Source organism: Mustelus asterias, chromosome 2 (genome assembly GCF_964213995.1).
Source record: "Mustelus asterias chromosome 2, sMusAst1.hap1.1, whole genome shotgun sequence".
Classification (NCBI taxonomy): domain Eukaryota; kingdom Metazoa; phylum Chordata; class Chondrichthyes; order Carcharhiniformes; family Triakidae; genus Mustelus; species Mustelus asterias.
In genome coordinates, this window is record NC_135802.1 from 153277507 (window position 1) to 153421685 (window position 144179).

General features: G+C 46.1%; 3 protein-coding genes across 3 annotated transcripts; 1 reads left to right on the plus strand and 2 right to left on the minus strand.

Moving 5' to 3' along the window:
- Positions 1-6474: 6474 nt before the first annotated feature.
- LOC144479671 (beta-galactosidase-like) lies at positions 6475-83758 on the plus strand. Its single transcript, XM_078198673.1, has 16 exons — positions 6475-6991; positions 13683-13852; positions 15310-15460; positions 15559-15619; positions 17785-17888; positions 18685-18865; positions 20587-20645; positions 22101-22222; positions 22323-22363; positions 24492-24604; positions 28457-28531; positions 30215-30304; positions 38742-38855; positions 50057-50188; positions 62420-62647; positions 82855-83758. Exons 1-16 carry the CDS (start codon positions 6917-6919, stop codon positions 83077-83079), a joined length of 1941 nt encoding a protein of 646 aa, XP_078054799.1. The 5' UTR covers positions 6475-6916; the 3' UTR covers positions 83080-83758.
- Positions 83759-98561: 14803 nt separating this feature from the next.
- Positions 98562-100138, minus strand: LOC144504020 (C-C chemokine receptor type 4-like). Its single transcript, XM_078229175.1, has 2 exons — positions 100046-100138; positions 98562-99776 (listed from the first exon to the last, which is right to left on the minus strand). The coding sequence occupies exon 2, from the start codon at positions 99763-99765 to the stop codon at positions 98689-98691; it is 1077 nt and encodes a 358-aa protein (XP_078085301.1). The 5' UTR covers positions 99766-99776; positions 100046-100138; the 3' UTR covers positions 98562-98688.
- Positions 100139-127176: 27038 nt separating this feature from the next.
- LOC144504030 (C-C chemokine receptor type 4-like) lies at positions 127177-128253 on the minus strand. The gene has a single exon (XM_078229188.1). The coding sequence runs from the start codon at positions 128251-128253 to the stop codon at positions 127177-127179; it is 1077 nt and encodes a 358-aa protein (XP_078085314.1).
- Between the last annotated feature and the right edge of the window lie 15926 nt (positions 128254-144179).

Consider the following 144179-nt stretch of genomic DNA (forward strand, 5'->3'; position numbering starts at 1 on the left):
TGCTCCGAAAGCTTATGGTATTTGCTACCAAATAAACCTGTTGGACTTTAACCTGGTGCTGTTAAATCTGTTACTGTGTCAGCCCTAACGGCAGCGCGCTATCCTTACGTCACCATGCTCTCGTGGTCCGCCCTCCCTTGCGCCCCTCGGTCCCCAACTTTGATCAGCCCTGACGTCAGCACGCTTGCGGTCACTTCTGACGTAATCACGCTCTCTGCCACTCCTGACGTCAGCCGGCCATGACCTCATCGCTCTGTGGCCAGACCCTGACGTCAGGGGTTGGCGACCATGGTTGCCAACTCTCCATGGCTGACCCGGGAGTCACCAGCAATCTGAAGGTCAATCTCCAGGACGCAGCTATGGAGAAAATGTGTCACAACATTAAAAAAAGGTTTTTTTTCATTTCCTTACACCCTTTCTCTTTACCATGAATGTGAAAATATTGACAACGGGATACAAAAGGTGTTTGTCGGACAGGCGAGCATTGTTGTAGGTTGTGTGTCACAAGGATTGATATGTTGGCTGGATGATGCCTGGAACCTGGGGCAAGTCCCAGGAATACACTTCATAACAGTTGGCAACCCTCTGGCCAGCTCTGGCACCAACATCAATTGTTACAGTGCAGGAGGAGACCATTCAGCCAATCATGTCTGCACCAGCTCTTCGAATGAGTAGTTCACCCCATACCATTCTCCTGCCTTCTCCCCCGTAACTCTGCACCCTAGCCATGTCTGTAACACTACATTCTGCACTCTCTCGTTTCCTTCTCTATGAACGGTATGCTTTGTATAGCATGCAAGAAACAACACTTTTCCCTGTATATTAATACATGTGACAGTAATAAATCAAATCAAACTCTTCTGCACATTCTTCCTGACTCTCAACTTCCTTCTGAAATGGTCCAACAAGCCACTCAGTTTCAAGGGCAGCTAGGGATGGGTAACAAATGCTGGCTAGCCAGCAACGCCCATGAATGAAGAAAAAAAAAGAGCAGATTTTGGTTTGGAACTGAATGTTGGAGCAATGGAGTCAGTGCAGGAACTAGTGGGGTATCAGCTGGAGGCTAGTTCAGCAGTGTGGGAACAAGCAGAGCATCAAGCCATGTGGAGCTCAGCAACAGAAGCAGTTGTATTGTGAGACTGGAAGGCAGGGAGTGACCATGGAGGCGAGAGGAGCAGTCCCTTGTGGTGGAGGGGGCTGCCCACCAGGTGGCGGAAGAGGCTGAAACTGGCAGCTGGAGCAACTTAAACCACCCGCAGGTATGTGGAGATCCAGAATAAAACTTGGACAGCAGTGGACTCAGCAGAACCATGGGAAGATCAGGAAGCAATCGCAGAAGCAATACATGTCCAGAGCAGCAGTCAGAGTGAGACTGAGTGAGCAGAACAGTGCAAGTCAATGCCAATTCAGGAAGCAGTGAAGTAACATGTGTTCCTCTCCCAGCAGACAGTGGTTCACCACCAAGTTTGGGTGGGCTGTAGGTTAACAAACTAATAGCTGCATGTCCACACAAATATAAATTACTCCTTTCAAAATTAAGGTCGAGCCATAATTGCTGTTCTACGAAATCCCCACTACATTCATATTTCCAGTTTTTTGAAATGGCTAAAAATAAAGTTATGTTTTTATTTGTGTTTTCGAGTGTGAAACTGAACCTATACTTACAAATCCTCAAGCAGGAACTACAGGCTTTGACTCATATAATTCTTACGGTGTAGAAGAAGGCTATTTGGCCCATCGAGTCTGCACTGACCCTCCTGAAGAGCAGTCTACCTAGGACCACTTCCCCTCACTGTCCTATAACCTCTTGCTTTGATCATGGCCAATCTACCTAACCTACACATCTTGGGACACTAAGGGGCAATTTAGCATGGCCAATTCATCTAACCCGCACATCTCTAGTCTGTGGGAGGAAACTGGAGCACTCGGAGGAAACCCACGCAGACATGGGAAGAACATGCAAACAGACAGTCACCCAAGGCCAGAATCGAACCTGGGTCCCTGGCGCTGTGAGGCAACAGCACTAACCCCTGGAAACACATTGGTGGATTAATGGAAGAGTGGGAATTCCATTCAACAACATGTATCCACCACTAACACACTGCCATTTCCTCCCAATTACTCTCAAAATCCAGACAGACTAAAGTACTTAAAGTAAGCGCACATGCTTAACAGCTTGGAGGCTAGATCTTTGTTACACAAGGCTCTTAAAGGATATGGATGTGGAGCCAAGGCAGGTAAATGCGGTTAAGATACAGATCAGCCAGGTGTGAACTGAACGGCAGAATATGTTCAATGGGCTGAATGGCCTATTCCTGTTACTATGTTCTTAAAAGTTTTACTGCCAGTGAAAACGGTGGAAGAAAAGGTTTGGAGCAGCTCTTAAAAGACATCTGTGGATGTTTTTTGCCAGAAGAGCAAAAATCTTGGGCACGAAGGGCAATAAATCTCATAAAAGGGTGTTGCAGGCTAACCTGGCGCTGTAGGTGCGACCCCCACCACTACAACAACTGCTGCACAGTGCACGAAGAAGTCCAATGATCTCATATGGGCAGCTAAGGTATACCTTGGCACTCGTTCATACATATCCTCTATTGTTCAAACTATAACAACAGCAACAACTTAGATTTATACAGATCATTTCATAGAATAAAACCTCTCATCAGCATTCTCATTAAGAAATCATAGAAACCCTACAGTGCAGAAGGAGGCCATTCGGCCCATCGAGTCTGCACCGACCACAATCCGACCCAGGCCCTACCCCCACATATTTTACCTGCTAATCCCTCTAACCTACACATTTTAGGATTCTAAGGGGCAATTTTTTTTAACCTGGTCAATCAACCTAACCTGCACATCTTTGGACTGTGGGAGGAAACCGGAGCACCCGGAGGAAACCCACGCAGACACGAGGAGAACGTGCAAACTCCACACAGACAGTGACCCGAGCCAGGAATCGAACCCGGGACCCTGGAGCTGTGAAGCAGCAGTGCTAACCACTGTGCTACCGTGCCGCTTAAGAAAGCTGAACTACAGATGTAGGTATCAGAATAGCTCACAATATGAAGTGAACATGTGAGTTTGAGGTTCATTTCTGGATCTGCATTCAGTCTTTGGGGATTAGAATGATGACAGAGAACATCTAAACTCCGTTTTAAGAAGGAACTTGGCCAAAACATTTTCAGCGAGGGGACTTTACAAGAACTTAGAGTGGAGGAGGGACGTGGGTGGTGAAGTAACTCAGAAATAAAAATAGGAACTGCTGGAAATACTCGGCAGGTCTGGCAGCGTCTGTGGAAAGAGAAGCTCAGTTAATGCTTCAAGTCAAATATATTTCTGTAAAGTGGCTGGTTGAATAGTTATTGAAAGCTGCGGGGTAACTGTTTCATGACATGTTCTTTAGTTGAAGTCTGTTCTGTTAACTGCCCTCTCCATTGTATGCATCTCCCTCAAGATGTGGAGTTAGAGTTTCTTCCATGCACTATTCTCAACTGAAGCAATGAGCCTTTCCTCATTGCAATGCAACCATGAGCATCGGCCTTAGACCATAAGACATAGAAGCAGAATTAGGCCGCTTGGCCCATCTAGTCTGCTCCACCATTCAATCATGGCTGATATTTTCCTCATCCCCATTCTCCTGCCTTTTCCCCATAACCCCCGGCCCCCTTATTAATCAAGAACCGATCTATCTCTGTGTTAAAGACACTTAATGACCGGCCCTCCACAGCCTTCTGCAGCAAAGAGTTCCACAGATTCACCACTCTCTGGCTGAAGAAATCCCTCTTCATCTCTGTTCTAAAGAATCGTCCCTTTAGTCTGAGGTTGTGCCCTCTGGTTCAAGTTTTTTCTACTAGTGGAAACATCCTCTTCGCGTCCACTCTATCCAGGCCTCGCAGTATCCTGTAAGTTTCAAAAAGATCCCCCCTCATTCTTCTAAACTCCAAAGAGTTCAGACCCAGAGTCCTCAACCATTCTTCATACGACAAGCTCTTCATTCCAGGGATCATTCTTGTGAACTTCCTCTGGCCCCTTTCCAAGGCCAGCACATTCTTCCTCAGATATAGGGCCAAAAACTGCTCACGATACTCCAAATAAGGTCTGACCTTACTTATCTGGAAAACTCTTCTTCATAATTAATAAAAATCCAATGCATTTCTCAGCTTTCTTTGAACAAATGGAAATAGTCCCAGTATTTTCTCTCCACAATTACAGTTTCTCATTTCTGATGAATCCACATTGAATGATCGGTCGATGACTTTAACGTATTTCAATAATGGAGCACTCAGTAAAGTTAAAGTTTATTTATTAGTGCCAAAAGTAGGCTTACGTTAACACTGCAATAAAGTAACTGCGAAAATCCCCTAGTTGCACCTGTTCGGGTACACTGAAGGAGTATTTAGCACAGGCAATGAACCTAACCAGCACGTCTTTGGACCGTGGGAGGAAACCGGAGCACCCAAAGGAAATCCATGCAGACACGGGGAGAATGTGCAAACTCCACACAGACAGTGACCCAAGCCGGGAATCGAACCCGGGTCCCTGGCACTGTGAGGCAGCAGTGCGTACCACTGTGCCACTGAGTCGCCGACAATACTGACAATAGCATACCAACTATGGTCAACCAAGCTTTTGTATAAAGTTGCTTCTTTCATCTTGTCATCTTTTCATAGAAATCCTACAGCACAGAAAGAGGCCATTCGGCCCATCGAGTCTGCACCGGCCACAATCCCACCCAGGCCCTACCCCCAAATCCCTACATATTTTACCCACTAATCCCTCTAACCTACACATCTCAGGACACTAAGGGGCAATTTAAGCATGGCCAATCAACCTAACCCGCACATCTTTCCTTGGAGAATTGGCATAGGAGGGAGGACATCAGAGTTTTGAGCTATTGGGACCAGTTCTGGGGCAGGTGGAACCTGTACAATCTGGATGGGATACACCTTAACAGGACCGGGGCTTATATACTTGCAGGACAATTTGCTATTGCTGTTGCGGAGGGCTTAAACTGACTTGTCAGAAGGGTGGAAACCTGAGGGGGGGCCCAGAGAATGATAAATTAATAGGTGGAGTCAGAGTAAGAGAGAAAGTAATGATGTCTAAATCAGGGTTATGCTGCATGTATGCGAATGCATGGAATATAGTAAGTAAGATTGGTGAGTACAGGTGTAGATTTCCATTTGGAATTATGATGTTGGGGCGATAACGGAGTCCTGAGTGAAGGAAGGGCAGGACTGGGCGTTAAATATTCCAGGGTACAAGATTTTCAGAAAATTTAGGAAAAGAAGAAAAGAATGAGGGGTGGAGGTATTGGTTAAGGAGAGCATTGCAATGCTGGAGAAAGAGGATGGCCCAGAGACTTCAAGGACAGAATCAATTTGGCTACAGCTAAGGAACAAAATGGGTGCAATCACATTGCTCAGTGTAGACTATAGACCACTAACAAGTGGGAAGGGTGTGGAGGATCAAACCTGCAGGGAAATTACAGGTGCAAACATTATACAGGATTATAATGGAAGACTTAAATTGCCTGAATATAGACTGGGACAGAGGCAGTGTAAAGGGCAGAGGGAGGCAAGTGTTCCTATTGTGTTCAGAATAATTTCCTACAGCAGTGTGCATCCAATCCAACAAGAAAGGAAACCTGGCTGGACCTGGTTCTTGGAAATCAGGTGGGCCAGGTGGATCAAGTGCCAGTCGGGGAACATTTAGGAAACAGTGATCATTGTATTGTAATGTCTAGGATGACGGTAGAAAAGGACAGTGGGCAATCCAGAGTAACAGTCATTAACTGGGGGGAGAGCCAACTTCAATGGGGCAAGAACAGAATTGGGCCGGAAAGACTGGAGCCAAAGGTTGGTGGGAAAAGCTGTAGCTGAACAATGGACTATATTCAAAAAAGAAATGGTTCCGACACAATCCATGTATATTCCCTCAAAAGGAAAAAGGCAGGACAAGCGAATCCAGAGTTCCCTGGTTGAAGAAGGAGATAGAAATTAAAATAAATAAGGAAAGGTGTACTTATGACAGGTGTCAGGTAGAAAATACAACTGAGAACCAGGCTGAATACAAAAGATTCAGAAAGGAAGTGGAAAAGCATATAAGAGAAGCAAAGAGGTCTAGTCAACATGTGACTCCAGACAGCAATGTTGTTGACTTTTAACTGCCCTCTGAAATGTCACTCAGTTCAAGGGTAATAAGGATGGGTAACCTTGCCACCGATACCCTCATCCCATGAAGGAATTAAGAACAAAACAAATAAAAAATCATTCCAACACCTTCCCTGTGCCTTAAAACACCAGAATTAAACCTTCTTCAACCCCGAGTAGTCCTCCTCCCAAACCTTGTTTTAGATGCAGAAACGGTTCACAGCGGCGCTGTTGCGAGAGCAGACATGTAGTTTAGGCTGGCTATGAACTATCTTGCGGTTCATGAAAAGTTCAATGCAAGCTGTTTAAAAGAGCATGTACTGCGGAAGAGATTTTCTATCGTCCCTAACCAAAATGCAGCCCATCCCCTAGAGTTGGGAGCTTGTGTGAGCGAGTGAAGAAGGCAGCAACATTCAGCAGCGATATATAGTCAGAGAGATAGCGATACAGAGAAGAGAGCGATAGACAGTGATATGTAGTCAGAGAGAGAATGATACACAGTCAGAAAGATGGTGATGGACAGTGATACAGTACGAGAGAGACAGTGATACACAGTCAGAGATACAGTGAACGATGTCAAACGATACACAGTGAGAAAGATGGGTAGATACACAGTCAGACAGTGATACACACTCAGTCATTCACAGCAGTACACGGATCGCAGCTCCTCCTCTGTCTCGCTGTCAGTCACTGGCAGCACCCAGACATTAGCCAGTTACTACAGGAAGGCGACGTGCTCATGACTTGACGTTCCCAACGAGCTGATGGAGGAAGTTACAAGAAATATGAGAGCGAGTGTGTGGCTGCCGCTGGCTCTGGGCTTCTGTCTGTGTTCACCAGTAAGTCTTTCTGTTCCGTTCCGAAATTCCCTGCCTGTATCCGGCAGTGTGGCTCCCTCCTTCTCTGTAACAGGCACTATGTTCCCTCTCCCCCGCTCTCTCTCTCTCTGTGAGTTCCCCCCTCTCTCTCTCTGTGAGTTCCCCCCTCTCTCTCTCTGTGAGTTCCCCCCTCTCTCTCTGTGAGTTCTCTCCCTCTCTCTGTGAGTTCCCCCCTCCCTCTCAGTGAGTTGTTCTCTCCCTCTCTGCCAGTTGCTCGCTCCCTCTCTGCCAGTTGCTCGCTCCCTCTCTGCCAGTTGCTCGCTCCCTCTCTGCCAGTTGCTCGCTCCCTCTCTCTGTGATGTGGAGATGCTGGTGTTGGACTGGTAGGCACAGTGAGAAGTCTCACAACACCAGGTTAAAGTCCAACAGGTTTATTTGATAGCATGAGCTTTCGGAGCGTTGCCCCTTCATCAGGCGAGTGAAGAGTTGGGTTCACAAACAGGGCATATATAGACACAAACTCAATTACAAGATAATGGTTGGAATGCGAGTCTGAACAGGTAATCAAGTCTTTACGGGTGTAGACAATGTGAGTGGAGAGAGGGTTAAGCACAGGTTAAAGAGGTGTGACATGAACCCAAGATCCCAGTTGAGGCCATCCTCATGTATGCGGATCTTGGCTATCAGTTTCTGCTCAGCGATTCTGCGTTGTTGTGTGTCATGAAGGCCGCCTTGGAGAACGCTTACCCGAAGATCACAGGCTGAATGTCCGTGACTGCTGAAGTGTTCCCCGACAGGAAAGGAACACTTCTGTCTGGTGATTGTCGAGTGGTGTCTATTCATCCTTTGTTGTAGCGTCTGCATGGTCTCCCCAGTGTACCATGCCTCAGGACATCCTTTCCTGCAGCGTACCAGGTAGACAATGTTGGCCACAACAGTAAGTACCGTGTACCTGGTGGATGGTGTTCTCACGTGAGATGGTGGATGTTGTCTACCTGGATTTCAGCAAGGCCTTTGACAAGGTCCCTCATGGGAGGTTAGTTAGGAAGGTTCAGTCGCTAGGTATACATGGGGAGGTAGTAAATTGGATAAGACACTGGCTCAATGGAAGAAGCCAGAGAGTGGTTGTGGAGGATTGCTTCTCTGAGTGGAGGCCTGTGACTAGTGGTGTGCCGCAGGGATCGGTGTTGGGTCCATTGTTGTTTGTCATCTATATCAATGATCTGGATGATAATGTGGTAAATTGGATCAGCAAGTTTGCTGATGATACAAAGATTGGAGGTGTAGTGGACAGTGAGGAAGGTTTTCAAAGCTTGCAGAGGGATTTGGACCAACTAGAAAAATGGGCTGAAAAATGGCAAATGGAATTTAACGCAGACAAGTGTGAGATATTGCACTTTGGAAGAACAAACCAAAGAAGAACGTACAGGGTAAATGGTAGGACTCTGAAGAGTGCAGTTGAACAGAGGGATCTGGGAATACAGGTACAGAATTCCCTAAAAGTGACGTCACAGGTGGATAGGGTCGTAAAGAGTGCCTTTGGTACATTGGCCTTTATAAATCGGAGTATCGAGTATAAAAGTTGGAGTGTTATGGTAAGGTTATATAAGGCATTGGTGAGGCTGAATTTGGAGTATTGTGTACAGTTTTGGTCACCTAGTTACAGGAAGGATGTAAATAAGATTGAAAGAGTGCAGAGAAGGTTCACAAGGATGTTGCCAGGACTTGAGAAGCTGAGTTACAGAGAGAGATTGAATAGGTTGGGACTTTATTCCCTGGAGCGTAGAAGATTGAGGGGAGATTTGATAGAGGTGTATAAGATTTTGATGGGTATAGATAGAGTGAATGCAAGCAGGCTTTTTCCGCTGAGGCTAGGGGAGAAAAAAACCAGAGGGCATGGGTTAAGGGTGAAAGGAGAAAAGTTTAAAGGGAATATTAGGGGGGGCTTCTTCACGCAGAGAGTGGTGGGAGTGTGGAATGAGCTGCCGGATAAAGTGGTAAATGCGGGGTCACTTTTAACATTTAAGAAAAACTTGGACGGGTTCATGGATGAGAGGGGTGTGGAGGGATATGGTCCAAGCGCAGGTCAGTGGGACTAGGCATAAAATGGTTCGGCACAGACAAGAAGGGCCAAAAGGCCTGTTTCTGAGCTGTAATTTTCTATGGTTCTATGATGGCATCCGTGTCGATGATCCGGCACGTCTTGCAGAGATTGCTGTGGCAGGGCTGTGTGGTGTCGTGGTTACTATTCTCCTGGAGACTGGGTAGTTTGCTGCGTACAATGGTCTGTTTGAGGTTGGGGGGTTGTTTGAAGGCAAGTAGCGGAGGTGTGGGGATGGCCTTGGCCTCAAACAGAACGGATTACTGCAAAGAAGTGTATCGACAACTCTTCAATTATTTTCTCATTTCATTCAACTGTCCTCATTGGCCATGGTGCATGCGCTCTGCATTGGGGAGACACTGTGCTGAACATCTCTGTTCAATTCGTAAGCGTGACCTTTCAATACTTGCTGATAAAAGTTCTGACGGCATGTCAACATCCTGAAATGTGTTTCTCCACAGATACAACTGAGTGTTTCCAGCATTTTCTGTTTTGTTTCCCCACTTCCAGCATCTGTGGGATTTTGCTTTTGTTTTCCTCATTCTCTCTCTCTCTGTATTCAGCCATACATTACTTCACTATCTGAAACAAAAATGGAAATTGCTGGCAACAGTGGACAAGGCAGCGTCACTGGGCTCAAAAGGTCATTGGAGGTGCAAAAACTACATTTAGACAAGATCCTTTCCCTGGCACTGAACCTTAAATTGTGCCCTGGGTTCGAGAACTTTTACCCGAGAGCAGGAGAACATCTGAAATTCTAAGGATGATGTGTGGCTGCCTCCACAGCTATTCCTTTGTGGAAGCGCCATTTCTGCCTATGAAGTTCAAACTGTTTAAGGATGAATAGGACACACTCATTTTTTTAATTCATTCGTGGGACATGGGCGTCGCTGGCTGGCCAGCATCTATTGCCCATCCCTAGATGTACTTGGAGGGCAGTTGGCAGTCAGTCACATGTGGCTCTGGAGTCACATGTAGGCCAGACCAGGTAATGATGGCAGATTTCCCTCCCTAAAGGACATTAGTGAACCAGATAGGTTTTCCAACAATCGGATATGGTTACGTGGTCAACAGTAGATTCTTAATTCCAAATATTTTTATTGAATTCAAATTCCACCATCTGCCGTGGTGGGATTTGAACCCGGGTCCTCAGAACATTAACTGAGTTTCTGGGTTAATAGTCTAGCGATAATACCACTCGGTCACCACCTCCTCTTTATTCCGGCTTTATCAAACTACAGATCAAATTTTGCAAGAAGGGGAGGGTTGTTGGGCATAGATGCATGCCAGAATATCCAAAATACATATAAATGTGAAAAACGAGCAGCACGGTGACAGTGGTTAGCACTGCTGCCTCACAGCTCCAGGGATCCGGGTTCGATACCCAGCTTGGGTCACTGTCTGTGTGGAGTCTGTACGTTCTCCCCTAATCTGCGTGGATTTCCTCCGGGTGCTCCGGATCCCTCCCACAGTGCAAAGATATGCAGGTTAGGTTGATTGACCATGCTGAATTGTCCCTTGGTATCAGGGGGATTAGCTAGGGTAAATACATGGGGTTACGGGGTGAGGTTGTTGTCAGTGCAGTGCAGAAAGTGAGAGATTTTACTTTGTATTTTGCAGTCTGTAACAAAATACAAATTACAATCTGAAACAGTGTCAGTGTTGGGATTCTATGAAAACAAAATGGACAGAAAAATAATACAAGGGGTAAAAGTCATGCTTCTGCTGTACAAAGCCTCATTACACCATACCCGGAGTACTGTGAGCTCTTCTGGGTAACACACTTTAGGAAGGATTATATTGGCCCTGGAGGGATTGCAACATGGATTTGACCAGAACGATAAATGGGCTTCAAGGGTTAAATTAGATGGAGATGTTACGCACACTAGGATTGTAATCCCTGAGATTTTGAAGGTGAAGAGGTGATATGATGGAAGAACTGCGTGGGTTTCCTCCGGGTGCTCTGGTTTCCTCCCACAGTCCAAAGATGTGCGGGTTAGGTTGGTTGGCCATGCTAAAATTGTCCCTTAGTGTCCTGAGATGCGTAGGTTAGAGGGATTAGTGGGTAAAATATGTAGGGATATGGGAATAGGGTCTGGGTGGGATTGTGGTCGGTGCAGACTCGATGGGCCAAATGGCCTCTTTCTGTACTGTAGGGTTTCTATGGTTTCTGGTTTCTTATATCAAGGGAGACAGATAGCATGGTAGGAGAGCAGTTTCGAGTGGGAAAAGTCTAAAAATTAGAGCCAGATCTTTCCGGAATGAAGTTAGGAGAAACCTCAACACGCAAAGGGGGGGTCGAAGTTTGGAACTCTCTTCCGTAAATATTAATTGATGCTAAATTCATTGTTAATTTAGCATCTGAAACTGGTAGATTTTGGTTAACCAAAGATACTAAGGTATATGGGGCAAAGGCAGGTACACGGAGGTAGATCACAGATTAACCACAATCTCATTGAATGGGGGAACAGGCTCAAGGAACTATATGGCCCTCCTCCTGTTCCTATAGATTGATAGATGATTGGTTTATTAAAATATCATCATGGTGCCAGGTGTCAAATTGTGATGATGATACAAATAAACAAGTAATCCAAATTCCTGTCACCGCCATAGACAATCATTAAAATAAAAGTAAGGTTTGCACAATTGTATGTTCTTAGCTGGTCCATTGAGTCTGTCCCATTCAGTTGTTGCAATCGAACCCACCTGGTTCACTAACATTCAATGAGGACGAAGTAGAAATGGTCGAGAGCTTCAAGTTTTTAGGTGCCAGATCACCAACAACCTGTCCTGGTCCCTCCATGCGGACGCCATAGTTAAGAAAGCCCACCAATGCCTCTACTTTCTCAGGAGACTTAGGAAATTTGGCATGTCAGCTACGATTCTCACCAACTTCTACAGATACACCATAGAAAGCATTCTTTCCGGTTGTATCACAGCTTGGTATGGCTCCTGTTCTGCCCAAGACTGCAAGAAATTACAAAGGGTCGTGAATGAAGCCCAGTCCATCACTCAAACCAAGCTCCCATCCATTGACACTGTCTACGTTTCCCGCTGCCTTGGAAAAGCAGTCAGCATAATTCAGGACCCCATGCACCCTGGACATACTCTCTTCTGCCTTCTTCGGTTGGGAAAAAGATACAAAAGTCTGAGATCACGTACCAACCGACTTAAAAACAGCTTCTTCCCTGCTGCTATCAGACTTTTGAATGGACCTACCTCGCATTAAGTTGACCTTTCTCATAGCTTTCTAGCTATGATTGTAACACTACATTCTGCACTCTCTCCTTTCCTTCCCTATGTACAGCATGCTTTGTCTGTATAGCGTGCAAGAAACAATACTTTTAACTGTATACTAATACATGTGACAATAATAAATTAAATCAAATCAAATAATGTCCTTTAGGGAAGGAAACCTGCTGTCCTTACCTGGTCTGGCCGACATGTGACTCCAGAGCAATGTGGTTGACTCTCAACTGCCCCCTGGCAACAAGGGATAGGCAACAAATGCTGGTGAGCCAGCAATGCCTATGTCACACGAATGAATAAAAAAACTAGACAACATGTCCCAAAGCTCTTCATCCTCCAGTAGCTGTGTAATCTCCCGGGAAAGGCAAACAAAAAATCCCAGATAAAAATACAGTAATGTGTTTCCCTCAATGGAGTAGTCATTGTCTGTTTTGTCTCCAGTTCAAACATGGTGGGGGGTTAGAAATCCTGATCCACATTTCCCTGAAGATGGCAACCTAGGTGGACAAGGTGGCCAAGAAGGCATATGGCACATTGGTCTTCATCGGTCAGGGTGTTGTGTATATGAATTGGAAAATCTTGTCGCAGCTGTTTAAGACTTTGGTTAGACCGATTTGGAGTATTGTGTACAATTCTGGTCGCCACACTACCGGAAGGATGTTGATGCATTGGAAAGGGTGCAGAAGAGATTTGCCAGGATGTTACCTGGTTCGGAGGATATGGATATGAAGAAAGGTTGAACAAACTTGGATTGTTTTCATTGGAGCGCAAAGGATGAGGGGAGGACCAGATAGAGGTTCACAAGATCATGATAGGCTTGGATAGAGTGGTTAGTCAGAGTCTTTTTCCCAGGGTCGAAGGGTCAATTACTCCGGGGGCAAAGGTTGAGAGTGAGAGGGGGAAAGTTTAAAAGAGATGTAAGGGGCAATGTTTTCGCACAGAGGGTGGTGAATGCCTGGAACGCGTTGCCGGAGGAGGTGGTGGAAGCAGATTCTATAACAATGTACAAGAGGCACCTGGATAAATAATGAATAGGCAGGGAATAGAGGGATATGGACCACGTAGAGGCAAGAAAATATTAGATTAGAGAGAGGCATCTGTGTTGGCACAGACTTGGTGGGCCGAAGGGCCTGTTCCTGTGCTGTGCCGTTCTTTGTTCTGCTCTCTCCAGGCTACACAGGCCACTGTGCCAGTGCCAGGCAACCACATCACATCCCATCCCACCCTGTCCCACAAGGCAAATTGTAATTCCCTCGTGTAAAGATCTTTCTTGATCAAATGCTTTTTGTCAGTAAGTGCCTGGCCATGTGATCTTTGTCAACTGGGTTCAGGAGAGTTTCATTCAGTCTCTTATTGCTGCAGAGTTCGCCTAGCAGAACATTTCAGATTGACTATGACAATGACTGTTTCCGAAAGGACGGGGAAGAGTTCCGCTATATTTCGGGGAGCATACATTACTCGCGTGTTCCTCGGCATTACTGGAAGGACCGCCTTATGAAAATGTACATGGCGGGACTGAATGCTATTCAAACGTGAGTATGGCAACTTAGAATTACACTTAAGAGTGTTCATTTTTTGATATTTTGAGCTGAAAGTTGTGTAAGATGCATGGCCCTGACTATTATAATGCCTTAGGATGTTTTTAAAAAGCCACATAAATCCCTCACAGCACCTAGGACCTAGGTTCAATGATCCCTGGCTTCGGTCACTGTCTGTGTGGAGTCTGCACGTTCTCCTCCTGTCTGCGTGGGTTTCCTCCGGGCGCACCTGTTTCTTCCCACAGTATAAAAGACGTGCTGGTTAAGTGCATTGGCCAGGTTAAATTCTCCCTCAGTGTACCCGAACAGGTGCCGGAGTGTGGCAACTCAGAGATTTTCACAATAACTTCATTGCAGGGTTAATGTAAGCCTGCTCGTCTTGGCCAACTTTTATCCCTAAAGCCAGATTTTCATTGCAGGCTAACTGGTCACTTATCTCATTGCTGTCTGTGGGACCTGCCTGTGTCCAAATTGATGCTGTGTAATGAAAAGTGAATGCACTAAGATATGGACGATAATAGGTCCAGAATCTGACCTCGACAGCGCTCTTGCACCTATGACTGTCTGCTGTTAATTCAACTCAAAAAAACAACAAAATTGCTAAAGTTGCGGACAGGGTACCTAGCCCTGAGTGCACACAGCCAATCAACAGGACATCTTTTTAACCAATTCGATTTAAAATTGGGAAATAAACAGAGTAAGGACTATGAAAGAGGGTCTATTCGCGTGGGTGAACTCACTGTCAAAATCGGGAGAGAAATAAAGATTTGGTTAATATAGAAGAGTCAGAAAGGTAAAGTAAGTTTGACCTTTTTTATTGGTACCTTTCAGTATATTTGTTCCAACAAAAAAACCCAATTCAAATTAAATCCAAATTGTGGTGCCAGCTTGAGGGACAAACAAGATCCAAGCTGAGATTGCATCTTGGACTTTAATCAAACCAGATCCACACTGACGGGATGAGACATTGCGCTGCCTCCTGGGCTTGATCTCAATCTTCATCTGAAATTTGGCACGTCAGCTACGACTCTCACCAACTTTTACAGATGCACCATAGAAAGCATTCTTTCTGGTTGTATCACAGCTTGGTATGGCTCCTGCTCTGCCCAAGACCACAAGACCTCCTCCTCTTTTTAATGGGCATTTCTTATCTGGACATCAAATTGTTCTCTATGCTGCTAACTCCATTGAAAAGCATCAAGGTGCCATTATAGAATGAGGATTTATGTGGGATCAGAGTTAGACAGCAATTGTTGTCTAGATTCCAATGTTGCTTCCAACTCGGACAGTATAGTGACCTGGTAGACATTCCAGCTTGTGAATTGTTACATAACAGACCAAAGACTATTTAAAGAATGTGGAAATGCATACTCACGGTTGGTATTCAAACAGTCTCTGTCACTGAACTGTGGCAGCTGCATAATAAAATAAATCCTATTTTAATGATATAGATATGTGCCATGGAATTACCATGAGACCATACCAGGTAAATATGACTTCACAGGCGATCGAGATTTGGAGTCGTTCTTACGGTTATGCAATGATGTTGGCTTGCTGGTCATCTTACGAGCCGGGCCCTATATTTGTGGAGAATGGGACATGGTGAGTTTCAGTTCAATTCAGCTGAGAAGTTATCAGGCGCATTTTTAGAAAAAGTGGTCCGAGAAGCTCAAGTGTTTTTCGCTTTTCGTTTTTTTAAGGGTGGTCTTCCGGCCTGGCTGCTCCAGAAGAAATCCATTCGTCTCCGATCTTCCGATCCAGGTAAGATACCATATCACAGATCTGACCTGAAATCCAGTGAGTAATTCATCCCCTGACTTCCTGTATCATCTCCAAGGGCGGTACAGTGGTTAGCACTGCTGCCTCACAGCGCCAGGGACCCGGGTTCGGTTCCCAGCTTGGGTCACTGTCTGTACAGAGTCTGCATGTTCTCCCCGTATCTGCGTGGGTTTCCTCCGGATGCTCCGGTTTCCTCCCACAGTCCAAAGATGTGCTGGTTAGGTGCATTGGCCATGGCTAAATTCTCCCTCAGTGTACCTAAACTGACACTGGAGCATGGCGACTAGGGGATTTTCACAGTAACTTCATTGCAGTGTTAATGTAAACCTCCTTGTGACACTAATAAATAAACTTAAATCATCCGTATTTGATTTGATTTATTATTGTCACATGTAGCACAGTGGCACGGTAGCACAGTGGTTAGCACTGCTGCTTCACAGCTCCAGGGTCCCGGGTTCGATTCCCGGCTCGGGTCACTGTCTGTGTGGAGTTTGCACATTCTCTTCGTGTCTGCGTGGGTTTCCTCCGGGTGCTCCGGTTTCCTCCCACAGTCCAAAGATGTGCAGGTTAGGTTGATTGGCCAGGTTAAAAAAATTGCCCCTGAGATGTGGAGGTTAGAGGGATTAGCAGGTAAAAATATGTGGGGGTAGGGCCTGGGTGGGATTGTGGTCGGTGCAGACTCGATGGGCCGAATGGCCTCCTTCTGCACTGTAGGGTTTCTATGATTTCTATGATTTCTATGTATTGGTATACGGTGAAAAATATTATTTCTTGCGTGCCATATAGACAAAACATACCGTTCATAGAGTACATAGGGGAGAAGGAAAGGAGTGGTACAGAATATAGTGTTAGAGTCACAGCTGGAGTGTATAGAAAGATCAACTGAATATAAGAGAGTCTGATTCAAAAGTCTGATGGCAGCAGGGAAGAAGCTGTTCTTGAGTCAGTTGGTGCGTGTCCTCAGACTTTAGTATCTTTTTCCCGATGGAAGAAGGTGGAAGAGAGTATGTCGAGGCTGTGTGGAGTTCTTGATTTTGCTGGCTGCTTTTCTGAGGCAGCAGGAAGTGTAGAGAAGGCATGAATCAGAGGAGTGTGGTGGGAATATTCTTCTGCCTGCCTGCCTGGTTGGGTATAGCGGCAACGATACTCCAACTCAACATCATGTTGGTCAAAGCAGCCTGCTTGAATAACAGCCCATTCACCCCCACCTTGAACATCCTCATTCACCATCACTGGTGCACCGTGGCTGCTGTCGGTATTCCTTTAAAATGTAGGTGTTGCGTGCAGCTCGGTATTTTATACAGAATAATGCCTGCATATGGCACAGCCTGGCGGAGACATTGGCCGCAGTCTGTACCATCGACACGATGCACTGCAATAACTCCTCTGACAGCACTTCCCAAACCCGCGACTTCCACCACCTAGAAATACAAGGGTAGCAGGTTTGTGGGAACAGCATCACCTCCAGGCTTCCCTCCAAGTCACACATCAACTCTGACCTGGACAGATCCCTTCCTTTCATAGAATCCCTACAGTGCAGAAGGAGGCCATTCGGCTCACCAAGTCTGCACTGACCTCAATCCCACCCAGGCCCTACCCCCGTAACCCCATGCATTTACCCTAGCTTGTCCCCCTGACACTAAGGGGCAATTTAGCATGGCCTTAACCTGCACATCTTTGGACTGTGGGAGGAAGCCTGAGCACCCGGAGGAAACCCACGCAGACACGGGGAGAAGGTGCAAACTCCACACAGACAGTGACCCAAGCCGGGAATTGAACCCGGGTCCCTGGCGCTGGAGGCAGCAGTGCTAACCACTGTGCTACCGTGCTGCCCTTTCATGGCAAAAATCCTATAACTCCCTACCTAACAGCATTTTGGGACTACCTCTTGCATATGGACTGCAGTGATTCTGGAAGAAGTCCCACGATCACCTCCTTAGACAATTAGGGAGGGAGAATAAACGCTGACTTTGCCAGTGATGCCCTCATTCCAAGATTGAATAATTAAAGGACAATGCATTTTACTAAAGGTTAGCAAGCAGCAAGTTGAGATGACTTCCTCTCCTAGTCCCACAGCAGGTTTGTGTAACTGTCCCGTAAATAAGGACTGTTCCATGTATTTCCTGATATATTTGCTCTCATTTCAGATTATCTGCGGTTTGTTGACAGGTGGATGAATGTTATGCTGCCCAAGGTCAAACCATTTCTTTATCAGAACCAGCCTTTATCAGGACCAGTAATTGCAGTGCAGGTACAGAGTTTGAATGATCAATTAAACTGATCTGTAATATCTAACGTTCTAGCTGGTGACTGGGATGGCTGATATACAACAATAACTTGCATTTAGATAGCCTCTGTAATGTAGTATGCTTGTCCATGGCCCTTCAGAGGCAAATGATCAGACAGCATTTGATACCGAGCCTAGTGCGATATAAGGAGGGAAATGGGAAAACGGCAGAGTAGTTTAGGAAGGGAATTAGGAAGGGCGGGGTGAGGGTGGGGGTGGTATGAGGGATCCGCTGGGGAGTCATGTGTGTGGGGGCTCAGTCTGGGTGTTTACATTGGTACTCTGGAGTGATCTTTTTCCTTTTAACTCTTTCAGAGTAACTCGCAGGGTAAAATTGGCAGAACCATCCAAAGTTAATGATTTAACTTGCTTCTGTCGGAGGGTTCCCAGCCCAGTGCAATTGTCCAGGGGAAGTCAGCACTCCTAGACAATTACCGCCGGGATTCCCCCCCACCCCCCGCACAGATGCGACACTGGGAAACCGGGAAGTTATGGGCCATTATCTGGCCATGATCACATTGCTGTTTGTCGGAGCTTGCTGTGTGCAAACTGACTACCATGTTTCCTACAATGCAACAGTGACTACATTTCAAAAGTACTTCCCTGGATTGACTATAAAGCACTGTGAGATCTCCGGTGACTCGGAACAGGTGCTATATAAATGCACACCTTTCTGTTCTTTCAGATGTTGAGTAGTTATACAATGGTTCATATCTAACTGTAGAATTGGAAGCGGGTCAGAACTTTTGTGTTGTTTCAGGTGGAGAATGAGTATGGGAGTTACTTTGCTTGTGATTACGATTACCTACGCCATTTACTGAAGCTCTTTCGGCACAACCTGGGTGACGAAGTTGTTTTGTTCACAACGGATGGAGCAGCGGAGGCGAATCTCAAGTGTGGTGCTCTGCAAGGACTCTATGCTACAGTGGACTTTGGTCCCGGTATGTTAAAGTGTAATTACTTGGAAGAACTGAACATCCTCGACTGTTAATAGGTTAAGGGAAATATTTCGGTTGGCGTCTCTCATGAATAAAGCAGATCTTTTATTTATTCATTCATGGAACATGGGCGTCGCTGGCTGGTCAGCATTTATTGCCCATTCCTAGTTTCTTTGGAGGGCAGTTGAGAGTCAACCACATTGCTGGAGCTCTGGGGTCGTATGTAGGCCAGACCAGATAAGGACAGCAGATTTCCTTCCCTAAAGGACCAGATGGTTTTTTCTGACAATCCACAATGGTTTCACGGTCACCAGTAGATTCTTAATTCCGGTCATTGTTCATTGAACTCAAACTCCACCATATGCCGTGCTGGGTTTTGAACCCGGTTCCCCAGAACATTAGCTGAGTTTCGGGATTAATAGTCTAGTGATAATACCACTAGGTCGTCAACTCCCTTTACCTTTGCTTCAGTGAAGCTGCTCAATGTCGTGACAGACATTTTGTTCCTGTGATGTTTAAGCCTCTACAAGTTACATTTTTAAAAATTATAATCACTTTTGTGCTGTTACTGGTCTTTCATTTCTCCAATTTTCCCTCCCCTTTCTCTCTCTCTCTCTCTTGCTCCTTCCTGGATTACTTTATGATAAGTAAATCAAAATGAAGTAATTATATTTAGGGATGCACTGTGGCACAGTGGTTAGCACTGCTGCTTCATAGTGCCAGGGCCTCGGGTTCGATTCCCGGCTTGGGTCACTGTCTGTGCGGAGTCTGCAGGTTCTCCCCGTGTCTGCGTGGGTTTCCTCCGGGTGCTCCGGTTTCCTCCCACAGTCCAAAGACGTGCGAGTTAGGTTGATTGGCCATGCTAAATTGACCCTTTTGTCAGGAGATTAGCAGGGTAAATATGTGGGGTTATAGGACTAGGGCCTGGGTAGAATTGTGTTCGGTGCAGACTCAGTGGACCAAATTGTCTCCTTCTGGACTGTAGGGATTGTATGATTCTTGTGATGTTGGTTAAGGGACAAATATTGACAAGGACAGAGGGGATAACTCCCCGTTATTGTTTGAAATAGAGCTCTGGGAGTTTTTACTTCCAGCTGATGGAGCCTCTGTTTACTGTCACATCTGAAAGATGGCACTTGCGACAGGGCTGCATCCCCTCAGTACTGCACCATTTTGTCTTGTTTTTTTGCGCTCAAATCCTGGAGTGGGACTTAAATCTTCTTGTTCAAGAGGCGAAAGTGCTTTCGCTGACAGCTGAGATAGAAGTAACATATTCAACTGGCCTTTGGATTTAGTGAGGTAAACTGCCCTTGCCTGTCATAAGCAGTGGGGATTGTCACAGAATCTGTAGAATCCCCACAGTGCAGAAGAAGGCCAGTCGGCCCATCGAGTCTGCACTGACCACAATCCCACCCAGGCCTTATTCCCGTAACCCCACATATTTACCCTGCTAATCTCCTGACACTAGGCGTGGCCAACCAACCTAACCCGCACATCTTTGGACTGTGGGAGGAAACCCACGCAGACACGGGGAGAACGTGCAAACTCCACACAGACAGTGACCCAGAGGCTGGAATTGAACCTGGATCCCTGGCGTGTGAGGCAGCAGTGCTAACCACTGTGCCACAGTGTCTCCCTGTCCTTACAACATTTAATCATTGACCCTTGTGGAAGGACTAGACGTTCTATGTCTCATTTTGTACGATGCTGTGTTCTCTTGGCAGGTGAGAATGTTACCCAACTATTTCAATCTCAAAGATATGTGGAACCTCATGGCCCAATGGTGAGTAAAAACCACCAGACCTACTTTCAGATTTGACTGCAAGATCAGCTTGATGCTTAGAAAAAAAACAGTAGGCTATTTGGTGGAGTTATTAGTTAATTGTATTAGTGTTCTGTCTCTGCTTGCTGGATGAAGACTGTACCTTTTAAAGTGAGGAGGCGAAGCGTAAAAAAGGGAATGCAGAATGGGAAACTAGAGTCAAAATGTTTTCCTCTGCTATTTTTAATTCCATCTACAAAATTTGGGGTTTAGCCAAAACTTTTCTTTTTAAAAACAAAAGAACAGAAATATATTTTGGCTGGAATTTTCCAACCTTGCTGGGATTCTCCAGTCCCCCTGCAATGAATGGAGATTTGGCTGAGCACCAGATTTTCCGTTCTCGCCAGCAGTGGTAGCAGGGCGTGCAAGACCGGAGAATTCTGGCCTTCATGACACGGTTGCATGTCCTCATTAGGTTTTTTTTTTCTGGGGGGTTTTGATGGTGAACAGGGGAAGTACTGGTTCCTTTGGTTGGAGAGTTGCTGGCAAGGGCTAATTTGAAAATGAGGATGAGAATTTTAAAATTAAGGTGCTGCTTAGTTGGGGTCAGTGTCGACCAGTGAGGACAGGGTTTGATTTATTATTGTCACATGTATTAGTATACAGTGAAAAGTATTGTTTCTTGCGCGTTATACAGACCAGGCATACATTAATAGGGAAGGAAAGGAGAGAGTGTAACAGTTATAGCTAGGGTGTAGAGAAAGACCAACTTAATGCGAGGTAGGTCCATTCAGAAGTCTGATGGCAGCAGGGAAGAAGCTGTTCTTGAATTGCTTGGTATGTGACCTCAGACTTTTTTATCTTTGTCCCATCGGAAGAAGGTGGAAGAGAGAATGTCCGGGGTGCGAGGGGTCCTTTAATTATGTTGGCTGCTTTTCTGAAGCAGCGGGAAGTGTAGACAGAGTCAGTGGATGAGAGGCTGGTTGGCGTGATAGACTGGGCTACATTCACGAACCTTTGTGGTTTCTTGCAGTCTTGGGCATACCAAGCTGTGATACAACCAGATGCTTTCTATGGTGTATCTGTAAAAGTTGGTGAGAGTTGTAGCTGACATGCTAAATTTCCTGAACTTTCTGAGAAAGTAGAGGCGTTGGTGGGCTTTCTTAACTATAGTGTCGGCATGTGGGGGACCAGGACAGGTTGTTGGTGATCTGGACATCTAAAAACTTGAAGATCTCGACCATTTCTATTTTGTCCCCATTGATGTAGATGAGGCATGTTCTCCACTATGCTTCCTGAAGCTGGATGAACAGGGCTTTGCGCTAGTTCAGACATGGGCAACAGAATTTAGGATGACATTAGGTTTATGAAGAGGAGAATGTGGGAGGTGTGGTTAACATTTACAAGTGGGATGTTTTTCTCAGGGTAAATTGCCAGAAATTAAGTTAATGAATCAGGTACTTTTTTGTTTATTAGGTAAACTCGGAGTTTTATACAGGATGGTTGGATCACTGGGGTCAGAAACATTCTGTGGTCAAGAAGGAGATTGTTGCCAAATCATTGGATGAAATTCTTGCCCTTGGAGCTAATGTTAACATGTAAGTATTAATGTGGTACTTTTAGAATGATTTCTTAATGTTCCAAAGCTGAATGTTGCAACTCTCTTTTGAAATCAAATCCTTGTTTTGATGTCTTCAGGTACATGTTTGAAGGTGGAACAAACTTTGGCTACTGGAATGGTGAGTGTCCAACAGAAACTTTAACAACACTGAAAGTCTGTCTTACCGTTAACTGTATAAATACTAAACATTGAGCTTGTAGCAATAGCCTCCACAGTATTAAGTACTGGTGTTAATATGTGTTGAACAATAACTCTATTAGCACAATTATTGCTGAAAAAAAACGCATACGCATATTGAGCCTGTTTCAGCTAAACAATTGATAGCCATTCACTGATTGTACTAATTGGAAGGATTGGCCTGTTAGTATGTAATGAACAATAACAATTTACAAGCAAATAAATATACACACGTGAAAGTACTTTTGAGCAACTTGAAGGGCCGAATGGCCTACTCCTGCTTCTAGTTTCTATGTTAACACTTCCGGCTCTCGGATCTACTCTGGCTGCAAAAGCTCGCACTCTGCACCAAGATCTCCGCACTCGTTCCCCGGGTCATATGGCCCTCCTGGTGTACGTACCTATAAGAGCCAGCTAATGCACAGATTCAATCCCCAAGGCAATGCATTGACCAATCCGGGTCAAGCTGCCAGATTTAAATTTCAATCAATGCTTGGCAGTTATGTATCAGTCACCATCAACTAGTGCATGCTCCATGGCGATGCCTTGGTCAATCAGGGTCAAGCTACCAGATTTAAATTTTAATCAATGATTGGCAGTTATCTGTCAAGTCACCATCAACTGGTGCATTCTCCATGGCAACACGTCTACCAATCAGGGTCTAATTGCCAACCAATCACATTTGCTTCTCATACAGTATAAATTGTTGTTTTCCCCTTTTGCTGGTACTCTTGTGAAGTGCAAGATAAGAAAAACTTTGACATGTCTCTTTTTTCAGCAATATTCAAGTTCTCTACCGCCAAACGAATATTAACATTAATAATTTGGAAAGGCATCCAAGGACAGAAATTTAAATATAGTCAGAGAACCCCTGGCAATGGCTTCTCTTCCTGGTCCCACACCATTACATCTGGTGTCCTTCGTGGATTTATCCTCGGCCCCCACACCCTCCTATTTCTCATCTACACACTCCCCCTTGCCAACTTCTTATTGTGCCCACCCCAGTCCAACGCCGGCATCTCCACATCGTCCCTCAATCGGCATGGCTAAAAACAGATTATCTGGTTGTTATCACACTGCTGTTTGTGGGATCTTGCTGTGTGCAAATTAACTGCCACCTTTCCTACATTACAACAGTGACTACATTGAAAAGTACTTCATTGTGTGTAGCCTGCATGCTTTACATGAGAACAAAAGAGATTGGAGTAGGACTGGTCTTGCCTGTTCCGCCATTCAGTACGAACACAGCTGGTCTTCTTCCTCGCTTTTCTGCCTGCACACCACATATCTTGACTCTGTGAGGGAACACAAAGCAGTCTACCTCAGTCTTAAATACACCCAATATTGAAGCATTCTCCACTCTCTGTGGCAGAGAATTCCAAAGACCCACAACCCTCTGAGCAAAGGGACTTCTCTCAGCTAAGTCCTAAATCATTGTTCCCTTGTCCTGAGACTGTGGCCTTGTGTTCTAGGCTCCCCTAGCCAGGGGGAAGCAACCTCTCAGGGCGTGTTTCGCAGCAGTGAGAGGCGGTCTGCCATTGGCCGGCGGAGTGGTCTTCTGGTCCTGCCGTTGCCAACGGGGTTTCCTGTTGAATGCGCCCCTCGCCACTGCGAAACCCGTAGCGGGGGTGCGCCCTTTGCAGGGTCATCTCGTCCTGCCAACGTTAACGGTCGGAGAGTTTGGGCCTCAGTGTCTACCCTGTTGAAGCCCTTCAGAATCTTGAATGTGTTAATAAGATCCCCTCTCGTGCTTCCAAAGATGTGCAGGTTAGGCTGATTGGCCGTGCTAAATTGACCCTCGTGTCAGGGGATTTGCAGGGTAAACATGTGGGGTTACAGGAACAGGGCCTGGGTGAGATTGTGGTCGGTGCAGATGGGCTGAATAGCCACCTCCTGCACTGCAGGGATTCTATGGATTCTAAATTCCAGAGAACGTAAATCCAATTTAGACATCCTTTCACTTGGCATAATGTCCTTGGACTTGTAAGTGTTATAGCCACTGGTCCAGGCTGTAAGAAGGAGAGGTGCTTTGGGTTGGTTTTTGAATACGTTTTCTTCTGTTGCTGTAGGAGCAAACTCTCCCTATTGGCCACAGCCAACAAGCTATGATTACGATGCCCCTCTGTCAGAAGCAGGAGACCCAACTGAAAAATACTACAGCATCCGGAAGATTATTGGAAAGGTAAGGAATGATAAATATGTAATTGTTTATCCAGTTCTATTCTGAGGGAGGTAATTGATGAAACAACCCAAATGAAGTGTGCAATCCTACCGCTCATCCACGTCACGTTGCTGCTGCAGCGAAGACAGAGAATTTGGCAACAAGCCAAATTTCCGTTCACTGCAGCGGGGTGGGAAAATCCCACTGGCATGAATGGTTGGAAAATTCTGGCCCATATGTTCCAGCACAGAATTGGGTCGTTTGACCCGATCTATCTGTCTCAATGCTTTATATGTGTCAAAGAAAAGTACAGCACAGGAACAGGCCCTTCGACCCCCCCAAGCCTGCGCCGATCATGATGCGTGTCTAAACTAAAACTGTATGCATTTACGGGAGCCCGTATCCTTCCATTCCCATGTTATTCATCTATCTATCTAGATGCCCCTTAAATGCTGCTATTGTGCCTGCTCCCACCACCTCCCTGGGCAACATGTTCCAGACATTCACCACCCTCTGTATAAAAAAAAAACTTGCCTTGCACATCTCTTCTAAACTTTTCCCCACACACCTTAAACCTATTTCCCTTAGTACTCGACTTTTCTACCCTAGGAAAGAGCATCTGACTATCCACTCTGTCCATGCCACTCATAATCTTGTAAACCTTTGACAAAGGGTCGTCTGAACTCGAAACGTTGGCTCTATTCCCTCCCCACAGATGCTGCCAGACCTGCTGGGATTTTCCAGCATTTTCTCTTTTGGTTTCAGATTCCAGCATCTGCAGTAATTTGCTTTTTATCTTGTAAACCTCTATCAGGTCGCCCCTCAGCCTCTTGCCATTCCAGTGAGAACCAACTGAGTTTATTCAACCTCTCCTCATAGCTAATACCCTCCAGACCAGGCAACATCCTGGTAAACTTCTTCTGTACTCTCTCCAAAGCATCCACAGCCTTCTGGTAGTGTGGCGACCAGAATAGTACACAGTGTTCCAAATGTACATCTGCAGCATGACCTGCCAATTTTTATACTCAATGCCCTGACTGATGAAGGCAAGCGTGTCGTATGCCTTCTTGACTACCTTATCCACCTAATCTAATTCCACACAGTTCTGACAAACGGTCATCCAGACTCAAAACGTTTTCAGACCAGCTGAGAACATTTTCTGTTTTTGTTCCATGCTGCTTATGCTTTGCACACCCAGAGCTATTCCCTCTTTCTTAACCTATCGGATTACCTTTCAAAGATATGACATTTGCTTTAACAATATTCCGTGGCACAAATTACTAATCGCCCTCTGTGTAAAGGAATTGTGCCTGGCCTTCCGTTTTGGTGATTATCTTGAAGTTGAGCTTGTTGTACTCATCAGCAAGTGATGGAAACAATATGTCACGGTCTGCCTGTTCATAACCTTAAGGGGACACAAGGGCTGATGTCTTTATCTATGTATCAGCTCGAGACTGAAGAGTCAAAACACATACACGTTTATCAAAGGTTACATGAACATATTCACAGACAACACACAGTGGTGTCTCGGTGTAAAAGATCACATTGTTATTGAGCTTAACTTCATAGATCTTTTGCTTCATCGTCTTCTGAGTTTAAATTACATTTTTACAATTTTAATGTCGTTTTAATTATTTCCCTTCATCGCAAGCTCGCACTAGAATTTATCAATAAGCTCCAGGTCTGTCAGGGTCTCAGCATCTAGAAGGCTGGTGTTTAGGGGTAAGAGAAGTGTGGAATGTATCTGTTGTGTCTGTACGACAGATATATCTGTCTGTACACATGTGTGAATTTGTGAGAGAGTTCAGATTTAAATTCAATCAATGTATTATTTAACCTTGATCACATTGTTTGTGGTCTCTGTGCAGACTGCCTTGGGGTTTGGCACAGGATGAATATTTCACCTGCGTTTGATCCTTTTAACAGTAACCCTTTGTACTCTTTCACATCACCTCAGCTTGATTAGCATCACATTCACAAACATCCACTCCCTCTGTTAAGCCTCTCAGTTGCAGTCCAGTAATAAAAGATGATGCAAGTCCAGCTTCTTCACAAACTCACTTTATTCTCTTTACTACTCAACATACACACCCAACACCCAGTACCACCTGTAACCCCTTTGTATATCCTGGTGAGTATTATTAAACAATTAGCATACAAATTAGGTCTAAAGAGGAAAGTTGCAGTTAACCCATTCCTAATCCCTCCACCACCGACGCTCAGTAGCAGCAGTGTGTACTATCTACAAGATGCACTGCAGCAATTCATCAAAGATCCTTAGACAGCATCTTCCAAACCCACAACCACTTCCATCTGGAAGGACAAGGGCAGCAGATACATGAGAACACTACCACCTGCAACTGCCCCTCCAAGCCACTCGCCATCCTGACTTGGAGATATGTCGCCGTTCCTTCGCAGTCATTGGGTCAAAATCCTGGAATTCCCTCCCTCACGGCATTGTGGGTCAACCCACAACACATGGACTGCAATGATTCAAGAAGGCAGCTCACCACCACCTTCTCAAGGGCAACTGGGGATGGGCAATAAATGCTGCCCTTCTCCCACGAATGAATAAATAAAAGCTCCAATGAAACCAACCTTAACTTTTCAAGTCTGCCTCCAAATCTGCAATCCCCTCAAAATACAAGCAGAAAATGTTGGAAACTCAGCAGGTCCTGGCAGCTCTCCCTGGTAAGAGAAACAGAGTTTACTTAGCTTGGATAGAGGATTGGTTAACCAACAGAAAGCAGAGAGTTGGGATAAATGGGTCTTTTTCGGGTTGGCAAGATTTAACTAATTGGGTACCAGAGGGTTCGATCCTCAGGCCCCAACTATTTACAATCTGTGTTAATGACTTGGATGCAGGAATAGTAGGTACCTTTGCCAAATTTGCAGATGATACTAAAATAGGTGGATAGTACGTTGCAATAATGAAATAAGAAATTTACAAATGGATAAGGATAGATTAAGTGAATGGGGCAAAATTTGGCAGATGGAGTTTAAATTGGATGAGTGTGAGGTTATCCACTTTGGTAGGAAAAATACAAAGGCAAATTGTTATCTAAATGGAAACTTCAGTGTCCTTCAGTGCAGAGGGATCTGGGTGTCCTCGTGCATGAATCGCAGAAAACCAGCATTCAGCTACAGCAAGTAATGGAGGCAAATGGAATCTTGGCATTTTATGCTAAAAGAATAGAATATAAAAGTAGTGAAGTGTTGCTGCTACTGTACAAAGCATTTAGTGAAACCGCACTTCGAATATTGTGTACAATTTTGGCCCCCTTACTTGAAGAGGGAGGTAGCTGCATTGGAGGCGGTCCAGAGGAGGTCCACCAGATTGATTCCAGAGATAAGACGTTTGTCTTCCAAAGAAAGATTGGGCAGTTTAGGGCTATACTCCCCAGAGTTGAGAAAATGAAAGCAGATCTAACTGAGGTGTACAAGATGATGAGGGGGATTGACAAAGCAGACATGGAGAGGATGTTTCCTCTTGTTGGGTAATCTAGAACAAGAGGTCCTAGTTTTAGGATAAGGAGTGGCAGATATAAAACAGATGAGGAAACATTACTCCTCTCAAAGGTGATGAGTCTGTGGAATTCACTACCCCAGAGTGCGGTGGATGCCAGGGAGTAAATTTAAGGAAGAGGTGGACAGGTTTTTAATTAGAGTTTGAAGGGTTATGGTGAACGGGCAGGTATGTGGAGTTGAGGCTGAGATGAGATCAGCCATGATCGTATTGAATGGCGAAGCAGGCTCAAGGGGCTGAATTGCCTACTCCTGCTCCTAGCTCTTATGATTCTTATGCATTGTGTTTGGAGTAGATTTGACTTGCTAAGGAGGTCATCTCAATGTTTTTCTCTTTCCTTTTATTAGTACAGAAAGTTACCTTCTGGCCCAGTACCTCCTGCAACTCCTAAATTTGCCTATGGGTTAATCAAAGTTACGCAGGTAAGAATGGATTACACTGTAGCTTGTATAAGGGTTTAACTTGTAGCCATGCTTTTGTGTCTTTAAACAAAAGCTTTGCCGTAAAGTGACAGTGAATTAGCGAAAGATGCAGGGTGGGATTTCCAGCTCTTTCTGCTGGCGGGATTTCCAGCTCTTTCTGCTGGCGGGATTATCCAGTCCCACCAAAGTGACCCCCTGTGGCAGGTTCCCCACCGGCGGGCAGGGCGAGCCATTCCAAATGCCGTTGACATCGGCGGGACCGGAAGATCCTGCAGGCAGTCGATGCCGAGTTGCCTTCACTGCTGGAACACACGCCAAGGGGGGAGGGCTTGAAACACCCAGAGTCTTGGCTCTGTGAACCCAAAGTTGCGGGTGCAATGCCATGCAGCGCTCAGAGGCTCGGATGTGACATTGTACTGTGTCCTTGTCTGCCAACCTGGGTGTCAAAGAGCCAGTGATATTTGGAGAAGAGAAGGGGAGATTTCCCTGGTTTCCAGGTCTCTGCTTATCTCTCAACAATCATCATTAATACAGATGATCTCATTGCTGTGTGTGGGATCTTGCTCTGTGCAATTTGGCTGCTGTGCTTTCCCACATTGCAACAGTAACAACACTCCAAAGGAAACCCTTTGGCTGTAAAATGTACCTTTTTTAAAATTCGCAAGTCCTTCATGCCCTCACCTCCTCCCTCTCTCAGTAATCTCCTCCAGGCCCGCTAGCCCAACTACTTGCGTTCCTCTAACGCTGGCACCTTGAGCATTCCCAATTTCAATTGCTCTGCCATTGGTGGACCTGCTCCTGAAAAACAACCTCTTTGACCAAGCTTTTGTTTATCTGCTCTAATATCTCCTTGTGTGGCTTAGTGTCAGATTGTGGCTTGTAACACTCCAGTGAAAGCACCTCAGGACATTTTGTTGCCTTAGAAGCACCTTTTTAATGCAAGTTGTTGTTGTATTACAATGGATGTGAAACTGGCAGGAGCACAAAATGGCAACAGTGGATCAATCGGCAGCCATTTTACACTCCGCCAGTTTCCTTTGTAATTGAAACCAATTTGTTTGTGCCCACTTTCTTGACGAAGCCAAATTTACACCAAGCTTTGAAACAGACCAGCACTTTCACTCATTACTGCCACGGTATTGATGACACGAGGAATGTCTACATGCTGGCTGGTGTTGCCAGAAAGCAGACCACGATATAACTTTCCAAAGCGTTACAGGGATAGTGCTTGGGAGGGATTGTTGTTGGTGCAGGCTTCTTTCTGCACTCTCTCTGAATTCTATGATTCTAAGTTCACTACTACGGAAAGTAAGTGAGGCCAAAACACTGTGATTCCAAGAAGAAATTAGATATAGCACTTGGGGCTGAAGGGATCAAGGGATATGGAGGGAAAGGGGGATCAGGATATTGAATTAGATGATCAGCCATGATCAAAATGAATGGCGGAGCAGGCTCGAAGGGCCGAATGGCCTACTCCTGCTTCTAATTTCTATGTTCCTATGTTTTGAAATGCTCTGGTTATGCGATGCTTTGATCTTTTGCAAGTTTTCCATCAAATCCTTCTTTATTGCCTCTTTGTGTTTTGTTTCTGTTTTGCCACTGTTTGAGTGTTAAGAATTGTGCTTCTAAAATCAGCGTTTGACCGTGTGAAGGCTGTGCTCAGTAATTGTGAATGTTTTCCAGTTGCAGAGTGTTGCAGGATTGGTGAACTTGCTGTCGCTCTCCGGCCCAGTCAAGTCTGTTTACCCGCTGACCTTTGTGGAAATGAAGCAGGTAAGATTTTTACTATTTTTGGAGGCGAGACACAAAGGTTTCATTTCTTTGTGTTTTCGACAGGTCAGAAGTATTATCAGATTAAAGAGCAACAGCCATTAGATGGACCATACGAGGGCGTGTGATGTTATTTTGGGTTTATTTAAAATATTTTTATAGAAACCCTACAGTGCAGAGGGAGGCCATTCAGCCCATCAAGTCTGCACCGACTCTCCAACAGAGCAACCCACCCAGGCCCTAACCCCCACAGCCCCACATACTTACCCCGTTAATCCCTCTAACCTCCAAATCCTGGGACACTAAGGGACAATTTAGCATGGCCAATCCACCGAACCTGCACATCTTTGGACTATGGGAGGAAACCGGAGCACCCGGAGAGAACCCACACAAACACGGAGAGAACTGGCAAACACCGCACAATTACCCAAGGCTGGAATTGAACCTGGGTCCCTGGTGCTGTGGAGCAGCAGTGCTAACCACTGTGCCACCGTGCCGCCCATCTATCTGACAGTTCACAAAGCTGTGAGAATAGCGAATCGCTTTGTGCCAGAATTTTGAGTTGTTTTGGTGGACGGGTGCACTTCCAATCTGTAAGCGTGTGAGATTGTGCGCAAAGACATCAGACATGCATCCTGATGTCATTGTACACTTCTGAAGGTCCCGTTGGGGGGACCGCGCGAGATTCGGAAACACGCCCACCAACAATCAAGGGGGCAATTTAACCCATTAGGGGGGCAGTTGCATCCGGTTTTGTGGGGCCAGTCAGCTTTTACGGTTGGCGGTCGGACTGATTGGCCAGGTGGCCTTTGCGTTTTTAGTTGCAATCTCAATCCCGGGCGGAATGATGCGTCGGGGCTGAAATAAAATTCAAGAACAAAGAGCAGCACAGCACAGGAACAAGCCCTTCGGCCCACCAAGTCTGTGCCAACATAGATCCCTCTCTAATCTAATATTTTCTTGCCTCTATGTGGTCCATATCCCTCTATTACCTGCCTATTCATGTATCTATCCAGATGCCCCTTCAATGTTGTTATAAGATCTGCTTTCATCACCTCCTCCGGCAGCGCATTCCAGGCGCTGTGTGAAAAACGTGCCCCTTACATCTCTTTTAAACTTCCCCCCTCATTCTCAACCTACGCCCCGAGTAATTGACAATTCAACCCTGGGAAAAAGACTCTGACTATCCACTCTATCCAAGATCCATGGCAGAAACTTGCAATCCTGCGCAGATGCCGTCTTCGAATGGATGTACAGCCAACTACAACACACCTCACTCACCTGACTGATGACTCAGATATTTCCCAAGGGGCTGCCTGTGCCATGTTTCCTGAGTGGACTCGAACATTATAGTTATCTTAGTTGAAGAATTTCATTCTCTGTTGCTTAAAAATATATCCTGTGCTGCAATGTACGGGCCTATCTGTGAGGCTTATATTTTGTGGTCCTTTGCAAGGCAAAGCTTCCCCAACAAGTTTAATATTCATATCATTCATTTATAAGTCTCACACCATTTTCTTCAGCATCCGGTCCATTTTGTGCCCACATTATAATTTGGATGGGTGCCTTACAATCTTACAATCCACTGATCTGCTCGCGCTTTATCAGTACTTCTTTCATCATCACCCCTCTTCCGTATTTGTGACATCCTCAGTGACATTCAGTCTTTCGGAGACGAGGGTAATTTTTTTGAAAGAGCTTAATCGGGCAGGACAACGTGCAACTTCCTTCTGTTAAAAGGAATAACTCTCTAATTTAAGTACTGTCAAACTGAAGACCCAGGACATGCAGGGCGACGGACCTGGTGCAGAAAAGTGGGATTAGGCTGGCAAAGCTTTGAGGCAAAGGACCGGATTTTCTGGCCCTCCCCACCTTCCTTCTGTTAAAAGGAATAACTCTCTAATTTAAGTACTCCCACTGAAATGACAAAATCATCCTGATTATTTCAAAATACATGGAAGCATTTTAACGGAAGATTTCATGCAAAAACTGTTATCCTTCCATAGAAATCATGGAAAATTTACATCACTAAAGGAGGCCATTTGTCCTCTTGTGCCTGTGCTGGTCAGTGAAGAGCTTTGCCAGCCTAATCCCACTTTTCTGCACCAGGTCCGTAGCCCTACAGTCTTCAGTTTGACAGGCGTCTTTCTCCTTTGGCCAGTGTTTGGAACAGAAGTTGGCCATTCAACCCCTGTAACCTGTCCTGAGCTGGATCATGGCTGACGTGTATCATATTTCCATCTGCCCATCTTGCTTCCCTAACTCTTAATGCCTTTGACAAACAAAAAATAATCAACCCATCTCAATTTTGGAATTTTCATTTGACCTTGTGTCAACAACTCTTTGGGAGATAGTTCTGAGGCAAAGGACCGGATTTTCTGGCCCTCCCCACCTTCGGGATCTTCCAGTCCCACCAAAGTCAATCCCTCATGGTGGATAACCCAGCAGCGGGGCAGGAGAGCCCTGCAAAATCCAGGAGACTTTTTGGTGGGACTGGAAGATCCCTCCGGCAGCCAATGGCTCGTTGCATCTGCTGCAGGAAATCCCATCGCGGGATTACAGAGAATTCCGGCTAAATTCAATGGAATATTTCAGCTTTCGGGAAAGAACTTGTTGCTCTCTCCCGACCCCCAAAAACCATTGAATCATCTTAAACAACTCAAAGAGATCACCCCTTCATCTTCTACATGCACGGAAATAGAAGCTTTGCATTTATGTAACTCAAGACTCCCAATTAGCAAGCAAGTATTTGTTAAAAGGGATAATCCTCTAATTTAAGTACTCCCACTGAAATGACAAACTCATTCTGATATTTCAAAATACAAATTAATGGAATACAACAACTCAAAAATTTTCATTGTAGAAAATGGCTGGGATGACAGCAATAGCAGTACAAAGACTGAGGATGTTTATAATATGTATCCTTTAAAGAAATGGAAAATTTCATGCAAAAACTGTTATCATTCTATAGAAATCATGGAAAATTTACATTACTAAAGGAGGCCATTTGTCCCCTTGTGCCGGTGCTGGTCAGTGAAGAGGTATGCCAGCCTCATCCCACTTTTCTGCACCAGGTCCGTAGCCCTGCATGTCGCGGCTCTTCAGTTTGACAAACAAGTCATACAAATACTCCTCTAGCCCTGGTGCAGAGATCTACCCACATTGCATATTGTAAGTTCCAGCCCACCACATTTAAAGGGATGTGGCCTCTTAAGCATTAGCGACTGCAAAATGGAATGATTAGAATCATAGAATCTCTACAGCACAGAAAGAAGCCATTCAGCCCATCGAGTCTGCACCGACCACAACCCAGGCCCCACTTTCGTAACCCCACACATTGACCCTGCTAATCCCTCTGACACCAAGGTAAATTTAGTATGGCCAATCAACCTAACCCGCACATCTTTGGACTTGTACATATATGGCCATTTTCAGCCCTTTTGGCATCTGGATGAGTTGAAGGAAGTGGCCGTCAAAATGAGGAAATAGTGGAGTAGATTCTGTTTGGTTTCTGGTGTGGAGGGACATGAGGTGGGTGTCAGAACTTCTGCTCTGTTTGTTGTTAGCTGTGCAATGTGCCTGACAGGATGTAGTGATCAATGTCAGCATCGTGCACACTAGCCACAAGATCTGGGAACAGATGAAAAGATACTTGAGGAAAATCCTATGGTAAGACACTCCTCCTCACCCCCTACCCACACCACTCTCCCTCACCATCAGTAATAACATTTAGCTAGTTGAATCCCAAAGTATGTACGCTACACGTCAACCCCAGAATTACAGAATCGATGTAGCCCAGAAGGAGGCCATTTAGCCCACCATATCTGCACCGGCTCTCTGAATGACCAATCCTCTTAGTGCCTTTCCCCTGCCTTTTCCCCATAACCATGTCCAATCCAATTCCCTTTTAAATGCTTCGATTAAATCTACCTCCCCCACACCGGCAGGCAGAATATTCCAGATCCCAACCTCTCGCTGTGTGAAACTTTTTAAGTTTAAGTTGTTACGTGCATTTATTAGTGTCACAAGTAGACCTACATTAACTCTGCAATGAAGTTACTGTGAAAATCCCCTAGTCGCCACACTCCGACGCCTGTTCTGGGTACACTGAGGGAGAATTTAGCATGGCTAATGCACCTAACCAGCACGTCTTTCGGACTTTGGCAGGAAACCGGAGCACCCTGAGGAAACCCACGCAGACACAGGGAGAACGTGCAAACTCCACACAGACAGTGACCCAAGCCGGGAATCAAACCTGGGCCCCTGGCGCTGTGAGGTAGCAGTGCTAACCACCGTGCCACCCTAAAAATGTTTTTCCTCATGTCACCATTGCTTCTTTTGCCAGTTACTTTAATTCTATATCCTCTCGTTCTCGATCTATCCACCATTAGCAGCAGTTTCTCTCCCATCAACTCTGTCCACACCCCTCATGATTTTGAATACTTCCATCAAATCCCCTTACAACCTTTTCTTTTTCACAGAAAACAGTTCCAATTTTTCCAACCTAGTTACGTAACTGAAGTTCCTCATCCCTGGAACTATTCTTGTTCATCTGCCGCATGGATAATAACTGCTAGCTGTGCAAATACCAGTGACCTTCCACTCTCCCTTGTTGATGCCGCCAAGTTTATACACCAGCAAGGAACACAATCTGAGTGCAATCTGAAACTCAGTCCAAGATCATTGCAACTAGCGTCTCTGGAGACTGTATCCTGGCAGGTGGTAGCAGACCTGTGTGGAATGCTGGAGGAATTCAGTTCACTGGGATCTGGTGACTATGGCGATGGGGGTGACTATGACATTGCAGGATTCTCTCAACTTCAGGAGGTTAATTTTTGACTTATACATATGTGGCCATCGAGGTTCCTGCAAGGTTGCCACAGAGCCTTCATCAACAGGAAAGAGAGATAAATGTTAAATTAGTCTGTGACCACCACACAACAATATTGCTTACACGTTTGTGGAATGACAGCACAGAGATAGAGGAGACCGACAACCCAACGGGTGTTTGAAAATGAGCTTCAGAACCACAGTGGTTAGCACTGCTGCCTCACAGCGCCAGGGGCCCAGGTTCAATTCCAACCTTGGGTCACTGTCTGTGTGGAGTCTGCACATTCTCCCCATGTCTGCATGGGTTTCCTCCGGGTGCTCCGGTTTCCTCCCATAGTCCAAAGATTTGCGGGTTAGGTTGATTGGCCATGCTAAATTGACCCTAGTGTCAGGAGGATTAGCAGGGTAAATATGTGGGGCTACGGGGATAGGGGCTGGGTGGGATTGTGGTCAGTGCAGACTCGATGGGCCGAATGGCCTCCTACTGCACTGTAGGATTCTATGATGCCAAGATAGATTTGGTGAAAAGCAGACTCGATGGGTTGTATCAGTGATGGACAGCCCGGGCTAGTGAGTGAGCCACATGCGTGGCCCTCCTTTATCTCAGTGGGCCCTAAGATTGAAATCGGGCTTGTTCACTAACCATCACCCCATGAATAAGATTAAATACATTTCATACACGCCCAATCATTCAAATAGCAATAAAACTGTCATCAACTTCAAATGGTAAAGCAAAATAAATATTGACACTTTGGGCACAGAGGGAGCACACGGCCCTCATAGTCAATGTTCTGAGCAATCATCACGCCCCTCGCCTCACATGATCTTGCTTGACGTGAGTATCACTTCAGTCATACTGGGAGGAAAAACCTACGTGGATGGAAACTAACCGAATGTGGTAACCCTGTGTGTGGGCCACAGTCAACAGAATGCCTTGTGGGCCGCACTCAGAACCCAGATGGGCTGCATGTGGCCCCCAGGCTGGAGTTTGCCCATCCCTGGGCAGTATGGTCTATTCCTGCACCTATTTCACGTGTTATCTACCATTTATCTGCCAATTTCACCATTTCCTCCATTTTCTACTAAAGCCTGTTACTATCCTCCTCACTGTTACATTTCCACATTTTGTCTGATCTGCAAACTTGGAAATTTGTCCTGTAAATCCACATTTGTGCCGTCAACATATAGGAGAGGAACAATGGCCCTAATATTGACGTGGAGATGCCATTGTTGGACTGGGGTAAACACAGTAAGAAGTCTCACAACACCAGGTTAAAGTCCAACAGGTTTATTTGGTAGCACAAGCCACACAAGCTTTCGGAGCGCTGCCCCTTCATGAAGGGGCAACACTCCAAAAGCTAGTGGCTTGTGCTACCAAATAAACCTGTTGGACTTTAACCTAATATTGACTCCAGGGGCTGGGGGTGTGTGGGAACACTACCGTCTACTACTGTGCAGTCTGTAAAACAACCGTTCACCAGTACGCGGTACTTTCAGTCCTTTAGCCAATTCTGTACCAGTGCAGCCATTGCTCTTTTAACCTCCTGAACTTCAAGATTCCAGACACAAGTCTATTAACTAGGACTTCATCAAATTTCTTTTGGAAGACCAGTACAAAAGAAGCAAAAAAATAGATGTAAAAGGAGCACCTGGAAGAAAAGAATCTATTGCATGAGGGGCAGAAAGCTTTAGCTATCTGAGTGAGTGGAATGCATTGGATTGCCCATCTCAGTTGATGACATATTGCGTTGGGTTTTACTTAACGTCCCTTCACATTCAACAATCGTGGATTCAAAAGCTGTTGGAAAGTATCTGTAATTTATTGGTGTGGCACAGTGGTTAGCACTGCTGCCTCACAGCACCAGCAACCCAGGTTCGATTCCAGCTCCGGGTCACTGTCTGTGTGGAGTTTGCACGTTCTCCCCGTGTCTGCATGGGTTTCCTTCCACAGTCGAAAGATGTGTGGGTTAGGTTGATTGGCCATGCTAAATTGACCCTAGTGTCAGGGGTTAGCGGAGTAAATATGTAGGGTTTCGGGGATAGGGCCTGGGTGGGATTGTGGTCAGTGCAGACTCGATGGGCTGAATGGCCTCCTTCTGTACTGTAGGAATTCTACGATTAGCTATTCAGTTCTGTACGCAGTGAGTGCAGTTATTGTAAACTTGCTCCTACCTGTAGCTGGCGCTGTTCGCTTTTATTGCACCATCCTTGCCTGTCATCACTACACTTTAAGAAGTCTCACAACACCAGGTTAAAGTCCAACAGGTTTATTTGGTAGCAAATACCATTAGCTTTCGGAGCAGAGCTCCTTCGTCAGATGGAGTGGATATCTGTTCTCAAACAGGGCACGGGGTTAAATCACTCCACTTGTCAGATACAGTAGGTGATTTTTGTACCATTAGGTGACCTGCTTTTGCTTAGTTTTGTTTTAAATATCAGTTTGCAAATGTTGATGTTATGGATCTTCTCCCAGTTTTTCTTTTGAAGTAATATAAATTTACTAAATTGAACCTTCCGCCCCAGCCCTGCCTCTGCTCTGCATCTCTCAAACTCATTCGCATTTTCCTCACAGATAAGGAACTTTAAGCCAAGTTTTCAGCCAGGGGGATGGAATGATTTTTTTTGTTTTGTGTCTATATTACTCCATTTCTCCTTCCTTGGGTCTTGATCGCTACCATTTAAAAGGCATTAGCAAGGCTTGGTGCCAGCTGTGTTAACTCCAATTTTCATAGAATCCCTACAGCGCAGAAGGAGGCTATTTGACCCATCGAGTCTGCACCAATCACAAACCCACCCAGGCCCTATTCCTTAACCCCAAGTATTTTACCCTGTTTGTCCCCCTGATGCTAAGGGGTGATTTAGCACAGCCAATCCACCTAACCCGCACATCTTTGGACTGTGGGAGGAAACCGGAGCACCCGAAGGAAACCCACGCAGACAAGGGGAGAATGTGCAAACTCCGCACAGACAGTGACCCGAGATCGGAATTGAACCCAGGTCCCTGGCGCTGTGAGGCAGCAGTGCTAACAACTGTGCCACCGTGCTGCCCCATTATTTGTTGAAGTGTAACAACTTCAACTGTTATACTGTTAGTCATAGAATCATAGAGATTTACAGCATGGAAACAGGCCCTTCGGCCCAACTTGTCCATGCCGCCCTTTTTTTTTTAAACCACTAAGCTAGTCCCAATTGCCCGCATTTGGCCCATATCCCTCTATACCCATCGTACCCATGTAACTATCCAAATGCTTTTTAAAAAGACAAAATTGTACCAGCCTCTACTAGTACCTCTGGCAGTTTGTTCCAGACACTCACTACCATTCTGTAATGATAATTCTCCTTTGTCAGTCAGTCAGTAACGCACTTGTTTCGGCGCTTCCTGTAGCCCCTGATCCTGATGGGACTATAGTGTATGATATCGTACATCAACTGGGAGTGGCTGTGAAGTGTGGCTGTCGCTTTGCTTGCCGTTGTCACAGAGTTGCTGCCTGTGGCCATTTCCTGACCTGTCAGGCAGCACCAATCCAGCCCTTTCTCTTTAGTCGTAAAGCAGTTAGACCACTGACCACAAAACAGCTGATCTGAATATATTGCTTCTTTTATCTGGCAGTATTTTGGCTACATGCTCTATCGAAATACCCTGCCAATCAATTGCACCAAGGGAACCCCGCTGGCATCGCCCCAGAATGGCATTCGTGACCGAGCCTACGTGATGGTGGATGGGGTAAGCTGATTGTTATCTAACAATGTGATGTTTTCTTTCTTCTTCCCTGACTTCAACCTGAACTCATAACCTGTTCAAAACTAATGCATTAAATCAATAGCACATTCCACAATGTTTAGTTTAGTTTATTTATGAGTGTCACAAGTAAGCTTACATTAACACTGTAATGAAGTTACTGTGAAAATCACCTAGTCGCCACACTCCAGTGTCTGTTTGGGTAGACTGAGGGAGAATTTAGCATGGCCAATGTACCCAACCAGCAGACTGTGGGAGAAAACAGGAGCACGCAGAGGAAACCCACACAGACATGGGGAGAATGTGCAGACATTGCACAGACAGTGACCCAAGCTGGGAATCGAACCCGGGTCTCTGGCGCTGTGAGGCAGCAGAGCTAACCACTGTGCCACCGTAGCAGAGTATTAGAGAATTGCTGAGTATTTTGTGGTATTTGAGAATTATGCAACAGCACGATGGCACAGTGGTTCGCACTGCTGCCTCACAGCGCCAGGGACCAGGGTCCGATTTCTGGCTTGGGTCTATGTCTGTGTGGAGTCTGTACGTTCTCCCCCGTGTCTGTGTGGGTTTCTTCCGCATGCTCCGGTTTCCTCCCACAGTCCAAAGACGTGCAGGTTAGGTGGATTGGCCATGCTAAATTGCCCCTTAGTGTCAGGGGGACTAGCTGGGGTAAATGTATGGGGTTATGGGGATGGGGCCTGGGTGGAATTGTGGTCAGTGCAGACTTGATGGGCCAAACGTCCTCCTTCTGCACTGTTGGGATTCTATTATTCGAGCAGATCACTAGGGAGTTCCACTCAAAAGCTGTAAGGATGTTGTTGCATGGGGTTGAAGAGGGATTTAGCTAGTGCCTGTGGAATAGGGATCTGCAGCAGGTGGGCAAGTTTGTCTCTGGTGCAAGTGGAAGGGTGGGCACTGGAGGTGCCCCCATTGTGGCAGGAGTGCCTGCTTGGCCCTACGCAAATTAGGGGCTTCTCCTTTGCCACCACAAACTTGATGATATTAGGGGACATCCCAGTGTAACAGCCAAGATTGCAGCTGGCAGATTTTCGGAGCCTTACAGTGTTGCAGGGCAACACACACCGTGCGCAGCCATGGTCTCCATATTACATGATGTGGAGATGCCGGCGTTGGACTGGGGTAAACACAGTAAGAAGTTTAACAACACCAGGTTAAAGTCCAACAGGTTTATTTGGTAGCAAAAGCCACACAAGCTTTCGGAGCTCTTAGCCCCTTCTTCAGGTGAGTGGGAATTCTGTTCACAAACAGAGCATATAAAGACACAGACTCAATTTACATGAATAATGGTTGGAATGCGAATACTTACAACTAATCAAGTCTTTAAGAAACAAAACAATGTGAGTGGAGAGAGCATCAAGACAGGCTAAAAAGATGTGTATTGTCTCCAGACAAGACAGCCAGTGAAACTCTGCAGGTCCACGCAACTGTGGGAGTTACAAATAGTGTGACATGAACCCAATATCCCGGTTGAGGCCGTCCTCGTGTGTGCGGAACTTGGCTATCAGTTTCTGCTCAGCGACTCTGCGCTGTCGTGTGTCGCGAAGGCCGCCTTGGAGAACGCTTACCCGAATATCAGAGGCCTCTGATATTCGGGTAAGCGTTCTCCAAGGCGGCCTTCGCGACACACGACAGCGCAGAGTCGCTGAGCAGATCGGCCTCTGATATTCGGGTAAGCGTTCTCCAAGGCGGCCTTCGCGACACACGACAGCGCAGAGTCGCTGAGCAGAAACTGATAGCCAAGTTCCGCACACACGAGGACGGCCTCAACCAGGATATTGGGTTCATGTCACACTATTTGTAACTCCCACAGTTGCGTGGACCTGCAGAGTTTCACTGGCTGTCTTGTCTGGAGACAATACACACCTTTTTAGCCTGTCTTGATGCTCTCTCCACTCACATTGTTTTGTTTCTTAAAGACTTGATTAGTTGTAAGTATTCGCATTCCAACCATTATTCATGTAAATTGAGTCAGTGTCTTTATATGCTCTGTTTGTGAACAGAATTCCCACTCACCTGAAGAAGGGGCTTAGAGCTCCGAAAGCTTGTGTGGCTTTTGCTACCAAATAAACCTGTTGGACTTTAACCTGGTGTTGTTAAACTTCTTACTCTCCATATTACAAACAGGGTGTGGAGACACTGGAGAAGATACAAAGAACAGTTCCAGACCTGACTAGATACATTTTTCAGGAAAGACCGGGGCAGGAATGTTACCACCGCCCACGCTGGCAGGATTTTCCCACCCCGCTGCAGTGAACGGAGATGTGGCTGGGCGCCAAATTCTCCGACCTTGCTGCAGTGGCAGCGTGGCGTGAATGGCTAGTAAGATCGCACCCAGGGACTATTTCCCCTAGAAAGAAGAAGACTGAAGATGACCTGAGAGAGGGTGTATAAATTCTGAGATAGTTCCAGGGTAGACATAGAGAAACGTTTCAGTTGCTCGGGAGACCAAAAGTAGTGATCGCAAATATGAGATATCAATGGGCAGGATTCTCCGCTCTCTCTCCATGGCGTGAGGAGGCAGCCTGCCATCGGCCAGGGATGGGATCCTCCTGTCCCACCGCTATCAATGGGTTGCTCACATACCGGGAGTGGAGGGGAGGTCGCTGGCGGGAATGGCTAGAAAATCTCACCCGATTGAAATGTAGTAAGGAATTGGTAAAACACTTCTCCATGCAGAGAGTAGTCGTATGGTGGGGAGTAGTTGAGGCCAATAGCATAGAGGAAAGCTGGTTAATCACAGGACAGAGAAAGGAATCGGAATATAAAGTATATAAAGAAGGGAGATTGTTATGGATTGTGTACTCTGACATGGGGCAGGTGGGATAAAAGGCCATTCTCTGCCCAATTCTGCTGAGTGTTTGAGCCTTTACTGCAATGGTATTAAGCCGATGAGTAACCTTCATAGAGTTAATGTAGCTAACTCCCTCAATTTGGGAAAATTGAAAGCTTCTTGGAAAGTAACTGCAGATATTGGAAGTATCTATACAATGGTGTAGTGCGTAGATTGAAACTTTTGTGACAATGGTAATGATTGGTAACCACCAGGTTAAAAACAGCAATTTATTAAATAATTAGTCCATGTCATGACTGCTTCAATATGCTTCTTCTCCAATCAGCTCCAGGCTCGATTCTGATAATAAAAGCCTGTGCTCAGCTCAAGAGTGGACGATCAGGTCACATGACCCTCTTGACACTCATCCCTTAAAGACCATAGGACCATTAGATATAGGAGCAGATTTAGGCCATTCAGCCCATCGAGTCTGCTCCCCCATTCAATCATGGCTGAAAAAGTTTCTCAACCCCATTCTCCCGCCTTTTCCCCGTAACATTTGATCCCCTTGCCAATCAAGAACCTATCTATCTCTGTCTTAAATATACTCAATGACCTGGCCTCCACAGCCTTTTGTGGCAAGGAATTCCATAGATTCACCACCTGTGACTGAAGAAATTCCTCCTCTTCTCAGTTCTAAAGGGTCGTCTAATGTCCTTTAGGGAAGGCAATCTGCCGTCCTTACCTGCTCTGGCCTACATGTGACTCCAGAGCCACAGCAATGTGGTTGACTCTCAACTATCATCGGGAAATTAGGGATGGGCAATAAATGCTGGCCAGCCAGTGATGCCCATGTCCCACGAATGTATGAAAAGAAACTTAAACCAGCGCCCTCATCCTTGGCGACATTGCTGCTAGCAGCTTCCTGCCAAACCCCTGACCTCGCCATTCTGCAGGCTTTGTAACTCTAGGATACCCTTCTCTGTGTTTTCCATTGCAAGGGCCACTTCCAGGATCTTTTTAAAATTTACTTCTGATTCTGCCAGTAATTATTTCCGTATTGCCGCATCACTTACACCGCATACTAAATGGTCCCTCAACATGTCATTCAATGCTGAACCAAACTCCGTGTTCTGCTATGTGTCTTACCCTTACCAAAAATACTGCAGTGGTCTCCCCTGGGGCTCTCCTTATTGAGTTGACTTTGCACCTTTGCAATATTACTGAGGGCTGAGACTGGTAATCCCTTTTTATTGGTTCCACAAGCTCTGCAAAGGTTTTGATATCAGGAGCATCCGGGGATGTTAAACTTCTGATCAAATTGTATATCTGTGTCCAACGCACAGGAACAATATAACCTTTTTCTTATCCTCCCCCTCTATTCCATTAGCCTGGAAACATTATTGCAAACACTCCACATACTGTACCCAGTCTTCGGAATTTGCCTCCAATGGCTCTAATTTGCCAAAGATAGGCATGTTGCTGATTTCCTCTTTGCAGATTGGACCCTAGTGGACATAAACTGGACCATTTCAAATGAGGTTTCCGTCGCACTTTTTACTGTTCAGTTCACACACTTCCATTTTCCTTGTCGCCAACGTGATAATCACAATGATTGGCAACCACCAGGTTAACAGAAACAACAAGTATTTGTTAACTAACCCAAACTATGTACAGAGTGATTCAATATGCGTCTTCTCCATTCAGCTCGATATTCGATTCTGCTGGTACTCAGCCTTGGAAATCATGCAGCGCCTGCCCCACTGGGCAATCGGGTCACGTGACCCTCCAGACGTTTGCCCCTTTAAAGGGGCTCGCTTCTTCACCCTTCATCTTCCCCCTCCCCCACAATCTTCGAGATATGTGTTCCTCTAGATCTGACCTCTTGAGCCATGTCGTAGCATTTTCCCCTGTGAATATATCTATTTCAATCTCTATCTTGCAACTCTCTTCCTCTTTGTATTATTTGTCTCTTGCTTGCCATGTTTGAACCACTTTTTGTTGACCTTTTGTTCCCTCAGTTCCAGTTCCCATGCTTAGGTAAAATTATCATTTTTATTAGATGATCTGAACTCCTGGTTTGCACAAATCACTTGAAATGAACTTTTCTCTTTTGATCCCATCATTTTTTTTTTGTCGTAATAGAAATCTTTTACGGGCAAAATAATGGTTGAAGCAAAACGTTATTTTTTAATTGCCTGTTTCATGATAAATGTATTAATTGAAGTGTTTTTTAATGGATCCATTGAAGCTGTTACTTAAAGTCCTCAGGTAGTCTGAAAATTCTGGGCTGTTTACCCCACAACCGTTAAAGTTCACCTTTCAATCATACTGCACTGTTAAGGATCTACCCTTTGTCCCTTCCCCTCAGTTTAGAACGGATTAGGTTATGGCTGGATGAGTTCCTTTCTCAGCTGGGGTCCATTGTCCAAGGCGATTGCGTCTAATGGCTTCTTCCACACCCAGATGAATACATAGAATCCCTACAGTGCTGAAGAGGCCATTCGCCCCATCAAGTCTGCACCAACTCTCTGACAGAGTATCTTACCCAGGCCCTCTTCACCCACCCTATCCCCGTAACCCCACACATGTACCCTGCTAATCCCCCTAACCTAAACATCTTGGGGCCCTAAGGGGCAATTTACCATGGCTAATGCACCTAACCTTCATATCTTTGGGCCATGGGAGGAAACCAGAGCACCCGGAGGAAAGCCATGCAGACACGGGGAGAACAGGCAAACTCAACACAGACAGTCACCCAAGGCCGGGATCGAACCCGGGTCCCTGGTGCTGTGAGGCAACATTGGAGACCGTTTGGATGTTTTGTGGTTGGTTCAGGAGATGGATCATTCAGAACAGAAAAGGTTTGCCAGGATGTTGCCTGGTATGGAGGCTATTAGCTATGAGGAGAGATTGACTAAACTGGGATTGTTCTCCCTGGAAAGACGGAGGCTGAGGGGGACGACCTGATAGAAGTTTATAAAATTATGAGGGGAATAGATAAGGTGAACAGTTGGAAGCTTTTTCCCAGGGCAGAAACGACAATTACAAGGGGGCACAAGTTCAAGGTAAAGGGAGGAAAGGTTCAGTGGAGATGTGCGGGGGAAGCTTTTTACACAAGAGGGTGGTGGGGGCCTGGAATGCACTGCCAAGTGAGATGTTTGCAGCAGATACGTTAGCCACATTTAAGATTTATCTTGATAGACAGATGAGCAGGCAGGGAATAGAGGGATACAGGCAGTTGATCTAGATAGGACAACGTGATCAGCACAGACTTGGTGGGCTGAAGGGCCTGTTCCTGTGCTGTACTGTTCTTTGTATTCACACCATAACAAGTCCTTGGAGGCAGAAGTCCCTTCACCAAAATTCCCTTATTTACAAGTCTGACAACAGTATACAGAATGCTTTCAGCTAGCAGTTTACACTAGGAGTCCCAGAGGAACTGACACGCCTGGTTAAGTACAAAGCAAAAGGCTTCCTGATTGGCCCATCAATTTGGCCCTTAATCTGGGAGTTCATATTCTAACAGGCCCACCTCAATTGCCTGATTAAAGTGGTTACACACTCATCTAAATTGATTTGTCTCTGATGGTCTAGAGTCATAGAGTCAGAGAGATTTACAGCATGGAAACAGGCCCTTTGGCCCAATTTGTCCATGCCGCCCTTTTTTTAAACCACTAAGCTAGTCCCAATTGCCCTCATTTGGCCCTTATCCCTCTATACCCACCTTACCCATGTAACTGTCTAAATGCTTTTTAAAAGACAAAATTGTACCCGCCTCTACTGCTACCTCTGGCAGCTTGTTCCAGACACTCATCACCCTCTGTGTGAAAATATTATCCCTCTGGACCCTTTTGTATCTCTCCCCTCTCACCTTAAACCTATGCCCTCTAGTTTTAGATTCCCCTACATTTGGGAAAAGATATTGACTATCTAGCTGATCTATGCCCTCATTATTTTATAGACCTCTATAAGTCTACCTCTAGACTGACTGATTCCAATCTAATGGCTTTAGAATTTTCTGGGTGCAGCTGTACAAATGGTCAGCCATCTTAGAACCTGCTGTTTGAGTCACTTATAATGTTGCTGTTCCGTCTTGTCACTTACACGATGGTTTCAGTCCACTCCATGAATAGCCATTTTCGATATTAAAAAATGAGTTTTTTAATTGAGATTTTTTTTAAAAACAGCTACAACATTTGTCAACAGCACCAAGTTTTGAGCATATTTATTCAACTATTTACAGCCATGTGTTTAAAAGTTATAAACAAAGATTGTTTCAAATGGGTGTGAACGGAAGTCATTGCTTCAAGAGCAAACCAAGTCAACTGATGCAGCTTCCAACTCTTCACCTTAACCATCTTTCTCTGCATTTCTACATCTTAAAGTGCTTAAGAGTTGCTTAACTTTTCCGACATTTAAATTCTTTGATTTGAATATCTCTTTTTAACACTCTGTTTGAAATTGTGACTGACCACATCCTCAACGGGGATTGAATTCAACTTATTTTGTCTTCCTCTATTTTTTACGTGAGACACTGCATTGAAGTTAAAATGCGGAGATAAGAGAAGTGAACACAAAAAAAGGCAACTGAAGTGAGCTAAAATTGTGCGCTGTAGCTTAACATGGTAAACAAACTGCAGATATTAACCACAACTTGTGTCTATGGCACCTTTTCCATACAGAGAAAGATCCTGAGAGGCTGAGCAGAAGGTAGTGAAGTTGAGGGTTGAATTTTTAAACAGTTATTGAGAGTTGCAGTTTGCCACCACCAGCCAGCGTGCCAGTTTGCCGGTCGTTTTCCTGCCTTCACGCCATTTTGGAAGTGGGTGGTTGGTGGGCGGTGCCACAACTCCACCCATAAGCAGTGGGTGGCGAGTGAGGGCCCTGAAAGCAAGAATGCAGATGCGATAAGCAGCTAGGAAGGCAAATGGCTTGTTGGCTTTCATTGCAAGAGGACTCTCGAGTACAGGAATCATAGAATCATAGAATTCTTACAGTGCATAAAGAGGCCGTTCAGCCCATCAAGCCTGCACCGACTCTCCAACAACAATTCTACCCCTCCGCCCTATCCCCGTAACCCCCATGTACTTACCCCACTCATCCCCCTAGCCTACACATCGTGGGACACTAAGGGGCAATTTAGCTTGGCCAATCCACCTAACCTGCACATCTTTGGACTGTGGGAGGAAACCGGAGCAACCCGGAGGAAACCCACACAGACATGGGGAGAACGTGCAAACTCCACACAGACAGTGACCCAAGGCTGGAATTGAACCCGGGTCCCTGACGCTGTGAGGCAGCAGTGCTAACCACTGTGCCACCGTGCTGCCCTATCAGTTCCTACGTGACCACTTAACCACTGTTCATTGTCCTAACTTCCTATTAACTAACCTTTCTCCTGTGATTTGAGCAATTTACACTTTGAAAAGGATTAACGCTGGCCAATTTTCTCTCATTGAGAATTTTGCAAACTTTATTTTGGATAGATGTTGTTCTTCTCCAAAGAGACCAGCCTTAACTTTGTTAACCTTCTTCAAAACTTCTGTTTGAGAGAATGACTGCAGCTATATAAACCACTGCCCTGAAAGTAGCTGTGGACAATGCACTGTGGCAAACACTTCAACAGAAAAAATGGTATTTAGATTTAAAACTGAGATGATCTCCTATAGGATTGTTTAGAGTCAGTGGATTGGTCAGTATTTAAAAACTCTGTGACCAGCCTGAATGAATACGCCACTACATTAATTGATTTCATTAGTAAGTGTGTAGAAGACTGTGTGCCAAAGAATCAAATCCGTGTGTTTCCCAACCGGAAACCATGGATGAACAGGGATATCCACTGCTTCCTCAGTCCAGGTCTGAGGCGTTCAAGTCAGGTGACCCTGACCTACACAAGAAAGCCAGATATGATCTAAGGAGATCCATCAAAGATGCCAAAAGACAGTACTAGACCGAGCTAGAGTCCCAGGCTAGCCACACTAATCCCCGTCGACTATGGCAAGGTCTGCAAGACGTTACAGACATTACAAGATGAAGGCATGTAAAATAGCTGGCTCCAATGCACCCCTCTCTGATAAACTCAACGCATTCTATGCCCACTTTGAGCAAGAGGTCAGCGAGAGCACGCCCTCCACCCTGGAAGCCCTGGATGAACCTGTATCTGGGTTCACCATTGCAGACATCAGAGCAGCCTTCATGAAAGTTAACCCACGGAAAGCGACTGGCCCGGATGGGATACTCGGACGAGCACTCAGATCCTGCGCGGATCAGCTGGCGGGGGTATTCACAGACATCTTCAATCTCTCTTTAAAACAATCTGAGGTCCCTATCTGCTTCAAGAAGATGACCATCATCCCAGTACCAAAGAAAAGTCGAGCAGCGTGCCTTAATGACTATCGTCCGGTGGCTCTGACATCCATCATCATGCTTCGAAAGGCTAGCACGAATCAATTCCAACCTCCTGGACTACCTAGATCCACTACAGTCCGTCTACCCCCGCAATAGGTCCACAGCCGACGCCATTTCCCTGGCCCTGCACTCAACCCTGGAACACCCAGATAACAAGGACACCTATGTCAGACTCCTATTTATTGACTACAGCTCAGCCTTCAACACCATTATTCCAACGAAACTCACCTCCAAACTCCGTGGCCTGGGCCTCGGCTCCTCCCTCTGCGACTGGATCCTGAACTTCCTAACCCACAGACTGCAATCAGTAAGGATAGGCAACAACACCTCCTCCATGATCATCCTCAACACCGGTGCCCCACAAGGCTGTGTTCTCAGCCCCCTACTATACTCCTTATACACCTATGACTGTGTGGCCAAATTCCCCTCCAATTCGATTTTCAAGTTTGCTGATGACATCACCATAGTGGATCGGTATGGCTCCTGCTCTATCCAAGACCGCAGGAAACTACAAAGGGTCTTGAACGAGGCCCAGTCTATCATGTAAACCAGCCTCCCATCCATTGACTTTGTCTACATTTCCCGCTGCCTCATAATTAAGGACCCCACACACCCCGGACATACTCTCTTCCACCTTCTTCCAAAGGGAAAAAACTACAGAAGTCTGAAGTCATGTACCAACCAACTCGAGAACAGCTTCTTCCCTACTGCTGTCAGACTTTTGAATGGACTGATCTCACATTAAGTTGACTTTCTCTGCACCCTAGCTATGACTGTAACACTACATTCTGCACTCTCTCCTTTCCTTCCCTACGTATGGTATGCTTTGTCTGTATAGCGCGCAAGAAACTAAACTTTTCGCTGCATACTGATACATGTGACAATAATAAATCAAATCAAATGAGATGAGGAGGAACTACTATGTTATGAGGAGAGATTGGGTAAACTGGGGTTGTTCTCCCTGGAAAGACAGAGGATGAGGGGCGACCTAATAGAGGTGTATAAAATTATGAAGGGCATAGATAGAGTGAACAGTGGGAAGCTTTTTCCCAGGTCGGAGGTGACGAACACAAGGGGTCACGGGTTCGAGGTGAGGGGGGCAAGGTCCAACACACATGTCAGGGGGACGTATTTTACACAGAGGGTGGTGGGGGCTTGGAATGCACTGCCAAGCAAGGTGATTGAGGCGGACACGCTGGGATCGTTTAAGACTTATCTAGATAGCCACATGGACAGACTGGGAATAGAGGGATACAAACGAATGGTCTAGTTGGGCACATGAGCGGCGCAGGCTTGGAGGGCCGAAGGGCCTGTTCCTGTGCTGTTGTGTTCTTTGTTCTTTGTACTTCTTGCGGAGGATGGTGAATTTGTGGAACTCGCTGCCCCATAGCGCGGTGGAGTCTGAATCGTTGCATGGTTTCAAGAAGGAGATAGACATATTTCTGATTTTTAAAAATGGGTTCAAGGGATATGGGGAACAGGTGGGGAGGTGGACCAGGAAGAGATCAGCCATGATCTGATTGAGCCTGCTCTGCCATTCAAAGGGCTGAATTCCCTACTTCTGCTCCTCGTTCCTATGTTGTAGAAGGCTAGTAGACATCACGCAGTAAACACAGAAATAATTTACTGAGAAGGCATTTTACCTCCAGCACTAATAATCTTTTTCCCCAAGTGTTGAGCTGCTCTGAAATTGAGCAGATGTTTAACCACATGCAGCTTTGAAAATCGCTGCCAGATACATTGGTTGATACGATACATCGTACGCAGCTTCTGAAATAACTTTGTGACTGAAACTAACTCTAAAATCCTCACAACGAAAGCCTGCCTTGAACACCAATCTTATCCCTGATCGCTGATTATCATATGTCATGAGCTTGCTGCATCCAAAACCACAGCTCTGTCTATATTATCAGTCTGACTGCGTGACTCTCAAACTCACATTGTGTCCAAAGCGTCTCAGTTTTGCCTTATGTTTGTCCGTTAGGTTTTCCAAGGAATTCTGGAGAGAAATAAAGTCAACGCGATCAACATCACCGGACAGGCTGGATCAACACTTGATATCTTAGTGGAAAACATGGGCAGGATTAATTTTGGAGGAGGTATCAATGACCTGAAGGTAAATATATATATAATGTATTTTACAGTACTGTCCCTGTCATGTTACTGGAAGGTCTTGAGTTACCCGACTTTAATAAGGCGGCTTAAATTGGTGCCATCTGGTTCTCCATCTTGTTGTCAAGGGGAACGGGTTCTCCCGATCTGCACTGTCCAAACTCCCTCATGATTTTGAACACTTCTGTCAAATCTCCCCTTATTCCTCTTTAAAGCAGTCCAATCTGTCTGAATAGATAACTCCAATAACTGAAGTTCCACGTCCCTGGAACTATTTTCACTGCCAAGAACAGTAACTGGAGCTCTTTATTTTCTTGTAAACTCTTGGGCCGACACCACGGGGGAATTTTCCCGTCCCGCCTGCCATGAGAATCGTAGCAGGCGAGGGGCGGACCATGGAAAGGTCCGTTGACCTCGGGTAGGATTATCCGGTTTCGGGGCCAGCGCGCCTGGCAAATCCCGCCCATAGCCTCTCAACAGCCGTGTAGAGAGATTGTCCAGAATACACTCTGTATTCACGCCTCCTCCATGCTTTTTACTAATAATTCTCTGTTGGCCTTACATTAAAGCAGCTCTGTCAGAGAGGTGAAGCACACTGTGTCTCCTGGGTATATGGCCTGAGGATTTTGATGCTGAAATTGCTGTTGAGGTTGTCCTGGGTCACTGTAACTGCTTGGCTGTGTAAATGATGGTTGGCGTTAAGTTGTTGAGTTCTGCAACCGTCCCCGGACAAACCCTCTACCCGACTACCTCCAACTAACTGACTACCCCACAACTCCCTGACTACTCCCCTGATTTGACTGCCTCCCTGTCAGCCCTACCCAGTTACCTTTCCCTGACCATCCATTGCTGCAAGAGTGGGGAATTATCATTAAGAGATGTGTGGCATTTGTGTGCTGTTGCAATCTTCTTCAGACCATTGGATATACAACCCACAAAATGAGGGATACGGCAAGACAGTGGAGTTTTGAGGTGACTTGATTGAAACATTTAAGATTCTGAGGGCTATTGACAGGGTGGATGTGGAGAGGATGTTTCCCCTTGTGGGAGAATCTAGAATTGGGAGTCACAGTTTAAAAGTAAGAGGTCGCCCATTTAAAATAGAGATGAGAATTTCTTTTCTCTCAGAAGGTGGTGAGAAACGCTCTTCCTCGAAAGGTGATGGTGGAAGCAGAATACTTGGATACGTTTTGAGGCAGAGCTAGAAAGACTTTTGATAAACATGGAGGGGGGGCGGTGAAAGGATATCGGGGAAGGTACAATCAGATCAGCCACAATCTCATTGAATGGCGGAGCAGGTTCAAGGGTCGAATGGCCTACTCCTGTTCCAAATGCATCTGTTGTTTTATCATATCTGGGGTTTCCCCTCCTCATCAAGCAGACCAGAGATGCCAGCTAGATCAGGTCCATGCCCCTAACATTCTGCCAGGTATGCCCCCTTGCACAGACTGTCTGCTGGGTCACGACTGACGGACAGGAGTTAAAGTTCTACTACTTTCCGCGGCACGGTGGCACAGTGGTTAGCACTGCTGCCTCACAGCGTCAGGGACCCGGGTTCCATTCCAGCCTCTGGTTACAGTCTGTGAGGAGTTTGCACGTTCTCCCCATGTCTGCGTGGGTTTCCTCCGGGTGCTCCGGTTTCCTCCCACAATCCAAAGATGTGCGGGTTAAGTTGATTGGCCAGGCTAAATTCTCCCTTAGTGTCAGGGGGATTAGCAGGGTAAATGACAGTTACGGGAATAGGACCTGGGTCCTTGAGGAGGGAAATCTTCTTCTGGTCTTACCCAGCCTGGCCTGTGCGTGACTCCACTCTGAAGTAGCCCAGCCAGCTGCTCCGTTGCATTAAACTTCCACTGGGATTTAGCTGAGCGCCAAATGCTCCGTTTCTCACTGGCAGTGGTGGCGGGACGTGAACGGCCGGAGGATTCTCTCTGCCTGCTCAAGCTCCTCCTCTTCATGCTTTAAAAACGTCAATCACATGATCTCTTAATCTTCTAAATGCCTGGTAAAACAATCCTTGTTTTCATAATCTGAGCGTGTGTGATTTAACCCTTGGAGTCCAAGTGTTTTTCTGATGACTCTGCGTTGTACCTCCTCCAAGAGCAATGTGTTCCTCCTGAGGTGTGGTAACCAAAACTACTTGCAGCATTCCAGGTCTCATCTAATCAGGGAGTGGCAGAAGCATGACCCCTAACTCCTTGTATTCTAGCTTTCTGGATAAAGAGGCCAGCATTCCATTAATTAAACATCATGATTATTTTCTGTACCTGACCATTGACATTTAAATAGCAACGCAGAAACTAGAAGCAGGAGTAGGCACTTCGAGCCTGCTCCGCCATTCATTTTGATCATGGCTGATCATCAAATTCAATATCCTGATCCCCCTTCTCCTCTCCCCCCCCCCCCCCCCCATCCCTTGATCTCTTTAGCCCCAAGACCTATTGTTAGAGTTCTCTTGGGTAACAGCAATCTAAAGGCACACTCAGTCAACTCCTGACACAAACAACGCTGGACACCATGCATCCAATGCAAGGTCTTCAATCACTTGTGCACAAGGAGAACTCTCCACGGCCAACTCGGAATGGCCGGAGCAGCTCTGAGTGCACAGAGAAACAGCTCAGCAGTTATAGTCAATTACAGCAAAACAGCAACAAGAGATTGTTCACACCTTTCATTGACATAGATATTTGCCAATTAAATCCCAGCCCTTCGCCCTTTCTCATTCGATTAAAAAATTGACTGCTGACTAATCCTTCATTTGCACAGCATATCCCCATATCTCGCCTTTGGTATTTGTTATGGAAAAAATCTGGTCTTGTTCACCCTCTGGTGAAGGCCGAAAAAGGAAAATGTTATGGGGGCCTGTGAAGAAATAGCAGAGACTGACTCCTTTTGAAGGTCAGTAAGCTGATAAACATTTCCCACTACTGTACAGAGAAAGCATGAGTTTTTAATTTGAACACTTTAACTTCCAAACTATGAAACTTGAATCTGAACTTTTTAACTTCCACACTATATATCTAATTTCTTCTTGAAATCAAACAATGTTTTCGCCTCAACTACATTTGGGGGTAGTGAATTCCACACATTCACTCTGGGTGAAGAAATTCATCCTCATCTCCCCCCGACAGAATCCGCACACCCCCTCATCCGCTCCCCACCCCGCAATGCCAACACCCCCCCCCCCCCCCCCCCCCCGCCGCCCCAGAGCAGGCTGACTGATGCCCCCGGCTGACCTCCCTCACGGCCCACCCTCCTTCCCCGACCGATTCCTATGCAGTGTGCCAGTGGGACCCCCCCAACCCCCACCAATCGTCCCTTTGGCCCTGCCCCCCCAGGGCACTACCCCTATGCCCAATAGGCAGTGCCGATGTAGCCCATGGGCATTGGCACTTTGGCACCCTGGCACTGCCCAAGGGGCAATGGCCAGGGGGCACACCCCCCACCGCCCGACCCTCTGGGGGGCCCTGATTGCCCCCCTTCACTCCCGTAGGGTCAGGCCACTAGCTCTCCGTTAGTGGGAGCTACTGTAATCCCCGCTGCAGTGAAACACTCTGGCGGGGGAGGGGAGATGTTAGTGGGCCCGGAGACTGCAATCCTGGGCCCGCTAATGAAATTTAAATGATATTTAAATGACCATTTGCATGGTGTTAGTGTCATCCCGCTGATTTTCAGCACGGAGCAGATGCCACCGGAGATCCGGCGCTGGGAGATGCAAGCGGGGCACGAACGCGTGTGCAAACCCTGCGAATCAGTCAACGCGAGAATCTCCTGGCCCACTAAAAATTAGCGCAGCGGAATGGGAGAATCATTGCCCAGGGTGCAGCCCCGCCACTGCCCCGGGTGCGGCCTCGCCACTGCCCCGGGTGCGGCCTCGCCACTGCCCCGGGTGCGGCCCCACCACTGCCCCAGGTGCGGCCCCACCACTGCCCCGGGTGCGGCCTCGCCACTGCCCCGGGTGCGGCCCCACCACTGCCCCGGGTGCGGCCCCACCACTGCCCCAGGTGCGGCCCCACCACTGCCCCGGGTGCGGCCCCACCACTGCCCCGGGTGCGGCCCCACCACTGCCCCGGGTGCAGCCCCACCACTGCCCCGGGTGCAGCCCCGCCACTGCCCCGGGTGCGGCCCCACCACTGCCCCGGGTGCGGCCCCACCACTGCCCCGGGTGCAGCCCCACCACTGCCCCGGGTGCGGCCCCGCCACTGCCCCGGGTGCGGCCCCGCCACTGCCCCGGGTGCGGCCCCGCCACTGCCCCGGGTGCGGCCCCGCCACTGCCCCGGGTGCGGCCCCGCCGCTGCCCCGGGTGCGGCCCCGCCGCTGCCCCAGGTGCGGCCCCACCACTGCCCCGGGTGCGGCCCCACCACTGCCCCGGGTGCGGCCCCGCCGCTGCCCCAGGTGCGGCCCCACCACTGCCCCGGGTGCGGCCCCGCCACTGCCCTGTACAATGGCAGTAAAACATCCCTATTCCTATACTCAAATCCTCTCGCTATGAATGATCAATGTACTTAGACCCTGATGCATCTTTGGACTCCCAGTGTTTGTAGCTTCTCGCCATTTCGAAAGTATCTATTTGTTTTTATCTCCAAAGTAAAGGCCTCACATTTGTCTATATTGAAATCCATTTTCATGTTTTTCCTTTCATTTAATTGATTACTATCTTTTGGTAATATTATCTTTCTATCCAAACCGCCTACAATGCTTTCCGTCTTGGTGTCACCAGCAACTTTGTATATGTGGTTTTCTAATCTGGAGCTGAAGCAGAGAATAGTTGACGTACAAAGACGTATGTTTGTGGGGCACCACCAGTCACATGACACTGATTCGAATTCCTGTCCATTATCCCAACTCTCTGTGTCCTCCCACTCACAGCCAGCTTCTGAATAAGGTCAATAATTTACTCTCAGTTTGTCAATCTTTAACCTTAGTTAACGATCTCTACTGAGAAACTTTACCAAGTGCTTTCTGGAAGTTCATATAAATAACAGCCATAGATAATCCCTTGTTCACGGCTTAAATCATCACTTCAAAAAATCCTATCAGGTTGTTGGCATGATCTGCCCTGTACAATTCTTACTGGGTCTCCCTGATCAACTGAAATACTTTAAGGAACTTGGTCTTTAACAATACACACATAAATTCCTGACAGTAGGTTTTGATGGGCGGCACGGTGGCAGAGTGGTTAGCACTGCTGTCTCACAGCGCCAGGGACCCAGGTTCGATTGCTGGCTTGGGTCACTGTCTATGCAGAGTCTGCACATTCTCCCCTTGTCTGCATGTGTTTCCTCCCACAGTCTGAAAGACGTGCTGGTTAGATGCCTTGGCCACGCTAAATTCTCCCTCACTATACCTAAACAGGTGCCAGAGTGTGGCGACTAGGGGATTTTCACAGTAACTTCATTGCAGCGTTAATGTAAGCCTACCTGTGACACTAATAAATAAACTTTAAAAAAACTTAAACTTAGGATGGCTGGTCTTTAATTTCGCTTTCTAAATAGCAGAGCGACAGATACAATTTTCCAATTTTCTTCCCCCAAGTGTCATATTATCAGTCCCATTACAAGCTGGGTTAAAGGGGTGTGATATTGTCTATCTCAGGGGAGCCAGGCTCCCACCATCTACCGAAGGCACCCAGTTTTCTGGCCTGCATGCACAGCGGAACTTCTGCAGACCCAGATGAGGGGAGCAAAGGCGCAGCAGCTACATTTGCAAATGATATAAAAATAGGTAGGAAGGTATGCTGTGAGGAAGACGCACGGAATTTGCAAACAGTTATGGATAGGTTGAGTGCAAAAACTTGACAGATGAATTATGATGTGGGAAAGTACAAAGTTGTTGACTTGAGCAGGAAGAATGAAAAAGCGGAATATTACTTAAATGGAGAGCTGCTACAGAATGCTGAGTTGCAGAGCGATCTGGGTGTCCTTGTGCATGAGTCACAAAAAGTCAGTGTGCGGGTGCAGCATTTAATCATGAAGGCTAATGGAAAGCTATCCTTAATTACGGGAGGAATTGAACACAAAGCTAAGAATGTAATGCTTCACTTATACAGTGCGTTGGTGCCAAAAATTGATGACAAGAAGGCTATGGCAGGTGAGGACCTAGAAACTATCACTATCACAAAAGAGGTATTGTTGGACAAGCTAATGGGGCTAAAGGTAGACAAGTCTCCTGGCCCTGATGGAATGCATCCCAGGGTACTGAAAGAGATGGCGGGAGAAATAGCAAATGCACTAGTGGTAATTTACCAAAATTCACTAGACTCTGGGGCGGTTCCCGCAGATTGGAAAACAGCAAATGTGACGCCACTGGTTAAAAAAGGAGGTAGACAAAAGGCGGGTAACTATAGGCCGGTTAGCTTAACTTCTGTAGAAGGCAAAATGCTTGAATCTATCATCAAGGAAGAAATATTGAGACATCTGGATATAAATTGTCCCATTGGTAAGACGCAGCATGGGTTCATGAGAGGCAGGTCATGTTTGACTAATTTGGTGGAATTCTTTGAGAACATTATGTGCGCAGTGGACAATTGGAACCTGTGGATGTGGTGTATCTGGATTTCCAGAAGGCATTTGACAAGGTGCCACACCAAAGGCTGCTGCATGAGATAAAGATGCACGGTGTTAATGTATTAGCATGGATGGAGGATCGGTTAACTAACAGAAAGCAAAGACTGGGATAAAGGGGTGTTTTTTTGGTTGGCGATCAGTGACTAGTGGTGTGCCTCAGGGATCAGAGTTGGGGCTGCAATTGTTTACAACTTACATAGATGATTTGGAGTTGGGGACCAAGTGTAGTGTGTCAAAATTCGCAGATAGCACTAAAATGAGTGGCAGAGTAAGGTGCGCAGAGGACGCTGAAAGTCTGCAAAGGGATATAGATGGTCTAAGTGAGTGGGCAAGGGTCTGGCAGATGGAGTACAATGTTGGTAAGTGTGAGGTCATCCATTTTGGTAGGAATAACAGCAAAATTGACTATTACTTAAATGGTAAAAAAATTGCAGCATGCTGCTGTGCAAAGAGACCTGGGTGTCCTTGTACAAGAATCACAAAAAGTTGGTTTGCAGGTGCAGCAGGTAGAGTCATAGAATCATAGAGGTTTGTAGCATGGAAACAGGCCCTTCAGCCCAACTTGTCCATGCCGTCCTTTTTATTAATTCATAAGCTAGTCCCAATTGCCCGCATTTGGCCCATATCCCTCTATATCCGTCTTACCCATGTAACTGTCTAAACACTTTTGAAAAGACAAAATTGTACCCAATTCTACTACTGCCTCTGGCAGCTCGTTCCAGATACTCACCACCCTCTTAGTGAAAAAATTGCCCCTCTGGACACTTTTGTATCTCTCCCCTCTCACCTTTAAACCTATGCCCTCTAGCTTTAGACTCCCCTACCTTTGGGAAAAGATATTGACTATCTAGCTGATCTATGCCCCTCATTATTTTATAGACTTCTATGAGATCACCCCTTAGCCGCCTATGCTCCAGAGAAAAAAGTTCCAGTCTATTCAGCCTCTCCTTATAACTGAAACCATCAAGTCCTGGTAGTGTCCTAGTAAATCTCTTCTGCACTCTTTCTAGTTTAATAGTATCCTTTCTATAATAGGGTGACCAGAACTGTACACAGTATTCCAAGTGTGGCCTTAGCCATGTCTTGTACAACTTCAACAAGATGTCCCAACTCCTGTATTCAATGTTCTGACCAATGAAACCAAGCATGCCGAATGCCTCCTTCACCACTCTGTCCATCTGTGACTCCACTTTCAAGGAGCTATGAACATGTACCCCTAGGTCTCTCTGTTCTGTAACTCTCCCCAATGCCCTACCATTAACCGAGTAAGTCCTGCCCTGGTTCAATCTACCAAAATGCATCACCTTGCATTTATCTAAATTAAACTCCATCAGCCCACTGGCCCAATTGATCAAGATCCCGTTGCAATCCGAGATAACCTTCTTCGCTGCCCCTTATACCACCAATCTTGGTGTCATCTGCAAACTTACTAACCATGCCAGAATCCAAAGAGCTTCTACAAATACATAAAGGCCAAAAGAGTAACTAGGGAGAGAGTAGGACCTCTTAAGGATCAACAAGGTCATCTATATGCGGATCCACAAGAGATGGGTGAGAACCTAAATGAATATTTCTCATCAGTGTTTACTGTTGAGAAAAGCATGGATGTTAGGGAACTTGGGGAAATAAATAGTGATGTTTTAAGGACTGTACATATTACAGAGAAGGAGGTGCTGGAAGTCTTAAAGCGCATCAAGGTAGCTAAACCCCCGAGACCTGATGAAGTGTATCCCAGGACATTGTGGGAGGCTAGGGAGGAAATTGCGGGTCCCCTACAGAGATATTTGAATCATCGATAGTCACGGGTGAGGTGCCTGAAGATTGGAGGGTGGCAAATGTTGTGCCTTTGTTTAAAAAGGGTTGCAGGGAAAAGCCTGGGAACTACAGGCCAGTGAGCCTCACATCTGTGGCGGGTAAGTTGTTGGAAGGTATTTGGGGAGACAGGATCTACAGGCATTTAGAGATGCAAGGACTGATTAGGGACAGTCAGCGTGGCTTTGTGAGTGGAAAATAATGTCTCACAATTTGATTGAGTTTTTTGAAGGGGTAACCAAGAAGGTAGATGAGGGCAGTGCAGTTGATGTTGTCTACATGGACTTTAGCAAGGCCTTTGACAAGGTACCGCATGGTAGGTTGTTGCATAAGGTTAAATCTCACAGGATCCAGGGTGAGGTAGCTAAATGGATACAAAATTGGCTTGATGACAGAAGCCAGAGAGTGATTGTAGAGGATTGTTTTTCAAACTGGAGGCCTGTGACCAGCAGTGTGCCTCAGGGATCGGTGCTGGGTCCACTGTTATTTATCATTTATATTAATGATTTGGATGAGAATATAGGAGGTAAATAAGAAGGCTAGAGGGATGGTGTTTAAAAACAGCGAGGTTATGTTGCAGCTGTATAAGGTGCTGGTGAGGCCACACCTGCAGTACTGTGTACAGTTTTTGTCTCCTGACTTGAGAAAGGATATACTGGCACTGGAGGGGGTGCAGAGGAGATTCACTTGGTTGATTCCAGAGTTGAGAGGTTGGCTTATGAGGAGAGACTGAGTAGACTGGGGCTATACTCAATTCAGAAGAATGAGGGGAGATCTTATAGAAACATATAAGATTATAAAGGGAATAGATAAGATAGAAGCAGGGAAGTTGTTTCCACTGGCAGGTGAAACTAGAACTAGGGAGCATGGCCTCAAAATAAGGGGGACTGAGTTGAGGAAGAACTTCTTCACCCAAAGGGTTGTGAATCTGTGGAATTCCCTGCCCAGTAAAGCAGTTGAGGCTACCTCATTGAATGTTTTTAAGGCAAGGATAGATAAATTTTTGAACAGTAAAGGAATTAAGGGTTATGGTGAGCGGGTGGGTAAGTGGAGCTGAGTCCACGAAAAGATCAGCCATGATCTTATTGAATGGTGGAGCAGGCCCGAGGGGCCAGATGGCCTACTCCTGCTCCTAGTTCTTATGAGACCTCCTCTCGAATACTGTGTCCAGTTGTGGTCTCCTTACTTAAGAAAGTACGTTGATGCATTAGAGGCTTTAGGCTGTCTACTAGATGGATACCTGGAGTGAGCGAGTTGTCTTATGAGGATAGGTTAGACAGATTGGGCTTGTTCCACTGGCGTTTAGAGGAGTAAGGGGTGAGTTGATTGCTGTATGTAAGATCCTGAACAGTAGTGACAAAGTAGACGCGGGAATGATGTTCTCTTTGTGGGTGATTCCAGAACGAGGGAACACTGTTGTAAAATTAGATGTCACCCTCTAGGACAGATATTCTTTCTGTTAGAGGGTTGTGCAACTTTGGAATTCTCTGCTTCAGAAGGTGGTAGAGGCGGGGTTACTGAAGGCAGAGGTAGGTGGATTCTCAGATGAGAGGGGCAAGGGCACAGCAGCTAAATCTGCAAACGGCATAAAAATAGGAATGTATGTTGAGAAGAAGACACATGGAATTTGCAGACGGACATGGATAGGTTGAGTGCACGGGCAAAAATCTGACGGATGAATTATGATGTGGGAAAGTACAAAGTTGTTGACTTTGGCGGGAAGATTAAAAAAGGAGAGTATTACTTAAATGGAAAATCAAAGATTATCAGGTTGGGGGGTGGTGCATGGTGTGGGGGGCGGCGGGGCGGGGAGGCTGTAGATGGGGAATGTGAAACTGAAAACACACCCGCCATGAGCATATTGAGTGGCGGAGCAGGCTTGAAGGGCCAAATGGCCTACTTCTACTCCTATTTCATATGTTCATATATAGGGGGATTGGAACCCACCAGGGACCTCCCAGTGATCCCACATGCTTTAATAGTGAGAGACACTGCTCGGTGAAGCCCTGCTTTAACTCCCTCAATTTTGGGGCAAAAATGTGGCTAAATAAGAGTATTAGAGCAACAATTAATCATTCGATAATGCATTTCACGGAGCTGTGCACTGATAATGAATGAAGAGCTTGTCGTATGAGGAACGGTTGAGGACTCTGGGTCTGTACTCGTTGGAGTTTAGAAGGATGAGGAGGGATCTTATTGAAACTTACAGGTTACTGCGAGGCCTGGATAGAGGGGATGTGGAGAGAATGTTTCCACTAGTAGAAAAAACTAGAACCAGAGGGCACAACCTCAGGCTAAAGAGACGCTCCCTTAAAACAGAGATGAGGAGGAATTTCTTCAGCCAGAGAGTGGTGAATCTGTGGAACTCTTTGCCGCAGAAGGCTGTGGAGGCCAGGTTATTAAGTGCCTTTAAGATGGAAATAGATAGGTTCTTGATTAATAAGGGGATCAGGGGTTATGCGGAAAAGGCAGGGGAATGGGGATGAGAAAAATATCAGCCATGATTGAATGGCGGAGCAGACTCGATGGGTCAAGCGGCCTAATTCTTCTCCTATGTTTTATGGTCTTATAATAAATACTTGACAACTGCTGATGTGGACAAACTATGCTTATTTTTCAGCAGCAATGGGTAAGATTGTTAACAGTAAAGTCGCCATAGTCCCAGATGTCCGTAGGCTGTGACTGGTGGTGATTTAACCTGAGGTTCACGATACCTCAGGCAAGGGGCTAGGCTGAGAAAGCAGGGCCTTCATGAATAACTGCAGCCGGTGCAGGAATTGAACCCACGCAGTTGGCGTCACACTGCATCGCTAACCAGCTGTCCAGCCAACTGGGCTAAACCGACCCCCAGGGTTAACAGCATTAAGGCATTGGGAGGGAAACTGGGCGAGAGGGTGGAGAGAGGGGCTGTAATTTGAGGCGCATGCTACCTCAACGATAATAAAATGGAGACTAACGTGGGAAAATGTGAACTTGCGCACTTTGACGGGAAGAATTGAAAAGCAGCATTATTGAAATGGAGAAAGATTACAGAACTCCGAGATACAGAGGGATCTGGGTACATGAATCAGGAGAAGCTGGTATGCAGGTCCAGCAAGTGATTAGGAAAGCAAATGGAATGTTGCCATTTATTGCATGGGGAACGGAATATAAAAGTAGGGAAGTGTTACTGACTGTAAAAGGGCCTTATTGAGACCACAACTGGAGTATGGGTTCATAAGTTTCTCCAAGAATTTGGCCCAGGATGTGTCCCCCAGTCACACCTGAATCGGTTGATAGAAGGCATGGAACCCATTTATAAGCTGATGCCAAAGGCTAATGGTCATCAGTCAGACGTAGTGACCGGAATTTTACCGCCCTGCACGCCACGGGAATCGGAACGGGCAAAGGGGGAAGACAACGGGCAGGTCCGCTGACCTCGGGCGGGACTTTACGGTTTCGGGACGAGTGAGGCCTTAAAGTCCCGCCCAGTATCTCCATTTCTGACCCTGTTCTCAATACAAGACCCTGTCCATCTTTTTGAGTACTCGGGTCTCTGAGGTTTTTTACGTGGGGTGGCAGGGCAAAGGTACGGCAGGCACCATTACTGAGGACATGAGGAAAGACTTCTCCACCCAGCGGGTGTCTGGAATTGGCCGCCTGGTTTGGTGGTGGAAGCAGAGACCCTCCTCTCATTCTGGAGGTACCTGGATCCGCACCTGAGGTGCCGTAACCTGCACGGCTATGGACCAGGTGCTGCAAGGTGGGATTAGAATGCGTGGCCATTTTCTATTTTTCTGCTGCCGCTGACGTGATGGGCTGAATGGCCTCTTTCCGTTTCTATGAATCTATCTTTCTATTTTGAATCTCCTCCACAGGGACTGATTACTAACCTTACTTTGGCTTCGAATATCCTGACCAACTGGATCATCTACTCGTTAAACATTGATGAGGCTGTGGCAGGTGGCTACCTTAATAACACCCAAAGACTGGCTCCGTCTGCTGAGGTTAATGTTCCGGCATTTTACTTGGGCGCCTTTAAGATTCCAAACGGGATTCCTGACCTCCCGCAAGACACATACCTTAAATTCCCCGGATGGTCAAAGGTAAGCATGAGATCTGAATTCCATTTCAATAGTAGCAACAAACAAAGATGTAAGCTGTATTCAGTAATGAATTAACACTGGAATAGAATGGAATACAACACATTTCAGGCATCGCACTATTGATTCCATCTTCATCCATCCAGTTATCTTCAATCCACTTAAACTAGAGGAATCCCTGACTTCAGAGAATCCCTACAGTGCAGGAGGAAACTATTCAGCCCATTGAGTCTGCACCGACAACAATCCCACCCAGGCCCTATCCCCACAACCCCACATATTTACCCTAGCTAGTCCCCCTTGACACTAAGGGGCAATTTTGCATGGCCAATCCAACTAACCTGCACGTTTTCGGGCTGTGGGAGGAAACCGGAGCACCCGGAGGAAACCCACGCAGACACGGGGAGAACGAGCAAACTCCACACAGACAGTGACCCGAGGCCAGAATTGAACCTGGGTCCCTGGCGCTGTGGAGCAGGCGTGCTAACCACTGTGCCACCATGTCACCCCTTATCACCAATTAGTTTGGCTCCCCTGTCACTGAGTGCCTGTCTAACCAGCTAAAGGCTGATGTGTAGATTTTTAAATATTATTTTCATAGAATAAAGGCACGATGGGCTGAATGCCCACCTCCTGCGCCGTAACGATTCTGTGATCCTGGGATGTGGGTGTTGCTGGCAAGACCCAAGTTGGGACCTGAAAATCCCACCGGACATTTCAGCTAGGCAACCCTTTGTTAGAACAGGAAATGTTTAACCTTTAAGAGGGTTCAGAGGCAGGGAAAGCGGGAGGGAAAAAAGAGAACAAAATCAGGAGGTCTATAAATTATTGCGGGAGGCAGGACAGATTGATTGACAAAGGGATGAGTGTGTAGGGCAAGTAGAGATGGCCATGGGATAAGTAAGGGGACAGCAAATGAATCTGGCGGAGGTGTAAATGAGAAAAGCAAAATCCTTATCAACAGCTGCTGTCCTAAATAACGGAGGCAGAAACTTTGTGCTAAAATTGTTGAGCTCCACGTTAAGTCCAGAAGACAGTAAAGTACCTATTCAAAAGATGGGGTGATGTGCTTCAACCTTCATCGGAACAATATCGGAGGCCAAGGACCAGGGAAGTCAGAGTGAGTATGGAGTGAAGAATCAAAATGACCAGCAACAGAAGCTGTGGCTTGCAGCCCAAGAGGAAATGTTCTGAAAAGTGTCACCCAATGGCCTCCCCATTGTAGAGGAAGCGGTGTGGTGAGCAGCAAGTACAGGATACTCAATTGAAATTGGCACAAGTAAATCAATGTTTTATCTGGAAGGAGTGCTATAGACAGTGGGGCAGGAGGAGGTTTTTTTTAACATAGAATCCCGACAGTGCAGAAGGAGGCCATTTGGCCCATCAGGTCTACACTGACCACAATCCCTCCCAGGCCCTCTCCCCATAACCCCATGCATTTACCCTAGCTAGTCCTCCTGACACTAAAGGGCAATTTAGTATGGCCAATCTACCTAACTTGCACATCTTTGGACTGTGGGAGGTAACTGGAGCACCCGGGGGAAACCCACGCAGACACGGGGAGAACGTGCAAACTCCAAACAGACAGTGACCTAAGCCGGGAATCGAATCCGGGTCCCTGGCGCTGAGAGGCAGCAGTGCTAACCACTGTGCCGCCCCAGGCAGGGCAGGTGCTGCATCACCCAGCAAGGTACCATGTGTAGGGGAGGAGGCGTCAGAAGTGATTGAGGAGGGGACCAAGGTGTCATGGAGGGAACGGTCCCTTTGGAATGCTGAAGGAGAGGGTTTGAGATGGATGCATTTGGTGATGGCATCACATGGGAGCTGGCAGGGGGTGACCCATTGGAGGCTGGCGGGGCCAAAGGTGAGGGCAAGAGGGAACCCTCTGTTAGTTCTGGGCAGGAGGGTAAGAGGTGAGGGCAGAAATGTGGGAATGGAAACAGGATTGGCCGAGGGATCTGCCAACCACGGTGGAGGGGAATCCTCAAGTTGAGGAAAAAGAAAGACAGCTTGGAAGCTCTGGTATGGAAGGTGGCATCATTGGAACAGCAGGAGTTTTTGCCTCCATTATTGTAAAAGAAAGTCCTGCCATGTCCTGATCATTCTTTGTGTATTGAAGTGCTTCCAGGTATAGAAACTAGAAGCAGGGGCAGGCCAGTCAGCCCTTCGAGCCTGTTCCGCCAAGTCTTACACTTTCAGTCCGTGTCCTCAACTCAATTTAATTTTCTGGATTTACCTTTTTTGTAGAAATCAGTTCTTTGTAAATCCCTAAGATTAACTCCAATGCACCTTGGGCAGAATTTTCTCAAAACAATTCCAAGTGTTGAACGGGTGAGGAAATGGTAGGTTTCCTTGCCGTTTTTTTTATCAGCAAGCTAAGTAATCTGAATTTATGGCACTCTGCACAATGCAGAGGTCGTAATGCGATTCTTGCCAGTAGTGGGGGTGGAGCCTCAGCTCATCTGTAAAGCCGGCTGCTGAGCTATACAGGCACCATTGCGCAGGCGTCCCGATCTCCCAGTGTGCTTCTGGGCGCGAGGCTGATTTTGCCGGCAAAACGGGACCGGCAAGATCTCGAGAGGTGAGAAACCGGGCGCGAACCCGGTTTTGCGCCTCTCGCCCTATTTTAGAATGGTGAGCCGGTAAGGTCATTCCCCTTATTTCAAGATTAAGATGAGCGTGTTTCTTAAGTTTGAACACTTTGATGTTTCCCTTGTATATGCAGTACTTGAATTGTCTATTGTCTGACAAGAGCACGATGTGGTTTGATTATAGGGGTGGTTGGGATTGTTGGAAATAAAGACAATACTGGAGTATCAAACAATTGAACTGTAAATATGAAATGATTTATTGGGATGAGAAATTGGAGAGGGATGGTCATCAATGCCCAGATGTTAAAAAAAAACAATCACGCCTCTATTTCGTGGTGGCTTCGATTAGAAACATAGAAGATGGGAGCAGGAGGAAGCCATTTGGCCCTTCGAGCCTGATCCGCCATTCATCATGATCATGGCTGATCATCCAACTCAATAGCCTAATCCTGCTTTCTCCCCATAACCTTTGATCCCTTTTGCCCTAAATGCTATATCCAACCGTCTCTTGAATGCATGCAATGTTTTGGCATCAACTATTTCCTGTGGTAATGAATTCCACAGGCTCACCACTCTTTGGGTGAAGAAATGTTTCCTCATCTCCGTCCTAAATGGTCTACCCTGAATCCTCAGACTGTGACCCCTGGTTCTGGGCTCCCTCACCGTTGGGAATATCCTCCCTGCATCTACCCTGTCTAGTCCTGTTAGAATTTTATAAGTCTCTATGAGATTCCCCCTCATTCGTCTGAACTCCAGTGAAAACAATGCTCACCTGGTCAATCTCTCCTCATACATCAGTCCCGCCATTCCCAGAATCAGCCTGGTAAACCTTCGCTGCACTCCCTCGAGAGCAGGAACATTCTTCCTCAGAAAAGGAGAACGAAACTGCACAAACCTCCAGGTCCAGTTTGATGTTGAACATCAAACCCCTTTGTACAGCGTTGCCCATTTCCAAGGAGTGACGATCCCATTACCTTTCCGTTAAAGAAATAAGTTCACTGACATCTGAATCTAATTGTTCATGTTTCAGCTCCAATCCAGGATTTAAGCATCTTTAATTTAAAGGCAGCAGTTTCTGCCCTTTACTAAACTGTTATTTTTTTTATTCATTCGTGGGACATGTGTGTCGCTGGCTGGCCAGCATTTATTGCCCATCCCTAGTGGCCCGAGGGCAGTTGAGAGTCAACCACATTGCTGTGGCTCTGGAGTCACATGTAGGCCAGACCAGGTAGGATCGGCAGATTTCCTTCCCTAAAGGACATTAGTGAACCAGATGGGTTTTTCCGACAATCGACAATGGTTTCATTGTCAGCAGTAGATTCTTAATTCCAGATTTTTTTTTATTGAATTCAAATTCCACCAGCTGCCGTGGTGGGATTGGAATCCGGGTCCCCAGAACTTTAGCTGAGTTTCTGGATTAACAATCTAGCGATAATACCACTAGACCATCGCCTCCCCCTTAAAATGTTTTTGAGGTTATTTTTTTTTAAAAGCAGAATACGCTGGAAGTGCTCAGCTGCCCGGGCAGCGTCTGTGGAGAGAGAAGCAGAGTTAACAGTTCAGGCCTGCGCCTGGCATCAAATGTCTTTATTTCAGATTTCCAGCACCTGCAGTATTTTGCTTTTGTATTTAATGTCCTTGAGTGAGTGGGGGACCTCCACAATGGCGCAGTTCCTACAGGATGTTGCACGGGGGGAGCACGGGTTTTTTGCGATGGTACATGAGCTCCAATTTCACCAGGGGGTGAATGCATGTCAGCGAAGATATGCTGTGACTGACAAGACGAGCTTCTCAGTACCTTGCCGTACAGCCCGCGACTCTGAGATAGCAGCACGCTGCTACAGAGCTGAGCTTTTCAATCTGTATACCATACAGCGCAGAAGGAGGCCATTCGGCCCATCGAGCCTGCACTGACCACAATCCCACCCAGGACCCATCCCCATAACCCCATTTACTCTAGCCAGTCCCCCTGACACTAAGGGGCAATTTAGCCCGGCCAATCAACCTAACCTGCACATCTTTGGGAGGAAACCGGAGCACCCAGAGGAAACCCACACAGACACGGGGAGAATGTGCAAAACTCCACACAGACAGTGACTCGAGGCTGGAATTGAACCCAGGGTCCCTGGCGCTGTGAGGCAGCAGTGCTAACCACTGTGCCACCGTGCCGCCCTAAACTATGTTTAACAACAAGGCAGTTGCCTTCCCCGCATCGATGGCGTGCTCTCTGTTTTGTTGATCAGATGTAATCATTTCTAACGTTTAACGATGAGCTGTAACATAAAATAGCGATTAAGTTTCCCTTTTTTAGGCAGTTTAGGCTCAATGGGCTTCTCTTTGGCTAAGTTTGGATGTTTGGTGTTCGAGTGAGTTTCCCGTTAATAGTAAAGAGAACAGTAGAAAGTTCTGACTCAAAGTACCAAGTTTAATGACCGGTAGAGGAAAATTGTGACAAGATTTTTACAGTGGGGCAGAAATGTACAGATGCTATCACTGCTGCGCCTTCAAGGTGCTGGGACAGATAACAGGCTTACTGCTGATTTAGTTGACAAGGTTTGTGGCTGTTTTGAGGTTCTGCTGTGTTTGGGAAAGTTGACGCCCTCCTTTGCTGTGGCAGTTTCAATGTTTCATCATTGCATTCCCTGCGGGTTTTTGTCTGTCTGCACTGCTTGACAGTGGGGCTGCAGACGGAAACTTTCAAATCCATAACTCCTTTTTTTTTCAGGTTCGTAGGAATCCAGGAGCTGCTTAGCTTCAGGCGTTATTTATTCGGCCTCTGTGCATTTCATGAACGTTCATTGTGGTAGAGGAAAGATACTTACATTTATGAAGCATTTTTCCATGCCCCCCCCCCCCCGCCAAATGTCTCAAAGCATTTCCAGATCAATGAATTCCTTTTAAAGTTTAGTTTTGCTGTGGTAAAATACAACGTTCAATTTTAACACTAAGTTTCACAAATAGCAAGGTAAAGACGGACCGGTCAGTCTATTTTTGGTGATTGTGGTCAGGATGTTTTGCTGTTCTTCAAATAGTGTCAATCTTGTTTTTTGCTTCACTCTGAGCAGACAGGCAGGCACGGCTTTGTCTGCCAATGTCGCAAAGCGTGGCTGCCCCGATGCTAAGTCTTTGACCGGCTTCTGTACTCGGGTCTTGTAGCGCCACGCTTGCATCAATGGACTGTGATTCAAAGCAGGAAGTGGTGACACTTTCTATGTTTCTATCGATGTCGCTCTTGGAGTTAAAGGGATCGAGCAATATAGGGGGAAAGCACGACCAGGAGGTTGAATTTGATGATCAGCCATGATCAAAATGAATGGCGGAGCAGGCTCGAAGGGCCGAATGGCCTCCTCCTGCTTCTAGTTTCCATGTTTAAGTATAGCACGATTCTAGGTAAGGCACCGATTTTTCTCTGTCCCGCCATTGAGCATTGCCTGGGGCAGACAGCAGGGAGGGATATTGGGCAGTGCATTACATCCAGGTCCCCAAGGTGTGACGCTGTACGGGGAATTTTATGGTGGCGGCAGGGGTCTCACCTACTGGTTGGCGGGTCAGAGAGAGACCCGCTTTGCCTCCTTTGGTTGCCGCCAAATCGCGGACCACTCAGGCACGCAACAGGCCACCAGCGAGTTCTCTACAGGGTCGAGGCTGCAGGGCCAGGGGAAGTCCCACCCACTGAGAGCAGCCGGCCAATCCGAGGCTGGCAGTTCTCCTTTGCTCAGTAGCAGTGCCCAGGGTCGAGGAGTGACCCAGGCCAGTGGTCAGTGATGGCAGGAGAGGCCTTTGGGGATTGAGGGAGGCGGGGGGTGATCACAGTGGAGGGGCAGTTGGGATGTCAGGACAGGGGGCTGGCACTCGGTGCCCAACCCCTCCCCCAACCCCACACACACACTCCCTGATGCTAGATCCCTCCAAGAAGCACAGAGTGTGAGGGACCCCCAGGAAACCACCAGCAACTCACACGGGATTGCCTGTCGTGCACCCTACTTGAGGGCCACAATTGGTGGTGGGGATGGGAAGGGCCTGCTCTTCCCACCATGGGCTTAACCAGGGTGGAGGTGGGAAGATAGTGAGATCTCCAACCACCATTATTCTAACCCGTTAAGCTCCACAGGGAAAGGCACAAAACAGCGGAAATAGAACCTGGAGCGTAATCAGTCCTAAAAAAAACTCAGCCAATGGCCATGGGAACAAAGAGACTGAAGAAGGCCTCCAACTGGAGCTCGTATAGACGTTCTAGCTTTCTTCAGTATTTTGCACAAAGTAATATTTTTGGGTTGACAGCTATAGTTCCAAATATCCGGGGAGAGGAAAAGACAAATGTCAGCAACCCGGTTGATGCAGGAAATCTGCCTCGGCCGTAAATCAAAGTGGGAATTCTGCAACGTGGTTATGAAGCTGTGTTAAAACACCCCTTGTTCCTGTCGCCTGATCTGGAAACAAAGCCAGCAACACGGACGAGACCTGTGCCGCCACCATAAAATTCCCCCCTACAGCGTCACACCTTGGGGACCTGGATGTCATGCACTGCCCAATGTCCCTCCCTGCTGTCCACACCAGGCAATGCTCAATGGTGGAACAGAGAAAAACTGGCGCCTTACCTAGCACCGCGATAGACTTAAACATAGAAACTAGAAGCTGGAGGAGGCCTTTCTGCCCTTCGAGCCTGCTCTGCCTTCAATTAACTAAACATTGCTTTTTCACCAATGCTGCTTTAGCTGAGAGGGAAAATAAAGAAAATATTTGCATTAAATATAACACCTTTCACGGCCTCCAGATGGCCTAGTTGACGCACAGCAAGATCCCACAAGGACCGGCACATCTGTATTAGAAACAGAGAAAAAACTACAGCACAAACAGGCCCTTCGGCCCACAAGTTGTGCCGCACACATCCCTACCTTCTAGACCTACCTATAACCCTCCATCCTATTAAGCTCTATGTACTCATCCAGGAGTCTCTTCAAAGACCCTATTGAGTTCGCCTCCACCACCACTGACGGGTAGCCGATTCCACTCACCCACCACCCTCTGTGTGAAAAACTTACCCCTAACATCTCCCCTGTACCTACCCCCTAGCACCTTAAACCTGTGTCCTCTCGTAGCAGACATTTCCACCCTGGGAAAAAGCCTCTGAGAGTCCACCCGATCTATGCCTCTCAACATCTTATACACCTCTATTAGGTCTCCTCTCATCCTTCGTCTCTCCAAGGAGAAAAGACCGAGCTCCCTCAGCCTATCCTCATAAGGTATGCCACTCAATCCAGGCAACATCCTTGTAAATCTCCTCTGCACCCTTTCAATCTTTTCCACATCCTTCCTATAGTGAGGCGACCAGAACTGAGCACAGTACTCCAAGTGGGGTCTGACGAGGGTCTTATATAGCTGCATCATTATCCCCGGACTCCTAAACTCAATCCCTCGATTGATAAAGGCCAGCACACCATGCGCCTACTTAACCACCTCCTCCACCTGTGGGGCCGATTTCAGAGTCCTATGGTGGTGTTGGGTGGAGACACAAATATAGCCCAGGACGGCCCTACTCTTCCTCGTCTTTGGTCAATAGGTCTTTTCATAGAATCATAGAATCCCTACAGTGCAGAAGGAGGCCATTCAGCCCATCAAGTCTGCACTGACCACAAACCCACCCAGGCCCTATTCCCGTAACCCCACATGTTTACCCGGTTAACCCCCTGACACTAGGGTCAATTTAGCATGGCCAATCAACCTAACCTGCACATCTTGCCGGAGAGGTAGGACATTAAAGCCTTGATTTAACATCTCAGCTAAAACAGCACCTGCGGCCCTAAGGTGTCAGCCTTGATTTGTGCTCTGGCAAGGAACTTGAACCCCACACTTCTGACTCAGATGTGTGAATGTCTGGCCACTGAGGCCAGTTGACAGATGAATAGCAGGTGAAGCAACCATCCAGCGGTGTACCCTTGTGTGTCTGGGCTATTTGCACTGGAGCAGAGATTGAATAGAGGATTTTAAATTTAGGAAGAGCTTTGATGTTGTGAATGAGGTGAAACCATTTCCCTGTGATTGGGGGGTGGGGGGCACCACCCTAAAGGGCTATTCGATTTTAAATTGTCACTGAGAGTGAGGTTAGTTTTTTAAAAAGGGATTGTTGGGATATCGATCGTGAGAGAGAGAATGTGATTGAAGTAGAAACCATAACATTTTCAAAGGACAAACAGATGATTATTAGAATTAGGAGACCTAGAGATTTGGGGAGCCATAGGGGCATCACGGTGGCACGGTAGTTAGCACTGCTGCCTCACAGCGCCAGGGACCCGGGTTCGATTCCCGGCTCGGGCCGCTGTCTGTGTGGAGTTTACATGTTCTCCCCACGTCTGCGTGGGTTTTCTCCGGGTGTTCCGGTTTCCTCCCACAGTCCAAAGATGTGCAGGTTAGGTGAATTGGCCATGCTGAATTCATAGAATCATAGAACCATACAGCGCAGAAGAGGCCCTTCGACCCATCGAGTCAGCACCGACACATTAGAAACACCTGAACTCCCACCTAGTTCCACCTGCCAGCACTTGGCCCAAAGCCCTGAATGGTAGGATGTGCCAACTGTTCATGCAGATACTTTTTAAAAGGTGTGAGGCAACCCGCCTCTACCACCCTCCCAGGCAGCGCATTCCAGACCACCCTCTGGGTAAAAACGTTTTTCCTCACGTTCCCTCCTAAACGTCCTGCCCCTTAGTGTCTCAGGATATGTAGGTTAACGGGATTAGCCATGGTTATGGGTTATGGGGATAGTGAGGGATAAGCCTTTATAAGATGCTCTGTCAGAGACTCGGTGCAGACTCGATGGGCCAAGCGGCCTCCTTCTGCACTGTAAGGATTCTATATCTTAGGATTATAGTAGAGATGGTCTAGCAGAAAGCCGGAAGGGATGGACACAATCCCATGCTGTTGCTTCTGGAGCCACGCCCAAGGGTGGCATTGGCAATGTGCTGCAATGGTTTGCAGTTGCCTTCTGCAGGTTCTGGCTGACCAGGAGACTCTCCCACTCCTACTGCCTGCCACAGGCATGTTGGAAGGGTTTATAAGTTGATACTCAACACACCTTCCTTGTCCGTCAAGTCCTGGAGTGGGAATCGAACCCAGAGCTTTGAGTTCGGAAAGACAGGGACATGACTCATTGCACCATAAGAGCTCTTGTCCTCCTATCAATGTGCCTCCTGCGCACTTTTAAATTGCTTCGTTAAGCCCCCCTCATTGATCAGGCTGTCTCACTCTTCCTTCAGTTAAACCCACTACCCCCTAATGCTGCTTTCTGAAAAAAAAGCCCTTAGTTCTTCTTCTTGAGTGTAAGATAGCATGAAAAAAAATCATTTCGTTAAAAAAGAGGGCTTGTGATGTTTTTTAAATACTTGGAAATAAATCTGACACCATCTCACCAACTCAAAATATTCAGGTTTCACGCATGTCTGCAAGGTAACACCTTCTATTTCTACAATTCAGCTCTTACTCAGTCATGGCACAAAGCAGACTAATATCATAAAACAACATTCTTGGTGTGACGTGGTGTCTGCTAACTTTTACTCTTGACTTGACTGATCATTAAGTTAGCGAATAAGCAATCAGTTAGCTGGTGAAACTATAATTCCTGTAGTTTGACTTGCTTCGGTTGTTCATTCAAATTGAGGTGCAGAAGGTGGACATGCAAAAAAAAAAAATCGCAGTGGTTTATAACTTCTCATTGTTTGTACAAATACAGACTTATCGCTTTTTATATCCAGTAGATAAATCTGCTCTTGCATCCTCTTGTCTCACCACCTGTTGTGCAAATATCTAGAATTAAGAATCTACTGATGACCATGAACCCATTATCGATTGTCGGAAAAACCCATCTGGTTCACTGATGTCCTTTAGGGAAGAAAATCTGTCGTCCTTACCTGGTCTGGCCTACATGTGACTCCAGAGCCACAACAATGTGGTTGACTCTCAATTGCCCTCCAAGGGCAACTAGGGATGGGTAATAAACGCTGGCCCCACCAGCGACGCCCATGTCACACAAATGGATTAAAAAAAAGACTTCCAATAGTCTTTTTTTAACACATGCAGAAACCCCCTTAAATAAATGGAAATGAATTTTAAAATAGAGTTGCAGTTCATATCATGGACTTGCCGTGTTGTCAACTCCTGTTCAATATGTCGCCATCCTGTGTAATCCTTCACTTTGTTTAGTGACAAGAGGGCAGGGGATCTGGGGGGGGCGCGGAGGGGGCTATGAAAGGCCGTGGGGGGGTGGGTGGGACTATATGTTGGCCTAATGCCAGCTGACTGTTTCACAATGTTTACTGCGCGTACTGAGAATTCTGTAAGGATAATGTAATAATTGTGATTGCTATTGCATGTCAAGAAGAGGTTGGCACAGAGAAGTTAACGCTCAATGTTTATGTAAGCTTATTTGTTGCTTGAGCATGGTGTTGGCAATTAAGAATTTGGCTGGAAGAGTGAAGATTAGAATTACACCGGCACTTAGAGGTTTCAGCAATAATAAACGCTTGATTTTTCTCTTCCTCTCTCCTCCTGTGTTTGACTCCATCATTATCTCAGGACAGGGGCATCGCTTGCAAGCAGCCTGCGTGCTGAGATTACATTTGGAGTGGGCATGCGTGCCCAAAGTTGGCTGAGGAAAATGAATCCAGAAAGGAGGGCACAAAATAGCTGCCACTTTTGACACCTTTCTGTCACTGTCTGTCCCACAGATAACCCCACGCTGGCATCCGAAATGGAACACTTGCGGCACGGTAGCACAGTGGTTAGCACTGCTGCTTCACAGCTCCAGGGACCTGAGTTCGATTCCCGGCTCGGGTCACTGTCTGTGTGGAGTTTGCACATTCTCCTCATGTCTGCATGGGTTTCTTCCGGGTGCTCCTGTTTCCTCCCACAGTCCAAAGATGTGCGGGTTAGGTTGATTGGCCATGCTAAAATTGCCCCTTAGTGTCCTGAGATGTGTAGGTTCGAGGTATTAGTGGGTAAAATATGTAGAGATATGGCGGTCGGGCCTGGGTGGGATTGTGGTCGGTGCAGACTCGATGGGCCGAATGGCCTCTTCCTGCACTGTAGGGTTTCTATGATTTCTATGATCCTTAGGAGGTGGAAGGAGTCTTTGGGTCAGATCTTTGTGGAGTCGGAAGAACTCTGTACAGCTCCAGTATAACCTCCCTGCTCTTCTACTCTATGATGTGGAGATGCCGGCGTTGGACTGGGGTAAGCACAGTAAGAAGTCTCACAACACCAGGTTAAAGTCCAACAGGTTTATTTGGTAGCAAATACCATAAGCTTTCGGAGCACAGCTCCTTCGTCAGATGGAGTGGATATCTGTTCTCAAGCAGTGCAAACAGACACAGAAATCAAATTACAGAATACTGATTAGAATGCAAATCTCTACAGCCAGCCAGGTCTTAAATGTACAGACAATGTGGTTGGAGGGAGCATTCAACACAGGTTAAAGAGATGTGTATTGTCTCCAGACAGAACAGCTAGTGAAATTCTGCAAGTCCAGGAGGCAAGCTGTGGGAGTTACTGATAATGTGACATAAATCCAACATCCCGGTTTAGCCGTCCTCATGTGTGCGGAACTTGGCTATCAGTTTCTGCTCAGTGACTCTGCGCTGTCGTGTGTCGTGAAGGCCTTGGAGAACGCTTATCTGAAGATCCAAGGCTGAATGCCCGTGACTGCTACTTCGTATAGAGGCAAATACGAAGTATACGAAATAATTCTACTCTATGCCATGGCTAATAAAAGCAAGTGTCCCATATGCCTCTGAATTACCCTATTCACCTTGTCTGCCGACTTCAGGGATCTGGGAATAAGTACTTCAAGATCTATCTGTTCCTTGGAGCTTCCCAGTGTCCTGCCGTTCATTAAATATTCATTGAGTGGCTCATATAATCCTCTCATCTGTGAATTCCAACATTCCATATATATTGAGATAAACACTGTTATTGTAGCAAAGCTTGCTGAGATACAGTTTTGTCGTAACTGTTGCTCCTTGCTCATTTGTTTAAACTCTATATAAAAGTTGGGGCTGGTCTTAAAAGGCAGGTTTAGTGGTCTTCTCCAAAGTTCCACAGTCCGTGATCCCATCCCATTAAGTCAACATCATGCCCTCCTGTGCTGATACCGTTTGGAGATTGAAGGGAGCAAGGGGAGGGCACCTCAGTTATTTGGACTGGCAGACACCCTTGTCACCCCCCCAATCGTATGACCACTGCCGCAGACCTCCATGACACATTTCCAATGCTGGAATTGAACTGTACTCCCACCGTCCCCTGCATTAGTGAGGAAAGGTCCACCGGAGGACTGGACCTTTTCTCGCTAATGCATCCTCCTGGGAGGGTTTGGGCATTCCAGCTTCCAGCACCATGCTGAGTCCGGACTGAGCCTAAGCGCCAGGAATTCCTGGCAGAGGGACTCCCAATCACATTACCACAGAAAATGTTGTGCCGGCGTTAGGAGAATTCATATCAGTTTATGGAAATGGCGGAGGGAAATTGCCACTGTGGTTTGTGCATGTGACTCATCCCAATTAGTGTCGGGGGATTAGCAAGGCAAATACGAAGGGTTGCGGGGATGGGGCCTGGGTGGGGCTGTTGACGGTGAAGGCTCGATGGGCCAACTGGCTTCCTTCTGCACTGTAGGGATTCTATGATAAGTTGTTGTTTATTGAGCGCCCTGCTGGATTTTGCGTTAATATTGGAAGTCCATTGACTGAGAGCACCGGAGATGTGTAATAGAGCGTGAGACTCGGTATTCTCCCATTACTCAAAAGAAGGATGAGAAAGATTGCCAAGGCCATATGTTCTTGGGGGTTGAGTGTCTAGAAAGTCTTTTCAAAAGGTCACAGTCAGTACAATTGACTCATTTGTGCCCTTTACTTGTTCAGATTATATACTCAGTTCTGGGGGAAGTCCTGGGATTTAAATTTAAAGCAGCCAAGTTACGGAGAATTATCAGCTAAAAAAATGCTTCATTGCAGACGACTTGGGGTTGGTGCTAACTTGTGACTCCACCATGACAGGTGGAAGAAAAGGTCTGAGGGGAGATTAAAAATATAAAATTAAGAAAAGCAACCTGTTGCCAGCCTTGGAGTAGAGGATCACCCGGTGTGTTGATATCCAACTCTCGAGATTGCAACATTTAACTCAGAGCTCCACAGTTCATTTGGGGGTCTGAGAGTGATGGGAAGGAGTGGGGGTGATGGGGGGTTTGGGTCACTAATTTAAATTTAATGGCGGCGAACCTTGGAAAAGTTGGCAGCTGAATAGTGACAGGAACAACCAACTAAGTTTTTGGTAGCAATGCCTCTGATCCGGGAGGAGTACAAGTACTGGACCGGTGGGGGGGTGGTTTGGGAAACACTCCCTAAGCAATCCTCCCACCAATCATAGTCCCTCCTCACCATTGTGACATTCTGTATCTATCCCAACCTTATCCCTCCCCGTGCCAAGATTGGCCTGAAGTGGCTCAAAGTTTACCTGAATTATGGGCAGCAAGGTGACACAGTGGTTAGCGCTGCTGCCTCACAGCTCCAGGAAGCCAGGTTCAATTCCAGCCTCGGAAACCTGTCTGTGTAGAGTTGGTAAGTTCTCCCCATGTCTGCATGGGTTTCCTCCGGGTACTCCAGTTTCCTCCCACACTCCAAAGATGTGCCAGTTAGATGGATTGACCATGGTAAATGTGCGGAGTTACTGTGGTGGGGAGGGGGTGTGGGCCTGGGTAAGATGCTCTTTCGGATAGTCGATGGGCTGAGTGGCCTACTTCTGCACTGCAAGGATTCTGTGGCTCTATGGAGGCATCTCACTAGGCTCTGGTTTTGGCTGCCAGCTTTGTTCACAGTTCAGACTACAAGCAGACTCCGTAAGAAGTCTGTACGCTCTTTCTGAAGCACCAACCACAGATCAGCTGCCCCTCAATTCGGCCATCCCCAGCAACAAAGCAGCCAGAGGGGGTTTAACCCAAGCAGCCAAGTGAGGCTGCTATGGAAGACATTAAAGATCAAGGAAGGAGATGCCAGCCTGGGGAGCCAGAGGGAGGAGGAACTGGAGGGAGGGGAGGTGGGACTGGAAGGTGGGACTGGAAGATCCTGCCAGCAGGAAAGGCCCTAAAATCCCACCTGTTGGTCTCTCCTTCACTGCATGGTGGAGAGAAGGCTGCAACTCCCAGAGGACTCTGCAGCCAAAGCAGATGGGGCAGGGAGAAGGGGGTGGAAGAGGGGGGGCGGAGGGGGCGGGTGCTGCTGGGAGAGCGGTGGATGTGATTTGTCACAAATGAAATGCCAGAGGTTGAGGTAAAGGGTGAGAGTAGTGGATGTTGGCATCCTTACCCAATTCAGAAAGGAACCTGTCTCTGTGTCTGCCTTTAGCCCCTTGCTGCTGATCCCACCAAATTTATGGTGGTGTGAATTGGCACTTTGGCCAGTGGTACCCGCAACCAGACAAAGCCACGGTGCGCACCATGAATGGCAAATCAATACAAGACATTTCTGTCAGGATCATGCCATATTTTTATAGCACGATTCACATCTTCAGATTGTCACATCCAGATCTTTGCAGCCAATGGATTAGGTTGGGTTAGTGGTGACAGTCACATTGCAGGTCAGAACAGCAGCCGAGATCTGTCCAGCTTGTTCCTACAAATCGTGCTGCAGTTATTTGGGTGGCATTGTCCAAAGGTGGATTATTAACCAGGAATATAGAAATAAAATAAAGTAAAGTTAAAGTTTATTTATTAGTCACAAGTAGGCATACATTAACACTGCAATGAAGTTACTGTGAGAATCCCCTAGTAGCCACACTCCGGCGCCTGTTCGGGTACACTGAGGGAACATTTAGCATGGCCAATGCAACTAACCAGCACGTCTTTTGGATTGTGGGAGGAAACTGGAGCACCCGGAGGAAACCCACGCAGACACGGAGAGAATGTGCAAATTCCACACAGACAGTGACCCAAGCCGGGAATCGAACCCGGGTCCCTGGCGCTGTGAGGCAGCAGTGCGAACCACCGTGCCAGCCCCTCTTAAGATATCTTAATACTCTTAAGATACCATTTGCCTTCACCCAAGCAGGAGGTCCGAGCCTCAATTTCAATCACATTTAGTGGGTAACTTTTGATTTGATTTGATATCATTTTAGTTAAGTCGGGCAGCATGGTCGGTGCAGGTTTGGAGGGCTGAGGAGTCTGTTCCTGTGCTGTAATTTTCTTTGTTCTTTATTATTGTCACACGTATTAGTATACAGTGAAAAGTATTGTTTCTTGCACACTATACAAAGCATACCGTACATAGAGAAGGAAAGGAGAGAGTGCAGAATGTAGTGGTACAGTCATAGCAGAGAAGAAGCTGTTCTTGAGTTGGCTAGCGTCCTCAGACTTTTATATCTTCTGTTATGAGGCAGATTGGTCTGTAAACAGAAAAGTAGCACTGGGTTGTTGTCAGTTTATACAGAGTCTTTATTGACAGCTAAACCCATCCATTGTGTGTGATTAAATGATTAGGGAGCTACACAGTGTTGCAAGAGTGGTCTTTCAAGTGAGTGTGAAGCCGTGAAATTGCGGTCCGATGCCATAAACAAAGGAATTGGTTTGATTGAGTGATTTTTGTTGGATGTTTGGTGTAGGACACTTTTGGTTCACCTTATCCGCATAGTCCTCCACAGATCTGAAAGCTTGTTGCTGTTCTATTTCTGAACTGTGTCCATGTCGCCACCCTCGGTGACCTTGCATAAGGAGAAGTGCGTTGCTAACCCAACGATGCCTAGAAGGTAAAAATATCAAAGATTGCAGCTATGGCCACCTTCACTGCCGATGGCAATGCGGTATTTACCCTGCTCTGAGATTGGAGTTGCGGCTGCAGCAATTGGCCGATTTCAGTGTCAACATCCTTCGTGAAGCTCAGACATCACTAATATTGGTTGTTGCTGTACAGGCAGGGAGAATGTTCCATCAACACCCTGGCAGATATAGTCTGCTGTTGAGAATCCCTTCTCCTCCCTCTTCCAGCAACTTGTCCCACTTTGCGTGGCCTCTGCTCATTATCGGAATATAAGAACACTATTGGAAGAAATGGGCAAAACTGAAAAAGAGGAATAAGCATGGTAATAAAGAACGTGATAAGACAGTAGAAAGAAAATCGAGGCTGAGAAGCAGTTTGGACAGACGAGCTGAGAAATATCAAGGGACAGAAATTATTTACATGTTCTCTAACAGTGGTTCCAGAGTGGAGCAGAGAATAATCAGAAAACAAAACAAACTATGCAGATATAAGGGGAAGTTGGTTAAGGTAGGTTGTGAAACTGTTAAAAGATATGATGGTGCATATGATGGGACCTGGGTGTGCAAGTCCACAGATCCTTGAAGGTGACGTCACAGGTGGAGAAGGTGGTGAAGAAGGCATATGGCATGCTTGCCTTTATAGGATGGGGCATTGAGTATAAAAGTTGGGGTCTGATGTTGCAGATGTATAGAACGTTGGTTCGGCCGCATTTGGAATACTGCGTCCAGTTCTGGTCGCCACACTACCAGAAAGACGTGGAGGCTTTGGAGAGAGTACAGAGGAGGTTTACCAGGATGTTGCCTGGTATGGAGGGGCTTAGTTATGAGGAGAGACTGGGTAAACTGGGGTTGTTCTCCCTGGAAAGACGGAGGATGAGGGGCGACCTAATAGAGGTGTATAAAATTATGAAAGGCATAGATAGGGTGAACGGTGGGAAGCTTTTCCCCAGGTCGGTGGTGACGTTCACGAGGGGTCATAGGTTCAAGGTGAAGGGGGGGAGGTTTAACACAAATATCAGAAGGACATACCAGAGGGTGGTGGGGGCCTGGAATGCGCTGCCAGGCAAGGTGGTGGAGGCGGACACACTGGGAACGTTTAAGACCTATCTAGACAGCCATATGAAAGGAGTGGGAATGGAGGGATACAAAAGAATGGTCTAGTTTGGACCGGGGAGCGGCACGGGCTTGGAGGGCCGAAGGGCCTGTTCCTGTGCTGTATTGTTCTTTGTTCTTTGTTCTATAACAATGGTTAGTATTTAAAGAATTAATACATAATCTGCATCATTTTAAGACACAAAAAACCCATTGAAAATGTGACCTAGCTAATGGGAAGAGATGAAAATGTCATATTAGATCAAAGGAAGAGACTTGTATAGTTGCCCCCCAAAAAGAGTAGAAAGCTGGGAATTGGAAGGAGCTTAGAATTCAGTAAATGAGGACTAATGTAAAGAATAAAGAGAAAAGGAATAGGGAATAGACGAGGAAGAGACACAAAAACAGAGTGTAAATGTTTCTGTGAATTCGGAAGAAATTAGTAAAGTAAATGTGAATGTAATTCTAATGGAGAATAAGGAAATGGCAGAGACTTTGAGGCTGCTGTAACCTGTCTAATTCAGGGCAGGTTTCCTTCCAAGGTTCTGCCCTTGACATCTCCATTTTAATGCTGAAATTTTCTGGCTCTTTCCACCGGTGAGATCTTCCAGTCCTGCTGATGGTGACCCCCTGCGGCGCATTCCCTTTCAGGCGAGGGTGCGGGGCACGCAAAACCCCATAGACACCAGCGGGACTGGAAGATCCCACCGCCAGCCAATGGTGAGCACCTCTGTCACTGGAAATTATGACATGGTGGGCAGAAAATCCCACTCTAAGGCCGGAATTCTCTGACCTCGCCTGCAGCTGGGATTCTCCAGTCCCGCTGCAGTGAGTGGAGTTTTTGCTCAGCGCCATAATTCTCCATTCTCGCAGGCAGCAGTAGCGGGGCAGACGAGACCTTTTTATTTATCCATTCGTGGGACATGGACATCGCTGGCTGGCCAGCATTTATTGCCCATCCCTAGTTGCCCTTGGCTGGGCCATTTCAGAGGGCAGTTGAGAGTCAACCACATTGCTGTGGCTCTGGAGTCACATGTAGACTAGACCAGGTAAGGATGGCAGATCTCCTTCCCTAAAGGACATTAGTAAACCAGATGAGGTGTTGGGACAATCGACAATAGTTTCATGGCCATCAGTAGATTCTCAATTCCAGATTTCTTTTTTATTGAATTCAAATTCCACCATCTGCCATGGCGGGATTTGAACCCAGGTCCCCAGCTGATTATTCTGCATTAATAGTCTATCCAGCGAAAATACCACTAGGCCATTGTCTCCCTGGAATCCTGGCCTAAGTAGTTTGCAACCTTCTGGAAGTTTCTCCAGAAAACTCCCAAATTCCAGGCTCATGTAACGTGATCTCCCATTAATCACCGGCCATTTGAGTGGGCAGGAACTCGGTGTGAATGTACACCATGGAGCCAAAGCCAGACATTCAGGTGGAAGCGAAGATGCAGAGATGGCCAAGCAGAAGTTCACAATCTCCTGTTTTCCCCCCACTATTCATAGGACCATAGAATCGCTGCAGTGCTGAAGGGGGCCATTCGGCCTAGTGATGCTGCACTGATCACAGTTCCACCCAGGCCCTATTACCGTAACCCCACACATTTACCCTGCTAATCCCCTGACAATAGGGTCAATTTAGCATGGCCAATCAACCTAACCCACACATCTTTTGGACTGTGGGAGGAAACCCACGCAGACATGGGGAGAACGTGCAAACTCCACACAAACAGTGACCCAAGTCGGGAATTGAATCCGGGTCCCTGGCGCTGTGCCACCGTGCCGCCCCTAATTGTCACCATTTGAATTTGTACCACACAAAGAATAAACTTTTATTTTTATATGTATAATATATATATAGCATATTTCAGTCTCTTCATGCTAATGTGTGCCAGTCTGGTAGCATTGTGGTTATGTCACTGGGCTAATAATCCAGAAGCCTGAATTCATAATACAATAAACTTGGGTTCAAATCCCACCCCGGCAGCTGGGGCAATTTTAATTCAGTTAATTAGGAGTCTGGATGAAGAAGCTGGTGTCTGTAATGTCTACTGGATTGTGATAAAGACCCAGCTTGTCTATAAATGTGACGAAGGGTCATCCAGACTAGAAACGGGCGGCACGATGGCAAAGTGGTTAGCACTGCTGCCTCACAGCTCCAGAGGTTGGGGTTCGATTCCCGGCTTGGATCACTGTCTGTGTGGAGTTTGCACGTTCTCCCCATGGTCTGCGTGGGTTTCCTCCGGGTGCTCCGGTTTCCTCCCACAGTCCAAAGATGTGCGGGTTAGGTGGATTGACCATGCTGAATTGCCCCTTAGTGTCACGGACTGCGTAGGTTAGAGGGCTTAGTGGGGTAAATATGTGGGGTTACGGGGTAGGGTTTAGGTGGGATTGTTGTCGGTGCAGACTCAATGGGCCGAATGGCCTCCTTCTGCACTGTAGGATTCTATGATTCTCTGAAACATTGGCTCTATTCTCTCTCCACCCATGCTGCCAGAGCTGCTGAGATTTTGTACCATTTTCTGTTTTGGTTTTTGCAATCTATATGGTCCTTTAGGGAAAGGAACCTGGATTTGCTCTGGCTAATGCCCCATGAACATATATGACCGGATCATCGTTAACCAGAGGGTGAAACTCAGCCCGAGATGTCAGGTATTTTCCCACTTCGTCAATTTGCATAGCGCCGAATCTCGGGACTGTGAGGCCCGTAAAATGTTTCTTTTATGTTTTTGTTTCAGGGTCAGGTGTGGATCAACGGTTTCAACCTGGGTCGCTATTGGCCGACTAGAGGGCCCCAAATCACCCTGTACGTCCCTGCTCACATTCTCAGCACCTCCGCAGCCAACAACATCACCATGCTGGAGCTGGAGAGAGCGCCGTGTGGAGGAGCGTTGAACTCCAGCTGTGTTGTGCAATTTGTCGACACCCCGGTTTTGAATGGTACCATCCACTCAGACCTTTGAATAAGCATGCTTGGCATGAATGAACGTTGTTACCCTGATGTGAAGGGTTAGTATGTGAGAGGAGGGGTGGTTACTGACAATGGTGCCTGTTTTCAATAGAAGACAATGCTATTCTATCAGTTTTTATTCCACTGGCTGAAGCTGCTGATAAATAACCAGTGTTGCAATCATAGAACCGTCCTGGGAAAATACTGTAAGGAGGACAATAGGGAAGTAGGGAATCGTTTGCACAAACCTCCGCCTTTCCACTCTCAAAAATGGTGAAAGCCCCACTAAGCCTTGAGAAATCTTTCACTGGAGTAATAGATAATGGCCGGAATGTTACGACCGTTCACGCTGGTGGGACTTTCCCATCCCGCCGCGGTGAATGGAGATTTGGCCGGTCGCCAAATTCTCCGACCTCGCTGCAGCGGGGGAGTGTGGCGTGAACGGGCGGTAAGATCGCGCCCTATGTGTTTAAAAAATATATAAAATCGCTCAAAAATGTAACTGCTTTTGAGGTGATGTGACACTGGTTAGATTAATATTTACCCTTATTTGATTTAAAAATAAGCTTCACAGAAAATCAGGGCACGGTTGTCAAGTTATCAATGAATGTAAGTAATAAATTCTGACTACTATCAAACTTCCTCTTGTATTTTTAATGCAATAAATAAAAGTCTCCGAGATTTTTTGTTCACCTGTCTGTGCAAGTCTCAATGGAGTCTTTTGATTGTCAGATTGAAATCGAGTGGGCGCTCTGCAGAATGTTTCACATCCATTGCTATCAGTTACTTCATCTTTGACATGCACAAGGTGTTGGAGAGTAGACAGAGACAGTCAGCAGTGGATAAACTGCAACCTTAAGCCTGGTCCCACCGGTGAGGCAAGCTCAGAGACACAGTGACGCACACCTCCTGTCCTCTTTCAGCCTCAGGGAAACCGCTTTGGTAAAGCAGCAATTTCTAGTTAGCAGATCAAAAAAGATATAAACACTGTTCAAAAGGGAAGTCTCACAACACCAGGTCAAAGTCCAAAAGGTTTATTTGGAATCACGAGCTTTCAGAGCGCTGCTCCCTCATCAGGTGAGTGACTCCACCCACCTGATGAAGGAGCAGTGCTCCGAAAGCTCATGATTCCAAATAAACCTTTTGGACTTTGACCTGGTGTTGTGAGACTTCTTACTGTGCCCACCCCAGTCCAACACCGGCATCTCCTCATCTTGTTTAATTTGAGTTTATTTATTAGTGTCACAAGTAGGCTTACATTAACAGTGCAATGAAGTTACTGTGAAAATCCCCTAGTCGCCACACTCCGGCGCCTGTTCAGGTACACTGAGGGGGAATTTAGTACAGCCAATGCACCTAACCAGCATGTCCTTTGGACTGTGGGAGGAAACCGGAGCACCTGGAGGAAACCCACACAGACACGGGGAGATCGTGCAGACTCCGTACAGACAGTGACCCAAGGCCGGAATTGAACCCGGGTCCCTGGCGCTGTGAGGCAGCAGTGCTAACCACTGTGGTTGAAAGGATTAGTCGACAGTCACAATTAGATATTGGCACAATCACTGTTTGGGATGCCCTTCCCATGTTACTGGGATATAAGGGTTTTTTTAACCCAAGTTGAATTAAGGTGGCAGACCGTGAATGGATTCTGGATAGACCTTTCAGTGGCAATTCATTCCAGAGGGAATGACAAATTCTAATCAATGAAACACAGGAGAAGACCATTCATCCAGTGTCTGCACTCTCCTTTGCTGTACAATCTACAAGTAATCCCACTGCCTCATGTACAAATCTTAACCCATAGAATCACAGGATCCTTACAGTGCAGAAGAAGGCCATGTGGCCCACCAAGTCTGCACTGACTCTGACAGTGTACCTTACCCATGACCTCCCCTCTGCCCTAACCCACACATTTACCATGGCTAATCCACCTAACTTGTACATCTTTGGACATTAAGGGGCAATGTACCATGGCCAATCCACCTAACGTGTACATCTTTGGACATTAAGGGGCAATGTACCATGGCCAATCCACCTAACCTGCACATCTTTAGACATCAAGGGGCAATGTACCATGGCCAATCCACCTAACCTGCACATCTTTGGACACTAAGGGGCAATTTATCATGGCCAATTCCCATACCCTGCACAGCATCGGTTCACAACCCATGCTGCCAATATTGATCTAATTTCTCCTTTAAGAGGCCCAATGGTTCCTGGCATCGATTTGTGAAAGGCACTTCAGTCGTTTGCTGATCAAGGTTAGGAATTCATGCAGTGCGGGCGATTGTGGTTGACATGGAATGAGGTTGTGCGGACAGGTTGGGAAGTCATTTTAGAGCCAGGAGTGACACTTGTGGACCCTGTGTTGCAAAGAATTGCATCCAAACTATTCTCCAGAAGCGTTGGCCTCCTGCAGTACTGTCTGCGCGGGAGCTGCACCGTTGCATGTACATGGCAACGTTTCTGCGCAATTTCCCTCAACAATCACTCTCAATCCAATCCCTGAGGAAACATGGGGAAACATGGCTGAATCCCCAAGGAGATTACCTTTGGTGAACTGGCTCTTGCCAGCTGTACAGCGAGATGGATTTTCCCAATTTCACTGTTTGAAGAGTAAGTAAAGGAGGAAAGAAAAACAAACTTGGAATAACTTGGTGAGGCATCACACACAACATTTATTGAATATTGCATATCCAAAACAGCAGCAATAAAAGAACCAGCATCTGCCAAACCTCAGAATGCACATCCTTGCCCGTCATTTAATTATTTTATTTTATCTAGCCGGTGAGTCAATTCAGAACTGACTCTCATTTACAATTATAGCCTGGCCAAGAGGCTAAAGCCACAGCGACAAAAGTTACACAACAATGACAATATTGAAACACTAAAAACAGCAAAAAATAAGTTAGCAGCGAAAGAGAATTGATGGTTTAGTAAGTCCAAGTGTCAGTCATAGAATAGAATCCCCACAGTGCACAAGGAGGCCATTCGACCCATCAAGTCTGCACCAACTCAACGATAGAGCATCTGATCCAGGCCCTATTCCTGTAATCCCAGATTTTTACCCTGCTAATCCCCCGAACCTACACATTTAGGGACACAGAGGGGCAATTTAGCATAGCCAATCCACCTAACTTGTACATCTTTAGACTGTGGGAGGAAACCAGAGAACCCGGAGGAAACCCACGCAGACATGGGGTGAACGTGCAGAATCCACAAAGACAGTTCACCCGAGGCCAGGAATCGAACCCAGGTCCCTGGCGCTGTGAGGCTGCAGTGCTAACCACTGTGCCACCGTGCCGCCCTCAGTCAACAGAGTCTTAACCCTTTGGCGAAAGGCATCCAAGGTAATAAAAGGCGTTTGCTTCAGCTATACCAGGTTCCTGTCACTGGAAACCACAGACTGAAATTAATTAAAAGCAAGGACTGCGCTCACTCCCGGAGTGACCAATTGGATCAAGTTACATGACCTCGGCTTATGAGAAGAGATAGTAAAACGTAACAACCTTTTCAAATAGGCAGGTGTTTTCCCAAGCAAGATTCGATAAATTAACAGAAGCTTAAAGTTTATTTATTAGTCACAAATAAGGATTACATTAACACTGCAATGAAGTTACTGTGAAATTCCCCTAGTTACCACAGTCTGGCACCTGTTCAGGTAAATGCACCTAACCAGCACGTCTTTCAGAATGTGGGAGGAAACCAGAGCACCCGGAGGAAACCCACGCAGACACAGGAAGAACGTGCAAACTCCACACAGACAATGACCCAAGCCAGGAATCAAACCCGAGTCCCTGGCACTGTGAAGCAGCAGTGCTAACCACTGTGCCACCGTGCCACCCCGAGTGGAGTTGGTCCCTTGCTTGCAATGAGCGCCAGTTAGTCAGGGAGTACAGGTTACAGAGATGGGTGTGAAACCAATCACAAATCTAATTGCAGAATGAACGAGCACGTCTAACTCAGCGAGGGAGGTTTTGGAGGTTTTATAAATGAGGTCAGCGTAATCGAAAAAGCAGGCAGGATAGACTTCTGAACTATTATGTCTCTGCAGGCCTGGGTAAAGCAGGGCCTATTGCGGCACAGAAAACCAAGTTTAGACTTAATCTTAACTTGTAAAATGTCAACGTGAGAATTAAAAGTCAAAACGCAGTCCAGCCAGTTTCTGAGATATTTCTAAATGGAAACTTGCTCAAATTCAGAGTTATCAAGCATTAACTTTTTGTGATCAGAGGTAGACTTTTTCCTATTAAACAGCCTAAACTTGATTTTAGCTGAGTTCAGCAGAAGACAAAAACCAAAAGATGCCTGTGGTACATTAGCAGAACTGAGTTGCAAATTTTGCAAAACAGAATGGATGGATGGACCCACAGAACATAATACCGTGCTGACTCTGATGTCATAGCCCTTGGAGAGAAGTGGCTATAATCGGAGATTGTCATATCTGTAGAAGGGGAAGGATAGCATGGGCTTGGAGGGCCGAAGGGGCTGTTCGTGTGCTGTCCTTTTCTTTGTTCTTTAGCGATATTAGGAAAGGAGGGAGAGGAGCAATAGGCACAACTTACCCCAACAGGAAATAAAGAACTTCAGCCAGAATAGCCGGGTCAGGGTAAGGTTTTGGATAGAGTGTTAGTGAAAAGCAAAACTCTGCTGGGAGTCACCTGCAGAACTGGTGTCGGTAGCGATGCAGGGTGTGTGGGAAGGGTTGTATGAGTGCCGAGATCAGGGAAGCACGCAGCAAGAACAAAATGAAAGATTTTAATTTTCACAAAGACTGGTGGGCGTGGGACAGCTCAGGATTTGCAGATTGTATTCAAGACAATTTTCAGAACAAGTACAAGCAAAACTGAGGGGGATGGAAACCTGAAATAAGAACAGAAAATGCTGGATAAACTCAGCAGGTCTGGCAGCATCTGTGGAGAGAGAAACAGAGTTAACCTTTCGAGTCCATATGACCCTTCTACAGAATGAAGAGGGTTGAAGTATAATGAATTATATAGTTAGAGAGCTCAGACAGCGTAAAAGGGCAGGGATAGGTCGGAGCAAAGGAAATCCATGAACATTTGTCAATTGGTCCTTTTCTCCGACCTATTCTTGTCCTTCTTTCCTGTCCCATTTCATCCGCCCACCTCTCCAACTACATAATTCATCACATTTCTACCCCTCTTCAGTTCTGTATAGCCAGACTGCACCGACAGTAATCCCACCCAGGGCCTATCGCCGTAGCCCGCATGCTAATCCTCAGACACAAAGGGGCAATTCAGCATGGCCAATCCACCGAACCCGCACACCTTTGGACTATGGGATGAAACCCACGCGGACACAGGGAGAATGTGCAAACTCCACACAGACAGTCACCCAAGGCTGGAATTTAATCCGGGTCCCTGGAGCTGTGAGACAGCAGTGCTAACTACTGTGCCACCAATCCGCGCCCCCCCGCCACTGTGCCACCCCCGACAATGACAGTCACACCCAAAGCATCAGCTGACACGCATCATCAATATGAGCTTTATTCTGATTCGAGCTAAAGTTTGATAAATTGACACGGTCAGCAGTGACTGTAGGTCCACTACATCATATATGGTCCATCGCAAAAAATCTACAAAGGGTTGTAAATTAAGCCTAGTCCATCACACAAACCATCCTCCCATCCATTGACACCATCTACACTTCCTGCTGCCTCGGGAAAGCAGCCAGCATAATCAAGGGCCCCATGCAACCCGGACATTCTCGCTTCCACCTTCTTCCATTGGGAAAAGGATAAAAAAGTCTGAGGACACGTACCAACCGACTCAAGAACATCTTCCTCCCTGCTGCCAGCAGACCTTTGAATGGACCTACCTTATATTAAGTTGACCTTTCTCTACATCCTAGCTATGACTGTAACATTACATCCTGCACCGTCCTTTCCTTCTCCTCTATGTCTTGCCTCTACAGTACACAAGAAACCGGAGCACCTGAGGAAACCCACACGGACACGGGGAGAACATGCAAACTCTCACAGACAGCGACCCAAGTCGGGAGTTGAATCTGGTTGCCTGGTTCTGTAAGGCAGCAGTGCTAACCACTGTGCCACCGTGCCGTCTATCCAAATTGGCTGACATATTTCCTGCTTTATAATGGTGACTACACTTAAAAAATACTTCATAGGCTGTAAAGTGCTTTGAAGCAAAGGGTGGTCGTAAAAGATGTCATTTAATTTTTATCCCTTTAACAAGCAGAGCATAAGAGAACATTGTGAAATTACTGACCAGAATGTGACTCAATTTGATATTAGGCTTGAGAAGAAGAAGAGAGCCACGTGCTAACGTTTTAAATTTAAGGAAGGAAGACTTTGAAGGAATGAGTAATTAACTAACCACAGTCATATTGACAGGGCTGTTAATGAGTAATTTAAAGACAAACTGTGGGACGCATTCAAAGAACTATTTAGTATGAATCTAAACTAGTATCTAGATAGAGAAGCTGCGCATCACTAAAAAGCAAAGTGAGCTTGTGTGGTTAAGCACCACATGCAATAGCTCAGGGAAGAGACCATGTCAAGATTCAATAAAAGGCTTTGATGGATGCCAGTAAATGTAGGCATCCAGCAAACTGAGGGAGCTGTGAAACACAAAGGAGGGATACAGTGAAAGTGATGAGAGGTCAGATAGGATCGATATCGGGCAATGCTTTCCTCTGTTCAGGGCATCCAGACTAAGAGGACATAATCTTAAAATCTGTGCTACGTCATTGAGGAGCGAAAACAGGAAACACTTCTTCACGCAAAATGTAACGGGAAGGTTGGGGAGCAGGCGGGTAAGTGGAACTGATTCGCTTCAGATCAGCCATGGTTTGAATGGCGGGGCAGGCTCAAGGGGCTAGATGGCCCACTCCTGCTCCTATTTCTTATGTTCTTAGGTAAATCTGGAACTCTTTCCCCCCCCCACCATCCACCCCCCAGAAAAAGACAAGTCTGTCCCACCCACCACTGGGATTGTTTGGTCCCATCGAAAGTCAGTAGGTTTTTAGCCGGGGTGTTCGATTTCCCGTGGCGGGTTCTCCCCCTTTTGCTGCTAAATTTCGGAGGAAAATGTTGACATTCTCTCGTGTTGCCCCTTACTGAGTGTCAGTATGCATCAACAGCAATTCCTGTGAGTTGGTGCCCTCATTACTTCACAAAGCCCACGCTATGTTGTTGCTGAGAACTGTATCAAGCAGATATTGCACCTGATAAGCGCAATAGTCATGTGGGTTTAAAAGAAACTAGTTTTCTGTTTTTTGCGTAATTGTGCAAGAAACACCTTCACCCGTCTGCACGTTCTGTTTTCACTGGGTAATTATCTGAGCAAAGCAGAAGTCAATGGGGAACCATTTTACACAACATTTCCGCTGTGAGAATAAACCGAAAATTGGTTCAGACCTGAGAACTGAGTGAAGACAGTCAGAAGGAGAAAGGGGCAATGATGGAACGAACACAGGTAAAGACAGGCTTAAAGAAGAGAAATGGACAAAGACTGGATCACAAAGCAATGAGAAAGGACAGGGAAGAAGTGATAGAAATGAGAAAAGGTATCGAATGATAAAATCAAAAAGTCACACAATCACATAGAGTTGAAATTGGTGTACAGTGAGCAGGTAAAACAGGAAACAGCAAACTCTCCACTCCACTCCCTTCTCAATGGAAGTGTTACTGTTGCCCATTTTCACTCCTGATTTAGGCCAATTTCATGCCCACAGACTCATAAGCATGAACTTTCAGGGTTGACGGAGGGAGTAATTCAATAATTCTGCCTTTGCAGGAACTTTGCATAAGGAAGTAACTTTATTTATTAGTCAAAAGTAGGCTTACATTCACATTGCAATGAAGTTACTATAAAAATCCCCTAGTCGCCAAACTCCGGCCCTTGTTCGGGTACACTGAGGGAGAATTTAGCATGGCCAATGCACCTAACCCAACACGTCTTTCGGAGGAAACCGGAGCACCCAGAGAAACCACGCAGACACAGGGAGAACATGCAAACTCCACACAGACAGTGACCCAAGGCGGGAATCGAACCCGGGTCCCTGGAGCTGTGAGGCAGCAGTGCTGACCGCTGTGCCACCATGCCATCTTGACTCTGGGGTTCCACTGCCCAGATTACATTCAGGTTCGGGGTATGCTGAAGAAATGCCCCACACCCAAATAACGGAGTCAAAACATTCCACAATGTCAACTTTCCCATCTGCCCTTGCGAATGCACGTCACTGCTTTAGAGGCACAATTGAAGGAAAGACAGACCACCTTGGCATTACCCACCCAGTAGACTGTGTAGACCTGGCAACACTTTCAAGACTGTTTCTAAGAGTTGCACTTCAGTCAGGAAGCTTTGCAGGAGCTGCGTCCATTGCTGCAGCCAATTCTCAAAACTAACCTCTGCAGCGCAAGCAGCTGTCACAGAAAGTGACCACAATTCTCAACTTCTTTGTCAGCCTCTATCTTCCTTTAAGATGCTCCTTAAAGCTTATCTCTTTGACCAAGCTCTCGGGCATCTGACCAACTATCTCCTCATGTGGCTCAATGTCATACTTTGTTTTATAATGTACCCTGGGAAGCTTTACTGCATCGTAGATGCTCTACAAATATGCATTTATGATACAGGCCCAGTCTATAGAGCCCTGGGCACCATTGCCAGATCAGTCAATCGCTCACTGGTTTAGAGAGTAAGTTACCAATGCTCTCTTTGACAATTAAGGCAGCTATATTTATGCAATGTAATAACATTCCCTCCCAGGTCCAAAGAAGACAATCACTTTTCCAGACTGACCTATGCCCCAGGGCTTTTAATGTCACCCATGTGACATGCCTTGCCTCAAAAGTAAGCCTCCCAAATTCATTCTCTAAATGCTCAACTCATTTCCGATGGCGTTCTCCCCGTGTCTGCATGGGTTTCTCCGGTGCTCCAGTTTCCTCCCTCAGTGCAAAGATGTGCAGGTTGGGTGGATTCGTTGTGCTAAATTGTCTCTTAGTGTCCTCATGATGTGCAGGTTAGATGGATTGGTCATGGTAAATTGCCTCTTAGTGTCCAAAGATACGCAGGTTAGATGGATTGGCCATGGTAAATTGCCTCTTAGTGTCCAAAGATACGCAGGTCAGGTGGATTGGCCATGGTAAATTGCCTCTTAGTGTCCAAAGATATGCAGGTTAGATGGATTGGTCATGGTAAATTGCCTCTTAGTGTCCAAAGATATGCAGGTCAGGTGGATTGGCCATGCTAAATTGCCCCTTAGTGACAAAAAATGTGCAGTTAGGTGGATTGGCCATGTTAAATGCGTGGGGTTACGGGGATAGGGTCTGGGTAAGATGCTCTGTCAAATAGTCGGTGCAGACTCAATGGGCCAAATGGCCTCCTTCAGCACCATCAGGATTCTATTCCATTCTATTCTATGGATCTATGGCCAGCGCAGAGATCTGCGACATCCCTGGAGCTGTCGGCTGCAGCAGTCTAGTGTACCAGGTCTTAGTGTCAAAGGCCAGGACAGCTACTGGGGCTGGCCTAGGAATTCCTGCTCCCACAATGCCTCGTGATGATTCTTGAGAGGCGCACCCAAGCGCTGCAATGAATCATACACCCAGGCAAGCATAATAACTGAATAAGCGATTCAGATTTTTGAAGTAAGGCTCTGCTATCTGGACAGATCAGGGCGTGTCTCGCAAGAGGTACCTTGCACCCTACTGCGATTTGTGGTAACATATTGTCTGCTTCACAGCTTTGCAATTGGGTTAGGACTGCAGAGAGATACTGCACAAAATACCAGAGAGAGGTTGACACTGGTGGGGCTACAGATCAGCCTCTGAAACGACAGAAGTGCAGGCGGAGAGCTAACTGTTGCTGGACAACCGAGAGACAGATTGTTTCTTAATATTGGAGATTGATATAGGTCAGCTGGAGGCCATTTGGCCCATTGAACCTATGCTGACTTTTTTGAAAGTCCAACTTCTCCCACTCCCCTGCTCTGAACACACAGGTGAACTGGTTCATTGGCCTAACTGGAATCCTTTACTCTTTACGTCCAGCTATCAGATTCTAACTCCGAGCCTCATACTTCAGCACATTACCCTGTACCTCAATATCCTTGCAAGAGAGCTAAGCAGCAGACAGTCCCTACATCAAATGATCCAGCCATTTATTACACCCTTTTACAGCTTCTTTTGTATCGACAATGCAGCCATGGAAATATTCCACTGAGGGATCGAGTGGCTGTTCTGCTGCATTATACTTTTTAAGGATGAAGTTAGTGTCAGGGGAACTAGCTAGGGTAAATGCATGGCTTTATGGGGAATAGGGCCTGGATGGGTTTGTGGTCGGTGTAGTCTCAATGGACCAAATGGCCTCCTTCTGTACTATAGGGATTCTATGATTCTGAAGTCGCAACTTCTTTCAGGACCTCAAGTTCGGGGCTTTTTAGATGCCACAGAGTGCAAAAATGAAGATTCATTTTGGGAAACTAACAGGGTGCTGCTGCCATGTGGGAAATATGCCTCTTGTGACACTTACAGTAAGAATTTCTCTGCTAGGAAGAGAACTGTCGATATATCAGAGATGTGGAGATTTGCATTCTAATCAGTATTCTGTAACTTGATTTCTGTGTCTGTGCACTGCTGGAGAACAGATTTCCACTCCATCTGATGAAGGAGCTGTGCTCCGAAAGCTTATGGTATTTGCTACCAAATAAACCTGTTGGACTTTAACCTGGTTTGTGAGACTTCTTATTGGATATATCAGAGACCAGGGGCAGGATGGAACTGACGGTGTTAGAAAAAGCCTTGAGGGAGTCTAAGAAATATCCTTTGTCCAATATCAATGAGCGATGAAGCTTTGACAAAGGGTCATCTGAACTCGAAACGTCAGCTCTTTTCTCTCCTTACAGATGCCGCCAGACCTGCTGAGATTTTCCAGCCTTTTCTCTTTTGGTTTCAGATTCCAGCATCCGCTTTTTGCTTTTATCTATGAGTGACACTGCCCTGTGTACTTCACACTCTGTTTGACAGTGACCTTTCCAGCTGGCCCCCTAAGACGCCCATTGTTCCTCGCCACTGCAGATGGTGGAATTTGAATTCAATTAAAAAATCTGGAATTGAAAGTCCAAGCACAAACTAGTCAGACTATATATTGTTCTTGTCATTGAAGTCATATTGTTCATTGTCAGTCTTGTCATATTGTTTTTGTCACAGGGGAAATGGTGGCTTAGTGGTATTGTCACTGGACTAGTAATCTAGAGACCCAGGGTAATGCTCTGGCGACCTGGGTTCAAATCCCACCATGGCAGCTGGTGAAATTTGAATCCAATTTAAAAAAAGCTCGAATTAAAAGTCCATGAGAACATTGTCGGAAAATCTCCTCTGGTTCATTAATGTCCTTTAGGAAAGGAAACCTGCCATCCTTACCTGGTCTGGCCAACGTGTGACTCCAGAGCCACAGCAATGTGGTTGATTCTTAAATGCCTTCTGAAATGGAGGGCAATTAAGAATGGGCAACAAATGCTGACCCAGCCAGCGATTCTCTCCTCCCGTGAATGAAAAGAATATTACAATATAAATGCAGTGAATATTCTGGCCAATATTTAACCAACATTATTAAAAGTGACTATCTCTGATCATTATCTCATCATTCTTTGTGTGGACGGCACGGTGGCAGAGTGGTTAGCCCTGCTGCCCCACAGCGCCAGGGATCAGGGTTCGATTCCCGGCTTGGGTCTCTGTCTGTGCGGAGTCTGCACGTTCTCCCCGTGTCTGCGTGGGTTTCCTCTGGGTGCTCCGGTTTCCTCCCACAGCCCGAAAGACGTGCTGGTTAGGTGCATTGGCCGTGCTAAATTCTCCCTCGGTGTACCCGAACAGACGCCAGAGTGTGGCGACTCGCAGGTTTTTGCAGTAACTTCATTGCCGTGTTAATGTAAGCCTACTTGTGACACTAATAAATAAATGAATAAATAAGTTTTTGCTGTGGACAAATTTGCTGCTATATTTTCCACATTACAATGGTGCATCAATAATCCATTATTGGGACACTTGGGGACTTTCTGAGGTCATTCATGAACAGAACTTTATGAATAAAACTTAATTTCTTTGTTCATATTATAACCTTCTTTTGAAATTAACTAGAAAACTCACAGGCATTTTATTAGTGGTGTGTAAATGACAGAAGGATTTTTGATTAGTTGGTTTAGTTGTGTGGAAGCCATTTCCGTCACCCAAACGCTTTCCTTGAACTTTTAAAATTTCCCGTGATTCATCTGCTGAGCGCTCACAAGCCGATTTGAGGTCAAGGAGATCTGCAGCTGTGTAACCCTGACAGTCCCAAACCTGGGCTGGTGATTAGTAAGTGCTGCTTGATATGTCGCATGAGAGTCAGTGGTGTTGTAACTGTGTGTGCAAACATGTAATGATGTAATTACAGCTGCCCGCCGGTGTCTGTACTGAGAAGAACATTGTAATGCCAACATTTTACCAGTCGGCACTTAGATTACACATAGGGAATTGTAATGGAAAACCTCAGCAATTCCATACAGGTTTTGAATATGTTACTATGGACTAAAGAGATGCCGGCATGGATCAGATCACAATTTTCCCCCCACTTAGTCGGAGAGGAATTTCCCAGATTTTTTTTCCCCATATTGGCCCTGGGGTTTTTCACTCTGGGTTTTCGCCTCTCCCTGGAGATCACATGGTCTGGAGTGGGGGGGTGGGGGTGAGTTAATAGGTTGTAATGAACAAAGCATCGTAGCTGTGAGGGACAGCTCGGTGGATAGGATATTGGTATGTAGATAGGCTGGAAAAATGGGCGGGGATCCTGGATTCAGGATTCAATCCTGGACCGGGGAGCGGCGCGGGCTTGGAGGGCCGAAGGGCCTGTTCCTGTGCTGTATTGTTCTTTGTTCTTTGTTCTTTGTTAGTCATTTTTTTGGGGAGAGAGGTGAATGTTGCACCAGTTCTGAGAGGGATGGGGCCTATACATGCCGGTAAAACCTGGCTTCAACGAGATCAGGCGCCATTTTTAAAAGGCGCCTCGATCTCAAAATGAAATTGAGGGCTTCCTTCCCTTCCCTTCCCTCACCTCCCCCTCCCCTCATTGAAGGGATGTTTACTCAGCCCCCCCTCCCCAACAAAGATCACCAGCATTGGGGCATTGGTGCCCTCCCAATGGGTCCTCCTTCATGAACCCTCTGCTTCCCCCTTTCATGAGCCCCCCTCAAGTCCCTCCCTCCATGTCCCAGCTCCTTCATGTTCCATCCCCCTCAGGTTCCACCCCACCCATGCTCCAGCCCCCACCCCCACCTGGGAAGTTCCCACTTAGCAGTACCAGGTTGGCACTGCCAGTCTGGCACTGCCATTTGGGCATTGCCCAGCCATGTCCCCAACCACCAGGGGCTCCAATGTCCTCTGAGCACACCTTGCGTGACCATCATGCCTGGTCTCCGTCCAAGAGTCAGAAAATCCTGGGAGCAGGGAAGATTTGCCCTTTCTGGGCGGGAACCAGATTACTTCTGGGAGCGGTGTGTGGGAAGATACCAATGAGGTTTCACGCTGGTGCAGAATGTGTGAAACCACTCACCCACGATTCTCCAGCCCCGCTCCACTCTAAAGCGTTCTGCGCTGGGTGCGATATGGCTGGAAAATCACGGCCAATTATAGAGAAAATATTGATACTTAGGATAAACAAAATCCAGACTCTGACGGTTTTAACTCCAAGGTATCAAGAAAAATGAGAAAAATAGGCAGGGGTCTTCATCACATCATCCCTCCCCCCATCCTGACGTAAGTATCTGAATGAGCCTGAGCCCACCTGACTACATTCCCCATGCCTGTTGACTTGCCCCACAGCCATTTAACAACTGTCCCCAGCTGTGTCAACAGAGGTTTTCTTTGATGGGAGTCTGGGCTTTTAACCAAGCCTCATTATGTATGCTTGGCGGAGAGTCCATAAAATATTTTTTTGGCCACACATCTATAGGGAAGGGGAAAAATACCTGTTTGATAGCTTTATGATGCTATATTAAACTATTTTTCAACGATCTCTTTTGGCAATGGCACGATATTTATTTTCCACAAGATAAAGCGGTATCAAGTGCTTATTGCTTGTGTTATTGATATTTTGAAGGCCTGGGTAATTGACTCTTTTATGTAACAGCAGTTTTTTGTTGAAAGATGATCATGAATCAGTTCTTAAGCAGTTTCTTACATGCCATTGTTACCAGAGAGTTTATTAGTTTGGTACAGAGTACCACATATTGGGTGAATGGATATGGAAGTACTATGAGTTGGCACAGAGGGTATGATGGGCCATTGGTGTGGATGGAGGGCATGAGGTGGCACAGAAGAGGTATTGGAAGCTGGGTAAGGCTACTTGACCTTACCTTTCAAAAGGTTCCCAACTTCAGTTCCTGAGGACAGGAGTCATGGAGAGGTCGGCCCAACTCCACAAAAGCTGCAGGGAGCAATCCTGTGCCACAAAAGATTGGCGCCCAGTATTCCATTTCTAAAGGGCTCCAGGGCAAATATGACTCAGAGAGAATCTCGCCGAACTTCTCTATGTTTACCCTGTTATAAACCCTTTCACAATTTCATAGACCCTGACCTCCCAGTCATTCCCCCTGGAGAAATGAGTGCCAGTATGTTCAATCTTTCCTACTGAGTGAAACCTCTCATTCTGGTATCATTCCACTCAATCTTTTTAATACCTTCAGCAGTGCCTCTGTACCCTTGTCATAACATGGAGACCAAAATTGTTCACATTATTCCCAGTGCTTGAATCAAGGTTCTACATGAGTTTAATGTGATTCTCCTGCTTTTCAATTCTAACCGTCCAGAAATGAGCCGGTGTTTTTTTTTGCTTTTCTTAATGGCCTCATTAATCTGTGTTGCTAATTTAAGAGATCTGTGTATGTGTATACAAGGCCACTTTTGAATCATCAGGGCGGAACGGTAGCACAGTGGTCCGCACTGCTGCCTTACAGTGCCAGGGACCCAGGTTCAATTCCGGCCTCAGGTCACTGTCTGTATGGAGTTTGCACATTCCCTCCGCATCTGCGTGGGTTTTGTCCGGGTGCTCCGGTTTCCTCCCACAGTCCAAAGATGAGCGGGTTAGTTTGATTGGCTAAGTTGAGTGTAGTATCAGGGGAAATATGAGGGGCTACAGGGATAGGGCCTGGGTGGGGTTGTGGTCGGTGCAGACTCAATGGGCCGAATGGCCTCCTTCTGCACTGTAGGGATTCTATGATTCTATGATTCTAATCCCTATCGAGCACAAGGAGGCTATTCGGTCCATCGAGTCTGCGCCGACCACAATTCATAATGGAATTTAGACATTTGTTTTCTAAGAAGTCTGTGAACTCCTTTTTACTTGGTATCCAAACATATCATCTCTCAGTTTTCTATATCACTAACAGGCTGTTGTATTAATCTACCCCGCACAGTCAGGCTATTCTTCATGTAAATCATGATTGAAAAAAAAATTACGTCCACTCCAGTGTGAGATTTGCAGATTGATTTTATGGTTAGACATGGCTTAAGAGTAGCGTAGGTTTTGAACAAATGTGAGAACAAAGCATATATACATTCATTTACAGGCACTTCCATATTGTACAGAAACAGCTGAATGCTGAACTACATAAATGTGGACGATTCATGGTCACCAGAGGATTGTGAACGGATAGAGGTAGCAAAAGAACCTGAAGAAAACTTAAATTTGTCGCGTGCTTTATATTTAAGCAATGGAGACAGACAGCTGTGAAAAAGTCTGCGGAGGTGCAATCTAAATCTCTCCCCCAAAAATGCATAAATGACTGGGTTCAAACAGCAATGTACAAACGTGATGGATTCAGTGACTTGCTGGGCTATATTGAGACGTATGCGGAGTTGACAACCAGTTAAAACTTTTAGTTCTCTCAAAGACTCCAGGAACGTCACTATATTGTGCGGTGCCCAAAATACAAAAAACACTACCACAACAGCAGTGATCATTTTTATGGCTTTATGCTTCTTATAACTTTTGTTTTTTAGCAGAGTCTGAATTATTCTTGTATAACAGAAAACCATTACGGCCATTGGAACAAAAAAACCCAACACACTGTCTTTGAAAAGGATAAAAAGTTTCCAACTCGATAAGTTTTCTGATGGAAAGAAAGTGTGACAAACTCTTCTTCCGTCAATGCTGCCCGTTTTATTAAATATCATCGTGGGAAGAGAGGCGAATGTAGCTACACACCACATCACAGCACTCGAAATAATCCCGTTTCGAACTGTCCTAGCTCTGGATGAAGACACAGCGTGAACAATCGCAAGGTAGCGGTCTATACTTATCAGGATTATGAACATTAGGCCACCACAGTAGCCAAGCACATAAGCGACAATAACGATCTTGCAAAAGACATCTCCCCAGATCCATTCACCTTTGGCAAAATAAGCCCAGAAGGGGAGTGTTAGAACAAAAAGCAAATCACAAAATGCCAAATTTAAAAGATAAATGTTTGTCATATTCTTCAGCCGTTTGTATTTAATAAGAACACACATTACAAGCACGTTCCCTGGGAGCCCAAACACAAACACTAGTGAGTAGAGCACTGGTAGGAACGTTTCACCAAAAATCTTTGCAGATTCCATGTCGCAAGGAGAATAATTGTCTCCATAGTCGTAACTGTAGTCACTGGGTGCGCTGAGTGGCATTTCAGTTCTGGAACTCATCTCTCAACAAACTAAAAACAAACAAACACCAGTCAGTGATGATTATCACTGAATTAGTTCACAGTTGGATTTACAGAGCTAGGTTACAACTCGGTTCAAACATTAATCAGTCCAAATTAGTAACACCAAGATTACATGATGTTTCAGTGCGTACTGGTCATAAAGACCAATGCACCAAGAAGGGCAAATTCATTCTCCAGATTCAGCATTAATTAATCCGTTATTTAAAACAAGCTCTAAATAAAACTTAAGAATAAAACAGCATGCAAACGACACTTACTTTTTCTCTGCCGCTGGTAATTGTATCTTCTCTCAATATCCCAACAAGTTATCGCGTCAGGAAAAAGCACTGCAGTTGTTCATTCGAAGGGTGATGAGCTTTAACATGTAAATGAGGATTTACACAATTTCCTGTCATTTTTCTTTTGCCAATCAGATTAAATTTGTGCCTTCTCAAAGTGAAACTTTCACCAATTGGAAGTGTTTTCTCTGTGTTCTTGCTATTTAAACCCTCATGGGCCTCTTAAAAATCTTTTTGCAGCTTAGCCTTCTCCACTCAAAGAAAAACAAACCCACACAAATGTCTACATCCGTGTGAATATAATTCCTCATTGCAGGAACCATACAAATAAATCTATTCAGTACCTCCTGGTTGTATCACAGCTTGGTATGGGCTCCTGCTCTGAGCAAGACTGCAAGAAATTACAAAGGGTCGTGAACGAAACCCAGTCCATCACTCAAACCAGCCTCCCATCCACTGACTCCGTCGACACTTCCCGCTGCCTCGGAAAAGCAGCCAGTATAATCAAGGACCCCACGCACCACGGACATTCTCTCTTCCACCTTCTTCCGTCAAGAAAAATATACAAAAGGCTGAGGCCACGTACCAACCGACTCAAGAACAGCTTCTTCCCTGCTGCCATTAGACTTTTGAATGGACCTACCTTACATTAAGTTGATCATTCGCTAGCTATAAGTGTAACACTGCATTCTGCACCCTCTCCTTTGCTCGTCCCCTATGCACTCTGTGTACGGTATACTTTGTCTGTATCGGTCGCAAGAAACAACACTTTTTACTGTATTGCAATACATGTGACAATAAATCAAATCCAAATCATATCAGAGTGGGCACTATCTTCCTTGATGTGTGGTCTCCTAAATTGGGCTGGGCCTGAGCTTGTGTTTTATAAAGGTTTGGCATAGCTTTCTGGCGCTGTACTCTCTGCCTCTATGTATTGCGCCCAAGATCCCAACTATTTACCAAACTGCTCTGTAAACTTGTCTGGCCACTTCCAAACATTCGTGCACAAACATTCCCAGCTCTCCCTCTACTTGCACCATCTATGATTGTACATTTAGCATTCTTTGTGATGAGAGCGTGCAAGGGATTAAGGGAGTGTACCTCGTCATTATGAAAATACACTTGAGTTGTGTGGGTAAAATGAGGCCTATCCTTTGGGCTGCCATGAAATCAGAGGTGAAGCTTTAGAATCTTTAGTTGGAATGTTTAAGATATTAAAAGTGGGCTCAGTGGTTTCCAAGCTGTGTTGCAGATTTGGCAGATTCAAATAAATAATCAATTCTTGGACATTAGTAATGTAATAAATCTCGAGAATGAATTCTCCCGCTCTGTGCATCGGCATTCCTGATTCGAATGCTGGGGGCATGATTGCTCCAGGGATCCTGTCACTTTGAGTAGTTGCTGCCTCAGCACTCGTCCTCAGTTTGGTGAATGTCCTTCCCATTTGCTTCCACAAGCAAGGCACTGAGCCGGATTGGCCAACTCCCGCCTTGTTTCCTTTACACTGACCCTACTTGGAGCATTTCTATCTTTCCATTCTGAAGATTCCTTGCAGCAATACATTGAACAAGAGGACTACAATACAAAAGGAGGGATGTACTGCTGAGGCTTTAGAAGGCTCTGGTCAGACCACATTTGGAATATTGTGAGCAATTTTGGGCCCCGTATCTAAGGAAGGTTGTGCTGGCTTTGGAGAGGCACCAGAGGAGGTTCACAAAAATGATGCCAAGAATGAAAGGCTTGACGTATGAGGAGTGTTTGAGGACTCTGGGTCTGTACTCAATGGAGTTTAGAAGGATGAGGGGTGATCTCATTGAAACTTACAGAATACTGAAAGGCCTGGATAGAGTGAACGTGGGGAAGATGTTTCCATTAGTAGGAGAAACTAGGATCCCAGGGCACAGTCCCAGATTAAAGGGACGACCCTTTAGAACTGAGATGAGGAGGAATGTATGGAATTAATTGCCACAGAAGACTGTGGAGGCCAGGCCATTGAGTGTATTTAAGGCAGTGATAGATAGGGTCTTGATTGGTTAGGGGTTCAAAGGTTGCAGGGAAAAGGCAAGAGAAAGGGGTTGATAAACATATCAGCCATAATCAAATGGTGGAGCTGACTCGATGGGCTGAATGGCCTAATTCTGCTCCTATATCTCATGGTCTTAAGAATAAATCAGCATGCAGGTTGTATGTAACCACCTGAAAAGTTTCACGCAGATTGATGCCAATTAGAACGCATGTGGTATACTTGTCTTTATTAACTGAGGCATATAGTTTAAGAGCAGGGAGGTTATGCTGGAACTATATAAAAGATTGGTTAGGCCACAGTTAGAGAAATGTTGGATCAATTAGGATCCATGGGGCCTTTCAATGAAGAAAATGAATCATGGAGTTTCTACATTGAGTGTTTTCAATACTTAGTACAAGCGAATAAAATTGCAGATGCGCTGCTCATACCAGCTTTTCTCAGTATAATAGGAAGTAAAACCTTTAATTTGCTCTTGCTCTTGGTTCATCCAGGAAAGCCAAGAACCAATACTTATGCTGACTTGACAAGCCTCTTGAAGAACATCACTCCCCAAAGCCACGGATCATCACAGAACAGTTCAGGCTCCTTCGAAGGAATCAAGTGGAAGGCAAAAGCATTGTTCAGTTTGTGGCAACTTTGAAAAGGCTCACACGACATTGTGAGTTTGGCGAGTCATGAGAAGATACTCTTTGAGATTGTCTAGTTTGTGGTCTCCAAAATGAGGCTATCCAAAGAAGATTGCTCACTGAACTTGCTTTGATTTTAAAGACAACAGTAGAAATCGCAGTGTCGATGGAACTGACTCCTAAAGAGGCTTCACAATTTGGTTCAGGAATGAAGATCCATAAGTTGGGAAATTCCCACAAGAACTCAAAACATCAAAAGCATGTCACAGTTGTGCCAAAATGGGCTATTCAGCAAGCAAATGCTGCAGTAAGGATAGTCAATGCAAGAGTTATGGCAAAGTGGGTCACATTGCAAAAGCTTGTTGAGCTAGACTAACTTCCTCTGAGATGAACATTGAGAAGAAGAAATTGGGCATCCTCAAGAAGAAGAACAAGTTGCATTCTACAGAAAGAATTTACAACGTGGAAGAAAAGAATTATGACTGAAGAAGAGAATGTCCAGAAATATGATAAAGAGCTCCAACTTAGCATTTTATCCATACAACATGAATCACATAGATTCTGGCTGATTCCTAAGTTTAGTGGACAACCCATTAGGATAGAAGTTGAGATTGGTGATGCTGTATCTTTAATTCTTGAGACTACATACCAACAAAAGCTGAAGCATCTTCCTTTAAAACCAGCTGATGTGATTTTAAGGACATACCTGGAAGAGCTTGTGCCAGTAAAAGGCTACATCATGGTCAACGTAGAGTTGAATGGACAAACAGCAGAGTTGCCTCTCGATGTGGTAATTTTCCAGTTCTATTTGAGAGCTCATGGTTGGAGAAAATAAAGCTTAACTGGAGTGCTGTCAACAGATTGGTCGGTGCCAAATAGACCTATAGCACCTTCTGGATAAATACAAGAGTGTATTCAAAGAGACATTTGGCTCAAAGAAGGGAGTTGAAGTGAAATTCAAGTTAAAGCCTAATAAGAAACCAGAAAGTTTCAAAGCAAGAGCGGTGCCATATGCAATTCATCCCAAAACTGGAGAAGAATTATTATGATGTGTTAACACTGATGTGTTTAAACCAGTTACAATGAGTGACTGAGCAACCCCCATTGTACCTGTCATGAAACCAAATAGTTCAGCTCGTATTTGTGGTGATTTTAATGTATGCTGATCAATATCTGCTTCCTTTAATTGAAGGTTTGTTTGCTGGGTTATCAGATGGGCAAATATTCAGCAAGATTGAACTTTCATAAGTATATTTACGGATGAATGTAGCCACTGAATCACAACCATCATTACTCATAGAGGTCTTTTGGAATAGCATCCACACCAGCCCTATTCCAAAGATCGATGGATCAGATTTTAAGTGGTCACTCTGGTGTATCATGTTACCTGGGTGATATTCTAATTATAGGGCCCAGTGAACAAAAACACTGGAATAATTTGGAAGCAACATTGGAACGTCTTCAAGCACATGGTCAGCAAATTAAGAAAAAGTGTTCCTTTTTCCAGATGTCAATCCAGTATTTGTGGCACGTTATTGATAGTAAAGACCTACAGAAAAGATGGATGCTATTTTAGAAGCAACAAGTCTGATTAATATGACGCAATTAAAGTGCTTGCTAGGATTAATAAATTATTGTGACAAATTTGTTCCTAATTTAGCTGCATCATTGAAGCATTGCATAATTTACTATGTGTGAGGTAGCCATTGGACAGGACAACTGAATGTGAGTAAGCATACAAGGATGTCAAAGATGTTTTGCAGAAGTCTGAAGTATTGGTTCAGTTTAATCCGAAGCTACCATTACTGCTTACTTGCGATGCTTCACCTTTCAAATAGGGGCAGCAGTGTCACATATTCTACCTTCAGGAGAAGAATGACCAATACCTTTTGCTTTGCATACTCTGACTACTTTTAAATCTACCTGCGCACAGCTAGGAAAAGAAGCATTGAGTATAATTTTTGGCTCATAAAGGTTTCACTGTTATTTATATGGTCATCATTTCACATTATTGACTGACCATCAGGCCCTAACTACTATTTTTGGGCCATATAAAGGCATACCATCATGAACACTTATCTGATTGCAAAGGTGGTCACTGATCTTATCCACACGATATGAAGTGTTGTCAGTCAGACTGCCATGCTAATGGTGATGCAATATCATGCTTACCTTTTCCAATTGAGCAGACGCCACAAACTAGTTTTGCTAATATTCTTTATTTTTCACTTGGGGATCATTTGTCTGTGAAAGCTTCTCAAGTTCAGAGAGATACCAAAAATGATCCTGTGATGGGGAAGATGATGGATATTGTACTGAAAGGAACAATAGCTGGAGCGCATCGCCCACATCCTGATTTGAAACATTATGTGTCAAGAAGTCTTGAGTTGACCGTCCAAGGTGGTTGCCTATTGTGGAGAATCTGAGTGATCATTCCTCCTAGTCTGAATGGAAGAGTTCTTGAACAACTACATAAAGGACAGCCTGATATAGTGAAGGAATTAGCAGGTAGTTATTTTTGGTGGCTGGGTCTGGATGCTCAGATTGAAGGAAAATGGGGCAGTGTCAACCCTGTGCACGAATAACTACTTTGCAGCTTGTGAGTGGACTAAAATGCCCTGACAATGATTATGCATAGATTTTGCTGGTCTGTTTGAGGGTTACATGTTCTTAGTCATAATTGATGCACACTCAAAGTGGCCAGCAGTTGTTATCATCAGAGCTACTACAGCCATTGAAAAACTTGATTTGGTAAACTGGAACAGATTGTTAGTGATAATGGTTCACAGCTTACTTTGTAGGAGTTTTGAGGATTACCTCAATGTAAATGGTATTCAGCATATAAAATCTGTACCTTATCATCCACCAATCCATGGATTAGCTGAAAGATGTGGAGATGCCGGCGTTGGACTGGGGTAAACACAGTAAGAGGTTTAACAACACCAGGTTAAAGTCCAACAGGTTTATTTGATAGCAAAAGCCACACAAGCTTTCGGAGCTGCAAGCCCCTTCTTCAGGTGAGTGGGAATTCTGTTCACAAACAGAGCTTATAAAGACACAGACTCAATTTACATGAATAATGGTTGGAATGCAAATACTTACAACTAATCAAGTCTTTAAGAGACGAAACAATGTGAGTGGAGAGAGCATCAAGACAGGCTAAAAAGATGTGTACTAAAAATGTGTAAAAAGACAATACACATCTTTTTAGCCTGTCTTGATGCTCTCTCCACTCACATTGTTTCGTCTCTTAAAGACTTGATTAGTTGTAAGTATTTGCATTCCAACCATTATTCATGTAAATTGAGTCTGTGTCTTTATAAGCTCTGTTTGTGAACAGAATTCCCACTCACCTGAAGAAGGGGCTTGCAGCTCCAAAAGCTTGTGTGGCTTTTGCTACCAAATAAACCTGTTGGACTTTAACCTGGTGTTGTTAAACCTCTTACTTAGCTGAAAGATTCATACAATCCTTTGAAAGCTTCACGAAAGCAAGGTTGGTTATGATGTCATATGAAAAGCTTATTGGCATCTGATAGAAACACTACTCATGTGACTCCCCAAAGTTCACCTGCATTACTGCCCTTAAAGAGAAAGTTGAGAATGATATTTGATTTGTTAATACCACCAGAAACTTCAGAGATAGTAGAGCATCAACAACAATGTCGAGTTGCTAGATGAGAAGTGAGGACAAAGCATTTCTCATTTCAATAAGGAGAAACAGTGTCTGTGTTAGTGTGTAATTATGCCACGAGTGAGAAATGGGTACCAGCTATAGTTTTAGCAAAAACTGGTTCAATTTCTTACATGGTTCAAACCGAAGATGAACTAGTTTGGCGACGCCATGCTGACCAATTGTTGTCATCGCGAAATGATTTCTCTGAATCATCTCCAGAAGTAACAACTTCTTTAGATCCCAGTGTTGTGAATACTACTACGGTACACTTAGTTGAATCTGAATTGCCTGGTGAATGTGTCTTAGCTCACATACCATGTGAGAATGATGCAGAAATAGTTCCTGGAGAAGAAGTGTATGCTGAGGTTCCAAATCATGCTTCTAGAGTCAAGGACAACCAAATTCCGGAATGTAGTATACAACCACAGAACAATAGACATCCTCCTGATCGACTTTCTTATTGACTGTATATCATGGTTAATGATGCATAGTATTGTGTCTAGTGTATTATTGATCCAATGTATACATGATAGTAATTTGTTGTCATGATCACAGAAGTAATAGGAAGTGGATGTTATATATTTAAGCGGTTGCAGATTGCTTTAAGAGCTGATCACATGATTTGATGGCGATATCATTAGGGTGTTGCAGAGGCTGTTATAAGACCATAAGACATAGGAGCAGAATTAGGCCACTCGGCCCATCGGGTCTGCTCCGCCATTCAATCATGGCTAATATTTTTCTCATCCCCATTCTCCTGCTTTTTCCGCCTAACCCCTGATTCCTTTATTAATCAAGAACCTCCTTATAAGACTGCTGTTTTACTGTCAGTTTGTACTCTGCATGGGAAAAAGCTCCTTCAATAAATCTGTTATTATTAGTTTGAAGCTATGCATGCAATCCACAGCCTTTTCTTTTAGTTTAAAACCCCACAGTCCCTAATAACGTGAGGACAGTGCAGTCCTCCTTACTACATCGCCAAGTTTTGTATCATCTGCCAAATTTGAAATGATGCCGTCTATACCCTGGTCTCAGGTCATTAATCTACATCAAGAAATAATTCGTCCTAAGGTTGACCCCTAGAGGGGAATGCTGTGCACTGCTCTCTGCTTTCAACTATGATTTCATCACTCCTCACTGTTTCCTGTGACTCAGTGGCTCGTAAATGTTGTAACCACACTGGTTACAATCCTATGGCTTCAATCTTGCTAATACTTTTATGATGCAGTACTTTACAAAACTCCTTTTGAAAGTCTGTACAAGCAGCATAAATCACACGATATCCATCACTCTCCCTGCTTCACAGCATGTTTTCTCCCACCGTGTTACTTATCTTCTGACATGGCAAATGTGGGCAGAATTCTCCGGCTGTGCTGGTCCAAAAGCTGGAAATTCCTACCCGACTGTCAATGGGGTTTCACATTGTCCGCAACCCGCCCGCTAAAATTCCAGTAGCGGGCAGGATGGGAGAGTTCTAGCCTGTATGTCTAGTTCTACTAACTGATGCTCATCTTGTTTTTGGACACATTTTCTCTGCGAGATGCCTGCTGTGATTAAGACTCTGTGGAATCAGCCTCAACGTTCTGCCATTTCATTCAAGACGTGCCCGGGCTATCACAGTGACAGAGTATCACAACATAGTCAAAGTCCAGCAACGTGCCAATGGGCTAAACACATCCACGTCCTGGTCTTTTATCTGTGTTCCACACGAGGCTCCTCTCACTCCTCTTCATCTAACTCCATTTCCTTTCTCCCTCACCTTCATTGCTAGCTTTCCCTTGGAGACACCAATGTTATTTACTCCCTCAACCGTGGAAGCGAGTTCCACATTCTCACCACTCTTTGGGTCAAAAACGTTCTCATGAATTCCCTGGTGGATTTCATAGAATCCCGACAGTGCAGAAGGAAGCCATTCGGCCCAACGAGCCTACATTGACCACAATCCCGCTGATGCGCGATTAATTCACTCGGGAGGCTGGATCGTACCCGGGAAATAAAGGCTTTTATTAGCAACAAGAATGGAGCAGACTGCTTAACAATACAATCCCAGACTAAAGGGTCACTAGGAAGTGCAGTGACCTTTAAACTCCTATAGGAAGGCGGAGCCAACCGGAGTGTACCACAGGACAATACCAAAAGGTGGAACACCCCAACCCTAACCCCAACAGTAACAAGAGTAACATATGTACAAGTACCCATAGTGATAACCATCTATGGTTCAGTACCCATAGTGGTAACCATCTATGGTTCACCACATTCACCCCTCCTTTAAAAACAAAGGCCGGTGGGGCAAAAAAAACAGAACGAACTGTCCATATATTCACAAGTTCAGTCGTATCGGAGGGCTGCACCGTCTCTGCGACCTCCTCAACACTGGCGGCAGCGCCGGTTCTGGTGACCGTGATGACCCTCTCTCCAAGGTGGTGTCCAGTGACTCCTTCAGTTCCTCATGGACGGGTGGACCACGAGGTGGCGACAATCTGCTGGACTCAGGCAAGCCCCGAGGTGGCGACAATCTGCTGGACTCAGGCAAGCTGTACACGGGAGTAAGAGGATTAAGTGGTGGTCCCGATACTGCCCGCGCCGTCTCAGGAGGGGAGATAAAGGGCAAGGGGTCCCTAACCAGGGGTGCGGGAGCGACGGGGGTTTCCAGGTCCCCTGCAGGCGCTAGATCTCGAATAGAGACCGTGTCCTCTCGCCCGTCAGGATATGCTACATAGGCATATTGAGGGTTGGCGTGGAGGAGATGGACCTGTTCAACCAAAGGGTCGGACTTGCGGGTCCTAACATGCCGCCGCAGGAGGACAGGTCCTGAGTACGTCAACCAAGATGGCAGTGAGGTCCCAGAGGAAGACTTCCTGGGGAAGGTAAACATTCTCTCATGTGGGGTAGCGTTGGTTGCCGTACACAGGAGGGACCGGATTGAATGGAGCGCATCAGAAAGTACCTCTTGCCAATGGGAGACTGGAAGACCCTTAGACCTCAACGCCAGTAAGACAGCCTTCCAGACTGTAGCGTTTTCTCTTTCGACCTGCCCGTGACCCCTGGGGTTGTAACTCGTAGTCCTACTTGAGGCAATCGCTTTAGAGAGCAGGTATTGCCTCAAGTCGTCACTCATAAACGACGAACCCCTATCACTGTGGATATAACTGGGGTAACCAAACAGGGTGAAAAGATCCCGCAAGGCTTTGATAACTGTGGCAGCGGTCATGTCTGAACAGGGAATGGCAAAAGGGAATCGGGAGTACTCGTCAACCACGTTGAGGAAGTACACATTCCAATCTGTCGAAGGAAGGGGGCCCTTGAAATCAACACTCAGTCGTTCAAAAGGGCGAGTGGCCTTAATGAGGTGTGCCCTGTCAGGTCGGTAGAAGTGCAGCTTGCATTCAGCACATACCTGGCAGCTTCGAGTTATCGACCTGACATCCTCTACGGAGTAGGGCAGATTCCCAGCCTTTACAAAATGGAAGAGCCGAGTGATCCCCGGATGGCAGAGATCATTGTGGAGGGCCTGTAGCCGGTCCTCCTGCACACTGGCACATGCTCCATGCGACAGGGCATCTGAGGGCTCATTGAGCTTCCCCGGACGGTACATGATATCATAGTTGTAGGTGGAGAGTTCGATTCTCCACCTCAAGATTTTATCATTTTTGATCTTACCCCTTAATATGTTGTTGAACATGAATGCCACGGACCGCTGGTCCGTGAGCAGGGTAAATCGTTTTCCAGCCAAGTAATGGCACCAATGCCGGACGGCCTCCACAATGGCCTGAGCCTCTTTTTCCACAGCGGAGTGCCGAATTTCAGGGCCTTGGAGGGTGCGAGAGAAAAAGGCGACGGGCCTGCCCGCCTGGTTAAGTGTGGTGGCCAGGGCGAAATCAGATGCATCACTCTCCACCTGGAAGGGGATGGACTCATCGACAGTGTGCATCGTGGCTTTCGCGATGTCAGCTTTTATCCCTTCAAAGGTTAAGCGAGCCTCTGCTGCCAGGGGAAAAGAGGTAGATTTTATGAGCGGACGGGCTTTATCCGCATAATTGGGGATCCACTGTGCGTAATACGAGAAGAAGCCTAAGCATCTTCTCAGTGCTTTGACGCTAGTGGGTAGGGGAAGTTCAAGGAGGGGACGCATACGGTCTGGATCAGGGCCGAGGACCCCGTTTTCCACCACGTATCCGAGAATTGCTAGGCGGCGCTTGCTGAATACGCACTTCTCCCTGTTATAGGTCAGATTCAGGCGAGACGCAGTGCGTAAAAACTTTAGGAGGTTGGCATCGTGGTCCTGCTGGTCATGGCCGCAGATAGTGACGTTGTCCAGGTACGGGAAGGTAGCCCGTAGCCCATTTTGGTCCACCATTCGGTCCATTGCACGCTGGAAGACCGAGACCCCATTCGTGACGCCAAAGGGGACCCTTAAAAAGTGGTAGAGACGACCATCCGCCTCAAAGGCCGTATATTTTCGGTCCTCTGGGCGAATGGGGAGCTGGTGATAGGCTGACTTCAAGTCGATGGTGGAGAACACCCGGTACTGCGCAATCTGGTTGACCATGTCAGATATGCGCGGGAGAGGGTACGCGTCCAGCTGCGTGTACCTATTAATGGTCTGACTATAGTCTATGACCATCCGGGGCTTGTCTCCAGTCTTAACCACCACGACTTGTGCTCTCCATGGGCTAGTGCTAGGTTGAATGATCCCTTCCCTGAGGAGCCGCTGAACCTCAGATCGAATAAAGATCCGATCCTCAGCGCTGTAACGCCTGCTCTTAGTTGCGATGGGCTTGCAGCCTGGCACGAGATTTTCAAATAAAGACGGCAGGGTGATTCTGAGTGTCGAGGGACTGCACGTGGAGCGCGCTGGGCAATTTGGAGGCTGCTGTTCTCCCACTGAAAGTGGAGGGAGTGGCCCATCGTGCTGCAGGGTTACACTCCTCAGGTGGACCATAAAGTCTAGTCCCAGGAGCATCGGAGTGCAAAGGTGCGGTAACACGAGGAGCCTGAAATTCTCATAAACTGTGCCCCTCACCGTTTGGGTTTACCACGCAGCTCAGAAGAACGGTAACAGATCGGGACCTCGACGCCATAGAAATTGTCTGTCTGACAGTCTGTACTCGGAGACCGCACCGTTTCACGGTGTCTGGATGAATGAAACTCTCCGTGCTCCCGCTGTCAAACAGACAATGTATCAGGCGTCCATTTACCTCTATGTCCATCATGGACTTGTCGAGACTGTGAGGCTTGGCCTGGTCCAGGATGATTGACGCCACCGTTGAATCTTGAGTGCAACTGCAGGCAGCTGAGATGGTCGATGATGATGACCCCTGCTGGTCGTCTGTGGTCGGTGTCAACCAAAATGGCTGCGCCCATGGATCGCATGTGGTCGATGGCGTTGAAAGTGGCGGCACTCACAGGTCGCACGTGTCTTGCGTCGTCGTCCTCAGAAATGGCGGCACTCGTGAATCGCACGTGGTTGAAGACCTCGACTAAGCCGGAGATGAGGAGACAGATCCTGGAGAGTCACACGCAGCACTGCTTGGCTTCGAAGGTGGTTTCGCTCGGCACACTTTAGCATAGTGCCCTTTCTTCCCACACGCGGAGCAAAATATCGTTCTGGCCGGACATCGCTGACAAGGGTGCTTCGCCAATCCACAGAAATAGCACCGTGGGCCACCTGGAGCTGCCGCCGCCGTCAGGTCCGAGGTTGAAAGCACGATCACGCAGTTCCTAGGAGCCGCTGGGTAGAGTTGAGTCGGTGGCTGTACTTGCCACGATGTTCCCACGTGGTTGGTGGGGTAAGTTTCAAGACTTCTGGAGGCCGTTTCCATCGCATCAGCCAATTCCACCGTCTTAGCTAGGTCCAAGTTACCTTGCTCTAGCAGCCGCAGGCGAATATAGGATGAGCCGATTCCCGCCACGAATGCATCTTGGATCAGATCGTTGGTGTATTGAGTAGCCGACACTGGCTTGCAATTACAGGCTCTGGCTAGCTGCTGAAGTTCACGCAGGGACTGTCCCGTCGTTTCGCCGGGCTGCCGCCGTCGAGTTGCTAATAGGTGCCGAGCATGAATCTCGTTTGGCGGTTTGTTGTACAACTTCTTAAGTAGTTCAATGGCCCCTTTGTAGTCTTGGGCATCACGGATTGTTGCATACACAGTGTCGCTTACCCTTGCGTGGAGGACCCGCAATCTATCGGCGTCATTTTGGACTGCTGTTGAGGCGTCGATATAATCCTGGAAACACTTCAACCAATGGTCGAAAGTGTTCGACGCTCCTGCGGCACGCGGATCTAAGGTGGGCCGATCGGGTTTTAACATTTGCTCCATGGTTTTTTTTTCTTCAACCAAAATTTGTTGCTAATAAAATTGATGCGCAATTAATTCACTCGGGAGGCTGGATCGTACCCGGGAAATAAAGGCTTTTATTAGCAACAAGAATGGAGCATACTGCTTAACAATACAATCCCAGACTAAAGGGTCACTAGGCAGTGCAGTGACCTTTATACTCCTATAGGAAGGCGGAGCCAACCGGAGTGTACCACAGAACAATACCAACAGGTGGAACACCCCAACCCTAACCCCAACAGTAACAAGAGTAACATATGCACAAGTACCCATAGTGATAACCATCTATGGTTCAGTACCCATAGTGGTAACCATCTATGGTTCACCACACCCGCCTAGGCCCTATCCCCGTAACTCCACATATTTACCCCGGTAATCCCCCTGACACTAAAGGACAACTTAGCATGGCCAATCAACATAACCTGCACATCTTTGGAGTGTGGGAAGTGGAGCACCCGGAGGAAACCCACACAGACACAGTGAGAAGGTGCAAACTCCACGCAAACACCCAAGGCCGGAATCGTACCCAAGTTCCTCGTGCTGCGAGGCAGCAGTGCTAACCACTGTGCCACTGTACTGTGCACTTATTGGTGATAATCTTTATAAGTTCCAGTTCAGTCCAGATGTGGAAACACCTTTTCCACGTTTACCCTGTCAAAACCCTTCCAAATTTTATAGACCCTCATTCGATTGCTTAAAGTTTTAAGTTTATTTATTAGTGTCACAAGTAGGCTTACATTAACACCGCAATGAAGTTACTGTGAAAATCCCCTAGTCGCCACACTCCGACGCCTGTTCAGGTACACCGAGGGAGAATTTAGTATGGCCAATGCCCCTAACCAGCACGTCTTTCAGACTGTGGGAGGAAACTGGAGCACCCGGAGGAAAACCACGCAGACACGGGGAGACTCCGCACAGACAGTGATCCAAGCTGGGATTTGAACCTAGGTCCCTGGCACTGTGAGGCAGCAGTGAAAGCCACTGTGCCACCGAGCCGCCTCCCTCTCAATCTTTTAATTTCTCTCGAGAACAAGTGTGTCAGTTGGTTCAATCTTTCCTGTTCGGCGTAACCAATCAGTTCTGGTATCATTCTATTAAATATTTTCATCAGGCATCTCTGTATTTTTTGTTATAATTTGCAGACTAAACTTATTCATCGGTGCTCCAAGTGTCATCTAACTCAAGGTTCTATACAAGTTTAATTTGACTTCTCAAAATACAGCAGATGCTGCAAATGTGGAATAAGAACAGAAAATGCTGGAAACACTCAGCATGTCAGGCAGCATCTGTGGAAAGAGAAATTGCGTTAACCTTTCAGGCCATGACTTTTGATCAGAACTGGGAAAAGTTAGAAATGCACCGTAGATTCTGGTGTGTCGCGTGCTGCACCAAAATGGAAGCACGGTCGATACTCAACGTATAAATTGATCCCCCAAGATTCAGCTAATAATTTACAGGTTGTGAGGCACGAAGATTAAGAGGCCGGAGCAGCACGCTGGCACAGTGGTTAGCACTGCTGCCTCACAGCGCCAGGGACCCGGGTTCAATTCTGGCCTCGGGTGACTGTCTGTGTGGAGTTTGCACATTCTCCCCGTGTGTCTGCGTGGGTTTCCTCCGGGTGCTCCGGTTTCCTCCCACAGTCGAAAGATGTGTGGGTTAGGTGAATTGGGCCATGCTAAATTGACCCTAGTGTCAGGGGGATTGGAGGGTAAATGTACGGGGTTATGCAAATAGGGCCTGGGTGGGATTGTGGTCCGTACTGACTCGATGGGCCAAATGGCCTCCTTCTGTACTGTAGGATTCTATCATTCTAAGACATAACCCTGTCTATATTTTTTCATAAAAATATATCGAGATGTGTTGATTGCTATCTCTCTCGGTCTGCCATTTTACCATCTCACAGACAGGGGGCTCTGGCCCAGGTTGGTCACCTGGCCCCGGCCTACACTCTTTCGACTGAAAACTCCGTAGCATCAGCCACGGGACTGATTCAGCGCAGTGCCTGTCGCATCGTGTGAAATCAAAACCACCCGAAAAATAAATTATTCAGCGTAAGCTTTCAGCTCACTGCCTCTGTGAAGGATTACCTCATTGGACTGTGGAACCCACATTGAACAATGGGGGTGTTTTTCGGCCCGTCGTCTCCAGCTGTGAGATTGGCGGCCTGTGCTCATAATCTGGAGAGCACGGTTTACACTGGCGAGTTTTAGAATTCCGATCTTCGCCGGCGGAGCGGCCTGAAACATGCCGCGGGACCGCAGGAAGATCATTTTAATACCATGCCACTAGCGAGCACTCTCTCTGGGACCTCCCTCCTCACCGGATATTCCGCGGGCACCGGAGTGACATCACACCAACGCCATTTACAACTCTCTACATCAGCGCGAGCCTGGTGCCCGCACCTCCGAGGGGGGTCTCGGACCGTCAGCACCCTCGGTAGTGCGCACTGATCGGGGGGGCACTGGAGAAGGCTCAAGGGGACACGGATACATTCAACTCGGGAACCCAGATTCGCTGTTTCGGGTTGAGAGGGGGTCACTTGCAGGCCTGACCTTCCCTTCATGTTGGGTGGGGCATCCCTTGATTTATAGGGGTTGTGTAGGCTGATATGCAGGAAGTGCTTCCTCTATCCTCCTTCCTGGGCTCCTGTCCATATTGCAGCTGAAGGTGCGCCCTTCCTTAGTGGGTGCTAGCAAGAGGGTGGCGGGGGGGGGACACAACACTGCCATTGTCACACTCCACAGGGATGAGGTGTCGAGCGAGTGTGGTGGTTCCCCCAAGCTTGGCGGCATCAACAGACATGGGAGAGAGTGAACAAAATGAAATTTATTAGCAAACCTTCAAAACAAAATGGTGATCTGTCAACCTGTGTCTATATTCACCCGTGCCCACTAAGTGCCCAAGGTTTCTTAATTTTCCTGACCCTCCCACTACGTCTAAGTGTATCCCAAGGATCCACAGCTGAGGTTAAGGCGGCCTGCTCTCTTCCACCTCCTTTTGCCCGGGATAACTTTGGCGGCCGTCCCCTGGCAGGGAGAGAGCTGGACCTGCTTTCGGGCAACACGGATCTTTGACTGCTTCCTTGGTGTTGGGGGCTGGAGGTCTGTCACCCAGAGGGAGCGGGGGTTCGGAGGGAGGCAGGGGAGTGTAAGATGGGCTGGAGACACCCAGGCTCCTCTGTCTGGAGGGCCCAAGTCTGTACTCCTGCTGTTCTTTTTCCCTTCGGGTTCCCGGGAGCCCCTGACTCCTCTATGGGGTTGAGGGGCAGCTGGAGTGAGAAGCCCTGCCTTCCTCTGGTGCTGACACCCATGGATTCCCACCAGTGCCTGCTCCATGCAGTTGAAGGCCTGCACCACGATGCGGACCTCTCCTGCCATGGAGTTCACGTCCCGTGCCAAGGTCTCTACTGCAGATGCCAACTTCCCAGTGTTGGCCTCGATGCACTGCAGTGACGGTACCATCTCCTCGGATAGAAGGTGATGGGACTCCTCCAATCAGCCTTGCACTCCAAGAAGGGCTGCTGTCATCCTTTCCTGATACTCGTGACTCTGCCTTTGCTGCTCCAGCAGCTGTGGGATAACCAGGCCCAGGACACATCATCGGCAAGAGGCTCAACAGAGTCCTAGGCTCCAGCATCCCTCAGGGTGCCAGTTCCCTAGGACATCCCAGGGAACCGTTCACCTGCTGTGGACTTTTAGCTGTGAGGTGCTCACCAGTGAGTGACCCAGAAGCCTGCCTACTTATTGGACCCACCAAGTGGTGAGTACGGGTGCCAGCTGTGATGTCTCTTCAACTGTAGGACTGGAGAAGACCCCTCTGAGCTGCTGAAGTTTGGTGGGTCCAGGAGGCACAAGGTGGTCCAGCCTGTTCCGCTGGCCAGCCTGCAAGCGAAGGAACAGTGCATTACAGGTGATAAAGAGAGAACATTGATTACTCATTTGAGGCTTGAGGAATGACAGAACATGTGTAAGGATTTTCATATTTCTTCACCAGCAGTGCAGGCACGTTTTTCCTCCTCCCTGGCCAGGTCGAGGGCTCGTTCGTCAAAAAGTATGAGTGTTCAGAGCTCAGGCACGACTCCAGCTAACTGCACCCACTTACGCCTGTTGTGGTTGAATTTGTCCTGCAGTGACAGACAGGAAGTGTGTAGGTGGAAGTATTGACATTTAAATTGGTGATGAGTTGTGGCAGGCGTGGGACTTGGGTGAGGAGCATAGCAGCTACTGGGGGAACATGGTAATTGTGGAAGGGGAAGGAGGGAACCTGGTGCCTGGTGTTGGCAAAGGCCAAGGTGGCTGAGCGCGAGAAGGGGTTGGTGGTGTGAGGGGTGTGCAAGGGGGTCCAGTGGGAGACTGGGGGTGGTTCGTTTACCCTGGCTGAGTGAAGACGATCATCCTTCTTCTTCTGACACTGCCTCTTCTGGGGTGCGCTGGCACTGACCAGGGCTGCCACTGCATCCCGGAGGGGGGTGGTGACCCTGTTGGAAGGCTGTCTCCTGGAGCAGGGGTAGAGGGTGTCCCGCCTCTGCTCCACTCCATCCAGCACCCTGGTGAGGGGCCCTTCTGAAAAGCACGGTGCTGTCTTCTTGCCTGCCATCTCCTGTGGTGCTGGAGAGACATTTTTATGGAGCTCCCCAGTGCTTGCAGCAGTTGATTCATTTAGGTGTGGGCAAATCAGAGGGAACACACTGTGGGAGTGGCTTGACTCTCATGGGCATAGGAATGATCACTAATGAGGCATGAGGTTCGGCCCAAAAACATGCCCGTGCCGTCAGCAGGAAACACTCTGTTTTTCACACCGTAGCTAACACTCTGCCATTTATAGGTAAGATTTCACCCAATATTTCATTCCTCTGTGGTCTTTGTCCTGTGAATCTTTCTTTTCTCTATCCCTCTTTTTACTGGATGAATGCAAAAGGGGCAATGGTGCGGCCCTTCTTCTGTGTTTTGAGTGTGCGCAACTAAACTAACCCTCTGAGTTCATCCTATCTCAAGTTTGCTGTGGGGTTACTCATTGGATGATTGAATCAGACCAAAACTGGGGAGTTGGGAAGTCCGTCACTGCTAATAAAGAGGGAAACAAATCAAAACGCCATCCTGTTTATGGACGGGTGGCGAGAGGAGAAATCAAGGCAGTTTAAATTAACCCACCTCTTGACCATTACAATGTTTAAGGCTATACTCATGTTAGGAGTCTGTCTCAGTTCCTCAGCTCAGAGGTATATGTTTAATGTAATACTTGCCTTATAAAGTCAACACATGGGATGAAGGAGGCGATACAGGCCACGTTGCCAAGCGGGTGCCCTGGAATTTAACTCACGGAGAAGATCACGCATGGTGGTTGACAAATAGAAAAGAGTCCTCTGGGGAAAAAGAATGAAGTACGAAGCTGATTTCAAGCTAAAAGTCGTGACATTTGCCTGCTCATCAAATTACTGATGCAGTGAGGGAATTTTGTATTCGTGAAAAGCGAGTGCAAGAATAGACAATGAAGGACTCTGCCTTGAAGAGGTTGCTTAAGACCAAGGATGGCACAATGGTTAGCACTGCTGCCTCACAGCACCAGGGACCCGGGTTCGATTCCAGCCTTGGGTAACTGCCTATGTGGAGTTTGCACGTTCTCCCTGTGTCTCCGTGGGTTTCCTCCGGGTGCTCTGGTTTCCTCCCACACTCCAAAGATATGTAGTTTAGGTGAATTGACCCTGCTAAATTTGCCCCTTACTGCCCAAGGTGTGTCGGTTAGGGGGATTAGTGGGATAATTGTGTGGCACTACAGGGATAGGTGGGGTGGGCCTAGGAAAGATGCTCTGTAGGAGAGTTGGTGCAGAATTGACGGGCCAAATGGCCTCCTTCTGCACGGCAGGGATTCTATGGCCAAATGTGCCATGGGGACCAGCAACGAGCCTGACGTACAGAAGCATGAATCGAAATGGGTCCTCGAAAATTGCCAAAGTGTTTCCATCGTCACCAGATGTGCAGTGTAGGTGGGCTAAATCATACTGAGACTGGGATATTCCAGACCCCCAAGCTGGGGTTTCCTGTGGTGGATGCAGCAAGCCATTGGTTGCCAGCAGGACCTTCCAGTCTCACCAAGGTCTATGAGGCCTTTGTGTGGTTCTCCAACCCCGCCGCGGGGAACCCATCACGAGGGGTTGTCTTCGGAAGGACTGGAAGACCCCGCCAGCGAGAGGGGCCAGAAAATCCTGCCCCTATAATCCAGCAAAGATTTCATAGAGTCATAGAGGTTTACAGCATGGAAACAGGCCCTTCGGCCCAACTTGTCCACGCCGCCCTTTTTTTTAAAACCCCTAAGCTAATCCCAATTGCCCGCATTTGGCCCATATCCCTCTATACCTATTGTACCCATGTAACTATCTAAATGCTTTTTAAAAGATAAAATTGTACCCACCTCTGCTACTACCTCTGGCAGCTTGTTCCAGACACTCACCACCCTCTGTGTGAAAAAATTGCTCCTCTGGACACTTTTGTATCAATCCCCTCTCACCTTAAACCTATGCCCTCTAGTTTTAGACTCCCCTACCTTTGGGAAAAGATATTGACTATCTACCTTGTCTATGCCCCTCATTATTTTATAGACCTCTATTAGGTCACCCCTCAGCCTCCTACGCTCCAGAGAGAAAAGTTTCAGTCTATTCAGCCTCTCCTTATAACTCAATCCATCAAGTCCTGGTAGCATCCTAGTGAATCTTTTCTGCACTCTTTCTAGTTTAATAATATCCTTTCTATAATAGGGTGACCACAATTGCACACAGTATTCCAAGTGTGGCCTTACCAATGTCTTGTACAACTTCAACAAGACGTCCCAACTGTATTCAATATTCTGACCAATGAAATCAAGCGTGCTGAATGCCTGCTTCACCACTCTGTCCACCTGTGACTCCACTATGAGCTATGAACATGTACCCCTAGATCTCTTTGTTCTATACCTCTCCCCAATGCCCTACCATTAACTGAGTAAGTCCTGCCCTGGTTCAATTTACCAAAATGCATCACCCCACATTTGTCTAAATTAAACTCCATTAAACTGGCCCAATTGATCAAGATCCCGTTGCAATCGGAGGTAACTTTCTTCACTGTCCACTATGCCACCAATCTTGGTGTCATCTGCAAACTTACTAACCATGCCCCCTATATTCTCATCCATTCAGAGCAACATCTGGTTGGCGTAGTCACTGTATGGAATGGAAATTTCAGGTGTTGCAGCAATTGCTTTGAGCGACATTTCTCAAAGATTACCGAAAGACCTCAAAGTCAAGAATGACTGGCTTCCAACGCTGATAGCGGCAAAACATGAATTCCCATCCATGTCACATCAGAGTGGAAAGGTTTGAAACCGAGTTAGGGACCAGATCAGAAACTCCAAGGTATATTTCTTTCAAGGGGCTTCTTGTTGTGGTAGTCAAATTTGAAAAGCGGAAGTAGGCCGCCCGCGGGGCGACCTGGGAAGGCATTTCATTTTTTTTTTAAGCGCGTGGGAGGTTTAAAAAGCAGTCCGCAGTATCCAGCGGGCAGCGTTGAGAACGGGCAGCGGAGTGAGAAGGGCGCAGAGTGAGAGCTGAAGGGCTTTGGCTCTAGGGGCTTAGGCGGAAAGGGCGAGGCGGGATAAGTTTAATTGTTAAGTACGTTTCTCTGTGTTCCCTGAAATAAGAAGGGAAATTATGAGTGTGAGGCCAGTCTGTTGTTCCCAATGTAGGTTGTGGGAGGTCCTGGAGGCTCCTGGCCTCCCGGATGTCCATATCTGTGATGCGGTTCCTCAGGGACCGTGTTAGAGAACTGGAACTGCAGCTCGAGGGTCTTTGAAAATGAGGAGGTGATAGACAGGAGCTATCATCAGGCAGTCACACCAGGGCCACGGGAGGCAGACAAGTGGGTAACGTCCAGGAAGGGGAAAGCTCGGGTGATAGAGAGCACCCCGGTGGATGTGCCCTTTCACAATAAGTACTCCTGTCTGAGTACTGCTGGGGGGGGACAGCCCACCTGGGAAAAGCAGCAGTGGCCGTGTCTCTGGAGCAGAGTCCTGCCCTGCAACTCAGAGGGCTAAGGAAAGGAAGAGGAAGGCAGTATGAATCGGGGACTCAACAGTAAGGGGGTCGGACAGGCATTTTTGTGGAGGTAGACGGGAGTCTTGGATGGTGGTCTGCCTCCCTGGTGCCGGGATCCGGGATGTCGCCGGTTGACTCCCAGAAATCCTGAGGTGGGGGGGAGAGGAGCCAGAGGTTGTGGTACATATTGGTACCGCTGACATAGGTAGGAAGACGGAAGGGGTCATGAAAAGAGAATATAGGGAGTTAGGTAGACAGTTGGGAAGGAGGAAGGCAAGGGTAGTAATCTCAGGATTACTGCCTGTGCCACGGGAAAGTGAGAGCAGGAATGGAATGAGGTGGAGGATGAATGCGTGGCTGAGGGGCTGGAGCGGGGGGCAGGGATTCAGGTTCCTGGCTCATTGGGACCTCTTTAGGGGAAGGTGTGACCTGTACAAAAAAGACGGGTGGCACTTGAATCCCAGGGGGACCAATATCCTGGTAGGAAGGTTGGCTAAGGCTACTGGGGAGACTTTAAACTAGAAAGGTTGGGGGGAGGGAATCGTGATGAGGTGACTGAGAGCAAGGAGGTTAGCCCGCAAATAGAGAGAGATTGTACACAGTGTAAGAGGGAGAATAGACGGGTGATGGAGAAGGGGAGAGCTCAGACCAAAGGTTTGAGATGTGTCTATTTTAACGCCAGGAGTGTAGTGAATAAAGTGGATGAGCTTAGAGTGTGGATCAATGCTTGGAAGTGTGATGTGGTGGCCATTACGGAATCTTGGGGACAGGGACAGGATTGGATACTTCAGGTGCCGGGTTTCAGATGTTTCAGAAAGGACAAAGAGGGAGGCAAAAGAGGGGGGGGGGGATGGCTCTGCTGATCAGGGATAGTGTCACAGCTGTAGAGAAGGTGGAAGCCGCGGAGGGATTCTCTGTGGGTGGAAGTTCAGAGTGGGAAGGGGTCGATAATTTTGCTGGGTGTTTTCTACAGGCCGCCCAATAGTAACAGGGATGTTGAGGAGCAGATAGGGAAACAGATCCTGGAGAGGTGTAGGAATAACAGGGTTGTCGTGATGGGGGACTTTAATTTCCCAAACATCGATTGGAATATCCCGAGGGTAAGGGTTTGGATGGGGAGGAGTTTGTTAGGTGTGTTCAGGAGGGTTTCCTGACACAGCATGTGGATAAGCCTACAAGAGGAGAGGCTGTACTCGATCTGGTACTGGCTAATGAGCCTGGACAGGTGTCGGATCTCTCAGTGGGGGAGCATCTTGGGGATAGTGATCATAACTCTATCTCCTTTACGCTAGCATTGGAAAGAGATAGGATCAGGCAAGCTAGGAAAGTGTTTATCTGGAGTAAGGGGAAATATGAAGCCATCAGGCAGGAGATTAGAGGCATAAATTGAAAGGAGGCATTCGCGAGGAAAAGTACTGAAGTAAGGTGGCAGATTTTCGAGGAATGTTTGTCTGGAGTTCTGCATGACAATGTTCCGATGAGACAGGGAGGTGTTGGTAGGTTACGGGAACCGTGGTGCACGAAAGCTACGCTGAACCTAGTCAAAAAGAAAAGGAAAGCGTACAAAAGGTTCAGAGAGCTAGGCAATGATGGGGATCTAGATGAGTATACGGCTTATAGGAAGGGACTTAAGAAAGAAATTAGGAGAGCCAGAAGGGGTCACGAGAAGGCCTTGGCAGATAAGATTAAGGAGAACCCTAAGGCGTTCTATAAATATGTGAAGAGTAAAAGCATGAGATGTGAAGGAATAGGACCTATAAAATGTGAAGGTGAGAAAGTCTGTACAGAACCGGAAGAAATAGCAGAGGTGCTTAATGAATATTTTACCTCGGTATTCACGGTGGAAAAAGACCTTGGTGGTTGTACTACAGGATTGCGGCGGACTGAGAAGATTGAATATGTGGACATTAAGAAAGAGGATGTGTTGGAAATTTTGAATAGCATCAAGATAGATAAGTCACCGGGACCGGATGGGACGTACCCCAGGTTACTGTGGGAGGCGAGGGAAGAGATTGCAGAGCCTCTGGCGATGATCTTTACGTCATCGATGGAGACGGGAGAGGTTCCGGAAGATTGGAGGATTGCGGATGTGGTTCCTATATTCAAGAAAGGGAATAGGGATAGCCCAGGAAATTACCAACTGGTGAGTCTAATCTCAGTGGTTGGTAAGTTGATGGAAAAGATCCTGAGGGACAGGATTTATGAACATTTAGAGAAGTTTAGTATGCTCAAAAGTAGTCAGCACAGCTTTGTCAAAGGCAAATCATGCCTTACGAGCCTGGTGGAGTTCTTTGGAAATGTGACCAAACACATTGACGAAGGAAAAACGGTAGATGTGGTTTACATGGACTTCAGCAAGGCATTCGATAAGGTCCCCCATGCAAGACTTCTCGAGAAAGTGAGAGGGCATGGGATCCAAGGGGCTGTTGCCTTGTGGATTCAGAACTGGCTTGCCTGCAGAAGGCAGAGAGTGGTTGTAGATGGGTCTTTTTCTGAATGGAAGTCGGTCACCAGTGGAGTGCCCCAGGGATCTGTTCTGGGACCCTTGCTGTTTGTCATTTTCATAAATGACCTGGATGAGGAAGTGGAGGGATGGGTTGGTAAGTTTGCTGACGACACGAGGGTTGGTGGTGTTGGAGGGATGTCAGAAGCTGCAGCGTGACATAGATAGGATGCAAGACTGGGTGGAGAAGTGGCAGATGGACTTCAACCTGGATAAATGTGTAGTGGTCCATTTTGGCAGGTCAAATGGGATGAAGGAGTATAATATCAAGGCTAATATTCTTAGCAGTGTAGAGGATCAGAAGGACCTTGGGGTCCGGGTCCATAGGACTCTTAAATCGGCCTCGCAGGTAGAGGAGGTGGTTAAGAAGGCATATGGTGTGCTGGCCTTCATCAATCGAGGGATTGAGTTTAGGAGTCGGGAGATAATGATGCAGCTTTATAAGACCCTCGTCAGACCCCACTTGGAGTACTGTGCTCAGTTCTGGTCGCCTCATTACAGGAGGGATGTGGAAATGATTGATGTTGCCTGGATTGGTTGGCATGCCTTATGAAGATAGGCTGAGGGAGCTCGGTCTTTTCTCCTTGGAGAGACGAAGGATGAGAGGTGATCTGATAGAGGTGTACAAGATGTTGAGAGGTACAGATCGGGTGGATTCTCGGAGGCTTTTTCCCAGGGCTGAAATGGCTGCTACGAGAGGACACAGGTTTAAGGTGCTGGGGAGTAGGTACAGAGGAGATGTCAGGGGTAAGTTTTTCACTCAGAGGGTGGTGGGTGAGTGTAATCAGCTTCCGTCAGTTGTGGTGGAGGCAAACTCAATCGGGTCTTTTAAAAGACTTCTGGATGAGTACATGGGACTTAATAGGATTGAGGGTTATAGGTAAGCCTATGTATAAGCCTAGGTAGGTAGGGACATGACCGGTGCAACTTGTGGGCCGAAGGGCCTGTTTGTGCTGCATTTTTTCTATGTTCTATATTATGAAGTAAGGCTAGACCTCAATTTTCTTGATTTTGGCATTAGGGTGCCACAAGGTGCTTTGCTCCAGGTGTGATTTGATTGACCCACTAGGAAGCTTTTATTAAAACAAACTTTATTTCACAACACCGTTAAAATATAACAAAAAGAATGAGCATAACTTTTACCAATAGAAATACTTAAACATTACAAGGTATAATTCTTAACAGCTAACTATCTCTATAGTTCCAATGTAAGCAATAACCCCACAGACATAAATTCCCCAAAAAACATATCGGCTCATGTGGATGCTAGATTTCCAGCCTTTTAAACCCTCTGGACAGATACAGAAAGACACCTGGCTACTGACTACCATACAGCAGCCTCCGGAGAGGAGGCTGCTGTATGGTAGCCTCCTCTACCATATTTCCTGACAGATCTCAGTCTCCAAATCCAGGGAGAGAAAGAGACACAGAGAAGATTACCTCTCTCTCAAGATCCCAAGCAGCAACAGATTTGATTTCTGTGTATAAGCCTAGCTCCACCCAGTCGCATAATTTTCCCTATCAATTAACCTAATCAAGCCCTATTCTGAAAAAAACCCCAGAACAGCATTAGCCCAGATTAAAACAAACATTTTAGCAATTAAGATCAATTATGCTGCTGCAGTAACAACATGTATTGTCGGTTACAAACAAAGTGACACCGGTTAATAGAACTGACTGCTAAGACAAATTCTGCACAAGAAACATGACACAAATACATTTCTTAAATGCATAGTATCATCGCAACAGCTCCAGTGAAAACCACAGGAAAAGGGTAGTATCAGCCTGCATGACCAATGGAACAAAATTAAAGGCCATGTTAATTTTCAAATGTAAAACCTTGCTGAAAATTAAGTTCCCTGCAGGATATTTTGTACATATCCCATGACAATGGTTGGATGGAGGAGGATGTGGATTGATAATACGTGGAAAAGGTTGATCCAAAGAACGCAGTTTATTAATGTGAGACATACTGAAACCCCCATATAACCCACATTACAGTTATATCGGGGGGCTAAATGTTATAGTTCTTTGGATGTGTACCCCGACAAACCACTCAATGATCATAGTCATACCAAATGGTGGATGAAGAAAAATCCTTCACAAACAGTAGACGGGAATGTGTTGCCCCGCTTAATCTTTTGTGTGAATCTGTCACCAAACTGTTGTTATCAATGCACAAAGTGTATTGGTCAATGAGTGCGGAATACTCAGTTCACTGGAGAGGAAGATGGTTTGTTGCCCGGGGACTGATTCTGAAACCAATCAGAGTCAAATCTGATCCTGAGTGGGATCTTTATGATGGTGCCTTAGACAAAGTGACTTGGGGTGAATTCAATTTTCTCTTTCTGTTGGATGCCAAGTCAACGTATTTGGTGGTTTTTAAAATGTTACAATTTTGGATTAAACTATCTGTGCAAAAGTATTTCATTCATAAAAACATGGCACATTGATATAATTTATCAGTGTTTCTTTTTACAAGTTTACATACTCCAGCACTGATGGCTCCATTATATACACCACATATAAGTCAACCCCCGTTTTTGGATGGTTTTTCAAAGGTCGACTTATTGGCCACGATTTACTTTTAGGGAGGTGAGGGGGGAGGGTGGAAAAATGAAGGGTATGTGCTGGGATGAAGGACAGGAGACACTAAATGACATGGCAGTTGGTGTTGTAAGGCCAAAGGTAGCGATAAAGAGGCAAGTAAGGAAAGTAAAATGAGCCCGGAGGGGATGTCAATGGTAGGATGATGAACATCAGATACCAGAAAACAAGACTGAAAGAACAAAGCTGAAGACTAGCGGCTGCAAAGATCCAAAGGCAAATTGACGGGCAGAGTGAAGTTCTTGAACACAATGCTGACCTAATCGAAAGCTGAGCTGCTGTCTTCCTGAGTTTGCCTTGAGCTTCACTGGAGCAGAGCGAGGGCAGAGAGGTCTGCAGCACGACAGCAAAGCGGAGAAGTAAAACACCACGCCACCAGAAGGTCGGGGTCAATGCTTGCAGACTAAGCGGAGGTTTTCTGAAAAGCAGCCACCCAATTTGCACTCGGGTCTCCCCAGTGTAGAGGAGGCCACAGTGTGAGCTGCGAATACAGCACCGTAGATCTTTTTTTAAAAAACATGCAAATCAGTACGTCAACCTGAGAACGAGGAGAGAAGAGGTAAAAAGGCAGGTGTTAAATCTTCTGTCCTTACAGGGTAAGGTGCCAGTGGGAGAAGGGAACAGTCGTTGGGCAATGATAAAGGAATGGAGGGGGTTGCAATGGAACGCAATGGAAATGGTACTTTTGGAATGCTGGGAGAGGAGGGGGGGAGGGGTGGGGGGCAAGGGAGGGGAGGGGGGAGATGAGGGGGAGGGGAGGGAGCAGAGGGGAGGGGAGGGCAGGGAAGGGGAGGGGGGAGTGGAGGGGAGCCAAGGGGAGGGGAGGGGAAGAGGTTTTCTGTGGCATCTCTACGGTGGAGTTGGCGGTGGATAGAGACATGGGGCGGGATTTTACAGTTTCGGGACAAGTGAGATCGTAAAGTCCCGCCTGAGGTCAACGGACCTTCCCATTGTCCGCCCCTCGCCAACTCCGATTCCCGCAGCAGGCGGACCAGTAAAATTCCACCCATATAGTTTTACAGCACAAAAAGAGACCGTTTGGACCATCTAGCACCTGTCTATTTCCAGCACTTGGTCAATAGCATTGGCTCATTGAAATTGAATATTGTATTCATCAGCCAATGCAATCAGGCTACTTTTGAAATAAAGCATTGTTAAAAAAAAATCGACAACCCCATTACAGGTTTTGTTGATGATTTTAGTTTCAGACACAACATAAAAGGAGATTAGCTTTGAACAATTGTGCGAATTGTACAGAAGCAGCTGAATGCTGAACTACATAATCGTGGATGATGCATGGTCACCAGAGGATGGTGAACGGACAGAGGTAGTAAAATAACGTGAAGAAAACTTAAATTTGTCGCGTGCTTTATATTTAAGCAATGGAGACAGACAGCTGTGAAAAAGTCTGCGGAGGTACAATCTAAATCTTTCACTCAAAAATGCATAAATGACTGGGTTCAAACAGCAATGTACAAACGTGATGGATTCAGTGACTTGCTGGGCTATATTGAGACGTATGTGGAGTTGACAACCAGTTAAAACTTCCAGTTCTCTCAAAGACTCCAGGAACGTCGCTATATTGTGCGGTGCCCAAAATACAAAAAACACTACCACAACAGAAATTATTATTTTTAAGGCTTTATACTTCTTATAACTTTTGTTTTTCAGCAGAGTCTGAATTATTCTTGTATAACAGAAAACCATTACGGCCAATGGGACAAAAAAACCCAACACATTGTCTTTGAAAAGGATAAAAAGTTTCCAACTCGATGAGTTTTCTGATGGAAAGAAAGTGTGACAAACTCTTCTTCCGTCAATGCTGCCCGTTTTATTAAATATCATCGTGGGAAGAGAGGCGAACGTAGCTACACACCACATCACAGCACTCGAAATAATCCCGTTTCGAACTGTCCTAGCTCTGGATGAAGACACAGCGTGAACAATCGCAAGGTAACGGTCTATACTTATCAGGATTATGGACATTATGTCACCATAGTAGCCAAGCATATTAGCGACAATAACGATCTTGCAAAAGACATCTCCCCAGATCCATTCACCTTTGGCAAAATAAGCCCAGAAGGGGAGTGTTAGAACAAAAAGCAAATCACAAAATGCCAAATTTAAAAGATAAATGTTTGTCATATTCTTCAGCCGTTTGTATTTAATAAGAACACACATTACAAGCATGTTCCCTGGGAGCCCAAACACAAACGCTAGTGAGTAGAGCACTGGTAGGAACGTTTCACCAAAAATCTTTGCAGATTCCATGTCGCAAGGAGAGAAATAGTCTCCATAGTCGTAACTAAAGTCACTGTATGCGCTGAGCGGCATTTCAGTCCTGTTCATCATGAAACTCATATTGGAGTAAACTAGAAACAAACAAACACCAGTCAGTGAAGGTTATCACTGAATTAGTTCACAGTTGGATTTACAGAGCTAGGTTATAACTTGGTTCAAACTTCAATCAGTCCAAACTAGTAACAGTGCGAAACACCAAGATTATGTGATGTTTCAGTGCCTATTGGTCATAAAGACCAAAGCATCAAAAATGGAAAATTAATTAGATTCATTGCACCAAGAAATTACGTCAATGGATCCTTTAATATAAGGCAGCTCTCAACAAAAGTTAGGATTAAAACTACTTGCAAATAACGCTTACAATTACCTGGCTGAGAGAAAAGTAAGATTTCTCAATATCCACACGAATTACTGTCTCAGAACGGAACACTTCACAACATCACTTTTGAAGAGATAGCAGAGTGATTTGCTTTAAGATATTAATCAGAATACGTAGCATTTCCTGCCTCTGGGCTGCTCATTCTGATGTGGAGACAATCACCAGGCAAGACTGTTCTCTTCCTGTGGGGGAGCACTTCAGCAGTCACGGGCATTCAGCCTTGGATCTTCAGGTAAACGTTCTCCAAGGCGGCCTTCACGACACACGACAGCGCAGAGTCGCTGAGCAGAAACTGATAGCCAAGTTCCGCACACATGAGGACGGCCTAAACCGGGATGTTGGATTTATGTCACATTATCAATAACCCCCACAGCTTGCCTCCTGGGCTTGCAGAATCTCACTAGCTGTTCTGTCTGGAGACAATACACATCTCTTTAACCTGTGTTTAATGTTCCCTCCACCCACATTGTCTGTACCTTTAAGACCTGGCTGGCTGTAGGATTTGCATTCTAATCAGTATTCTGCAACTTGATTTTGTCTGTTTGCCCTGTTTGAGAGCACATTTCCACTCCATCTGACGAAGGAGCAGCACTCCGAAAGCTTATGGTATTTGCTACCAAATAAACCTGTTGCACTTTAACCTGGTGTTGTGAGACTTCTTACTGCTCATTCTGTCCAATCTTCACAAATGTTAATGTCAATGAGATCACAAGTTAAACATAGCTCTCGAATGAAGAGTGACAACCGGCTCCTGCGTCTCAGGCTATTATCACGCACCCCCGAGCTGAACAAATGTTAATTACATTTTACATTGAGAATTCCAAATGGACACGTTCATTCTGAATCTTCTGAGCTCCACATTTTTCTGCACACCAACCACTCCACCTTTTCCAATAAACCTTTCAAACCTCCTGGAGCAGAGTTTCTATGCATTCTCTCAATCTCTTGCAGTAGCTTCAATACAATCCCTACAGTGCAGAAGGAGGCCATTCAGCCCATCGAGTCTGCACCAACCACAGTCCCACCCAGGCCCTAATCCCCATAACCCCAGGTGCTTACCCTGCTAATCCCCCTGGCACTGAGGGCCAATCCACCCTAACCCGCACTTTGGACTGTGGGAGGAAACAGGAGCACCTGGAAGAAACCCATGCAGGCACGGGGAGAACGTGCAAAGTCCACACAGTATGGAACAGTACAAACCATTATTTTTCTCATGTTTACACCAGCTTTGAGACAGTTGGGTGAGGCCTGCATCAGGTGACAGTGTCGTCTTCCAAATGCTTGTTAATAAAAATGAGCTCTGCCTTGCTGAGGACATACCCAGCAATTATCGAGCAGTCAGTTTAACCCCAGCAGTGTGAAAGCTTCGAGAAACAATTATTCGGGGTAAAATTATTATCCAGCTGGAAAAATGTGGGTCAATTAGGAAGAGCCAACATGGATTTTTAAAGGGGAAATCGATGGAGTCTTTTGAAGAGATAACAGGGTAGTTTTTAATTCATTCATGGGACATGGGCGTCGCTGGCTGGCCAGAATTTATTGAGGTGTGATGTGGTTAACTCTGTTGATGTGGTGTACTTGGACTTTCAAAAGACATTCAATAGAGTGCAACACAACAGACTTGTGAGGCAAAGTTCATGGAGTAAAAAGGACAGTAACAATGTGGATACAAAACTGGCTGAATAATAGGAAACCATGAATAATCATAGAATCATAGAATCCCTACAGTACAAAAGGAGGCCATTCGGCCCATCGAGTCTGTACCGACCACAATCCCACCCAGGTCCTATTCCCGTAACCCTCATTTACCCTGCTAATCCCCCTGACACTGATTAATGGCTATTTCTCAGGCTGGAGTGAGGTACGGAGTGGAGTTCCCCAGAGGTTGGTATTTGCTTTTCCTGATATATGTTAATGATCTAGATCTTGGTGTGCAGGGGAGAATTTCAAAGCTTGTGGATGACACAACATTTGGAAGCATTGTAAACTCTGAAGAGAACAGTGTAGAGCTTCAAAAGGATATGGGCAAGTTGCTGGAATGGGTAGATAGGTGGCAGATGAAGTTCAATGCAGAGCAGTGTAAGGTGATTCATTTTGGTAGGAAGAACATCGACCAAGAACATAAAATAAGTGGTAAGATTCTTAAGGGGGGAAGGAACAGAGGGATCTGGGTGTATATGTGCATTGAAGGTAACAGGACAGGTGGAGAGAGCAGTTAATAAAGAATTCTGGGGCTTTATTAATAGGGGCACAGAGCATAAGAGCAAGGAGTATATGCCAAATTTATACTAGTTGGATCTCAGCTGGAATATTATATACAATTCTAGGTGTCACAGTATAGAAATGATGTCAACGCATTGGAGAGAGAGCAGAAGAGGTTTACAAGAATGGTTCCAGGGATGAGAAACTTCAGTTAAGTTGTGCGGGTTAGGTGGATTGGCCATGCTAAATTGCTCCTTAGTGTCAGGGAATGAGTGGGTTAATGTGTGGGGTTATGGGGATAGGGCTTGGGTGGGATTGTTGTCAGTGCAGGCCCGATGGGCCAAATGGCCTCTTTCTGTACTGTAGGGATTCTATGATTCTATAAGCTCTGAAGGTAGATCAAAGTGGTTGGGACTATTCTCCTCAGAAGGCTGAGAAGAGATTTGATAGAAGTATTCAAAATCATGAGGGGACTGGACAGAGTAGATGGGGAGAAACTGTTCCTGCTTGGAAGAGGTTTGAGAACTAGAATTAACAGATTTAAAGTGATTTGCCAAAGAAGCAAATGTGATGTGAGAAGAAACCTTTTCAGACGGCGAGTGGTTGAAGTCTGGGATACACTGGCTGGGAGTGTGGGGGAGGCAGGTTCAATTGAAGTATTCAGGAGGGCATTAGATGATTAGTTGAATAGAAAAAATGTGCAGGAGTACGGGGAAAAGGCAGGGGAATGACACTAAGTCATGATGTTTTTCAGAGAGCTGGTGCAGACATGATGGACCGAATGGCCTCCTTGTGTGCTGTAACAATTGTATGCGTTTCTGTGATTCTGATTCTCATCCAGGACCAACATTAAGTTCTTCTAAATGACAAGCTGGGCTTTCCTTAAGGATTCTCCCTGTCAACCATGTCACTTTGCAGAGAATCAGCAGAAACCCTGTTTGATTCCCAGCGATCCTCCTGCTTACACTGCTGATCAGTGAGAAATTCCAAGGATGTTCCCGGGGAAAGACGATGCTAAATTGTTGACCCAGAACCCACCTCTGGGCTACATCATATCTAGCCACTTCCAAACATTCGTACACAAACATTCCCAACCCTCTCTACTTGCACGTCTATAATTGTACCATTTCGCATTTTATTCCATCAGAGAGTTGGTGCTGATCCGATGGGCGAATGGCCTCTTCTGCACTGAAGGGATTTTATGATTCTATGATTCTTTGTGATGAGAGTGTGCAAGGGATTAAGGGAGTGTACCTCGTCATTATGAGAATACACTTGCGCTGTGTGGGTGAAATGTGGCCTCTCTTTTGGGCTGCCACCAAGCTGGAGGTGAGGCTTTAGAATCTTTAGTTAGAATGTTTAAGGGGTGGCGCAGTGGTTACACTGCTGCCTCACAGCACCAGGGAGCCAGGTTCGATTCCCGGCTTGGGTCACTGTCTGTGTGGAGTTTGCGCGTTGTCTGCGTGTGTTTCCTCTGGGTGCTCTGGTTTCCTCCCGCAATCCGAAAGACGTGTTGGTTAGGTGCATTGTCCCGAATAGGTGCCGGAGTGTGGCAACTAGGAGAATTTCACAGCAACTTCATTGCAAGCCTTACTTGCGACTAATAAATAAATAACTTTTAAGATATTAAAAGTGGGCTCAGTGGTTTCCAAGCTGTGTTGCAGATTTGGCAGATTCAAATAAATAATCAATTCTTGGACATGAGTAATGTAATAAATCTCGAGAATGAATTCTTCCACTCTGTGCATTCCTAATTCGAATGCTGGGGGCATGATTGCTCCAGGGATCCTGTCACTTTGAGTAGTTGCTGCCTCAGCACTCGTCCTCAGTTTGGTGAATGTCCTTCCCATTTGCTTCCACGAGCAAGGCACTGAGCCGGATTGGCCAACTCCCGCCTTGTTTCCTTTACACTGACTCTACCTGGAGCATTTCTATCTTTCCATTCTGAAGATTCCTTGCAGCAATACAGGAGGCATCATTGAACAAGAAGGAATCAACATACAGGTTTGATGTAACCACCTGGAATGTATCGTACAGATAGATGCCAGTTACCAGGATGTCTGTCGCTATGCATTATATTTAGAGTAAGAAGTCTCCCAACACCAGGTTAAAGTCCAACAGGTTTATTTGGAATCATGAGCTTTCAGAGCGCTGCTCCTTCATCAGGTGAGTGTATACACACCTGATGGGTGACTAGGTTTAATTTCTCAAGCAGTGATAACATCAGGTGAGTGTGTACTCACCTGATGAAGGGGCAGCACTCCGAAAGCTCGTGATTCCAAATAAACCTGTTGGACTTTAACCTGGTGTTGTGGAACTTCTTACTGTGCCCACCCCAGTGCAACGCTGGCATCTCCATCTCATTATATTTAATGCAGGCTACATTCCCATCATTATTTCAAGACAGCTCTGTCCTAGATGGGTGACTAAGTTTAATTTGTCAAGCAGTAATAACATGCCTGTGGAATCAACTAACAGCAAAAAAAATGTATAAGGGGAGACTGTGTGTTGGGTGCTGAGTTTCACCAATGGATCCCATAGAGCCCACCCAACATGGCAATCAGGAGTTCCAAATCATGCTTCTCGGTATAAAAAAGTGGATCTTGAGAAGCCATATCGGTGGAGAGAGATGTTTAGAGAGAGATGATCGTGTTACATGTTATCCACAATTTTGGAGCCTTCACTTCACTTCATGGTCTGAGAAGGATGGTGGGGCAGTACGGTGGCACAGTGGTTAGCACTGCTGCCTCACAGCGCTAGGGACCTGGGTTCGATTCCTGGCTGTGTGGCGTCTGCACGTTCTCCCTGTGTCTGCGTGGGTTTCCTCCGGGTGCTCCGGCTTCTTCCCACAGTCGAAAGACGTGCTGGTTAGGTGCATTGGCCATGCTAAATTCTCCCTCAGTGTACCCGAACAGGCACCGGAGTGTGGCGACTAGGGGATTTTCACAGTAGCTTCACTGCAGTGTTAATGTAAGCCTACTTGTGACACTAATAAATAAACTTTAGAAGACTGTTTAATTATTAAAGTTAAGCTTTCTCATCTTACTGGTTAATGACTGCTAGCGCTTTGCTTTTTATCTTTCTGATTTGGTACCTTTTGATTGGTTCATAAACTTTCTGAATCAGCACTTACAGTGTTCTTTCTTACCATGAGGTTAAATATCTGGAACCTGGTGTGATCTACAACTGGGGAGTCATTTCAAACAAGCAGACTCCATGAATCTTAGTGCAGATAAATTGTAAATGTAACAGCAGCTTCAGTTGAAGATTTCAAATGCTTATTACCTTCACGGTTTATCGAAGCAAAGGTGAATTAACAGAAGGGGAACTGGAGAGTAGGGCCAGTAAAACTCAGAGACAGCAGGCAGGATGTGGCTGCTGATCAAAGAGGGACTGAAGTGTATTAGTTTCATTGCAAGAAGTGCAACAGGTAAGGCAGACGAACTTAGAGCTTGGATTAGTACTTGGAACTCTTTATCATAGAATCATAGAAACCCTACAGTGCAGAAGGAGGCCATTCGGCCCATCGAGTCTGCACCGACCACAATCCCACCCAGGCCCTACCCCCACATATTTTACCTGCTAATCCCTCTAACCTACGCATTTTAGGATTCTAAGGGGCAATTTTTAACCTGGCCAATCAACCTAACCTGCACATCTTTGGACTGTGGGAGGAAACCGGAGCACCCGGAGGAAACCCACGCAGACACGAGGAGAATGTGCAAACTCCACACAGACAGTGACCCGAGCCGGGAATCGAACCCGGGACCCTGGAGCTGTGAAGCAGCAGTGCTAACCACTGCGCTACCGTGCCGCTCTGATGTTGTTGCTATTACAGAGACTTAGTTAAGGGAAGGACAGGGTTGGCAGCTTAACATTCCAGGAAACAGATGTTTCAGGTGGGATAGAGGGGGATGTAAAAGGGGTGGGGGAGTTGACTACTGGTTAAGGAGAATATCACAGCTGTACCGTGGGAGGACACCTCGGAGGGCTCATACAACGAGGCAATATGGGAAGAGCTCAGGAATAGGAAGGGTGTAGTCACAATGTTGAGGGTTTACTATAGGCCGTCCAACAGCCAGTGGGATATAGAGGAACAGATATGTAGGGAGATTTTGGCAAGGTGTAAAAATAACAGGGTTGTTGTGGTGGGAGATTTTAACTTCCCCTATATTGATGGGGACTCACTTAGTGCTAGGGGCGTGGATGGGGCAGAGTTTGTAGGGACGATCCAGAAGGGCTTCTTGAAGCTGTATGTAGATAGTCCAACTAGGGAAGGGGCCGTACTGGACCTGGTATTGGGGAATGAGCCCATCCAGGTGGTTGACACTTCAGTAGGGGAGCAGTTCGGGAACAGTGACCACAACTCAGTAAGCTTTAAGGTACTGATGGATAAAGATAAGTGTAGTCCTCGAGTGAAGGTGCTAAATTGGGGGAAGGCTAATTACAACAATATTAGGCAGGAACTGAAGAATGCAGATGGGAGCAGATGTTTGAGGGCAAATCCACATTTGGTATGTGGGAGGCTTTCAAGTGTAAGTTGATAGGGATTCAGGACCGGCACATTCCTGTGTGGATGAAGGATAAATATGACAAGTTTTGGGAACCTTGGATAATGAGAGATATTGTGAGCATAGTCAAAGAGAAAGAGGAAGCATTTGTCAAAGCTAGGAGGCTGGGAACACACGAAGCAAGTGTGGAATACAAGGAAAGTAGAAAGAAACTTAAGCAAGGAGTAAGGAGGGCTAAAAGGGGTCACGAAAAACCATTGGCCAGCAGGATTAAGGAAAATCCCAAGGTTTTTTATACATATATAAAGAGCAAGAGGATAGCCAGGGAGAGGGCTGGCCCACTCAAGGACAAGGGAGGGAATCTATGCGTGGAGCCAGAGGAAATGGGTGAGGTATTAAATGAGTACTTTGTGTCAGTATTCACCAAAGAGAAGGACTTGGTGGATGATGAGCCTGGGAAAGAATGTGTAGATAATTTGAGTCATGTTGAGATCAAAAAGGAGAAGGGTATTGGGGTTCTTGAGAAACATTAAGGTAGACAAGTCCCCAGGGCCTGATGGGATATACCCCAGAATACTGGAAGAAGCAAGAGAGAAAATTGCTGGGGCCTTGAGAGAAATCCTTGTATCCTCACTGGCTACAGGGGAGGTCACAGTAAGAAGTCTCACAACACCAGGTTAAAGTGCAACAGGTTTATTTGGTAGCAAATACCATAAGCTTTCGGAGCGCTGCTCCTTCGTCAGATGGAGTGGAAATGTGCTCTCAAACAGTGCACAGACACAGAAATCAAGTTACAGAATACTAATTAGGATGCGAATCCCTACAGCCAGCAAGGTCTTAAAGGTAGAGACAATGTGGGTGGAGGGAGCATCAAACACAGGTCAAAGAGATGTGTATTGTCTCCAGACAGAACAGCTAGTGAGAGTCTGCAAGATCAGGAGGCAAGCTGTGAGGGTTACTGATAATGTGACATAAATCCAACATCCCGGTTTAGGCCGTCCTCATGTGTGCGGAACTTGGCTATCAGTTTCTGCTCTGCACTGTCGTGTGTCGTGAAGGCCGCCTTGGAGAACGCTTACCTGAAGATCCAAGGCTGAATGCCCGTGACTGCTGAAGTGCTCCCCCACAGGAAGAGAACAGTCTTGCCTGGTGATTGTCGAGCGGTGTTCATTCATCCGTTGTCGTAGCGTCTGCATGGTTTCCCCAATGTACCATGCCTCGGGACATCCTTTCCTGCAGCGTATCAGGTAGACAACGTTGGCCGAGTTGCAAGAGTAGGTACCGTGTACCTGGTAGATGGTGTTCTCACGTGAGATGATGGCATCCGTGTTGATGATCCGGCACATCTTGCAGAGGTTGCTGTGGCAGGGTTGTGTGGTGTCGTGGTCACTGTTCTCCTGAAGGCTGGGTAGTTTGCTGCGAAAAATGGTCTGTTTGAGGTTGCGTGATTGTTTGAAGGCAAGAAGTGGGGGTGTGGGGATGGCCTTGGCGAGAACATCACGAACATCTCGCCAAGGCCATCCCCACACCCCCACTTCTTGCCTTCAAACAACCACACAGTACTTTACACCATACAGTACCTTATACCACACAGTACTTTACACCACACAGTACTTTATACCACACAGTACTTTACACCATACAGTACTTTATACCACACAGTAATTTACACCACACAGTACTTTATACCACACAGTACTTTACACCACACAGTACTTTATACCACACAGTACTTTATACCATACAGTACTTTATACCATACAGTACTTTATACCACACAGTAATTTACACCATGCAATACTTTACACCACACAGTAATTTACACCACACAGTACTTTATACCACACAGTACTTTACACCATACAGTACTTTATACCACACAGTACTTTATACCATACAGTACTTTATACCATACAGTACTTTACACCACACAGTACTTTATACCACACAGTACTTTATACCACACAGTACTTTATACCATACAGTACTTTATACCATACAGTACTTTATACCACGCAGTACTTTACATCACACAGTACTTTATACCACACAGTAATTTACACCACACAGTACTTTATACCACATAGTAATTTACACCATGCAGTACTTTACACCACACAGTACTTTACACCACACAGTACATTATACCACACAGTAATTTACACCATACAGTACTTTATACCACGCAGTACTTTACGCCACACAGTACTTTACACCACACAGTACTTTACACCACACAGTACTTTATACCACGCAGTACTTTACACCACACAGTACATTATACCACACAGTAATTTACACCATACAGTACTTTATACCACGCAGTACTTTACGCCACACAGTACTTTACACCACACAGTACTTTACACCACACAGTACTTTATACCACGCAGTACTTTACACCACACAGTACTTTACACCACACAGTAATTTATACCACGCAGTACTTTACACCACACAGTACTTTACACCACACAGTACTTTATACCACGCAGTACTTTACACCACACAGTACTTTACACCACACAGTACTTTATACCACGCAGTACTTTACACCACACAGTACTTTATACCACACAGTAATTTACACCATACAGTACTTTACACCATACAGTACTTTACACCACACAGTACTTTATACCACACAGTAATTTATACCACACAGTACTTTACACCACACAGTACTTTACACCACACAGTACTTTATACCACACAGTACTTTACACCACACAGTACTTTACACCACACAGTACTTTACACCACACAGTACTTTACACCACACAGTACTTTATACCACACAGTAATTTATACCACACAGTACTTTATACCACGCAGTACTTTACACCACACAGTACTTTATACCACACAATACTTTATACCATACAGTACTTTATACCACACAGTACTTTACACCACACAGTACTTTACACCATACAGTACTTTATACCACACAGTAATTTACACCACACAGTACTTTATACCACGCAGTACTTTACACCACACAGTACTTTACACCACACAGTACTTTATACCACGCAGTACTTTACACCACACAGTACTTTATACCACACAATACTTTATACCATACAGTACTTTATACCACACAGTACTTTACACCACACAGTACTTTACACCATACAGTACTTTATACCACACAGTAATTTACACCACACAGTACTTTATACCACACAGCACTTTACACCATACAGTACTTTACACCATACAGTACTTTATACCACACAGTAATTTACACCACACAGTACTTTATACCACGCAGTACTTTACACCATATAGTACTTTATACCATACAGTACTTTACACCACACAGTACTTTATACCATACAGTACTTTATACCACACAATAATTTACACCACACAGTAATTTACACCACACAGTACTTTATACCACACAGTAATTTACACCACACAGTACTTTATACCATACAGTACTTTATACCACACAGTAATTTACACCATGCAGTACTTTATACCACACAGTAATTTACACCATGCAGTACTTTACACCACACAGTACTTTATACCATACAGTACTTTATACCACACAATAATTTACACCACACAGTACTTTACACCACACAGTACTTTACACCACACAGTACTTTATACCACACAGTAATTTACACCACACAGTACTTTATACCACGCAGTACTTTACACCACACAGTACTTTATACCACACAATACTTTATACCATACAGTACTTTATACCACACAGTACTTTATACCACACAGTACTTTACACCACACAGTACTTTACACCATACAGTACTTTACACCATACAGTACTTTATACCACACAGTAATTTACACCACACAGTACTTTATACCACACAGTACTTTATACCACACAGTACTTTACACCATACAGTACTTTACACCATACAGTACTTTATAACACACAGTACTTTATACCACACAGTACTTTATACCACACAGTAATTTACACCACACAGTACTTTATACCACGCAGTACTTTACACCATATAGTACTTTATGCCATACAGTACTTTACACCACACAGTACTTTACACCACACAGTACTTTATACCACACAGTAATTTACACCACACAGCACTTTATACCACACAGTAATTTACACCACACAGCACTTTATACCACACAGTAATTTACACCACACAGTACTTTATACCACACAGTACTTTATACCACACAGTACTTTACACCATACAGTACTTTACACCATACAGTACTTTATACCACACAGTACTTTACACCATACAGTACTTTACACCACACAGTACTTTATACCACACAGTACTTTACACCACACAGTACTTTATACCACACAGTACTTTATACCACACAGTACTTTATACCACACAGTACTTTATACCACACAGTAATTTACACCACACAGTACTTTATACCACGCAGTACTTTACACCATACAGTACTTTACACCATACAGTACTTTATACCACACAGTACTTTATACCACACAGTACTTTATACCACACAGTAATTTACACCACACAGTACTTTATACCACGCAGTACTTTACACCATATAGTACTTTATGCCATACAGTACTTTACACCACACAGTACTTTACACCACACAGTACTTTATACCACACAGTAATTTACACCACACAGCACTTTATACCACACAGTAATTTACACCACACAGCACTTTATACCACACAGTAATTTACACCACACAGTACTTTATACCACACAGTACTTTATACCACACAGTACTTTACACCATACAGTACTTTACACCATACAGTACTTTATACCACACAGTACTTTACACCATACAGTACTTTACACCACACAGTACTTTATACCACACAGTACTTTACACCACACAGTACTTTATACCACACAGTACTTTATACCACACAGTACTTTACACCACACAGTACTTTATACCACACAGTACTTTATACCACACAGTACTTTATACCACACAGTACTTTATACCACACAGTAATTTACACCACACAGTACTTTATACCACGCAGTACTTTACACCATATAGTACTTTATACCATACAGTACTTTACACCACACAGTACTTTACACCACACAGTACTTTATACCACACAGTACTTTATACCACACAGTACTTTATACCATTCAGTACTTTATACCACACAGTAATTTACACCACACAGTACTTTATACCACACAGTAATTTACACCACACAGTACTTTATACCACACAGTAATTTACACCACACAGTAATTTACACCACACAGTAATTTACACCACACAGTACTTTACACCACACAGTACTTTATACCACGCAGTACTTTATACCATACAGTACTTTATACCATACAGTACTTTACACCATACGGTACTTTACACCACACAGTACTTTATACCACACAGTACTTTACACCACACAGTACTTTATACCATACAGTACTTTATACCATACAGTACTTTACACCATACGGTACTTTACACCACACAGTACTTTATACCACACAGTACTTTATACCACACAGTACTTTACACCACACAGTACTTTATACCACACAGTACTTTACACCACGCAGTACTTTACACCACACAGTACTTTACACCACACAGTACTTTATACCACACAGTACTTTACACCACACAGTACTTTACACCACACAGTACTTTACACCACACAGTACTTTACACCACACAGTACTTTATACCACACAGTACTTTACACCACACAGTACTTTACACCACACAGTACTTTATACCACACAGTACTTTATACCACACAGTACTTTACACCACACAGTACTTTATACCACACAGTACTTTACACCATACAGTACTTTATACCACACAGTACTTTATACCACACAGTACTTTACACCATACAGTACTTTATACCATACGGTACTTTACACCATACAGTACTTTACACCATACAGTACTTTACAAAATTCCTGTTGAAAGTCCAAAACCGCGTGACCTTCATCACTCTCTTTTTCATTCTCTTTTAGTGCCTCAATATAAATGTTCTACTGACAAGGGAAATGTGTGTTGGATTCTGTGGGCCCACACAGGCTCATCTTCGAACACAAGGTGTGAAATCAGATTAAAAATGACCAAGGTATAAAACTCCCCCTCCCCCAAGCGTGTGACAGAAATAGACAGAGTGAAAGCTTCTTACCGCCAGCTAATTGTTTCACCGCCTGAACCTGCACCAACGGTGCACTGATGAGCAATCATATTGCCTGTGAGAGCCAACACCTTCTTCCTTAACGAAACCCGACGATATCGTCACTCCTTTCTGACACACACCTAAACTATGGCAAGCTCCCATCACTGAATTTCACATTAACTACACCTCTCCAATGCCCCTCTGGCACCTTCTACCCTGTTGACTACACCATTTTGTTCTGTCCATTTTGCCTCGCTTTTTAAAATGTTTTATTCTCTATTAACCAGTAAGCTCCACCCCAAGTTTCTGCTCCAGACAGCCTCGCTGCATTTCCCCTCAGTCTTTCCAAAGTGACTCACCACCTTCACAAATTTCAACCTCACTCTCAGCACACATTTTCCCTGTCGATTCTGGTTTTGCTGCCCTCATGTTGTCTCTTAGCCTCTCTCACTGTAGAATCTTTCCGACCCAAATTCACAGCCACCCCTGCTATCTCATGGTGGCCCTTCTATTCTCGTCAGCTCCATCACAGACAAGGCCAGCGCCAATCATTCCCTTGTCACCCTCACAGCACATTCCATTTCCAGCCCTATCGCCTCCTCTGTCCGCCTCTTGATAAACCCCACAACCCCACAACCCCCCCACCCTCCAAAACAGCACTCTGAATCTCCCAGCTGTCTCACTTTGAGGACCCCATCTGGCACAAGATTTCCGTAGCTATTCATTTGCTCAGGGAGTCTGGGGTGCACTTGTACAAGGAACACAAAAAGCTAGCTTGCAGATAGAGCAAGCAATTCAGGAATCAAATGGTACATTGGCCTTTATTGCAAGGGGATTGGAGGACATGGCTGAAATTCTCCAGCCGTTTACCCCCCGCCATCGCTACAAGCGAGGACGGAGAATTTGACACTCAGCCAAATCTCCGTTCACTGCAGCAGGTCCAGAGAATCCTGCTGTCGTGAATGGCCTGAAAATTCCCCTCCAAGAACAAATAAATCCATATATATTTGTATGGGGCTTTGGTGAGACCTCACCCTGTCAATATAGCATGCACGTTATCCCTTTTCCTTATCTTCGCCCTCTTTAAGAAAGCGCATTGCACTGAGCAAAGTCCAATTATCATAGAGAGTCATAGAGGTTTACAGCACGGAAACAAGCCCTTCGGACCAACTTGTCCATGCCGCCCAGTTGTTATCACTAAGCTAGTCCCAGTTGCCCACGTTTGGCCCATATCCCTCTATACCCATCTTACCTATTTAACTGTCTGAATGCTTTTTAAAAGACAAAATTTTACCTTCTACTACTGCCTCTGGCAGCTTGTTCCAGACATACACCACCCTCTGTGTGAAAATATTGCCCCTCTGGACCCTTTTGTACCTCTGCCCTCTCTCCTTGGTTGGTAACCAACATATCGAGGGAGGCAGCTACTGGTCATCAGGACACTTTGGTGCACCAGGGAACAAGCACACACTCAGACTCCCGACAGGCACAACCAGTATTCAGATCTAAACACCAGAAGATAAAAGCCCACCCCCAGTATATCTGAGACACTGCCTATGAAATACATTGTCAATTTAGTCTTAATTATTTTTCATTATAATGCTGGGTGTCGTACAGACGCTTACCATGAATACGACAGGCAACCTATAGAGTCTTAGAGGTACACGGCGCAGAAAAAGGCCCTTCGGCCTATCGTGTGTGCCAGTTGAAGACAAGCCACTTAACTATTCTAACTGTACTCTTCACACACAGATTAAAAATACCAAAACTTTATCCTAACTTTTATCCTTAAAATATCTCAGCTGAAGACCCGTTCTCCAGAACAAGCGGCATGTCACACATGTCCACCTAAACTGTTCCAGTACAGCGACAACACTGCTTCTGTCTGACAATGTGGAAAATTACCCAGTATGCCCCGGCCACAAAAAAACAGGGCAAATCCAACCTGGCTAATTATCACCCTGTTTGGTCTAACTGTCAGCAAAGTGATGAAGAAATCACCAATGGTGCTGTCAAGCCACAAATAACCTGTTCATTGATTCTCAGTTTGGGTTCTGCCTGGAATATTCAACTCCAAAACCCATTACAGCCTTGCTGCACACAAGGGCAGGAAGAGATACATTGAAGAGATGAGGTTAGAGTGATTTCTTGATATCAAGACAACATTCAATCAAAGAACCCAGAATACAACCAAAGACAATGTAGATCATCAATACTTCGTCAATGGCCTTCCCTCAATCAGAAGACCAGAAGCAGGGCTGTTTGCTGATCATTGCACAGGAATTGCAATCCGTCCCTGCATGCAGCAAGACCCCGAAATATTTAGGGATGGGCTGATGTACAAGTAACATTTGCCACACTCAAATTCCTTGGAATGAGCATCTCTTTAACAATGTCTTTAACAATCTCCCTTTTACATTCAATGGTATTGCTAACACTGAAACCCCCACCATCAACATCCACTCAGTTGTCACGACTAAAGCCTGCCAGAAACTGGGAATTCTGCGGAGAACCTCTCACCTCCTGACTTCCCAAAGCCTCTCCACCATCTATAAGGAATAAATTCCATTTGCCTGGATTGGCACAACAGCAAAAAAAAACTCCAGATGTTCAACACCATCCAGGACCAAGCAGCTTGCTTATCTGACACCACACTCACCACCTTAAACATTCACTCCCTTCACCGCTGGACACATTTCCGTTGAAATGTGTGCCAACTACAAGTTCCCAGTCAGCAACT

Excerpts from the sequence above, each read along its gene's own strand:
- LOC144479671 (XM_078198673.1), top strand. The coding sequence starts at position 6,917 with ATGGAGGAAGTTACAAGAAATATGAGAGCGAGTGTGTGGCTGCCGCTG. Across the intron at positions 15,461-15,558 it reads TTTGTGGAGAATGGGACATG|GGTGGTCTTCCGGCCTGGCT; the intron begins GTGAGTTTCAGT and ends CGTTTTTTTAAG. Across the intron at positions 20,646-22,100 it reads TGGAACCTCATGGCCCAATG|GTAAACTCGGAGTTTTATAC; the intron begins GTGAGTAAAAAC and ends TTTGTTTATTAG.
- LOC144504020 (XM_078229175.1), bottom strand. The coding sequence starts at position 99,765 with ATGAGTTCCAGAACTGAAATGCCACTCAGCGCACCCAGTGACTACAGT.
- LOC144504030 (XM_078229188.1), bottom strand. The coding sequence starts at position 128,253 with ATGATGAACAGGACTGAAATGCCGCTCAGCGCATACAGTGACTTTAGT.